At 38.1% G+C, this 121,896-nt stretch overlaps 2 protein-coding genes across 9 annotated transcripts; one reads left to right on the top strand and one right to left on the bottom strand.

Moving 5' to 3' along the window:
* Positions 1 to 1,742: 1,742 nt before the first annotated feature.
* On the bottom strand, positions 1,743 to 68,218 carry TMEM144 (transmembrane protein 144). Of its 8 annotated transcripts, none has more exons than XM_067297863.1 (14): positions 23,735 to 23,828; positions 21,617 to 21,690; positions 20,880 to 20,923; positions 19,652 to 19,848; positions 18,388 to 18,510; positions 17,876 to 17,975; positions 17,259 to 17,339; positions 15,248 to 15,329; positions 14,011 to 14,084; positions 12,927 to 13,045; positions 11,392 to 11,511; positions 10,817 to 10,914; positions 8,724 to 8,777; positions 1,743 to 3,345 (listed from the first exon to the last, which is right to left on the bottom strand). In XM_067297863.1, exons 4-14 carry the CDS (start codon positions 19,788 to 19,790, stop codon positions 3,271 to 3,273), a joined length of 1,065 nt encoding a protein of 354 aa, XP_067153964.1. In that variant the 5' UTR covers positions 19,791 to 19,848; positions 20,880 to 20,923; positions 21,617 to 21,690; positions 23,735 to 23,828; the 3' UTR covers positions 1,743 to 3,270. The 8 variants fall into 8 exon arrangements, with proteins under 8 accessions (XP_067153964.1, XP_067153958.1, XP_067153963.1 ...); XM_067297857.1 differs by lacking the exon at positions 1,743 to 3,345 and adding an exon at positions 6,597 to 7,514; XM_067297862.1 differs by lacking the exon at positions 1,743 to 3,345 and adding an exon at positions 6,597 to 7,514 and having other exon boundaries at positions 19,658 to 19,848.
* On the top strand, positions 30,453 to 49,277 carry GASK1B (golgi associated kinase 1B). The gene is made up of 4 exons (XM_013951760.2): positions 30,453 to 31,573; positions 38,824 to 39,038; positions 43,739 to 43,965; positions 44,704 to 49,277. Exons 1-4 carry the CDS (start codon positions 30,577 to 30,579, stop codon positions 44,909 to 44,911), a joined length of 1,647 nt encoding a protein of 548 aa, XP_013807214.1. The 5' UTR covers positions 30,453 to 30,576; the 3' UTR covers positions 44,912 to 49,277.
* Positions 68,219 to 121,896: the final 53,678 nt, after the last annotated feature.

Here is a 121,896-nt window from a genome sequence, read left to right as displayed (position 1 = left end):
TTTGTCATCCATACTTCTTGAATTCCTGCCTGTCCTCCATACCTTAATTAGAAGTTCACTGTCCTTCTACTGGAAGTCCTACATAAATGACCTGCTTATACCTCTCTCATATTATTTCTCCTAGCTTGATCCTTGTGCTTTTTCAAAAATCTCTTTTTAGTGTTTTCTGTTTTATTGCCCTCCTGAGGTTTGTACTTTGACTAATGCTCTTCCTTGTGCTTGCCATCAGGAGTTAACACAAACTTAGACCATGATCATGAATTTAGAAAGAAGCTTCAGCAAAAAGCAACTACCCTTAATCAAAAGTGCTCTCCACCTGTACTAAGAGCACACCATGGAATCACCACGTGAGATGTCACTGTTGTTCTGTAAGAAGTAGGAGAGAAGCCACATCAGATGCTATCTAAATAAATAATATATTTTTTAATATGCACTGCACTGTTTGAAATGTACACACCTGTTTGAAATATTAATTCTAATATGGAACCTGAGACAACCTCAGCAAAATGAAGGACCATATTTGGATGAAAGACCTCAAAAGGAACAGTCTAGCTACTTGCTACAACCCATACACCTTAGACTAATCAGACTGCAGAAAGAGATATTTGTGGAGCAAACTATACTTTTTTAGACCTCTACTATTTTAAATCAGAAGCTGTTTCTGAGTTTTCTGTATGGCCTTATCTTTCATTGTTTTGGAACCTATTTATAATACTGACCTAAACAACTTCTCAGAATAAGTTTCAAAATGTAAATTATGCTTTATTTGAAAAATCACTTCCTTTTGTCTTTTAAATTCTATGTCTGATAACTTTGTTGTGTATTCAACTCTTCTTGCATTATAAAACCTAGTGACTAATCATTCTTTATTCACATGCTACATATCACCCTCCTTAATTTTCTGTTCAGGCTGAGGAGTCCTGTTCTACTTAATCTTCCCTTGTACAGAATAATTTCTTATTTGTTTCTTTAGGTCTTTTAAAAATTCCATTATATATGTATTCTGAGATCAGTAACTGACATTTTACACTGACCTCATCTCCATTTACTGTCTAATAATTTCTAAGACCCTAACATTTTTTCAACTGCTGCTAATCACTGAGTTGATATTTTCAGACTACTTGCAATGACTCCCAGATCTTTCTTGATTAGTAGTCTCTATTTCAGAGTGTTGCTTATATGTCTATATACAAACACATGCTGTGATATTTACACAGTTAGCGTCATGGCATTCTGCAGATACATACAACTCAGTTACTTGGATCTGTAAGGTTCTTCTGTAGTGCTTTGCAGTTTGATATTTTGAATAATTTTCCATCAGCAAGTTCTCAGTAATCTTAGAGCCAATGCTTCTGGCAACTGATACAAACTTACAAGAAAAGAACACAATACAGAGGGGAATACTTATGCTGAAATGTTTTCTTCCTTTAAGCTTTTAGAAGCTATTTCATGGTGTAGCAGGTCTTTATTTTCATGCACTCTAGCTACACAGAAACCCATTTGCTGGACTCCAGCCAGGTTCTCCCTCACTAAAGAGGCATAAGAGGTCTCCAAATCCTGTTATGGCATTTCTCATGGAGGCCCAGGGAACTGAAATTTTACTGCATTTTCAGCTCCAACTGCAACACTGACGTTTTGTGAAGTCTTAAAACTAAAATAGACCATCAAACTTTACATATCACTTACTCAAACAGTACCAACAATGAACACAAAGTCTGAGCAGCAGATGATATTTAATGCACAATATTTAATCTATAGCTGATAAAAAAACAAATCTTATGTAAAACTGCATTTTAAGCAACCAAGATTTTGGATTTCTAATAAACTCAAGATGTTATCTAAAAAGGCAAGGAAACTAGGCTGAACAGGACAAATAGCAAATAAAATTGCAAGCCTAGCAGGACTTCGGAAATTTACACAGGTTTGCAAAGTATTTAGTTTTGAGTAAAAAAATCAAAGCGAAATCTTCTCACCAAAGGAGAAGAAAAAGAAAAACAAACAAGTTTTAGGTAACAGCAGCTCTGCCACATCAGATACAGATGGTCCCTTTACCCAAAGGGGCAAGGACATAGCCTTCTTAATGTGCTAAACTGAGACGCCATTCACTGTTTCCAGAATTTCCTCAAATGGCTTTTCCACAGCAAAGTAAGTTATCATAGCTGTTTTTTGGCCCATAAGTACACAAGGAATTTGCAATCCTATCCACTGATTTTGCTGTGGAGCATTTGTTTGTAGCTAACTGCTGGACAGTGGCAGTATCTTAAATTGACACAACCTGTTTCTGCAGTATTATGAGAAACATGAGTGAAACATCACTCAGTGGCAAAAGTCTATTAATTTCATCAGCTCCTACTTGATGGCAACACTAATTCCCTTAAAACGAAGGAGATGCAGTGGGTATCAACAAATCAACAATTGCCAAATACACTAATTTAAAATACAAGGGGTATGATATGCTAAAGAATAGCACTGAGTGATACGACAGAGAATACAAGAGTGTACGTACATGAATATATGTACATAGCTCAGCATATCCTCCCTTTTATGAAGTTCACTACTGCTTCATCCAACGGACCATTATGAAGCTCCCTGGGTTAAGAAAAAGAATGCATGAGGTGCTAAGCTATAATAAGTGTAATCAGTGGAGAAGAAAAAAAATTAGGCAAGAATTTTACTTGAATGTCTAGAAAGTCAGAAAAAGAGTGCAAGAAAAAAAGGTTGCCAAGAACGTACACTGCAAAAGCCACAAGTCCTAAGTGCTTAATTTAGTATTTTAGAGTATTTTACTGGTAATATTACAAACATCACACAACATGAAATGCTGCCAACCTCTAAAAATATTCAAATTAATACATTTTTTATTATATACAGTTTTACTTTTCTACAAATAGCAGCTTTTGTATGGATTTATGAACTAAATTTCAATTATTCCACTAAAAATGCTGGACACAAATATATGAAACAGAAGTTGAAATAAGGTTCATGCTCCCTGCAAGTATATCTGGGCTACTCACAGTAAGCCAACAGCCCCCTAGAGTGTTACCTCTGAACTCATGGGCAGAGCGTGTTTCCAGGGATGCAGACCATGATACGGTTTTATACAACAAATACCAACCTTCAAATTGTACACAAAAATCAACTGCAGAGTCAAGGCATCTGCTTGATATGAAGTGTCACTATCAGGTTAAGCAGCAGATCAATCACTCTGCTAAGCTGGATCCCTTAAGAGCCTGTGACTTATGCAATCCTGTGGCTTCTCCTTGACTAGGATCAAAACCCAGACGTAAAGGCAGAAGCAGTTATCACCCTGCATGTGCTGAACAACTGTGTCTCTCCTCTCCCCATCTGCAAATAACAGAAGTGAGAAATGGCTCATCAGTTACGTGCCACAATTTTCCTCTGTTTCTTGAATGGTAACAACAAACAATTTCCCTTGAGGTTTGCCTGTTAAGAGTAGTGGGACATAGTTAATTCCCTCACTGCAGCAAACCAAAGAGGATGGAAACATTACTCCTCACAACTCTCCTATTTCACTAACTAGTGTGGTGAAGACCCCCGCTCATCCACGGGAACAGGGAGATTTGTCTCCCAGTTCCTTCGGAAATGTTTTTAGAAGCTTCACAGCATGAGAAATGCTAGGACACTGGATGTAACTTCTATAAATGTATTTCTATGTGTAATTTATTTCATTATTAGTGTATTGCTTCCTACATAAATACCAAAAATGAAGATATATAGTCATAATAAAACACCAGTTTTTACTGGTTCAATTTAAAGACATAGAAATTAAAGTATTTAAACTATTTTTCCAGATAACAAACATTTTTATTAAAAATAAAAAAGAATAAAAAAAAATCTGGCAGATCTAATATTCATAGGGCACTGAGTCTAGGATAATGAATTGATAATAAACATAGGAAAGGAATAAACAGGTGTAGAAAATCTAAAAAGGTGATACAGAGCTCCATGGTTTCCAACAACACAAAATAAATAAGCCTTAAAACCCCCCAAGCTACATCAATTTTAAAGTTTAGTTTGTTCCTAAGGATCTTCAGAGACTAATTCACAAATTAAGTTAAAAAATACTCTCATAAATTCTTTAAACAGACCCAAATAAATAACTGAAAGTGTAATTTTCTCCAAGGAACATCATTCTTGGTCCTATTTTGGTATTCTTCCTGCAGTTATACACACAAAATATTTAAAAAACCATCAGAAATATTCTGGACCAGTTCTTCTACTGATATAAAAACATGTAGCTTCCCTGATGTAAACAGAGCCACGATAATTTATATTAGCTGTAGAATTTTCTCTTTCTAAATTCAGTTGCTGCCAGACTGTTTTGTATAAAGAACTCTGTAAAATGTTGGATTAACAAAGACCTGTTTAATATGAAAGCAAAGTTGAAACTTCAAGAACAAGAATATCTCAGTGATGAGTATCTTGGAATATTTATTCAAAATATTCCAAGAGGACATCATGAGAAAATATTTTGGAATAAATAAAGCCATAAATCCTGATGATCTACCAAACAGGATTTTTCACAGGAAAGAGCTGCAAGAGGCGTTTTTTGCTACTGGCAAGGTAAATCCAATAGAACAACTGCTAAGGAGGCATTTCATAAATTTGATAATTGAGCCTTCACAAACAAGTATTTTTATTAATGCCTTAACAATAAGCAATTGAGTTTGCACTTCTTATAGCTTTACCATTTCAATCTGCGTAAATGTAGACCAGAGGATTGCATCAGACTGCTCACATATATCTGACAATTTCTATGGTCAGGAGTGCGATTTTTTGGTTTGTTTCAGAAATACAATTAAGTCTGTGCAGAAACCAGGAAATTTAGAGGTGGTCCTGCCCTAGAACATTCGGCTGATCCCTGTAATAAAATCCAGTACCCAAACGCTGGGAGAGCATCCCTCAAGAAATATAGCAGAAACATAAGATGACATTAGAAAACACTTCAATTTTCAGTAAAACAAATTGAAGCATCCAGTAACAGTTTGAAACCAAAACCTAAAGTCATCTCAACTGCCAAGGTACAAGGCAGCTTTGTTTCTTGCACAACCAGCATGAGAGAGAGCCAGAGTCCTCTTGTAAGGATAGATGTAGCTGACTCAATCTCATTGTCCATTTCAGATTTATCTTAAAACACAACAACTAATAAAAAGCAGCAGGCAAAACAGAGTCTGAAATGAGGCAAACAGAACCTGGCTGTGCCAGTATGAATTTTTCTTCTTCTTGCTAATCTGTCCTAACACTTCCATTAGTAGCCAGCTGTCCTGCCTGTAAAACATATGGGCTAAAAATCTGAAAGACCAAAGACACACTCACTCAGCATACACACAGCATCAACCAAAACAGATCTTCCGAGAAGCGCAGAAGTAGACAAGGCCTATCTTCCTTCACTTCAGTGTAGGATGGGACACAGCTGGTTGTAACTAAGGATAAGTTAGGTCCCACAGTGATTCAGCTTGAGCAACCCTGCTTTTTCATTCCTTGCACAGCTGGGGATCCAGACTACCACGCAGAGCTAATGCAGCCTGACCAGTGATCGCATGACAGCCCATGCCCACTGACTCTTCAGCAGGTACTATGGCTTACCCAGCTGCTGAAGATGATTAGGAGGCAGCATACTGTTTCTGCAATGCGATGCACTTAAGCTCATATTGTCCTTACACACCCTCATCTACTCCCCTCGCCTGTTCTTTTCTCCTCCCAGAGCTTTGCTCTGCTAAAAAGGACATCTTTTTCTGACACTTGGATAGGAATAAACAATACGGGACAGGAAAGAGCTGGCTAGTAACACTTCTAAGATCAGATCTGCTAACAGTAAAAAAAGAAGGGTGGAGTGGAGAAAGCAGAAATTATAGATTGCCGTCTGAACATGTTAACGATATCAAGCTGTGGTGGCAAAAAGTGTCATATTATGATGTGTAACCATGAATGGAGCTTGTAAACTGGAGAGAAAAAAATCCTGTTGCTCTTCTTGGTTTTTGTAAGACTGTCATCTGACTGCTGTCTAGTTTTTCGAGATAGATCTAGTCTGATTAGAGAGACTTCAGGGAAGAGCAAGAAGAATGACAAGCACATTACAAACAAGAGAAGACTGCAGGAATGGAGGTTGTCTAATATACAGAAGAGAAAGCTAATAGGAGTTCAGACAACTTGCTTTGCATATACAAAGGTTAGCTGCAATGAGAAAGAAACTGTTCTCCATGTCAATGGTGGTCATGGAATAGCGGACATACACTGCTTCATGGGGAGAGTTTCCTTTGGACATTCGGACTTTCAAGCAGGAATGCTAGTTAAAAACTGGTTAGTGTGCCTAAAAGGCTGTGAAATCTACATCTTTTAATGACCATTTTTAAAGAAATAAGTTCACCAATGATATAGACAGAGATAACCCTGCTCTGGGTAGAACAATGGACTAAATGATTTGGTAATTTTAGAATGATGTTTCAGTGTAATAAATATTGCCATATGTAATTTTAAAGTTTTGAATGTACTATATGGAAAAGGAAAAACATGCCTGAAATTATTTGGAAACAAACATCCAACCACATACTTAGCTTATATTGCAACACCACCAGTTACAGAAAAGCAATGTTTATTTGCAAAGTTCCACAGCACAGAAATTTTAGAAGATAATTCCCAACTATTCATATCATGGCCATGATTTCTACATAATGTTCTTGCAGCTAAACAAAAGAGATTATCAGCAAACATTAGATATTTATTTTATAGCACCAATTTTTTTCTGTATTTCCTTCAAAATTCTGTGTGATTGGAAATGGTTAGAAGATAATGCTTTTATGTAAACTGATAACTTTAAAAAAAACTTTAAAAAAACTTAAAAAAAAATGCTTCTAAATAAAAAAATGCTTCACATCTTTTTGCATATCAGTTCCAAAAAGAATATTCCACAATATATTTTATAGTAAAATCAGTAAGACAGAATGTTATAAGAAAAAAAGAAGCTTGCAAACACCTACAATATTACAGACTAAGAATTAAAATCCCTTTATCTGCCACCATAGCAATGAATTGCAATTTATGATGAAGTGAGTTTAGTACCTGATCACCAGAAAATCAGTAACTGTAAAATCATTTATCTTTATTTAATATAATCCCTTGATATCCTCACTGTTCCAAGCAATGCAAAAACATTCATTTCAAGATTTTCTTTCATGCCAAGTGGAAACATTTAGCAAAGGCTTTCTTTCTCCTTGCCTGAAACAAGTTAGGGTAAGTGCTGAACATACATTTGGGAAATTATAATGTATTGCAATATACCAATATTGTGTTTTGGACAACTTCAGGAGCAGAAACAGAAATAATCAGCCTACAAAATGTCCTAAGATGCAAGCTTCTTTACCAGTGATTTTATTTGACTGTAGCACCATCTACTGGTCTAGATGATCCTTTCAAACTTTAGAAAAAGCTGTAGAGAGTGATCCAGCCAAAATGATGCAAAATGCTACTGTGAGTAACATGTAGTTTTTCAGTCCCTGGATAATCAAAGGGAGAGAAAAAGAAAAATTTCATGTTGCTACAATAGATACCACTTCAAAAAGAAGTAAAATACAGAATTAGAGTTCCATTTTTATGATTATATATGTTTTTTAATGATTATAATGATTTATGATTTCTTATGATTATATGATGACATTTTATGATTACACATCCATTATGTGAAATGGTAAGTTTTATATCAAGTTATTTTTATACAATGGAAGTGGTTCTATTTGTTTCTCAAAACAGTTCAATATGAGTAATTCCTGGAGCTATATATGTAGTAAATAAAATATTCACAAAATTAACTTAATTTACTTTTGGTATTTGTAAAGGAATTTCAGTCTATTTTCAGGCTATTTTTAAACACTAAACATGTCAAGACTAGGCTAAAACATATGGAAAGGATGAAAGTTTTGGTGAGTCACAAAGAACTGGATAACGAACATGATGGTTTTCTAGTGTGGTGCAACATTTATCTGCAGTGGCAGAGATACGACTTCTACTTCCTGCTCCAGGGATGTCTTGCATTTCACACCATTACTAAAAACACCAGGTAAAATAATCTATAATGGCACATTAGGTGTCTAGGAATCCTGGACAGATAAGCTGAGGGAGACTGAGGACTACACTCCTAATGTTTGATGCTGAAATTCCACAAGAAAAATAATTTCTACCATGTATATTAACACCCAGTAGAGTAGATTAGCCTGTTCTGCACAATCACTGGTAGATCAGTTTAGGAATCTCTACATTATACAGTAATCAGCAGGGCTAATTAACCTCTGTCTTACTTTTTGGTCCTTTGGTGAATTTGACTCAAAATGTGTACTTCACTGGGCTGTGTTATTCTGGCAACAACTGCTCATTCCCCTACCCTCACTGAAAGAATGAGCTCAAATGAAGACTGATTTCAGGCTACGCTTGGCATGCTGCCTCTTGACCCTGCTACAATCTTCATTTACTCCCACTGCTGCACATAGAGGTATGGAATTCAAGTCTTCATTCCTGTAAAACTTCATCAAACAAAATTCTTCATCTTTCTGGAAAACTTAGTATTGCATGACATGTCTTTTAGCTTCATAATCTATCTATACTTGTAATGAGGAGAAATCTCAGAGAATCAGCTCTGTACCAAGTCATGACGTTCTTAGAGTGAGATACAAGCAGAAGAGAGAGAGAATATTAACATATCAGTGCATTACCTTGATTTCTTTAAATACGAGGACTCCCCACACTGCAGCAACAAGGCCGGGACCCTAAAAAAAGGATTCATGTGTACGTTACAGCATTTCCTTAAATTGTGCCACCTTCTCATTATGCTTTTCAGAGTGGTTGTATTTTGCCTGGATGGCAAATTTAGACCTTTCCATCCTGTATAATTATAGGGCTCATGGCAAAAGTATAAATGTCACTGAAATCTTTATGAAGTAAGAAATAATAAATTCTTCCAGGAGGATTAAAGAAGTACAAGACTTTTTCAGAGAAGGCACAATTTCTTTCTAAATTCTAAAATCTAACAGACTGTGGAGTCTGTAGTGGCTGTTATACATTCTCTTAGTAATCTCCAAACGATAAGTCTCATCTTAGTCCAAACTACAGACTTTCATCTGTTATCACATTTCAAAAGACTATTCAGGTTTCTTGGCAGCTACCATGGCTCTGCCTAACATTTTCTTTATTATCATGACTAACTAGTTGGACAAAGTTTGCATTTATCACTCAGCATGAAATCAAAAGACTGGAACATAAATCTATTTCCTATACATCAGGCATCTGAACAAAACACAAAGCCAGCCAGATAGGTCACAAAAACTACTATTTATCAGTGGTGCTGTCTTACAGATTTCCTAGCAGCAACACAGTGATATACAGTGATAATTTCCAGGCATTCCTGGAAATATTTTTCCCTTGTGAAAGCAGTGATCTGAACTTCTGTGACTGATGGGAAAATATTATCTGAATATGAAGCAAAAACTGGCTCTGTTGATGATTCCCACTAAAATGGCTCTGGAGCAGCTCTCAGAAATACTTGCTGGGTGTTTGCACAGTCATCTTCCCCTCTCCATCTTCAATACAGCTGGTGGGACACAGATGGAGGCTAGCAGGAAACAGTGTCTTGTGCTGAAGGTGTGTTTGTGGGCTGCTGTTTCTTAGCGGAATTGCCAACCTTTATTTAAATAGTAGCTAAGGTATTATTTCACTTTCTAGATCATGTATATGGCTAGAAGAACCTATGTTCCCTTTTAAAAATGAAGCAAATTGTTAAAGGAAGTGATGAACAGCTGTCTGAAATTCTCTCTGGAATGAAGTAGAGCAGCAGTTCCCAAACTGTGGTCCAGACAGGCAGTTTCTCATCAGCACTGTCTTTAAATTTTTCATTTAGTGATTTCATATCCTTATCCTATAGGCATACTAATAACCAAAGTTACTAAATCTGCTTTCCATTAATCCTTCAATTTCTAATTAGAATGGTCCCAAGTCTTTTTTTTTACTGCATACTGCAGAATTTACTCTGATTCATTGCACCTTGAGGCAAAGCTTAATGCCTGTTAATGTTGTTTCATTAGTTTGCAGCCAAAATATGGCTGTTCAGCAGAACTTTGTTTTTGATACTTATGAGCTTTCATTTGTCAGAAGTTATCCAAAGCTGCAGCACCATCTAGTAGATTGGCAAGTGAGTAAAGGCAAAGTTTATTTTTACCTAGTGACAGAATTTATGCAGCTTCTGTAAACTAACAGTGCTTTAAAGGTATAACATCAGGAAACTGGCCAATTTATTTTTTCTTCATTTGCACAAGGTCATTATTTTCAGTAATACATAACCTGTTTTACATGTTCAAGAACTGTAATAAGAAAAATACCTGACTCAATTAAGCAAAATGAGTCCTAAAGGATGAAAATCACAAAGGGAGAAATGTAGAACAAAAGGTATCTGCTGAAATGAAAATACTTAACTTGCTGGTCAGAGAATGTATACAATTCTTTTAATCAGCTCAGTTCACTGCCTATTTAATAATGTTACAATGTTGGTTACAGAGCTTTGCTTTTTATTTTAACCTAAAGACCTACGCTTTCAGCTCCTGTGTTTTTATGCTTAGCATGGACCAAAATAGTGCTTGTCAATCATATACATTCCTATAAAAACAAAGGCTAAGACAGACAAGCAAAATAAGAGGAAATGTATATTATTGAATAGCAAGCTCTAGACACCTCAAAATTTCAACTTCATCCCACAAATGGCGAAAGAAAGTCTTCACTTTAATTCTAATGATAGATTTTATTTTTATATACTTACTGTGGTAATTATTGGAAAGCTGACCACAGCACTGAGGTAGTGATTGGCCATGAACCAGCAGCAATTGGCTATTGCCCAAAGCACACCAGAAACAAACCCTAAAACAATAAATCCCAGTCAAAAATATGTACAAGAAGGTATAGACAGCAATTTGTGGAACACTTAAATTTACAGCATAATACAGGAACTGAATATTTTAGTATGTTAACTACTTTAACAAGCTGGCTTTGACAATCTAAATCAAAACTCAAGGGATAAAATGAGCTACTCCAATTGAAGAAGCCAATTAATTAAAGTTCAAAATTTTCTGGGCAATGTGTCCCCCACTCTGGCAAAGTGTCAGTTTCAGAAAATCCACTGTATGCACTGTCACATTTCAAATTAGAACAAAATTTATCATTGTTTCCTAACCTTAATTAATTAACCCGAATAAGAGTGCTCTTTCAAAAGAGACAAAGTCATATGAATAGACTTCCACGGTTAACCACAATTCCAACACAAATTTTGAACTAAGCATGGCAAAATAGTCAGAAGAAGTCATTGAAATTAATTGTTAATTTAACAAATAGTCATACCTGGCAGTATGGCTTGGGGATAAACGTCAGGTTTATTTTTTCTGACTGCGCAGTAGATCAAAAAGTATATGGTACTTGTGAGAAAGATTCCACTGAAGTGTGCAAAAACATAATCTAAATCTGAAACAGAAATTACAAAACTGTGTTTAGACTAAAGAATCAGTTGTTATTAACTAAATTCATTTCACTGATAGTATTCCTGCAGACAAAAATACTTAAGGTGTTAATGTTAATAACTCAAAGTTTAATTGTGGTTGTGAGGAACAGAGCTGCTAGTCTGATTGTGGATAGATCTGACCAATCATACATATGATATTAAACCTGAACTGACTGCCAAATTGACCCTAGCATTTATCGCAAGCTTTTATGCATTTCTGTGAGCTGTTATTTTTTGAACTGTTAGTCAAGCTGCAATATTAATTTAATTTAAAAACTTGACAAAATCCTCACTTGAGGCTACAAAACTGGGGGAGGGGGAGAGAGGAGGAGTGGTTTTATACAATTACATCCCCTCCTGACTATCTACAGCTACATTCCATACATAGCCCTGTTCTTTCCTTTGTGCTGCATGTTTAAAGGTAAGACAACTGCACATACAACACAGACTCAAAAAGGCAGTGTTTCGTCTTTTTTTATCTTGAAGAACCTATTATTGTTTTGATCACTATAAACATTAACAATAATAAAACCTTTACAGAATATATTTTGATACGTGCTAAATATATAATATTTCCAACATGGTAAAGCAGTAGATGTAGCAAGATGATCTCTATTTCCTTAAAGTTGTTGATCCTCACTGGAAAAAGCAGCGACAGCAATGACAATGGCTCTTTTGTCTAACTTTAGATACATAAGTTGCTGTATTTAAGAGACAAATTGTATATGATACAATAAATATTTTTTATGGCAACACAGTGCTGTCTCAGCACTATGTTGCTCTTAAGGAGTTGTTGTTATTAACAGATTGATTTACAGTAAACCATAAGGAAAATGTTTCTGGAGAAATGTCGTTTGAAGAATAGCAATGCTTACAAGCATACTGTTAAAGCTTACAAGCTCCCGTTAAAAGGTGTCCATTTAAAAACGGTAAGGTCTTAATTATTCAACTTGTTATACATCTCTTCTGCTCATCAGTTATGTTCAGCCACCTTCTGTTCCTTTATTGGTGTACTAATTTGGCCATTGATATAGCTCGTGCCCTTGTTTATCACATGTTAAAGGCATTTGAACTTGGTATTTTGAGAGTGCTAGCTTTGTTTCAGAAAGCATTACCATTGCATTTAATACTGTCAGTTAAGTTTGGTATTTTCTGTTCTGTTTCCCACTGTTCTTCTAATGGTGAAATTCACCTCTGGGAAAACGAGTGCTAGTATTACCATCACTGCAACTCAGTAATGTATAACATAGTTCAGAATTGACTAGTTCTTTGTCACCATATATTTCTGGGATTATCAAGTATTTCACTCTGTGCCTTTATGAAAGCAAAGACACAATTCAGTGATGAAGTAAAATAAAAGTGACCTATTAGCATTTACCAAATTGACTTGCTCCTGTGTATATAGTTCCATTTCTTCTGCCATGGTCCTTGATGTAAAGTACAGGTACAAAACTGGAACCATAGAGTATTCCAGCTACTACAGCCAGGCTACATCCTCTTTAAAAAGGGCAAAAAATCAAATAAAAGAGCCTAGTGTTAATTAGGGACATAGACAATACACTTAACATAAACGCAGTACTACAGTTTAAGACTGTAAATCTTATGAAAATTGCTAGCAATGCTATAAAAATAATAATTTTAGCACATTTTTATTTTGTAGTGTAGAAATGGTTCAAAACAGTAGCTTAGTTTTCCTGAACTATCTGGCCAAGAAACACAGACAATTCTTGCCCCAAGAGCCTGCAGTCTGGGTTAGTGGCAAGAGACAACAACTAACTAGGATTACTTAAAAGCCAAGCTGGTAGAAATCCAATGAAAATATACTTAAAATGCTCATCATTACATACTGTAGATCAGTGCCTCCCACCCTCAGCTTCACTGTTGTAGTTTTTTTTATTTTCCTTATAACCATTTCGAAGATCATTGCCTCCTTGCTCCCCTTCTCCCCCTCCAGAACATCGTGTCTTGGCTGTCTCTATTCCCCATGCTGGCCCCTTGCCAGCAAGAGTTTCCACCTTCCCCCTTGGACCACTTCTGCTGTCTCCTTACCATATTGCCACACCTTCTCCAGCTGTACACATCTGGGACCCATATCTGGAAGTGTTATTAACTTGGGCTCCTTGTATGTTTGAATGCTAATTAACCAGGTGATACAAACCAGCTCTGTAATTACTCAATTACTATTGCTATTTCCTCTGCAAGTATTGTTCTTATATAATAGTAATTAATACTCTGACTTTATCAGTAAGATAAAGCATACTGAACAGTGGGAATTACCTAAATAGTTTAGCAGCTATTCATATACACGTGCATACTGTACCAATATTTTAAAAACTGTTATTTATTTGTCCATGACTGTTTGGTAGGTACAGTACAGGACACAAATTCTGCTCTTATTCTGTGGACAATTACTTTCTTTGGCTACTTGGCCTGCACCAATAAAAGAACTGTTAAAGACTTACACAACTCGCTTTCTTGCTGGAGACAGTCTGTTCACCCATGAGTCATCAGAATTATTTTCAGAAAGATTAATAGACTGCAGAAAAATGTAAGTTTTTACTCAAGTCTTTAAAAAAAAATCTGAAACATTGTATTCAATTGAACAGTTTTGCACTAAGAAAGGAAAATTAAAAGTGGAAGGAGAAACAAAATAAATTTACAGAACTGCTCTGAACCAAAGAAAGGAGAAGTATGTTTGGAAATAAAACAAACTGTAGTAAAAGGATCTTCGTGCCTAAAGTTTAGCAGTGTTTGGCTATGGACTTTGGGTTTACTACATAATAGAGGATCCATGAACATTTCTTTTTGTCTGCAAACAGGTCTGAATTTCAAAACTTGTCCTTCCTTAAATTTCATGAATGATTAACCTATAGATTTCACTTAGGGTGTGTTTTTACCTTTTGCTGTTATCTGTGGCATTACTTGCCATCAGAATATTAGGACTATTTGCAATAGGGACATAACATCCCTGCCTACAACACAAAGAAGTTGGAATATCCCTTGGTCCTAATCCTTGTCTTTTGTGATGTGCTCTGGCAAACTGGAACCTCTAACAAGCATTGAGCACAGCTATACAACTCTGAGGGACCCTGCATTCATTTGGCAATTGAGTTTTAGTAACTGACCTACATTAGCAAGGGCAGGGATAGGGAATGGTAGTGGGAGTGTACTGTTCTCCAGTTTTTGTTGCCTACTTTGGACTCCCAAAGGAGCAATAGTCAATCTGGCACCAGCCCCTGATCTCTAGCCTGTGCCACATCCAATGCTGAGAATCAGAGAACCATAACAAGCACTTTGACAGTCTTGGCTCTGTAAGGCGGCAAAAAATCTGGTGGAGAAGAGTTATAAACCCTGCTGCCTTTCAGCTAAGCATTCTCTTACTTTTATAGTTCAGTTTTAGTTCCAAAAACAGTAAAGAAAAAGAATGAGTCTTTTATATAACCTGTGTCATAATGAAAAAGGACTTCTAAGCCATTTAAAGCTGACAATAAAGAAAGAAAACAGGGCAAAGCCTTTTTTTGTTGCTCACATTTGACTGGATAGACAAGATCCACAAATTAAATAAAAACCATATGCATTTATGTAGTTTTTTGTAGTTTACCACAAATCCTAACAAATCTGGTTAACATTAAGCTTCTTTTTGTTTTCAAACTGATGCATATTGTCACTGCTGTAAAATAACAATTGTAGAGTACTTACACTTTCTCTCGGTAATGGGGTGCTTTCTAATGAAGCTGAAGAACTCTGCACTTCAGTTTTTACAAAAAAAAATATGACAGCACTGCGAAGAGAAATATATGCCAATAAACACCAAAGGTCAGCTCATAAGGACATAACATTTAGTGTCCAGAGACAAAAGCTATTTGAAGGCATATTACTTATTTCATTTTCATTATTACTCCAGTGTCTCTTCAATATATCTTTAAAACGCAGCTGCTTTAGACAATCTTAAAAAAACACTTACTCAAAAGTAAGTAATTAGATCAGCCTCTGTATCACTTTATAGTTCTCTCTTCTATACAATGAGATTGAAATGTCTCTTTTTAATGATGTGCAGTTAGTCACATGCTAACAACAGTTGCTTTAAGTTAACAGTGCCCTTTTGTGCCAGGCCAGATATGTACTGGAACATTTGCACAAAAATTCCATATGGAACTTCAAACCTATATAGAATTGGATTGGTGCTAAGCAAGAAAGTTAGCTTTGTCCCTTCTGTTATATGCAAGTGGGGGAATGCTGTCCTTACGGCCTCGCGCATATGTGCAAGGAGAAGGGGTACTGCTCAATGGTGCTCCAGTACACTTAGTGAATAAAATGGAGAAGGAAGGGGAATGTTATTACTTGTATCCCCAGTTCGATGAAATCATGTAAATACGTGTAATCAGAACTGGCAGGTTCTTTTTTTTTTTTTTTTAATGCAAAATATTTTAATGATTGGGAATTTCTTCTCAAAGCTGTAAACAGAATGTCTCCATCAAGAGTGATTCATCTCCTGCTGAAGAAATAGGGAGAGACATAAAAAGATGTCAACTTCCTCCAGAGGGACTAGGCAAATGCATAGAGGTCCCACACAGGAGGCTAAGATGAAATACACGTTGTGAGCTGTACAGAGCAACACACGCAGGTTTTGTGCAGCCTGCCAGGAAAGTATGCCTGGCCAGGATCTTCTTCCTTGTTGACCGCTCTTCCATGGTATCTCAGAAATAGGCAGGAAGCAGGTGGTGCACTGAATAAATCCATCAGGCAGGAATAGCAGCATTGCTACTATTTTGTGAGTAACTCACAAAATCATGAACTACATGTAATGGTAATGGGTAAAAAGCTATGGATTCTCAGGAAAGAGGATGAGTAGAAGCAAAATTCATAATGGGCTCCATTGTCTCAGTGTTCTTAACACCTCCTTTTTTCTAGAGGCACTATGTGTATAGACCGCTTACCATACTTATGGTAAGCCTACTGTCCCTGGGATTTTGAGCCCATCCATCTGCTCCTAGAAAGACCTTACTGGCCACCCAGCTGGAAAGCATGGATGCTGCTGCTACATAACAAAGACCCTCTTTCCTCAGTGTTCAGCTCAAAATGTGCACTCCTACAAATAATAAATGAGTACAGGCCCCCCTGAAGATCACAGAGAAAATCCCTGCTTGGGAGTTCTTGAAGGCATAGCTTAAGAGTTACAGGACAGGAAGCTATTAAGGACAAGAGATAATGCAAAGTCCCTGGCTTTCTATGATCCTAAAGGATCTAAGAAGGGGTTCTATATCCTCTTCTATGGTAGGAGGAGGGATTTGTACCACTGACTGAAGAGAGAGAAGAAATCTCACAGAGATTTTCTCCCCAAGATTCTTCTAAAGAGTTTTACTGAGAATAATCTTTCTCTTTCACAAACCTTGAGTAAAGCGAATCATATGAAATATCTGGCTAAGAAGAAAATAAATGTACCTCTGCTTCCCCTTGAACATGCCTACCACCATAAAAATATATTTCTGTGTTCATGAATACCCATTTCACCACTGTACTGGAAATCAGGTATGCTTCTATTCTGAAATATAATGCTGACCAGCTAGGTATGGACAACTCATGAATTATGTGGTAAAAGAATCTGCAAAATGGACCTTAACACATCTGCCCTCTCGTTAAATTGTCACTGTAGTTATTGCATATACAATATTTTACATTATAGAAATGAATTATAATAATAATTTTTTACCTTAATAATGAAAGTCCAGCTCCAATATAATTTAAAATTGGTCTTGATACCTCTTCTGGGTCAATTCCAAACCAACCAAACCTGGAATACTTAACTAGTTTCACTTAATTGCACTGACCACATACAAATATTTAATTATAACCGAGTCCAGGAATTCCTTACTCATACAAATGATTCTACTCAGGCCTAGATTTGCAATATTGGATTGGTGCTTCAGTTGGCTTGCAAAAAGATAGGTTTTCTTAAAAAATAATCTTTAAACTAATTGAAATCAACTTTTTTGAATCTGTGCAATTAAAATTAATTTAAATGATTTTATCAGCTCATACTGTAGAAGAAAAAACACAAACAATGTACTAGTTTCATGTTAACAAATAAAATATTTAGTCAATAAATTATGTTAATGAACATGACTGGGCATTTTTTTTCCTACTGAGAAAAAGAGGAAACACAAAAAGACAGAATACAATAATTAACCTGAGTACTTTCTCCTGAGAGGGAAAAAGATCTTTTATGTATGATAAATCCTCCTTTTTAGTGATAATATTTTCACTGTAGTTATTAATGAAGAAATGGCAACATTAATAACATATGAGTTAAGACTTAAATGCACTCACCTTGAACTTGCCCAGCCCGTTAGCAAATTAAAGGAAGCCCATATCAAAAGACCAAGAGCTAAGCCAATAGTTTTAACAATGGGGACAACTGTAACATTGCCTGAAATACAAAACCCACAAAATTAAGATCAATCTACTAAAAAGTAGAATACGTTCTTGCATATTTTTCCATAGATTCTGAGACTGTTCAGAAAGCAAAGTGATTTAGGCAACTACAAGTTCGTGCTTTTTGAAACTAAATACATTAGACATGAACTTTTCTTCAGTACCATTATTAAAGATATTTTTGGTGTGAATTTGCTACTTATAAAAAGCTGAAAGCATTAACTAGGGCCATCCAGCATGTGCAACATCATTATTCACAATATCTGCTATAAGGGTAGAGGTCTGTTAATGCTGAGACTAAAAACTAAGAAGAATACCTTATATATAGAAAAGCTCTCATCATTGTTTTTTTAATGAAGAGTTAGGATTACTTTGTGTTTCAAGGAGTAAAATCTCTTTCTCCTTACCTGTAGCCCACGCAAAACCCCCAACCATAGCCAGAGGCCAAAACTGGGGGCAGTTTTGGATTAGATTGATCACCAAAGAAACGATCCATATGGAAGCACAGATAATCCATTGGAAAAACATGCCTATAGAAAAATCAAATGTGCACAATGGTTAAAAACAGATAACTGGTAGCATACTGCATGTGTGAATCTCTTACCTCTTAACCTCTTACTTTTTAGAAGAAACAGTACAGAAAAAATTGAAATGTGGGCATCTCCTTTGCTAATTTCAGGGAACCAATGTTACAATACATTTAAGGACATATTTTAGGGTGGAATATTAAAAGTCAACCATTTTCTTATTGTGCATTTTTTCTACATCACTGCAAAAGACACTTTGCTGGGCAACATTACACAATCCCTGATTCTCAAATTTTGACAGGTTTCTGATAAAGAGGGTATTAAGTTACCGCAAATTTCTCCCACCCCAGAAGCAGCCAGCACAGCTTAATGAACAGGACAAAATTCCTTTGCTATTTTAATTTGCACTATATGGCATGCAGGCTTTTCCACTAACTAAATCTAGGAAATCCAGGATGACATAAATTCCGGACACATCTCTTCTACCTTTGCAAACACTGTAAGAGTCAATGGTAGGCAGACCAGTTAACTTTATGCCAGCTGAGCTAAGACTTGTTAGTGTTGTTATTTCCAGCCTGTAATGCAGTAATTGTTACAATAATACAATGCAAGATTTTTTCATCCAGGGATCTGGTAACTGATTATGTCTCATATAATGTGAAAATGCAACAGGAACCCAGTACAGTAAAGTGATAAAATTCTAAGTAGGAAATAGAAGTGATTGTTTTCTCTTACTGAGCCAATAGATAGAAGTATTAAAACTTCCATTTTTGATAGTTTTCACGTTCTCTTATGTCCACAACTGAAGGGCAATACTCCAAAGTCCAACAACCTGTACAGTGTAAATAACAGTCAGTACATATCTTAGAATCCCTGTAAGCGTATAAGAAAGGACATTTCACTTTCCACTGTGAAATGCTTATGAAATGCACATCATGACTGTTAAAGTGCACAACAACATATAAGAAGAATATCTTACAGTTTGCCACATCCTGAATAATATATTATTGCTTAATACTCGAACAGTAAAGAAAATTAAAACATGCTCCATGGATCAAGACTGTGATGATATTTATAACTCTACTTATAGAAACTTTTTACCAGCAAAAAAAAAAGTAAATAAAAATATAAATAAATTGTTTACCATCACCAGTATCAAATTTCTTAACAGGCACGAAGTTTGTCCCAAATAGAAAGACAGCTACTGTAGAAGATGTAAAGCCAATAGTCAGATCTGTTCCATTGCTGCTGTTAAAGGTGTTATAAGCTTTCCAGATATTCATTTCTGTTCTGAAGCTGCCTTTATTTGTGGAGTTGTTTTACTGTAGGTCCTGACCGAATCTGTAATAAGAGAGTGTAATTAAATATGTGGACCACAACAATACTCATGTAGTTTGGAAACATGCAACTTAATGGAGCCTACTTTTCTACCTCTCAAAAGCAGAGAAAAGTGGCAAAGTATACTGCAGAATCTCATGAAGAGCTGCCATAAAACCTGAATAAAGTGTAACTTGAGAAACACACACAGACATAAATTCTCTTTTGTGTATCACAAACAACTTCACACAAAAGTGTGTTTGAAAACATGCAGCAACATAGAGATGCATTCAAAGGTTATGAAGATTACAGTGTATTAGGCCTATGGGAAGCCCCGGAGCTTTGCAGGGAGATGCCCTATCATAACATTTCTAACTCCTAAGCCAAACAGGCCACACTGGGGTGTGTAAAACAGCAAGGATTAGGCAATTAGGTAAAATCTTCACTGATGGAAGAAGCTGCAGCAATGTGCAACCCCCTTGCCTAGAAGTCAGGATCGGGTGCAGAGATTCCACAGAGGAACAATATGGAAGCACATGGTGCTCTAATTGATATAAAGCATGAATAAAGGTTCATTTTTTCTGTGGGGAAGAAAAGAAGCTGCCTAAAGTTTCTTCCTTCATTCCACACAGCTACAGTTAAGTAAAAGATAGGTGAAGATTTTTTTTCATCCCATAATGCCAGTTTTTCAGTGGACATTCATCTGGAGGCTATGATCAATAGAAGTACCATCATGTATATGCTTTTGACATGGACTATGAGGTTGATAGAGAAGGCATCTCTGATTGTGTTCTGTCAGAACACAATCATTGTAAACATAATCTTAACACCACACTAAAAAGACTAAGTGTAAGAGAACTGCTTGGAAATTGAACTTCAAACGTCAACAAATTACAAAAGTTGTTTATTCTACATTGTGGGGCTTCCTGTTACTAAATGAGAATTTTACACCGTTAAAAACAATGAAGGGTAGCATTATGCAGTAAGTATAACAGTGCATATTTATTGGGATATGCAGGCAATTCTACCGCTGAAGTAATGCTGTTTATACTGACCACAATGTTATCCCAGCGCAGTTTGACATTTTCCTGTAAGTGGACTAGATATTGGAGGAAAAAAAAAGCCAAATTAGGATGAGAGATAGCTGGCCACATCTTGTAAGGGGTACTGTGACTACACTCTCTGCATAAAAAGAAGAGCTAAGTTGTCTCGCATCCATTCATTCTACTTTACCCTGCAGTCTCACCTTCTCTGGACTACGTAGGATACGGAGAACTGCATCTGCTGAGGTGGTGCTTTTACCCACACCTTCAGCAGTGCCACTAGTGTTAGCTGAAATTAATTATTTATATTACCAGGTGAAAAGTTCAATCCCCACAGGCAGTATAGCCATTGAGTTTAGTTTCTGTAATTTTTTCTCTTTGAAGGATGTTAGGACATTTCTTTCCTTGAGTACTTAGGAAAAGTACAGGTAGCATTTAGAAGAACACCATGAAGGTACAAGTGGAGAGTTATTTAATGTGCCTGATTCTCTTCCTCTCCTTGTATTCTTTGTCTTTCTTGTCTACTTACAGGATAAGTTCCTCCAGGCAGTATTCTCTGTATTTAACACTTATCTGTAAAATATGTTTTGCCTGGTATCTGTAGGCACTAAGCCATGCAAATAATAATGCTGGGATTCCTTCAAAGGCCAACTTCACAGACTGAGAAACACCGTGACACCACAGGAATGGGTTCAGATGGATAAAGGCTTACATCAGCTATCTTCACTCCATCAAACTTGTTGACTCACTTAGTTAATACATAAAATTCCATTAGTGGCACGTAAGTCACAGGAGCTGGCTTTTGCGCAGGAAGAACTTCATGCTGTAGGGACACAGAAGTAAAGCTGATTACACTGCATATCTGTGAATGCAGGACTCGGTTCTTTAGCCTTTAATTAAATCATTGTTTGCCTAAAATATTAAGAACCTTTCAGAGTAAAAGTAGTTTTTCAGCCTTTTTGGTTTTGTTAGCACATAGAGAAATATTATTTAAAAAATATTTTTGTATCTACTAAGAGGAAATCTGGGTGCTGCAGGACAAGATACTTTTCTGCTTGCTTTTTACCTTTTAAAATTTCTATATTGTGCACAATGAAGACTGCTGCACAACTGGAGAGCTGGAATCATGACACCAAAACCACAAAGGAAACAAAACTTCCAATTAACTGTGAAAGAATACACTTTATTCAGACTGTTTAAAAGTCTCTATCTTTCCAAGCTTTGGGGTACTCGGACTTCAAAATTTGGTTTAATTTCAGGCTGAATTTTCAACTCCATTTTTATGCTTCAAGAGAAAACTCAGCTGGACAAGGCCCTGAGCAACCTGATCTAATTTTGACGACAACCCTACTTTGAGCAGGGAGTTGGACTGGATGACCTCCACAGCTCCCTTCCAAGCCAAATTATTCTATGATTATATGATCCAAAGTCAGGAGCAAATGATGAACTGGCGCACGGCACTGAATTGACTGCGCTTGTTTTGCACACACTTGGGCACTGGCCTCCGTCTTGCTGAGAGCTCCTGAGGGCTCGTTAAAAGCCCCTTTTGTTCCCTCTGATCCTAGGAATTGCCAGACTGACTGGCCAGCAAGTGAGCCTCCCCAGGCTCACAGCTACTGAGCGCCAAACCAGAGGCACTTGCTAAACTTGCTTAAATGTCAGGATGTAGAGGCAACTGGAGTCATTGCTTTTATTGGCACTGCTCCTTAGGGGGTTCCTTAGTTGCAGAAAAAATACCATAAAATTATGCTGGTATATATTGGTTTCATTCTACTAATTTCACTTGTTTAATCTCATTAGAAGGTCGTGTTCTGTATTTTCATGGTTTCCTCAGAAATATCCCACCGTTTTATTCCTTTGGGTAAAGAGAATGACAAATTATGATGCTCACTTAATGCGGCAACAACAGCTTGCTGTGCTCTTTGCATACAAGCATGAAATCCTTGAGCGCTTTCCTCTGAAGGCAGACCCAAAATATTGCCAAGATCTGAAAGAAACTGCTCATGCTAATTGAGCAGGTATTTTTGGAGGCTGCATGCCATATTGTCAACTTATTTGCATGTTTCTCCTGTAATCTATTTGCAATTAAGGCCAGGTATTTTTATGCTTATTTTAGGAGATCCCTGTCATTTCTGAGAAGGCATATTCTCACGTGATGCTGAAACCTCACCAGTTGCTAGAAAAATGCTTCCTCTTTTCACTAAGATGCATGTTTTTGATAGATAATTCTTCAGGCAGTATTTTCAGGACGCTGTATCAAACAGCAAGGAAAAATAAGCAGGTGAGCTCACTACATAGCCAGATTTTACTTCTCCTACTTAACACCAAGCCGAAATTTATACCACGATTTGAGCAGAAACGCACTCAGAGCAGGACATGACCCCAGCCTGCGGCGGCCGGCAGCGCGGCCGCGAGAGGCAGTACTTCACGTCTTAAGTGCTCGGCAACTCGACAACACCTTGAGGAGAAGCTCGGAAATTCGCTCTTCAGCTAAAAATTTCCCTGACTGGTTCGCTAGGTAACCTCTGCAGCGGAGGGGGGCAGTTTCGGCGCTCTCCCGCCCCGCCCCGCCGCCCCCCCCCCCCAAAACGTGGCCCCCTTCGCCCTTCGTCGGCCAGAAGCACCAGCCAGGTTATGAGGGGCCTCGCAACAGCGACCTCCCACCCCGAAACACTGATTTAAGGCGGCAAATATCCTTGCACGCAGAACGACGGCCGCTTTTTCCTTACAGAAGCGCTACCGCAGGCTCTGTGTGAGCCAGCTCAGACCTGACCCCCCTCTCGCTGCGTGCTCTGCCCTCGCTACGGCGCTGCTGCCTGCACACCCCCGTGCAAGTCCCTGCTGGCTCTACCACCCTAGCTACTCACAAGCCCGTCCCCGCCGCTCCGGCTTCCCGCACGGGCTGGCTCCGCGGCCCACCTCCACCCCCGCGGTGCGCGCCGTGCTCCCCCGCCGCCATTACTGTCGCGGCGCTGCGCCTCCCCCAGCCCCCACCCCGCCGCCATTACTGCCAGGGCGCATCGCCGCCACGGCGGCCGCCCCGTAATGGCGGCGCCGGCGCCGGGGCTGCGGGCGCGGAGCCGTCATGGCGGTGGCGGGAGGCCGCCGCCGGGGCCAAACCTGCCCGCTGGCGGTCGTGAAATATGTCGAAATAGGCGCTCACGACGTGAAACCCTTCCCCCCCCTCCCCCCCGACTTAAACGGGATCTGATGAGCCTTTTAGTTTTATCCTACGTTTTAGTGAAGATTCACCTGCGTATTTCACAGACCGACGTTGTGTGGGGATATTAAGCTTGCAAACGTGGTCACTTCAAGGTCAGGAGGCAGAAGTGAGGTTTCCCACTGCATCCTTGGCCCCTGTGGGTGTGCAGGCCGAATACCCTATTTTAGGCACTTCGTACTGAACTCAGTACTGTATTTTTTCCTAATTCAGCACACCACTTCAAGTCATATTTAGCGGACTATTTCTGCGCAGCTGGGAAGATGGTAGTGTAAGCTTCCTGGTGGATTTTTCTGCTGTGCTGACGGCTGCGGTAACTGGGGCCTCAGGAGTTTTTATTTTCATAATGCCTGGAGTGAGGCCAGCGTTGCTGTCCTAATATGACACGTGGCAGAAAGGCGCCCTGATTTCAGGTGTCCCAGTGGCAGTGCCCAGGACCAAATGCACTCCTCCCTCGTTGGAAGGCAGACTGAGACGACAAGCAAAAGCAGCGAATTTCGTCAGCCTGGTCTGAGGCCTCCCGAGCAGCTCAAGAACTTCTCGGGTGGTGATGTAGTCCCTACAAGGCAAAGAGGGCTGAAAGAGCGTGCTGAGCGTTGCCAGCGCGTAGGAAGGCAGTGACATTTAGAAACTTGCTGTCTGGAGAGAAGGCAGTGGCTACTGCTCGTGTTATAAGCAGGAAGGCATGGAAAATATTGGTGGCTGGCTCCCTGCTAAATTAGGGCAACCAGGTTGGGCAGCCACCACAGAGCAGATTTTTCAAAGTACAGAAGTTAGTCTGGGAAGCCCCCATAACATACAAGTACTAAAACCAAGTGATAAAATCTTTTGCAGAACGTCAAGAAGAGATTTTTGCAGATTTCCCTGTAAGGATTTGACCCAGACCAATTAAAGCATAGACTATTAGTCAGGATGTTTAGTCATGAAGCAAACATTTCTCTCTATCCTTTTGGAGTATACTTTCCAGAGGGCAGCTCAATCCATCTCCTTGAAAACACAGCACAAATCTTCAAAAGTAATGCTTTGTATTTTGAAAATCAAATTGCATTATCTGTAATAATGATATACAGCTTTTCTTGGGAGTAATTCCTCAGGCCCATATACTCTGTAAAGCTAAGACTGTATCATACATCAATCATTTTAACATAAATGTCTGTACATGTCACATTTAGAGAGATGAACTGCAGAATGTCTCTATGGAAACAGTTTAGCTGTAGTGCATCCAAGAGGAACAACATCCCATACTATAATCTCAAATGCAGCTTGGAGAAAAAGAAATGCTTTTTTTTCTAAGGGCAGTATGAGTCTACATGTTACATTATTTATTAAGAATATTTAATACAAAATGTTCATCTCTCATACTGAACTACCTGCATGTAGAAAACAAGTGTACACACAGTAATGAAGCTAGCATGAAATGACATTCCTTCAAATGTCCAGGGAGAAAGAGGTGTTTTGAGTTTTGACCTCAGAATACTCTTGATATTGAACAATGTGTTGTGACCAAAAATCTTGTCTCTGGTTTCATTTGGAAGAATAGATCTCAAAGGAGTTATCGGTAATCAGTTCTCCATCCTGTTTGGACTGATATGCATCTATTCCTCCCTGTTGCTTTTTCAAACCATGCAAGTTTTGCTGTGTTGTTTCCCTCATCAACACTGAACCTGAAACAGTACTGACAGTGCAAATGAAACACGTCAAATATGGAGAGATTCTAAATCATTGATCTGTGCTGTTTGGCTTCCTTGAAATCCTAGACTGCTGGAGGTGAAACGTGTATGGGAAAGGAAGTCCTTGATATTTACTAACATGGAAAATGACAACATTCATGCTTCAGATTTTGGAGCCTTCTATGAACCTAACAATATTGTACACGTAAAGATCGTCTTTTGTTGCAAAATTCTCTACAAACCAGCACAGAGAATATTTTGTTCTTTGCCAAATCAGAGCACCTTCTGCAGTAATGACTATAATGGAAAAAAACAAACTGGGACATACTGGAAGATTTAAAAAGTGATCATTTTAAAATCCCATATCTCTTAAAACTGATATGACTGAGTGGAGCAAGAAGTAAGATTAAGATGGAGAAATAAAAGCTATATTGCTTTAAAATACAGAACTGTTACTTTTAAAAATTGTCATACGTTCTGGCATTGTGGAGGGAAACATACTGGCTGCTAGGTAGCTCATTGTATTAATAATAATATTGTATTGCTGTGTTGTTACGAATGGTTTCCTCTGTACTTTGCATTTATCTTTAGTTCTTCAGATACAGTATTCATTACCTCAAAAGTCTGTACTTAATCTATATTAAAGAAGGAAGAGGAATACCTAGGACAGATGTTGTAGGAAAGGAGCATGAAAAATAATTCGGATGAGAAGGAAGAGGCTGCATTGGTAGGATTAAAAAGGATGAAAACAGATGAAAAAGATAAAAGGCTATAAGAAATTGCATATGGGAGGATGATTTATGTGTAAACCACATGAACAGGAGGTTTTAAGAACCTGCTGGTGTATTAGTGAATCTTCATTATTTCCAAAAAATGGTTTACTACTGTCCTTCCAGTTTCAGAGATTTGAAACTGGAGCAGAGAGTTTAAGTGACTGGATGGTGCTGTTTTCAGTTGCCAGCACATGAGTCAGAAAGCAGGAGCTTGTGGTTCTTGGTCATTGGCTGAGTGCACTCACCTGCTGCAGGATGCTGCTCAGGGATACTGCTCATGCTGCTCATGCTGCCCATAAGTTGGCCAGAATTTAAGAAGTTTTTTTAAAAAAAAAAAAAAGCAGAAGAAAATAATTGCAAATGTGTAATTTGACTATTCATTTACATTTTCAAAGCTATGCCCAAGAATCCAGGAATGAAAAGGACTAGAAAATACTTCTTAAATTCCTCTCTTCCCTCCATTGCTATTCTCCCATATTAGTTTTGATATTCTTGTGCCCCTAAACTTAGAAGGGGATAACACTGACCATGGAATATGGGTATATAAAGAAGTGACATGAGAAGAAGTTGACTCTAATGGATGCAGACAGCAATATCACAAAAATAGTTTAGAGCAAAAAATAAATACAGACATTACAGGCTAAATATAGGTAGGCAAAGTACAATAACCTAGACTGGAATTTGGTCAGACAAGCGGCATTGTTCAGTCTATTCTTTCAAAAAATTGCTCTGAAATTTTTTATGACCACAGAGAAGGTATCCTTTCAGCTCAGCAATGCCCTTTAGTGCTCCATTAAAGCTTTGGGTTAGTAATGATTTAGAAGAAAGAATACTGCCAACCTGAACAACAAACATTTTCTTTGTGTCCTCTGAAACACAGAGAAATGTCTGTTTTTCAAACAAATCCATAGCCATTCCACCCTTGATTATTCTGTGAAATCTAGAAGGTTAGTGGAGTTGTACACCACAAGAGCTGAAAAAGGGAATGTGTCTTGATATGTTATCTTTTAAAGATCCAGATATGAAAGTTAGAGGCAAATATCTCTTAAATTAACAGGATATTACATATACAGGATATTTCTATTTTGTTGAATTCCATCCACTTTCCATTCCAAACACTTTAGCAGTACAACATTTAAAGAATGAGTTATCTGTTATGAACATGAAAAATAAAGGAAATATTATTGCTATAGTCACATTTTAAAAACCTCAAGAAAACTCAGCAATCAACACTGTGCATCAGTGGGACCACATATTTAAATTTCTAGGGAAGAAAATCAGGAGTGAAAAACATTACTCTACACCCTTTTATACTCCCCTCCAAATAATCTCTTAAAGAGTTATAGTAGCAAGATTGTATAGGTTACAAAATTTAGAAATGTTATAGCAAAATAAACTGTTAGTAGCTTAAATTGGCTGGGTTTCAGCACTGCTTGATTGTAATGGTTGGGTAATGGTATTGTCTACATGGAAGAACTGCACATTGTAAAACAGTGTAATAATTTATCTAACCCAAGTGACTCAGTGCCAATAGCAATAGAAGGTAAAAAATTAGAAATAATTCTAAGACATTTGAAAGAAATACAGTGGAGTAAAAGCTTCTTGCTGAATTATTTTCTGTCAAAGTCACTGTAAGTCAACACAGAATCCAGAAGGTATAACGGAAAGATCTATCTACTTTGCATTATTTAACCTTAAAGGTATGAGCATATCTTAGGCATTTCAAGTATTTTCTGCATGCTTATATGTAAATATGCATGAAATTCTACTGTCAGGTTGCAGTACCTAATTACCCTTATTTTCTCTGGTTTTAGCCATATAACTTTGCTGATATTTTGCAGCCTGTGCTGTTACCAGTTGGAATATAGGAGACAGTTCTCGCCATGAGCCATTTATAGTGCTCTGGTGATCAAATGGGCCGGAAAGCTGGTGCCCCTCACTAATGACTGCTCCTCTTTTAGAGGGAGCCCCAAGAGTCTAAGCTGATCTAATAATGTGCATCTCTGGCAACTCCTTTAAAGTGCAAAACAGTGTAACAGGGGTTTGTTAAGCAACAGCAGCCACATACGTGCTGATATTATTGATACACTTCAATTTAGAGTTTGTTTGAATTAATCTTTCTTGTTTGGGAAACATCGCTTCAGTCAAATTTGAACTAGAAAAGAGAGAAAGAGCTTTAGTGGCCAGGGAGATTTCTTACAATCCCCTTTTCCCTGAGAAATCAGCTTTGGAAAAAGCAGGTAATATGAAGGCTCTTTTCATGGTGGTGGGCAGGTATGAGGAATTCTTAACTCCACAGTACACATTTTAGACAAAGAGTGAAGAAAAGTGATGGCCAATGAAAAAAAAATCCACCCAAATGAAGTTTTATAAACTCAAATTAGATGCATCTGAAACATAAACTAGTTCATTAGGGACATATTTCCCTTGGTATTAATTATGGAAATGGGAATTTCTCTATTAGCTTGAATTACAGCAAACATATACATTTTATTATTTCATATTTAGACGAGGCGAGGACTCAGAAGTCATAGCTTTGCCATTGTCTCACTGTTTAATCCTGTGCAAGCCCTTAACTTCTCCCTGCCTCAAGTTTTCCGTCTGTATAGTGACAACACTATGTCTCGTTTTGGAAAGCACAAATAGAAAGCACACTCTGTAGCTGCTTAATAGTGTATTTTATATGAGATTTTAAAAGCCACTATCTCTTTTTCGTTTTTGACACAAGAACATATGATTCTCAAATGCTATAAAATTCCAAGGGCCTTTTTTTTTTTTTTAACTGTAGAAAGTGGGAATTTCTTCAGTACTTTTGCATGCAGTGCACTAGAGGGCCCTCAGGAGTTAGAAATGGATGGAATGCACTTTTAGAAGGCACATACTTCACAGGACTTTTCATTACAGAATTTAAAATAGAAGTTTCTTTTTTTTATAACGTGAGGTTCATGTAAGTTTATAGCAGTTCATATGCAAACAACCTCTCAGTACAATTAGCTTCCTACCAGTGTTTAACTTGCAATGAAATACCTGAAATGTAGACCATACTTAAAAATGAAGTATGTGCTAGAATACTTGGAGAACGTCAGCTAAGTTATTTGTATTAACCTAAGGAATTTACCAGAACAAAGGATGAGTCAAGCTGAATAGGTAAGAGTTTTTTTTTTCTTATAATAAGTATACAAAGTGTACTTACTCTAGCTTTGTTTCTTTGAGAGGATGTATAAGCCACTCATTTTTTTTGAAAAACTATAGCCAGATCCTATTTTATGGCTTCACAAGTCTGTAAAGATTAACCATCTTTCATCTTTAATTTGGGCTTATGAAGTGTATGAATTGTATTCATATTAAACCAGGGAAATTTGGCACTGCTAATATATTTTTCAGTTTGTGAATATGTGCATATTAAACTGCTATAGTTACTGGTTAGTTAATATTGTATAATTTACATCATTAACATATAACATGAGGTTTAGTGAGGACTTTGTCTCATAAGAAAAAGATAATGATGATCTGAGTTTGACAAGCTTTTCTTCTAATGTTGGAATACAACTCAGATTGCCAGTTAAGCCTATATTTCATGATGTTGGCATTTAATTAATACTGTAATTAGAAAGTGAAAGATGTATACTAGCACGTTTCTAGATGCATACTGGCTGTCTCATCTAGAACTTCTCTGTGTCTCGTAGATATTAGATTCACAGATGCTGTATTACTTACGTGAATAATGAAATGTTCCTACTAATTCTTTTCTTTTTAGCAGTTTCAAAGGAGAACTTCAGCTATTTTAGACCACAAGTCAGTAAACTTTGCTTACGTAATTGCCTCCATTCATTCTCTGAAGCCAATCACTTCCCCTGTGGCGGTTGATAAGAATTTAACAGCTTGTTGAGGTGGAGTGTCAGCACCCTTAGTACTAAACACATTCCCGGGCATATCAGTAGCCTCTGTCCATCACCCTTGCTGGAAGCTATTTGGAGAAGGTGAAGTAGAAATCGGGGAAGGGAAATCATGCATCATCATCCTGGCTGGAATGTACTGAAGACTTTATGCTGTTTTCATCATGTGGATTCGCTAGAGAAATGACCTTCTTTGATCAGCCAGGGAAAACCAAAAACTGGTTAATTTGCCCCCTGTGCCCACCACGAGTGCTGAGGCTCTGGACTTGCAGGCGCCCAAGGACAAGGAGGAATCTGCTAGTGGGCACAGCTTGTGTGATCTACCTGGGCTTCCTCGTCAGTCAAGTGGGTCATGTTTTACCCCAGCACAAAGGAGGACACTCAAAGACCAGTTCCAGAAGTCTCCAAGATGCAGCCCAAACTCCTTTTCTGGGCATCCCGCTGGATGGCACCCTATCACCACCCAATTTCCAGGAACCCCAGCTGGGTCGCAATGGGACCTCAGTGCCACCCAATGTAGTTTATATCACCCTGCGGTCCAAGCGCAGCAAGCCTGCCAATATCAGAGGCACCGTGAAGCCAAAGCGCAGGAAGAAACATGCCATCCCTTTGTCCTATGGGCAGCACTTTCCAAAAGCTACTTTCACCGGCCAGGAAGAGGCCTTTGGCCAACAGCCGGGAAGGGCCATGCGTGCTGCGGGCACAGCGGGAGCAGCAATAGCTCCAGAGACAAGGCGGCACCAACTGGATGAACACAGGGATAAAGAAATGGCAATCAGGGGGAGGGGTCACTGGAGACCTGGGGGGATTTCTGGAGGTATAAAGGCACAGCCCCAGGCTCAGGAAAGTAACATCAGGATTTACAGCAAGAGCTCTCCCTCTTGGCTGAGCAAAGACGACATCCTAAGCATGCATATGCTGGCAGATGCTCCGATAGAGAGTATCCAAGAAGTACCTTCTCATAACGAAGTCCTGGTAGTATTTGCAAGGGGTTCCCACACCCCAGGAACTGCTTGTAATCACGGGTGCTGTGGCATCATCAAAAGACCCCTTGACATGAGTGAGGTGTTTGCCTTTCATTTGGATAGGATCTTGGGGCTAAACAGGAGCTTACCTTCTGTAAGCAGGAAATCGGAGTTCTTCCCAGGTAATGCATTCCTATGATTTTCAGCTTCCAGATGGGGTGCTGAGGTTTCCCTCCCCTTCCTACATTAACACTCCTGCTAGGCTGAGAACTAATCCTACTGTTACAAGGGAATAAAGCTGATATCTGTACGTACATAACTTCTGCAGTGGTATTTTCCGGTCCAAAGAGATGCAATACCCTGAAGTTTATACCCGTCAGAATAACTGAATTGCTGAGAGCAGTAACAATTTACCCTCTACAAAAGACTGGAATGAGAAAAGAAGGGGGTCATTTGTAGTAACACCATATTGTACGTACTGACTAAAGAGAAACTGGTGAAAAAAAAAGCCAGAAGAATATTTGATGTGATTTGATAGGTATTTCTGAATATTTTTGTTATGTTTTCTTCTTTCTCAAATGTCACTTTAACAAAATATTATTGAAAGTGAGCACAAGAATTCATCTCTCTCAAATACATGGTAGGAAAGAAGTTTTGTATTTAGTCAGAGAACCTACTCTGAGAGGTAGGGGGAGTTCCTGAATTAGGTTGATGCAACTCTGATGATACTAATGCCTCCAGGAACTGAAACATAAAAAAAGTTCATCCTTCCCCCCTGATAATTCAAAAAATTTATTATATCTCAGTGCATCCTGCTTGACATTTTGAGGCTCATTACACATATCTACACATGTATATTATGTAGACAAAGAAATATACACAATAGACATTGGAATATGCTTGTAGCGTGACTGATGTAAACAGATTTCAATTAAAAGCTTGATTTTTTTTGTCCTAAACTGAAATTAAAGATAGATTCCAGACAAGCAATGTGAGATAGAAGTAAGCCTACTTCTAACATTGCTATGTTGTTAAATATGTCTTCAGCCTAACTGCTATTTTTATACCTCACAAATCACAATCCAAAAGGGCTACGTTGTATTTTAACAAATCATTGCTAAAGTGGGTAGCTATTTGTTTTTGCTGTTAATTTCTTGCTGCTGAAATTAGCTTTTACAAAATATTTTCAATATTAGTCTGTATTTCTTCAAAGAAAGAGTAAAGCAAGAATGACTTTCTAAAATCTGATAGCTAGAAGAGGACCTAGTGACCTCTGATTTGTTCCTGCTTTGTAAACCTTCCCTTTGGCAGCCTGTACAGCAATGTGAATGAATCTCTAGGAATAACAGTTTGGTGGCTTTTGAATATTATTAATACTTGCAGAGCATAGAAGATACATTATGCACAGTTTATTTTGGGGAACAAGATATATTGCTATAGAGCTGTCATAAGGAATTAAGGTAGTTCAATTAGAGGAATTGTGCACAGCGTGGCTGTACAGATGACAGACTGCAAGCCCCCTGAAAATTTCTATTAGGCTAATTGTGCATTGGGTTGCTTAACGTCTTTCACCCTTCAACATATTTGGAGCTGTCTGGGACAGAGGGAGAGTCATTCTGCTCTCTTTAATTCTCTTTTCCTCGTAACTGGTTATGTTCCTATAGCAAGAAGAGTGTTGCTAGGTGATGAGAAGAGAAATAACATTATTTCGGTCCCGTTTCATTTTTTCCAGCTAAAGGGTGAAGAGAGGATTTGGAACAGTTACTGTACCTTGTCTCTCTCCATTCCTTTAGACTGGAAACATGCTGAAGCTCAGATGCCTACTATCTAGTTGAGCTCATTAACATTTGCATACTTTTATTCAGCATAAATTAACTATATATTTTTTAATAGAAAACATCTTTGTGAAAATGAACAAAAAAAGTCCTTAAAACCAATATGAACAGTTAACAAGTTCGTTTCTATAACATGCATTCAAGTTTAGATGGGCACTCCAAATGTTTTTACAGGGCTGCTCGTGTGAATCATGATTATTCATAGGGAAAGAAAGCAATGCAGGATTAGAGACTGTGCATGTGTATGTACACAATTTCTGGGCTGACATATCTCTCTCCATGACACATCCCTTTGGCTTGCCTCAGTTGTGATGTGATATAATGAGACATGTTTGATGTAGCATTAAAATTTTAAAAAATGGGCTTCTCAAAACTGTCATTCATTTTGTCAAAAGCACTTTCAAATAAGCACTTAGTAAATCCCCATACAGATTTGGCTTCCTTTATTCCCACAATTCCCCCACTGACTTTTTAAAAAGTCTGGCATAATACTGCATGCAACTCTTCTGTCTACTGGCCTTCCCTAGTTAATTGTAAACCCTTTGCAGTGTTAACTGATATTTTTTTTTTATGACTTATCTACCTTACATGGATGGGAAAATCTGGTATGATAACTCTTTCACTCGTATTTTTATGACTGATTGGCCACATGTGAAAAGCCTGAGGAATACAGATGGGTGAAGCCCTTTAGAATTCCATGTTACAAACTAAGAAATTATGATTCTGGGCATATGCAAGCAGATATTAATTATTAGCAATGCTAAATACAAAGTGTGAGGAATTTTGTGAGCCCCATAACAGCTAAGAACAAATAAGGCTTGGCCTGTAAAGCAACAAGAAGTTATCATAAAACTGTCATCTATTATGGAAAAAGTGGTAGACGACTTTTGTGTGTCCCAGTTTTGGGACAGTCACATTAATACCAAAGGACTGAGAATCATTACTTAATCATCCAAACCTAAGAAACAGAAGAGACTTGCTTAAGTGACTGTGCTTGGGGTCACAGCTTGAAATCACAGTCTGACCGTAATGAATTTGCACAGAAGCTAAGTAAAATGACTGCACAGGTTGTTTCTAAATCAGCATGAGCATTTTCAGAGCAGGATGATGTCAATGTTAGGGCCTGAGCCACCGCTGAAGCAAGATGAGCTGCAGCGGGTGCTCCCTGGCTTTGCATCTGGCAGCAGGAGGGAGGGACTCCGGCTCTTCGGATCCTAGCGCCACGGCCAAGCTTCATAGGTCAGCACAAACCTACTGCTGAATTACACCTCTTGCTTAGGGACTGAGTTACCCACATGCTGCCCAGCACCCAGAGTTCTCTGGTATGGTGAATTTGACTAAATATGGTTGATCCTGTGCTGAGAGGAATAAGCACAGGTGTACTCAGTTCAGTGGGGCTTTTTTGGCTGAAGATTGAAACTGCTGTTTGCTTAGAACAGCTTTTATTTTAAAATGTGCAAGAAGCTATTCCTTTGAGTAACACCTTTCATGGTTAGTTTTGTGCAAATATATGAAAGGCACAGGTGTGATAGATGGCTCTATTGATCATACTTGTCGTTTTGCTTTACTGGCCTCTATATAATGATAAATGGGACCATGGATTTTCTCTGTTACAGTCTGCACTCTCAGCCTGGCCTTACCACCCCATCAAAAGTTCTGCAAAAGCAGGCAAAGATGTTATGAGTTATTAATATCAGGGCAAAGAATAAGGAAAACTAACACTGCCTTTACCCCAGATTGTTCCAAAATGCTTCAATTGATTTGTTCAGGTTCTGTTTATTGACCTGAAACAACTTATGCCCATAATGTTGTACCCTTCAGAGAGGTACCAAAAATATCCCCAATATTTTTTTTCCCCTGAGTAAAGAACTCCATGTACAGACAATAAGGCAGCCCATAGTCTAGAGCGCAACTGGTGCACATTTCACACATTCCTCAATTTGGACATCCACATGCATGCAGGAGAGAATAGTTTCAAATAAGGTACAGAGGCAAGAAAAAAAAACAAATGGCTTATCTTTGCTGAACCTTCTGTTTCTCTTCCATGTTTTCTCTCTCAAAACTTGACCTAAAACAAGCTCTCAAATTCAAACCGTGTTTTATTATGTATAATTCTCCTTCCTCTAAGCTCTTTATGTTAGTCCCTCTCATCCTTCCACACTAAATTATCCCCTAAAACCAATTGCCCACTACCCATGGGCAAAAAAAAATATATATGTATTTCTTTCAAATGTGGCAGTGGTAAACTGTACTGTACTACAGCGAGAGACGAGTTTGAGATAGAGCTGTAAGTATCATTTGAAAGATTTGCTCTTCTTATTGAGGGTCTTTTGGGCATATTTGAGAATATTTTTCTTGGGAGAAAGTTAGAGAAAATGCTTTAGATATGCAAGAGTAACTACATAGATGCTCTTGTAAATGTTAAGAAACATACAACCCATCCACAGTGGAATATGGATGTCTTAGATGCCTCTGTGGAAGAAGCTATGTAGTGATACGTTAACTAACTGTGAATGTAGCAGTGCGAGTACCTCGGGCACTCTAGCCTCAGCAACATGACATTGTGCCTGTGTTAAGTTTACTCAATTTAGAATACCCTGAGTCAGTGGCTCCTAATGGGCCTAACATTTTTAGAAGTATTTTGATGCTTAAAAATCCAGATGAATTACCAGGAAGATGGTTACAATACCAGTTTTGAAAATCTTTTCCGTGCAATTTTACAAATCTAACTAGGTATATGTATCTAAATGGCAGATGAAAAGCAAAAAAATCAAGTTAACCAGCATTGGGCAAGATTCACTAGGTACCTCTTAACATTTCCTTTTCTTATGGTGGGTTTCCGAGAAGTTATTTCAGTCTTTGGGTACTGCACTACCAGAGGGCAGTGGCATCCTTGGGTAGCCTAGAGCAGCAATCCAGCTGCAGCAACAGAAAAGCACTAAACCTTTGTGCTACTGTATAAGACTGATTAGGAAAGAGGCCCACCAGAACACACTGGACTTACTCTCAAAGGTGCTGAACCTCCTCGATCTCTGCTGTACCAACTGATTCACAGCTACGCTGTACTTTTCATTGCCCGGTTAACTTCAGCTCTGTCCTCAGGAGGTTTGAATCAGAAGAATTTCAGTGGGGTAAAGCTAATTCACACAGCCTTTAATCAAACCCCTTATCTGTTTTTATTCAGCATCTTCATGTTTTTCCTGTGAGTGTCAGCAGTTTGAGTTACTGCTTTTTACTGAAGCTGCTGTTCCATATTCCTGTAATTCGGTTTATATTACGAAGTCGAAAGGTTTTATTTTGGCTCATCTTTTTTGCTTCCATTTCCTCTGAATCACAAACATTTCCTGTATTTAGCCTTGGTCTTTTAAGAATTTTTTTTTATCTTAATGGAAACTGGCAAGATATTGTTCATATTTTTCAAGTATTTATGTTGCTATTGTTTATCATGTCTCTTTTGGGTAGGCAAAAGATGTTGGTTTTTTAGAAGACTGTTGATGTATTTGGTTTGTGGAAAAGTTCAAGGATACTTGTGTAAGGTGTTATCAGGGATATAAAAATAATAGACCAGTTTGGGTTCTGAAGAAAAATGTCCTTTTTTTTGGTGAAATTTTCTGATGTTTATATAGACTTTCTCCAAGCAGCTTGGAAAAGAAGCTTAGCCAGTAGCTAAACTGACTTTGCCAAAGTCAACAGTGTCAGTGATGGAGCCAGAGGGAGAGATCCCAGAGTGAGAGAGATGGGGAGAGGGCCAGGATTTCCCAGATCAAATTCCTAAATCTGTATTCAGCTACCTCAGTAAATAAGCTTGATTTGAGAGATGCTCAGCATTTTTCAGCAGAGGAAAAAGGGTGATGCAAGATGCTGATAAAGGTAGTACTGATGATCATGAGAGAGATTGCTGAGAAAGCTATTTTCTAGGTTGCTAAGGAAACATCAGACAACAAGGAGGAGAGTTAAAGAGCTGGTGGAACTACATGCCGGATTGGTTTGAGAAAGACTACCTTGTATGTGTATGCCACGACAGAGAGATTTACTGTCCAGTTTTGAAGAGGAGATTGTTTTCTTCTGCTTTGCCTAATGAAGCTGATCATGTTTCTGCTTGATTGTGTGTGAGGTCCATCAGGCTCTGTCATCAGAGACAAGATCAATCTTTATATATAATTCATTGCTAATTATGAGCAAAGATCACTTCTTATCTTTGTTTTAGATCAGTCAACATCCTTTGAACAAGTTGCCTTTTTTTTTTTTTGCAACTTTTACTTACTTGCCTTGCTGTTGGTCACCAATCTTTTTTTTTTTTTTAAAAAACATGCTCTTCTCTGAACTGCCCCTGGAAAAGAAGGCACTGTTTTGCTCATTGCCTTCACGTGAGGTTCTGAAAGATTTTTTTTCAGATGCTTCTCTGGTTCAGTGTGCATATGGAAGATATAACAGGACAGTTTGGGCTGCATGTAACCATGCAATGAATTGCACAGTAGTGTGACCTGCTGGATACGGCTCAGTCTTGCCACCTCACCTGTTCATTGATCAAGATGAATGTAAATAAATTCTAAAACTTTGCACGTGTTCCAACACCTGCTATTTAGCAAGTAGCTTTCCCAATATATATTTCCTCCTCTGTATACCAACGCATCTTTTTTTGGCCTCCATCTGCACTCTTAAAAATAGAGAGAATTACTTTGTTTTAAAGTGGGTATAAGCAACAGTCAGTCCTGGTTACTAAGGCAGCAATAGAGGCATTGCATTAGCAATTAAAAGGATAGTTCCGCTTCCCCAAGTAGATACATAATGCCTGTTACTTGATATTGAGTGAGATATATTTATTAGTTCTTATATAGGGAAAGCTTATTTTAAATTCTTTGCAGAGGTTTCTTCCTATTAAAAAACTCCAGACCCCAAATACTTGAATTCAGCAAAACTAAGGTGCTTAATGATTGCAGGTTAGAGCAGAATATTATTTATACAAACTTAAAGAATTAGGCCAAAACATCTGCTATATAAAACATATCATGTGTGTTATAGCTGGGTAATATAAAAATACTTGTCTAGGTGTTTATTCATGCTAAGCTCACTCTCCAGCATTCTCATATATCACTTCAGATCTGTGAAATCATACATTAGAGGCCTAAAATACCGAAGATGACAAAATAAATCCACTTTGAGTATAGGATTTGTAGTCTCTTTGCCACACAGAGGAAGAGCTTTGAGCCAAGTTTTCAGCTCTCATAAATCATCATCAGTTCACAGGAATCAAAGGAATATTACTGCATTGATTCACAGTGGCATTGTAGGCTCTTAATATATGTACAGAATTTTTAATAGCTTGGTGTAGTATATGATTTTTATACATTCATCTTGTTTCAAACAGAGAAAGCATTCTGTACACTGAAAACATTCATAATGTCTGTTTTTTTCCATTCCTGTGGTGGCTGGTTTTAGATGTGAAATAAGACCACATTAACCAAAGGATGTCAAATTATTAGGCCTTGGCATTTTTTCTGCCACATCTGTAAAATGCTTTAATTATTGATGTATAAAGAATGATCAAGTCTGACATTATTCCAACATAGTAATGATTCTATTTTTCCTTTTCTCAGACAGTCAGGCCTGTCCTGTTATTCTCTGGGATTCCACACTGAGTCCAACAGATAACATTACCCATTCTTCAGTGAGATTAACATGGGGGAGATATCAGCAACTATTGAAGCAGAAATGCTGGCAGAATGGTAAAACACCCAAGGGTGAATGGGGCTGTACTGAAATCCATCATCATGAGTGGTCCAAGATGGCACTCTTCGATTTTCTTCTGCAGGTAAAGTATTCACTGGATGCAAATATCTCCCTTGAAAGAGTCATTTTGAGCACAAATGGGACTTTTAGAAAAGTTACTTTAGTTTATTTCTTTATTATTTTTTTTTAATTGGGGAAAACATGTATTTACCCAGTTTGAGCTTGTTTCTGGTGGTTTCTTAATGTTAAAGAACTTAAAATCAAAACCTCAACTTATAATTAGGAAAAAAGGTCAGGAGCTTGAAAGTCTCATTTTCTAAAAGACAAAGCAAAGACTTTTGTCTCAAGTTCTCCGTTTACTGCACCTTTGAGGTGGACACGTTGTTCTTCTCATAGAACTTAGTCCTCAACTACATTTGTAACTATAAGTCATTGTTTTTTCATGCCTCCCCACCTCTATCCCCAGTGTAATTTCTTGAGTGAGAAAGGGTTCAGACACTCGGTTTTGGTCAACTGAAACGTGGAACAAGAGAACAGTTATACTGGTTAATTTTTCTTCTATTTAAAAACTTAGCAAGTGACTTAAAAATTTGATTTAATATGAGGAAAGAGCAAAGCAGTAATTGATGAATAACGTGGCTGCTCTTCATCAGTTAGATACTGGGCATAATCTTTAGCTCTCCAGTTAACACCAGACTAGGGGTTTGTCCAGTGGTATGTGACCACAGTTGTAAAGGGTTTTAACACACTCCCTGTATTAATAAGGAAAGAACTGGACCACCTGACTGGATGTTGATGTTATGCCTTTGAGATATCGCATTACTTCAGTTCATCCCTGCCTGCCAAACAGCTCTGGGTGACTGAGCCTCCTGCAGCACTTACTGCTTTATGTAGTACTGTTTGTATTTAAAACTACAGTGAGCCTTTATATGCACTGTATTTGATCATATAATTCAATTCATATATTCATATTCATTCATATAATTCAATTTAATGGAGTTACGTTTCTTGAAATAGGAAAATCACAACTTTGTTTATGCATAGCCTGCTGCCCCCCTTCTCAATTCTCTTATAGAATGAATGGATGGATGTTTCCATTTTTTGGAGTTATATTTTTGCAGACTTGTTATATAGAGAGCATGAAATTCTAGTCTAAAAATAAATTGTCACTTGTTTAATGACTCCATCTTTAGTCTCACTATGAGTAAGTAACTTTTGGAATCTGGTATAAAGTCATATGTGGGTTATACTGATGCTAAACATAGTAATGCCCCTATAGGAACAGTAGAGAATGTGTCATAGATTTTAAACCTATTTTCATGCCATCATTTTCTTGTTTAATAGCTTAAAAAATTTCATGAGCTGTGTGCTGGTTTCTAGTTTTAAGGTCTCTGTGAGAAGTTTTAAACATCATAATAGAACTCCTATTAGCCAGAAGGAGAGATCAATTATAAAATAACAAGATTGGACTATGCATGAAATAAAAAAAGAAATAAATTACTCTAAGAATATCTGGTATCATCCAGAGTGTTTTACACCTCCAATTGCCAACCAGGCAAGAACAGGTACCAAAAAGTGAGCAAGTGGGGATGAAAGTGGGTCTGAGATTTCTCCAAGATTAAGAATTTATCTGGATGCCCTCAGACTTTATTGTTGAGTTTATCAGCAGAACATGAAAACAATAACAATCAAAAATGCTAAGAAGGGTTTCAGAGTTAAAAATGCCAAAGCTTTAGTGTATAACACTAATAAAATCAGTGTTCTAATACTTTTATGTATCAATTCATTAAGAAGCTTTGGTTAATTAGTAACTCACTAGACGTCTTGCAAATACTGCTCTTGGATACAAATGTTTGACTTGTTATCACACCACCAGGCAGTTGGCTTTCAATGAAAATCTAGCATTTTGATTATTTCAGGGGAAAGGGTTATGTGGCTTTAATCAGAGAGGTCTTCCTATCCATAGTTATTGCCAAATTGATCTGTATACCTCTAGATTGGAAAAGGCTGAAACCTACTCACATCTCCTTGTTTATATGTGTGTGTTTGTGTGAATACATTTATGTACATAAAAATCAAAGTAGCTTTAATTAAGAGATTGCTCCAGGAGCTCCTTACTTAATTACAGTATCCTGTTCAGAATCTGCATATATCAGTAAAATAGGGACAGCCCTTGTGGAATCTTCCCGGAGTGAATCAGAAGAAAATTACTGTTTGCAAAGTGATACTAAAAGCCACACACAGGAATACATTTCTATGGGGGGGTGATTTTCTTCTCTGATTTGATCTCAAATGTACAGAATGAATGATGCAGATAAACTACAGTGAATTTAGAGAACAGTAACTGAAAGTTGTAAGAACTGATTCAGGAGGCGAGATTAAAATAAATATATGTGTAATATACCTAACCAGTGACTGTGTTGCAGAGATACAGTAACTGGCTTAAATTTTCGGAGGAGTATAAACACCAAGGCAGCAGAGGAAATGTTCAAGTTGATTAAAGAGGACGTCAGTGATATTAAGTCTGACACTGATCAAAGAAAAAATTGGGCTGAATATCAAGACAAATATCTTTACAGTGTAAAGCGTAATCTGGTAAAGCATGCCACATTATTCTTCTGAGAAAATCTGTGCTTCATGAATCATTTGGAAATACAGAGTAATGGTAAAAAATATTCTGTTAAACATGCTCTTGTCAAAAGAATAGACCAGGTGCCATTAATGGATGTGCCTAATTTCTAATTTCAAATGCTCAAACATAGGAGTAGGCTGGAAAATGCTTACATTTGACCTTCACCTTCCATGTACAAGAACTCAGGTAAAATAAGAGCATAAGTAAAATGGCTTCTTTAGTTTTGAACCTCTTATGTACATAAATATATGACATAAAAATCAATGTTAAACTATTAAGGTTGCAACATAAGGATTAAATATTAGGACAGGCTGGAATGAATGTTGTAATGATGCAAGATATTATAAAGATGCTATCTTTAAGAACATGATCTCATCTACTTAGTGCGTGTAGTGAAGTGTGGTTAGGAAGGGTTAGGACTATATGTTGAAGGACCCTATTTGGAGGGCCTCTGCTTCATTTTTCTGGCAAAATTTGAAGCGAGTTAAATGAGAATTTCAGTGAAATAGAACACTGCAAATAATGGAGAATCTTGTACCTGAAGATGCTGAATACTGCCCTAAAAAGAAAGAAAGAAGAAAGTCTATTCCTTTTCTCAAATTTTTCACAGTTGTAAACATACTCTGCCACCAAGACCAGTGGCCACAGTACTGCACACTTGAGAAAAATCAAACTTTAGGCCTTTCACTTGATGAAGAAAGTGACATGCACTAACATGCACCTAGGTCTATATCAGGAGAATGGTCATAACACCTCATTTCACTGGTGTCACAGAAATAAAACTATAATTTTAGGAGGCTTTCTATCTATGTGAACTATCTTCATACTCTCTTCATACTCACAGCAGTTTGAAGAGTTAGCTATATACAGTGAACAAGAAGGATTAAAAAAAAAAAAGCCACTGATTAGCTACTCATTAAGTTTTAGATCCACCTTACCTCTGTAAACATCTGCCAGGAAGCAGCAAGAACAGGGCTGCTCCCAAAGGGGAGGCAAGCCGGGAGCTGAGGGTGCCCACACTGGCTGAGCACAGTGCCCCAGCACTTAAGCTGGGCAAGCAGAGCAGGGTGGTGACAGCAATGGGTCCCACCAGTGGTCCAGGGAGCATAAGACAAGGACCAATTAACAGGTCAGGCCCAAGGTCAAGCCAAGAAACCCAAACAGCAATTCAGGATCAACAAGTGACAAGACAAGAAGCAAGTACACCTCCAACATAACTCGGGGCAGGGCTGAGGGACCAGTCCCAAGGGGCCAGGCCCAAGCTTAAATGGTGCTCTGGGCCCATGGGCAGAGGGTGTGTGGGCGGGGGACCAGGTGAGGCTGTTCAGGGCCATTAAAGCCCATTGGTGCCCTCAGGGCCCTGACCTTCTCAGGCATCTACTCTCAACTAGTCAATAGAGGGCACCTTCAAAGAGTGATTTATCCTTCCCATTTTAGACAATTATCCTAAAATAGTGTCCTTTGCTCCAGAAGTTCCTATTTCTTGCCATTGTTGATGAATAGAACATAAATGACTAGGTCGGAAGAGATGCTTAACATTTACGCTACTAAAGTTAGATCAGATACATTCCTTCCTGAGTACTGTGCCATGAGTAAGCAAGGGTTCACATGGGAAACAATAGATGTCTAGACTATATAAAGTATATAATAAAGTATATACCCCAAGGCAACTCAGGGAGACTTCTTTGAGGTTATAAATGCAGGCTCCATTCTTGCATTTTGTAGCTTCTGGTGCTTTACTGTGTCCCTTACTAATCTTTTCAATTATTTCCTTTTGTGTACTTTTAGTCTAATAGAGTCCACAAAATGGAGATCCTTCATGTGCGTTGGGCTGTGCTATTTCTATTGTACTACAGCAGAGAGAATGTATAAAAGCTACAGCCTTTTGGAAAACCTTGAACTGTATCTACCACCTTGTTAGTCCAGTCATGGCTATAAAACAGATACAATACACAGTCTGGGAAATTGCTTCTAATGGTACATGAAGTATGGGGACCATGTCTTTATCTCCATTTCACTGCTGACTTAATTTTAATTGTTCTGAGCTTGTTTTCCTGTCAGCTGTGCTAGTTAGAGATGCCTTTAGTGACAATTTGCCCCAAATGCTTTGATATTGTTTTAATTTGGCATTCTGCTGTACTTGATTACAGATCTATAATCGACTAGACAGAAATTGCTGTGGATTCAGACCTCTCAAGGAAGATTTCTGCATGGAGCAAGGACTGAAGCTGAAATGTAGTGATCAAGATGCTGTTGAGCTGACGCACATAGTTCAGAGAAGGCATGACCAAAGGCACTTGGCTTTTATAGACAATAAGGGTTTCTTTGATAGAAGCGAGGACAATCTAGACTTCAAAATATTACAAGGAATCAATGAGTAAGTTTTAAGCTATGAACTTTGTGAAAAGACTGATAAATTTTTCTCAGTTTTTCAGTTAGAAGCAAAATCTCTCCTTAACATTTAGAAGGAATAAAGCACTGTTCACAGAGGGTGCCTGGTTTCTAGGAGCAGAAGGGGAAGAAGTTGTCTGTCCTTCTCCCTAAGCTGCTTAAAAGGTATTATTATATTGTCAGTGTTGCATTAGCTCCAGGTTTCTTCTACCATTTTTTGTGGGGAGGTTTAGTTAGTTAGTAAAGCTTAACTACTTTTACTCTAAGCACACTTTTAACATGTTACTGGCAGCATCCACAAGTTGCCAGGGGCATTGCAGAACCGATATGTGCCCTGCGCGCCTATAAAGGTGTGACTGATCTAACACAGAAAAGACTGAACTCCACAAATGTAAACTTGTTAGTGTGGAAAGCTCTTCTGTAAGCACTTTGCACTGTCATAAGTTACCAAACTATAAACTAACAGAATGGGACATTAAGTTATTGGAATAAATATCACCAGCCAAAGCCCCATTTTGTGAAATACATCTCGAGGATGTGTCTAAAAATGTATGATTAATCTCACTGATGTAAAAGAGACAGTTAGCCTGCATATAGTCAGGCCTGCATCGACTTCCTTTGCTGAGTCACCATTTATATTCATGGAATAGATTGCTAGACTACAACATAAATATTGCAGTTCAGAGTGATGACAAAACTGATGAATTTCTTTGTGCTTTTCCAGATTCCCTGAATCTGCAGTTTCAGTGCTGAGGAGCCAGCGTTTACGTGAGAAGTTGCTTCAGTCTTTGTTCCTTGACAAAGTATACTGGGAGAGCCAAGGAGGCAGGAAAGGAATTGAAAAGCTTATTGATGTAATAGAAAGGAGGTCTAAAATTCTTCTTACTTATATAAACGCACATGGAGCCAAAGTATTACCCATGAATGAATGAAACACTCTTGTTTTTAACTGAAAGATAGTCTTTAAAAAAAATTACATGAGGCAAAAACTGACAGTAAAATTGATTTTCTTCACAGGCTTATTTAATTTTTATTTTTCCAAACCAGCAAGCTTATTTTTAAATAAGAAAACTTACACAGTTTAAAAGCATCAGCATTTAAATATCAGCTGCAGCTCAACACAGTGAACTCAGTTCTATGTCACCAGTGAAATGAAATGAAAAATAACCAAACAGTATAATAAATAATGCAGTAATATGTATGCACAATGAAGACTCCTCCTGTTAAACTGTTCCAGAATTAGCAGCAGAATTCTCAGTACATTAGTCTGGATTAGTCTAACTTCGCTCATTCAAGTCAGTAAAACTTCTATTGCAAATTTAAATGGGAACAGAGATTTGTCAGCACTTAACACATAGATGAAAATTGCAATTTCATCCACCTGCTTAAACATACCTAATGTAGGAATTTGCCTTTTTAATTAAGAACACTAAAATGCCAATATTTCCTAAAGCTTATTTTATTTTATTTCATTTGGAACTTTTGAAACCTGAGCCCTAAATTTAGCTGTTTTAAAAGCAGATATGTTTCCATTGAACATGAGGGAAAGTTAGAAACAGAGTGAGGAGAATGCGCTGTAACAAATAATTCATTTGACCAATACAGTTTCTACCTGTCCCGTATAGTCTGCAGTTGATCATGAGTCATTGTTATGATGTACTATTTTAAGTACAAGTTGTTTTGATGAGTCGATGGATCATCTGGTATTTTCCGTCTATTGATTAACTGGGTGTTACTCACAGAATCATCCTTTAGTACAACCAGCTTTGTGTAGGAATTCAGCTTTAGCTTTGTGTGAATATGCTGCTAAGTGAACACATATTTTGGTTTTGCAACATTGTTGACAATCATTTTCTAGAACATTATCAAAAAGCAGACCTAATAGGGATGTGTCATAAAAATTAGAACAGAAAATGTTGTTTGTGCTGTTTGCTAAGCTCTAGCCAGCAATTTAGACTCTGCTTTTCCATTAAGATTGACCACTGTGTGATGATTCTAGCTGATGACTGGCCCCAACTATTCCCATAGATAAGGTTGTTAGAAAACCTTGGATAAGCACTTTGGATTCCCAGCCTTGATCTGAGACAGTGTAACTTAGGGTGTTCCTATGTCTCATGGCTGTTCCAGAAATATAGTACCAACTGATACAGTCTATCATAACATATACCTTCTACCTGTCTGTTTAAAAACACTCTTATTATCTGTAAATTTTTCAGATAATGGCAAAAGTTATATACTTTCATAGCTACTCCTGTCTTTATGTATAGTAACAAAATATATGATGTATAACATTTAAAAATATTTTTGGAAGTACTTGTGTAACAGGATTGCTTGTCATTATGAGAAACTAGAATGTTTTGTGTGTGTGTTAATGTGGGTGGGTGAATTTAATGTCTTAAATAACTACAATTCCGTTGCAGATAAAACAGATTCTCATTCTTAGTATATGAACAGCTATTAACAATAATTGCATTATTAGAAGCAATAGATATCATAATATGGAGAGTTAAGAATACTTAATAAAATTTCAAGAGCTTTCCTGTCTAAATAATCTTTTATTTTACTCTGTCATTAAAGGCCAGATTCATTGTCTTTTTAAAAACTTCCTAGAACTTAACTATTGCCTTGAGAAGATGTTTTAGAATGCTGTGGACTTTTTGAAAAGACTGAAGTAAAATTTTATAGGATTTAGATATTATCCCTTTTTTAAAATGTTGTAAACTATTATCCAGGTAATTTGTACCATGGAAACAAAAATAGTACTGTAGTTTGCATTGGGACCAGAACCTAGCAAAAGAAGTAATCCTCTGGATCCATTTCACATAAGAATTTCCTGCTATATTTAACATAAATTCTGCTCTTTGGTGACTGTCATGATCAATTTCTCCCATTTTCTAGCCTATCTCAGTTTTCTTCCTGATAGATACCTGTTTGGCTGGATTATCACGTGCTGCTAGGAGTGAGATAAAGGCATGATTCTCAGCTGCCCTGATTTTAGCCAGAAGAGGACCAAGTGAAGCTACAACAGTCTACCTGATCATGAAAAAAGTCTTATGAGAACTCTGTCTTCTAGCTTCTCCTCTTCTGTCTCTAGACCTCACATCCTGGTGTCCAGTCATCCTCTCATATTGCCCAGTTATTATCAGACTTGACCCATTGCCCAAGAAGAGAAGAAATTAGAAACCAAGATATTTTTCCTTACAGGTTGAGTCATCCATTTCTGTGGTGATAACTTGATGCATTCTTCTCCATTTCTTCTGGACATGGACTAGTGCTTCCTTGAGCATGATACATGCTTTATTATTTGGCTGGAAGTTTCAGTGCCAGTCCTTAAAGCCACAATGTAATCGCCACATAGTAAGGACGAGTTTCTCTCACATCCCTGAAGCTCGACAGGAGCATTGTTTCCCAGTAATCCAGAGTTTAGGAGGTCCAGGTAACTGTGATAATGGCACAGTGTTTTAGAATATGACCAAGCATGAAAAAGCTAAGTGTAAAGAGTGGATTTTCTGGAGAGGAATCATGCAAATGAATTTCCTTAAGAAATTAATGGTGGGTTTTGGTAGACATTTTTAGTGGCAGAGGCGTACAGGTGAGAGAGCACTGCATCCTGCTCTCATCTTCTGATGGTGCCTTAGCATTACAATATGCATAGCTAGAGGCCTTACCCACTATGCTGCATTCAAATGCCATATTTCTTACTCCTGCAAGCACTCCCATTGTCTTCAGGAAGTTAGGAGACGTTGCATGAGATTGGGCAGTGGGACTGGATTGTAAATTACTTCTAGTTCTGTAACATTGGTGACCAACTCTGGAAAGTGCCCTTTTTCCTCAATGTTTATCCTGTTGTTGTATAGCTTGGTACTTGAATCCAGCATTGTTAATAATAGAAAGTATGACTGCTACAGTGCTTATGAATACATAATAGTAAAGTTTTTTTTTTTTTTGCAAAAATGAAGAGTGACAAAATTCTGTACTTTTTAAGTGCATTTGTATAAATGTTTCAGTAAAAAGTACAAAAGAAGCACTTTGCATAGCTTGTTTATTAGCTGCTACTATGTTCAAGAAGATATCTGTTCTCCCCTCAGCAAAAGGACTAAAATTTGTAAAGAAATCAGCCCATTTCCTTTTAAAAGAGCATGACATTGGACTGACATTCCTGCACTGAAGCCTAAGTAATACTAACAGATAGGAAAAAAACAAAGAAGCCTTACCCTACCTATGGTGGGGATCGACAGACAGCCAAGAAACCGTGTTTTAGTCGTCTGTGCTGGGCTGCCTTCCATTTAGGGGCATACGGGATCAGACAAAGATTCATGCTGCACATTACTCGGAAGGGTGTAACCAAGGGCAACAGTCCAAAATCTGTGGGTGGGAAAAGAAGATTATGTCATTCTTGAATCTGCCTAAAAGCCAGAACCACATAAAATGGAATTACTAAGAAAGTCAAGAGGGGTTGCTGATTTCATAACATTGGAAGACTGAGCTTAATATAAGTAGTGCAGGCAGAGATGCCTTAAAATTCCTCAGGAACTTGCCAGCAAGTTAATAATCTTAAATGTTTCAGAAGCTGAGGACATGAAAATTTTTGCAGAGCACTGTGAGAGCAATTTTCTTCTTTTTTTTATATGTATTCTATAATGCAGTATATTAAAGAAAGATAAACTCCATGGTTTCAAAATAGCAAATACAGATTTAGGGTACATTAAGGGACAAGCTTTCAGTAGCAATTCCAGGAATACTTTCATGCATTTGTGTGTATGCGATGCAAACATACATGTATATGTATATAAACCTTAGCTTGTTTCTATAAAGCAGTCAGTGTGGCTAAAAAAGAATGAGTGGTTTATATAATTTGCTTTTTACATGTAGAATTGTATTATTTGCAAGTATAAGTCCAAGTCTGGATATACACAAGTTGAAGTTTAAACCAAAAATTATTATGGATGCATTGAAGCTTTTGTTCTGAAAGCATTAACTCTCCTTTTGCTAACACTTCTGTATGATATAAAAAGTCTTCTACTTACAATTGTAATGAAAAATCACAATATGTTTGTAATCTGAGCTAAACCACCAGATGACACAGTGATATTAACTCTGAGATGTTTTTATGGACTTTTACATTAGATATTGAATTTCAATTTTCTTTTGGATTTTGTGCATTTTAAAAGTCATCATGTTTGTCTTTTTATTAGCAATGCTGAAAACATCATTGCAAGTAATGAATTGTTTAGACAACTATCTCTGCTGCTATAGTCATATGGTCCAGGCATATACAAAATAAAATGATTATCTTCATCAGGTTTTTCAGTTCAGACCTCTGATTTGCAATAATGAAATGATAATACATTTTATTGAAATATTATTGAAAATATGTGGTTAACTTTTTAAGAAGAACTATGGCCTTGAAACTGCTTCTTTAGAGAAACAATCCAAGTCAGATTATGAAGCTCTTCCTGTGGAAACATTTTCTAGCTGTTTGCTCACGAGACTTGTAACTCTTTCTTTTTAAGTGGATTCTCTATAGCAGCGGAGCTTCTAGTTTCAGCAGCATTAGGATTTACTGTCTTCTTTAGTCATTCTGAGAATGTCTCCTGACAAAAACAGTGAGCAGAAAAGGCCATGTCCATTTATGATGCCAGAATAGGATTATTAGTAAATGACTGGTAAACTGGCAATAGACAATAAGCAAGAACAGGAATAGGAGAAGGGCACTGAAATCTATATGGAACAGAGACACACAGAGTTAAAGGAGCTCAAGAATTTTTGGTCTTTGAAGTTTACATCTTTTTATGATCCAAAAGAGACTAACAGGAAACACAAAGATGTTAAAATATCTTTAAACATGCTCTCTTTCCCACACAAAGTAATTTGATTTGTTTATAAAAATATTATTTATTTTTGCACATTTCTGCAAACTTCAGGCCAAATCCTCCCAAACACATTTCTGTAAATTCATTACACTTCTGCTGAATTATCCCATTTCCAGGTAAAACAGAGATTAGTTCAGTTAAATTAATCCTGAGTCTCAGAGGTTGTACAACTGAATTCTAAGGTCAAAAGGAGATCTTAAGAGAGTGACGAATAAGAGGAAGAGCTGCCTGTGATATAGCACAGGTTCTGGCCTTTTCCATATTTATAGAATATGAGAAATTATCCTTATTCCCGAGGACAGAGATGCTTGGGTGTTGTGAGTCTGCTTTGACTTCACTCTAACTTGAAAGAAAACAGATGGCAACCTTCTAACATGTCATGTACACAGTTCAGCAAGCCTAATCATGATTTTCCAAAAGCAATTCCATTAATTTTATTCTTCTGGAAGAGATAAAATGCACAAAAAAAATGTAGAAACGTTTTTCTCCCAATGCAATGTGCTGTTTTATCTATATTTGGTACTAGGCATACCAATGCCATTATTTAACCAAACCAGATCTTGAAATAGGTGGCTGACTTTCTCTGAAAATATTAGTTCAATTCCAGCAGTTACTTCCTTTTTAACCTTTTGCAGTATATTCACTTCTTATTTAATTGTATGATTTCAGCATTCACAGTTAACGAACATTATCTGTACTTCCTTCCCTGGAAAAGCTGGCATGGCATTCCTCGGAGGTCTGTTAAGCAACACAAGCACACTTTATCAGAGGTATTCTTCAGCTAGCTATGTGAAACACTTTGAGATTTGGATGGAATTTATTAACTGTTAAAGAAAATAGCACCAGTGTGAAAGTCAGCCTTATGAAGTGTGAGAACTATGTCTGACAGATGGTAAAAGCCGAGAAAGCTGCTCTGGTTTGGGAATTCTAAAACAACAGCAGATCATATGTCTTAATTTCCAGATATATGTATATACATGACATACTTAAGACAGGGTATTTTCTGGTATCCTATTTTTTTCCTGCCTCAGGTCTTCTGAAAAATAAATACATCATAGTCAAAAATTAAAATGAGAACTGACTGAAGTGTATTCTCAAGGAAGCTGTGGCACAGTTGCAGTAAATATGGGGAACTGGTGATATCCAAACATAAGCTAGAGTTGCCTTATAAAAGCATCATGCTGAAGGAAGACAAAAGGATTTCTCCTTTCAAATATGACAAGATCGAGCTTTAAAAATTTCACCGTGGGAGGAAAGCACATCTGAGGCATTTTGTCTCAGCTAGGATGCTCAAGCCCACCTGGCTGCAACAGAACCCTCCCAGTACTCCCATTCACTCCTTCTGCTACCTCTCTTCTTGATCCCATGGACAATTCTGCCATCTCAGCTGTCACTGGCCTATAACTCATGTTATTTCTCTAACTTTTTATACCCAAGATACTCCTTAATCTTGCTGATTCTTTCTACGTAATTGAGGTTTAGGTTTAACCTTTCCACAGGCTTAACCTTTCTGCCCTCTGGAATTGAGCCACTTGTGTGAAAAGCCCCAACATTACACCTGCAGCTTTTATTTTGCTCCTGATTCATACAAGCCGAAAGCCCTTCTTTACTGATAAAGCTGATAAATACCCATTTGTGGTTTTTCTCTTTGTGATCTCAAAGGATGTGAAGCATTGATGCCAATGATCTTTCTAAGTCTGAATGTAAAATCTTTTCCTGACAGATCTTTTTCTTCTATATGATATTCTTGTTATAGCCTACTATCCATAATTGCGATTGCAGCTTGGATACACAAATAAATGAAGATAATCCCCTAATTTATTTAGAATTTACCATTAAGTCACAGCTGAATTTTTGAGAGGAGGGAACATCTGGGAGATGGACTGTGATGAGAAATCACAGAGCAGTTCTCATAGCTTGCAACTGGAAGCTTGGTTTTGTTGAAGACTCTAGTCTGAGAGAACTTGTTATCACATAGCTAATCCACAAATTATTGCTGGCTTGATCTTGACTGATTGCCTTTATGGAGAGCTTCAGTGAGCTTCTTCCTTCTGTTAGATTCCTTTTGTAGTGATTCATAGAAAGGGAAACAAAACTGACTATTATGTACACTGAAAGTGCAGTGTGTTATTTCCTTAATAATCAGACTTGAAAAGGTATATTATGAGATGTCGTAGTTCTGCTCAAGCACTGCTCTGCCTTTTTCTGGCCTAGCCCTCCTCAGAGAAGATGCATAGCAGAGTTGGAGGTTCCCACAGACTCAGTGCACTGTTTGAGCATTCGCTTTGTAATTGGGGTATGAGGCTGTTTCTGTCCAGCTGCAGGCTGGAGTCACTGTGCTTGGGATCTCAGCTGATTCACAGGATTTAGACCCCATTGGGTAGCACTTGCTGCTAGAAATAGTGCAAAATATCACCGAAATTTAAACTTCTAGTTGCTCTTGAATGCTTACTTGGCTGTATCAGCATTAACTAAACCAATAAGGCAATTCATGTGACAGAAGTGTTGATGTATTCTGAGAGCCACAAAAGGTCAAGGAACAAAGGAGATTAAATCCCCATTAAAATCACAGCTTTCCACTTCATTTTGCTTTGTGTGCTCATATGTCTAAACTTGAACTTGAAATGCTAGTTTGCAAGTAGCTATAATGTGCAAATACAGCTTTTGTCAACTTGTTAGTGTTTGTGTTCTGAAGCAAAAGATTCAAAAGGCAAAGAACAACAGATTAAAGCTTAAGCAGTATAAACACCATACTGGGAAAGAATTCTTAACCTCTATCACAGTCTTATCTGAGTGATAATCTGCATGGCCATGGAGAGCTGACGCATATTTTTTGTTACACTGTTGTCTTAGTGCTAAGATTTCTTTGGTTTTCTGCTGTCAGCTTTACCACCCAGTGGAGATATCCTTGAGCTTTCACAATTGCTGCCTTTCCTGCTAAGAAAACAAAACTTATATCTGTTTCAATACTTCTTGGCACCCTGCCTCCCGCTTATATTTTGGGGTCAAATTTTCAGCCTATTCACTTTCCCTGATTTTTAGTAGAGTTAATAGTGTAATTAACAAAGAAAAATGAATCATTTTTTCCCCTTCTGAGGGGGAGAAGTCCTGCCTAAATCTATGTAAACCATCCTTGTGAGTAGGGACTGCAAATCCTCAGAGAAAAGCACACTTCTTCAGTGTAGATCTGAAAGTGTGATCTGATATTCATTCAGTTTTGCAAATACATCTTGTGGAGCTCAACATTGTGGCTATTCTTTTTAGAAGGACTGGATGAATTTTTGAGAAAACCAAGAGAATTTCCTTTAAAAAAATGTTATTATAACCTACCACCCTCCCTGCCAATGTATGGTGACAAAAACCTGGAAAAGTCCTGCACTTTGGATGACTTTTGCTAGGGGACTCAGATACAGGGAGGCCACACTTTCTCACATAACTAGTCCTAATCTCCTCTCCCCTGCGTTCCATCCCTGGGGGTCACTCCAATAGCCTTGCAATGGAATTATGTTTGGCAAGTCCTGGAGCCACAACATCATTATGTTGCAGCACAGTTTATGGTCCATCCTGCTACATTTTGTCCCATTTTTGCATATATATCAAGTCAATAACAAAATCCCTATTGGCATTAATAGGAACAAAGGTTGTACTCTACGAGGCACAGATCTGAACCTCCAGGAAAAATTTTGCCTTTAAGTATTGTATTCCCAAGCTTTGTTTCCCATTGCTCTGTTGGTATGGAGATATCACCAAGATCCATCAAACATTCTGGACCAAAATGAAGCATATATTATGCTACTTTGAAATTTTCCAGTGGAGAAAAAACTCAAGTGAAATTGCTGTAAACCTAATTTTAGGTCTACATATTCAGTTGTGGTTAAAATCCAGTGGAACTGAGTATGTGTTTTTCTTAGGGATGATGAACCAGAACTTTATTCTTCCACATTTCAGTGATCTGCTTTGATCTACAAAGTTTTCCAGTGAATATTAATTTTCTGAGTTCCAGGTGGAATAGTGTCAACAGAAGTAATTCAGAAATACCATTTCCAAAAGGTAAGCACCCACAACCGTAATGGCCTCTTCCCTTGGAGATGTGGGAGACCTAGGTTCAAATACTATTTAGCTGAGGAGGGTTATTTTAACTGAGTTCAGGTCCTTTTCAACCAAAGGGTGTGCTCTAACCATTAGGATTCTTTGTGAAAAGACCAATTTGGCTAGGTTCACGGCTGGAAATTCCCAATGGAAACACGTGATTTCCTCCAGCCTGCATGTAGAGATCTAGCTTTCAGCGTTTCCTTCTGGCTAAGTTAGGAGATTGCCCAGTTAGTGTGCTATATGTTGTGGCACATCTTTCACAGCATGAATCATGGGGGAAGAAGAGGCTAGCAATATAATTTGGAAAGAAGACAGCTAATGGAAGATTAGGTAATGTGAGGCTGTGCCGAGGTTCTCTCTTGGCTTACCCAGCTCCTTGCTAAATACTAACAATGTATAAATAGTACACCCCTGGGCATGATTTCACTAAAAATGGAAACTTTGACTCCTCCACCCTAGTTCTGTATGTGTTCCTAGTAGGGCTCTAATTCTCATTTATTCTGGTGTTCTTTTAATAGTGAATTCTTTACAGTAACTTTAGCATAAGGCTTTTTAGCATGTTTAATGATCCCAGAATACATTCTACACTTGCTAAAATAAGTAATAGCTTTTAAGAAGCACAGCAGATAGCAGTGAATTGCTATACTGGATGTGGTGTGACACATCTTTCTGTTAATTCCAGATACAAAATCTAACCCTCAGAGACATCCTGTGACTGCTCTTTGAGGGTCTCGCAAGAGCACAAATATATGAACACATTATACTCTTACTCACACATGAAGTTTTCTGCCAGTGGTTCATGTTACGTTAATAATATTTTTTATTTAATAAGCAATCCAAGAGTTGTTCTACACATTCTACAAATACAATTCAGAGTTGTTTCTCATTCAAACTGTTTCACAACATCCTGTGTAGAAAGGTGCAGTGGATTAGAAATTGCTAATATAGTTCATGAGAAAGAACATTAGTTCTTTCTGGCAAATGATTCACCTCTGAATTAACGCAAATATGTAATAACATGACTTTTTGTCTAAGAAAAGCTCTCTAGTCTTTCCGGTTTCATAATTAGTTCAAAATGTTGCTAAACTGTACATGCTGCATGTTACAAAATGCTGCAGATTTGAGGTGCAAAGAAACATGGATGAAGTGTAGCAGAATATTTATGTCAGAAAAGCATGATCCTAAAATCATTTCAGCTCAGAATATTATATTTCTAGGTAAAACAAGATGTCTGAATTGTTTGGATGTTGCCATTTTATCTAAAAATTTATTATCTATTCCTCATCTAAAATCTGGTAGAATCCTCTCTGGAAATCTAATGGCAACATTTCCAGTACATATGATAGCTGTGTCCTCAGGCATGTAATAATGATGACACATGCTTACCTGAGAGCCAGGATAATCTATGCTTCCCAGCATGTTATATTAGATCTCTGATTTCCAAGCTGTCACAGTTAGATACCTATTAATTCCCAAACAAACTAATATAATATCATACTGTTCTATACACACACTGTTACTCAGCTAAATTAGAATTAGTAAAATATTTGTTCCAAGTAGGCAATCAAAGCAAAAAACAGAAAAGCAAAAAATGCAAAGCAAAAAAGCAGAAAATAAAAAAAAGTTCAAAATAATGCAGCAAACCAAATCTAGACATAATTATAATAAATATGAATGAATGAAACAGATCTAGAAATGATGCTGGGAGGCAGTTCAGTTCTTTGCAGCTCAGTTTGGTCACAACATAGTTGTTGAGCAACTTTTCACATTTAACTTTTTTCACGCATAGCAGCCAAAATGGATTTGAAAGGTAGCATCTTCCTGTTTGTTATAAAATTGACACAGACAATGTGTATGTGAGCATCACAGTGAATCTTGAGAGCAGAACTTCTTTTAATCATAACATGTGAGTTGGTTCTGCCTGGAACAATAAAGGAAAAACTGTAGCAAAGGGCAGAAGTAAGCACTGACCCTCATGCTGTCTTCTCCTAAAACCATTTTCTGGGCTCATTCCATATAGTCTGCTTGATTCCTGTTTTATTGAAAATGTAGTCTTAGATGTCACATCAAATAACCTGAGTTAGAAAACAACCTAATCAAAAGGTTGTGTCCTTAAAATGTGTATTAGTAACCTCACCATTTTAGGTTTATTTTAGCAGAAGTATGACATACTGAAACTGCTGGATTCCCTTTTACTTCTAACATTGTGAGGGTGTTTTTTTTTTTTAAACTCTAATTAGAAAATTTTGCACAAGCCTAATGTTACAGTTGCGAAGTATTTCCTGAAATTTTGTGTTGAACCATGAATGACAGCTGAGTTCAGTTAGGACCTGATAACAGCTTTGAAAGCCTATGAACTGGGTGATGACAACAGGCCAGTTAATAACAATAGGCGTCAAATCAGCTTTAAAACAACCATCAAAGGATGTGCAGACAAATATCTGCAATTCCTGAAGCTGCAATCCAATTAGACAGCTTTAATTTATTTGTAAAAAATGAGAGGGTTTCAATTCATTCTCTGAGATGTGAAGCAGTTACTAATTTTCAGCAAAGAACATTAATCTTTAATTAGGCCATTGCAATTCTGAGCCAAATTCTGGACCTGGTGACACTTGCCAGCTCATTGCCTGGGGCAGGGGGTTGGACTGCAAATCAAAGCCCCAAAAGGACCAGAAATGTTGTAAATGAAGCCCTGTGTACTTCCATTGGCTCTTGTCAACATAAATTTCCCTTTCATCTCCTACTTTTTATGGGTTTCCTCTGCCATATCTCTGGGCAGCTGCTTTCTTGTAGTGATTTTTTCATTGTAGCTCTGACGGGAGACAAAAGCATATTTCAAGAGTTAGCAGCACCAGTGTTTAGGCCCAGGATCAGAGTTGTGCATATTTTGTCCGTTGGATGATTTCTCTACAGCTACACAAAAGTATCCCCTTTTAAATCAGCCTGTTTCCTGAGGCTTTGCTGTAGTTCAGAGCTTCAAATGCATGAAATTTCTCACACATCCAAAACATTTTACTACATAAAAGAACATCTATGAAATTCAGTGGACTGAAAAAACAGAGCACTCCAAAAATCACCCTTAACCAGACTATTTATCTGAATTTTGGAAACAGTCCCTAGCTTCAAACTTTCCCAAACTTGGGAACACTCAAATTAGGATTTAGTTTACACGTAGAGTTTTTCTGAGTCCCAGCTCCAGCTTTTACTCAGTTATCGTTTCACTGCATTTTCTTTCTGCTGCAAAGTGGGATACCAGTAGTTAAAAAAAAAAAAAAAAGCATGTTCACACAAAATCTTGGCAGAAATGCCTGATTGTATTGTGAGATTGTGGGGAAGGATGTTCAGCTCATATACAAGTGCTCAGGTCTCTCTTCCCCTTCAGATGCCCTGCATGTCTATATGCAAATAGCCAAGGCACAGATTTGTATGTGTAGTTAGCTGTCTAATTTCCATGAATATCATTTGGACAGCAATATCTTTACTGAATATTCTATATCCTTTGATTCATAACTGGTAAAATGGTGACTCTTGCCTGCTGTACTGATCTGTGATAAGAATAACTACACTAAAAATTGTAATAGAGGACCAGTGTAGTTACAATTAGAGCTCTGTGCCTGAAAATTTGTATATTTTTTCCAAGTGTGTCAAGTCATTTCGTAAAGGCTATCACCTCTTTCTGTAAATTGCTTTGCTCAAAAATCAAGACACTTAGTATGATAAAGGGAGCCATACATCAGATGTGTAGACTTCGTTCTGCACTGTGATTAATTGTTTCTTTAGCCACTTCTCCTTAATCCTTAATCCTGATTTGATCATGTTTTCAGCAAATACAGAGACAGCTGATGGAGGTTTAAAATACGTATAATTTTGAGGATAGAATTAGTGATGCCCTTAGAAATGAAACATTTGATAGACATACTTCAAAATCAACTGCTCAAGAGATAGAGGTAAAATCCAAATAAAAGCGATACTTTGAAGATAGGCTTGAAAAAGATTTTGAAAAGGTCAGATAGATAACTATACTAAACAGCATTGGTTTGCTTTTTTTGTTTTTTGTTTTTGTTTTTGCTGTATTTCAGCCCACAGAAATTGCTGTTTGAGCTTCCCAGGCTAGCTTTATAAGCACTTTCAAGTTGGCCTCAGTGAAAACAAAAAACAGGACAAAAGCATTAACTGAAAATTAAATAAATCCTTAATGTCTTTTGACTATTTATCATAGGGGGATTGTTTTTAAAGATAAACATTGGTGTAAAATGAATTCCTAATACAGAATGAACATCTCTGTTTAGGGCACAGGGCAGCCTAGCATTCTACCATTCACAAAAGCAATGTGATGATACTGCGAACCTAGCCGTGCACCGCAGAAAACTATGTGAATTGTTCCTTTTAGAAGATCTCCTACATGAAACTGGACAATATTAGGAAATCTTGTGTCTGTTTTAAGTACTATTCTGCAATTGCTGCAAATACAAAGCTTCCAGAATACTCCCAAGGAATCAGGATGGATGATAGCTAAACAATGAATGGTAAAGTAACAGAGCAAATTTGAGGCATATTGGCTTCTTTTGCTTTCCCAAATACTTGTCAAAAAACTTTTTCTGATGAAATTTGAGAACTTAAATTAATTAGATTACTTTAAAAAAATGAACTTCTTTGTGTTTCCTCCAGACCAGGTCAGGGAAAACTCAACTGATGAACTTTTATTTTCAGGACAACAGAGGCAATTTTTTGTGGACAGGGACAAAACTTCACTAGAATCTATTACAGAAAAAAAGGCTGCTTTGTGCAAGCCCAGCTGCTTGGAGCTGTGCCAGCACATATCCTATAGGAATGAATCTTTCTTTTTGTCGAAATTACCATAAGACACAATTTTCCATTTCTGAGGCGTGCTTAGTACACAAGACTGTCTTAATGGAGCATGGTGAGTCAAGTCAGCAAATGGAAAATGAATCCCATAAAGCATCTCCTTGAAAACTTTCACTCACTTTGGCAGAACTGATCAGTAAAGTTTCTCCTAAGTCTCTTGCTCTTCTGGAAAGCAGAGGAGACATTGAATGCAAGACTTTGTAATTTTGCTCAACAATTTCATGTAAATAAAGGAGACACAGCAGGACAGTGAGTACTCTATTATGTGGCAAACAATGCCATAGACAAAAGCTTCATACAGATGGATGTTCAAGCTATCTCTGTAACCATCCAGCCACACAGGAGTTTGTCAGGAAAAATAATTGTCTTTTTCAGGATGAGGATGATGTATGGGATTGTGTTTACTTAGGCTGGGTTACTTATTATAGAGTTAGCTCAAAAATGGAACCATGCAGAAAAGATAAAACAAAGGGCAAGATTAAGAGTATCTCAGCGCAACTCAGCTGAATTTGTAGCTTTGAAGGGCAGGTTCTCAATACCAGCCATGGCAAAAGAATAGTTTTGCTAAGAATGAGAAAACCGATGACAAGGAAAGCTGGAAGATTTGACTGTCCCTGGTCGTTTGTCAGGGAGCAGCAGGAGCTCACTGCTCCGCAAGGGAAGTCAAGCTGGGAACTGAGGGCAGCAGCTGAGGGTGGCCCCAGGGACAAGGGTGCAGCCCCCCCTACTCCCTAGCCAGGTCAACAGAGCAGGTTCAGGGAAACCAGGTTCGGTCCACAGACCCCAGACAAGTCCCTGTAGTCACAAGACGGTTCAAGGTCAGGCACAGCACATATACAACACAGCTCAGGCCAGATCAAATTTTCTCCAGTGGGGGATTGTTTAGAGAGCATGGAAATCTGTGAGTTTCTGCTGGGTGATGGCAGTGAAACAGAGGGATGTTGGGGGTTGTTGCAGGGGAGCAGAGGGGAGGCTCAAAGGTGCGTGCTGCGGGGTAAGGCTAGTGTTTGGGGGTCATGGTTCCCTATGGGCTTGGAGGTGCAAGACGAAAGAATTTAGGAGAGGCGTTTTCTCTTCTAGCCTTTTGTTTGAGCCCTACTGTCTCAATCTCCTTTTCCTCTCCAGATGTTCTATATAAAATGCTTTTCCTCCCATGCCCCTGCACTGGAGGTCTGGGCTGTGGGACTCAGATCAAAGCCAGGTACAGCCAGAAAAATACTGGAAACAGCTGTAATCAAAAGGCTTCTAAGGTGAAGATATGCTGTTGCTATGGAAGGATCTTCAGTTACAACAGTGAGTAAATAGTAATGAACATAACAGTTTAGATGCACTTGATGTCTGAAGAAAAATGGTTTTATAGCCACTGGACTCCAATAGCAGATTAAGGGCAACCATAATATCTGCATAATATAACTCCTAATAGAGACAGGTCATCCTGCATTAGAAGTTTACACCAAATATGTATGAATTTCTTTCTCTTCTATGTTCTTCAAAAATATATAAATGTAAAACTTTTTCAGTTTTGCATGCCACTTTTCACACCAAGATAGTGTCTTTCTGGGAAAAATTCAAGACAAACTATACAAAAGAATCTGAAAGTTCACCATTGTGTCAAACAGTTCCTCTTTGTCTGCAATTTTTAAACAACTGGCTTGAAACACCAAGCCTCCAGTTTGTTTTGACTGGCTTCTATCTCATACCATCTCATGGATTTCTTGCCAGCAGCTGAAGTTCAATGGAGATTTTTATCTTTTTCCTCAAATCCTCCCAGACAGCTCCTCTGCCACTGTGGACAACATCAATAGCCTGTTTGTCACTCAGGCCTGCAACTTCGCTCTCCGAGTTAATTTTGCTGTTCTATGCAGCATCTTTAGGACGCAGCCTTGTCTCCCCCACCCACAACTAGTGGTTTTGTGCAGGGTCTCACATCACGTCTTGACTCCTGGAGCACTCTTTTCTCTGGTGGGTGCTTGCTACTTGCAGTCCTGCCCTGTATGCAGCCATTCAAAATACTGCTGGCAAAAATTATGACCAGAGCAGCTTTCTTTTTGGATCTTACTGCTAGCCTTCAGTTCCCTAACACAGCAAATACAAACATTGTCTCCCCTTTCAAGTCCTTTTATGGCACATTTCTATGACATGTTCCATCACGTTGCACGGTGCCAAAATCAACGACTCCGACCGGCCCATGGTGCCAGGCTCCACTGCTGGTTGAGAAATGGTGACAGCATTTATGTCATTTATGTCACTAGCATTTTTTGCTATTGTTTTCACTGAGGTGTTGCCTGTTATACAGGTCAATAAATAGCCCTAATTTTGTACTGTACAAAAAGGTAAAATATATTTGACACTTAGCAGGATGTACTGAATTAATGAGGTGCAGTAAAAAACGGTTTGATTAGTGGATTCAGTATCCAGCGGGTAAATCTGCACAGTATAAAATAGAAGGAGCATGCTATTTTTGCTGTAAAGTTAACTTAGAAATGCTTCTCCAGTGCCAGTGGAAAGGAAAGTTAACTTTTTTGGTAATTTCTTCAGTATGACCACACAATTATGAAGGAGAGTATAGCTGCCAATTTGTGCTTTGTTTTTTTAACTCACACTGGACAAATGCAATAAGTTAAAACAGAAAATACCCACTAGGTGAATGGAGTCCATTCTATAATATGCATTAAAATCTGGGGCGAATGTGAAAACAGAAATTAAGCAATTTTAATTATTAATGAATACTAATTATAGTTTGCTAGAATGTTCTCAAAGTTCATGATAAAGGCATAGCTAAATCTGTAAGATGTGGTTCTCAGTATTTTGCTCTGGATTTAAGGTGAGACAACTATTGACAGAATTTGGCCCTTGAGTTTTTTAAATTAGCCTCCCAGACTCCAGATTTCTGAGACATAAAACGTTTTGAGAAGTAACTTGTAAGCTTAATTGCTGTATATATTATAATTTTGCAGACAAACTGCAAATGTTAAGATCTGTGTGGTAGCACAGCAATATATCAGGACTAAACATCATTATATCCCAAGAAGAATGTGCAAATAAGACAATAGCAGCATTGTTTCAAGCAAAGGGAAAACGTGACAAGATTTATAAAGTTAACTTGTTCTTGTGATGCCTTGGTATTTTGTTGCATGTGTAGGAGGATTTGCAAATTCAGTCAACAACAGCCCGTAATGGCAGAGTCTTGACCAGAGTTGAATGAACCATTGAGAACATTCCTTTGAATAATATCTTTATAATACATCATGAAATTCAGTAAACATACTACTTAGTGAAGGCATTTGTCAGATTATCTGCTTCTAGAGGGAGTAAAATCTGAAACGCAGCTATAATGCAGCAAGTAATTTTAAAAAAATGTGCCAGAAAGTTTATTCTACACACGCTAATCAACGAGCTCTCAGCTTGATGTCAGATGGTTGCAGAGTGCCTTGGCAAGCACTAGTGGAGCATTATTTTCTGTGGGAAAAGCTGTAATTTTTACATATGGCGGATGCTGGTCTGACCCTCATGTATGAACAGGATAAAATTCCGAGCAGCTCAAATGCTACCCAGCTTCTTAGTGTCCTTGTGCATGTCAGTGCTCAAATTCAGCCATACGTGGCTAATCTTTTTCTTGATTTGTTTTAAGCTCTGTAGCATCTAATGACAATGAGTTTCACGGCTTATCAGTTCAATGCAATTTTAAAATGTGCAATCTTTTAAAGAAAATTGTTTGCTCAGTCTTCTATGTGTTCTAAGTAGGGATTTGTGCCTGATGTGCACTGCTCATTATATTTGCCTTTGCAACATGCCTTTCTCCCCTTAGATAAAGTGTTTCTACTCTTTTAATCATTCTTGCTGCCCTTTCTTAGTGGTTTTGGATGTGGTAAGGTCAGAGTGGATGCTGTTCCTGTCAAGGAAGCAGAGAGTGTGGGAACTCAGTCATGGAAATGTGTCACATCCAAGTGTGCAGAGGGGTTGCAACTAGCATTTGCTGTTTCAGTAGTGCTGGACTCAGGCACCTAAAAATCATGACTTTGTCCAAGGAAATCATGAGTTCAGCTGAAAAATGATGAATCCAAAAATACAACGAATAAACATGAAATTCTTTCCCTTGGCCATCTGTTTTTGGTGCCCCAACTGTTTATTTCAAGCTTTCAAGCCTTTTTTTTCTTAGCAAAAAGATCTAGAAATATGCTTTAAAAACAGAAAGCAAAAATTAAAGATGTTTCCCTTCCCTAGGACTCTGTTGTTGGTCAACGAGTTGGGAAATACACAAAAAATAGCAAAACTAATACTAAAATTATTAGCTCTGGCAACATTGTTGTTGTGTTTCACTGATGAACTTCTATTTTCTTCTGAAATGTGATGTTCTGAGATGTCAGTGTTCTCATGGCACTTGCTTTGGGGCCAGAGAGGGAGAGCTGACCCACTGATCTTAATGGCAGTTTTGAGGCAATCAGTGCAGCTGTTACACAGCCCAGAGAGGAGAAAAATTTCCATCAAATTTCTCCTGTGTGGAGTGTGAGTGGGAACATTTAAACCTTGTGTTTATCTCCCAGATGCACAAACCACATGTCTGAGCTGACACACAGGGAAGTATTGTTCATCAGTTAAAAACTGGCATCAATTACTTCCTCCCTTTGGGCCAAATTGGGAACCATATTGTGACTGCTTAGCTGCTGAGGCAAAAAAATGACATACTGGCCTGCACTGAAGAATTAGTTATTAATCCAAGAAAAAGAATTATGTGATACAACAAAAATCAGGAGTACCAAAGGTGAAAGCAAGAGACAGGTGACAGGAAGCTTACATACAAATTTCAAATTGTGTCAGAGCAGCAGCAGCAGTACTTATACCCATGCTTCACTAAGTATGTTTTTCTCTCCTCATTTTTTTCTGGTATTTAATGCATACTGGAAAAATACAGAACAAAATGAAAAACGTGAACCAGAGAAGAGAAATGCTGATGTTTACAAGGCTGCAGCTGGGCTGTGGTCAGAGCAGTCGCTGTGCCTTTGCTGATGCTGTTTCCCAGGCTGACTCCCCATGTGAGCTGCAGCTGTGAGCAGGTGGCCCTGGCTGTTCATGGGTGTGCAGCGTTGGGGAATAGCCTCTCTTAGCAGCTCCTGCATTTTTCGTGATTGGTTGAAAACTTAATTTACAATGGCAGGCAAATGGAAACAAGAATTTCACAAGATGACAGCAAAATACTTAGTCCAAAACTCCTAGTGTTTTGATTACCTTTCGTTGATGTAAAATATTTTAGAATTAAATACATCTCTAGAAAAGAGGTCAGACTGGATGAATATGTGTGCAAGTTTTTCCTTTTCTTTAGAGGAAAAAAAAATTTTTTTTAATTGGAAAAAGGTCAAGCCTCTCCCCTGTTGCTACATTTTTTTTTCCACAGAGAATTGGCTTGATTGTTCTCCAAACATTGTTTCCTGTACTTCACAGAGGGGAAATGTTTGTTCCTTGTTCCTAATAATCAGACATACTGTAATGACTTGCTCGCAGGGAAGAAAAAATACAGGAACATTAACAGTGACGATTGACATTTTATTTATGGTGAACTGCTAAAAGCAGTAGAGAGGTGGCTGGTCTAGCAAAATATGTATAATACACTGGAAAGCCTGGATAAGCTGAAGGATATATAACAAATCTATACAGAGGCATTTATTTGATAGACAAAAATTGAGCGATTATTTTTTTCTCTTCTTGATTCATGGGGACTTGTAAATATCCAGATATCACTTTCTTAGGCAGAATGTCCCTGCTCATCCATGCAGACGCAGGTCTCTTGATGCCCCCAAGAAGGGTACAACTGCAAAATTGGAAGGGCATCACACCAGTGCTGTTCACTTAATTATTTTGGTTTGATTGGAATAATCACAATGTGGCCTTCAAGTGATAATTTGACATGTTCCAGCAGATAGTTTAAAATGCTGTTTAGGCAAGATTTGTTGGAGTGACTATGTCAGTATGGTCCTGAAGCCATAGCTATTCCCCATGCAACTAGTCTAGGAAATCCCGGGTTTTGCCTGCAGGAGAGAGTTTGTCAGTTATACTAGCATACTTACCACTGGAGCCAAGCTGCACAGCTGCACATACTAAAACTCCTCTTAAAATGACATAGGGTATGCCAAAACACAATATGACAGGTAAAGCCACAAGCCACATTGTTTTCCTGTGTTAATTATTGATATAAAGTCATATCATAATGTATATTGAAAAAATTTTCCCACACAGGCAAGACTAAATGTTATGTTTTAACTTTTCCTCTTCTTCCATCTCTAAGGATAGATTTAAGGCATGGAAAATTCTGCTGGGGTAACTGGGTCTACCTGCTATTTTTCAATTAAAAGAAAGGTGTCAACACTTACAAAAGCTTTCAGTGACTTATATTTATTCACAGTGTGCTCACTTCAGCATAGATTCATTTTTGTCCTGCCAAACTTTTGTCACATTGGGTGCTGAGTTAGAGAAAAATTATAGCTTCATAGCATTGTCTATTTGTCTCCATCGCAGCATCAGTTCCCAATCTGTGAGTGTCCTTTTGAGCCATGGGGAAACAATAAATAAATATGAGTCTCTGCCATTCTCATTTTACTCCCGTCCTTATTTCCTATTGCCAGTACTTATATGGACCAATGATGTTCCCAGGGAAAAAAGTCTCTTTCTCTGAATCTCAGTCCCCCTCCATCTGCTCACCTTCTGGATGATTCATTTCCATTTTTGCCATGGATTTAGGATAAGAGTTGTTATTACCCCAGAATACAGCTCATTAGTGGCTATTAGAGCAGAGGAATAGACTGATAATTCTACCCTTTAATCTTTTGGAATTTTTCCGCACTGATCCTAAGGATTTTAAGAACGGATCCAGAGCTAATACTTTTAAAGTGGAGTGTAATTGCGTTCTTAGAATTCCTTGTTTTGAGAACTCCTTCCTCAGCTTTCCCCCTTTGAATACATTAAGACAAGTGAGGAGATAATTTATATGTGCTTTATATTCTTCACAGATGTTTCCATTCAACAATTTAATGTTAATTCTCAAATGTAATGATTTTGTAACAGTTGATCTAAATTAAGATATAAAATAAAAACTAATTAATTAAAAATGTAAATGATAGTATTGGGAGCAATGCAAGGAGTAATGAAAAGACAGAAAATGCACAAAAAATCTAAGAGAGACTGACACACCATCAGAAAATAATGTTACTACATGGAAAGGAAGTAGGCCAATGTAGTTATAAAAATTAGAAACTTTTAAAGTCAAATCCCAGGAGAAAAGAGGAGTTCTATTTAGATTTCATCTACATGTATAGAAAGAAAAGAAATATGTTAATGAGAAGTGAAGAAAAAGACCTAAACCTGAGGGAGAGCACCAAAGACGACCTGAGTTTGCAGAATACTATGGCTGCTACAAAAGGTAGTTGCAAATGTTTTTCTGAGGTGCTTCTGTCAGAATTCCAGATAATAAAACAGGAGGGGTCTGTGTCAGTCATTAATCTAACCCCACTAAACTTGAAGAATCATGCTGAGTCCTGAGCACAACATCAGAAGAAAGATATTGATGAGCTGGAAAGGTTTCAGGAAAAAGCTGCAAAAGTGAGTGCAGCAGCAGCAGGTGAAGTAAAAAAAGGCAAAAAATAGCTTCCCTTAGTTAAGGATAAATGTATCAGCAGCCCTAATTTATAAACTCTGGAGGGCAGTGAACCTCCATGCTTGTAAGAACGCAGCTAGGAGGACTAGGATGACACCAAAGGTGGTTGTGGCGTAAATAATAAGAAAAACACAGCACAAGTGGGCGCCTGACAGTAGGTTGGTGCCTGACAGAAACTTGAGGCAGGTCCCAGTGCCTGGCCCAGGCACAGGTCCCACTGCCCCAGTGCCTGTCAGTGGCAGCAGCCAGCTCCAGCCGCAGGCGAGTGGGGAGCCTTCCCCAGCCTCCTCCCAGCACAGGCACCTTGTGCTCAGAGCAGGAATTCAGGTAGAGAAGGACATGTGGCAGCGATTCTCATTTGTGAGCGTGTAGTAGATATCAGAGCATTAGATGTTATCTCCAGATAGCACAGTGGAGGAGGGGGGAAAATAAGCACCACGTTTTTTTTCTTGCACAAGAGCAGCATGGTGAGGCACAGAGCCAGGAGGGGCTCTGGATGCTGCTGAAACTGTGGGCACCACTTCTGTGACTGCTGGGAATACATGAGCAAACTATGATGGGAAACCCGAAATTCTCATAAAACAGATCTAAATCTGTCGCAGAGACAATGGATGAGCTATGCATATATTTTGTCTGTTACTGCCATGAGCCTATAATAAAGACATAGGGATTTTGCACATAAATGTTCACTATTATTTCATGTTTCAGGATTACTCCAGGGTATACAAATATCTAAAAAAATAAAAAAGCCTAGTCGTCATCAGAGACACCTCATAGATGTACTGACAACAGTGTTTTGTTGGGTGCCTTTTGAGTTTTAGGGAAAACAGCAACATAGGTTATAAAAGCAGTAACTAGGATGAAGAGGAGAACAGGAGAGCACAAGAGTGAGGTGAACTGCAAATATATGACTGGTCTTAAAACAACAACACTTCAGCCTGAGCTGAAATAAGCACATGAAATTTTAGCACCATGTTTTCTCATACTGAAAAGGTGCTGCCTTGTGTTAGACGCTGGGAATGTCTGATATCCTTGCTAAGCCACAAGAAATAGATTAGTTGACTCAGATACAACAGTGCTATTATTCACTGACTGGACTTACATGTGACTGTGGAAAGACACAGATTTTTAAAGGTTTATGGGGCTGAAAACAAGACTGCCTCACAATATGCCACAGCCCTAAAAATTGACAAGTAATGGATCAGGATTTGATGATAAAACGTAATGTGAAGAGTTTGTCATTAACTAGCACCAGTGTCCCATTCCTTTGGGATTTTGCTTCATGCGGCACCCTTCCTGCATGCTTCCATCTGGCTGGCTGCACCGCAGAAGGGAGCACGAAATCCTGCTGTGTGCGTGTTTATGGAAGCACAACCCTTGATTAAGAGATCTTTGATACCTCCTCTCTGGCTACCACCCACCCTGCATGGGCAGGAGGCACAATAGCAGTGAAACCAAGCTGGTGAAGAGCAAAGATATACCCTTCCAGATTCAAGGCTAATGAGACATTGTTGAGGAGCTCCCAGCTCTCACATAAATGAAGCTTTAAGCATTCCTGTGTCTCACCAGTAATTCCTCCCAGATTTAACTTTGTCTCCTTGTGAAGCAATCCTTTACAACACTCACCTTTCCTTCATCGTCCCCATCTCCTCTCCTGTGCCCAGCTGGCGGATGCACGCAGCTGAAGGAACAGGCACACTCACATAGGGTGGGCTCCTTCGTGCCTGGGAAACATAGTGGTCTGGATGCTGCATCTTGCTCAAGGTTTCTGGAAGTTGGAAAGCAGGAGGGTATACCAAAGTTATTTTAGATCTAACTGATTCCTCTACTTTTCCCTAAGAATTTGCTGTAGGCAAGTGAAGTTGTAAGATTACATTAAGTGGAAATGTTCTCTGAATCAGTATGGTGGTTCTTAAAAGGAATTTATCTTAAAGAATTTCTGAAACTATAACAACTCTTTAATTTATCAGGATTGTTGGTTGGCAAATGTAGCAATCTTCTAACAAAGTTGTTACGAGGTTATCATTAGCAGACTGATTTTGACAAATATATGCTATGTTGCTTCATACAAGCTCTACGTATTTCAGATTTTGCATATGTTGTCTATGGCTGATGGATATTTTTTGACTTTCTCTGATGTGAATTACCTACCTGCTATTGAATGAGCAGGCTTAAAAGAAACAGGCATTTTTTTTTTTTCCTAAGGCTTATTCATTTATTTATTGCACAGATCTCTTGAACTGTAAAGACTCATTGTAGAAACTTTGAGTTTATCTAATGGAAGAACTTTTCTGTAATTCAGTGAAAAGTACTCTGAAAAGTTAGAATAAGAATTCTTCCTTGGCTGTAAGAATGGTCAAAAGAATACCCTTTTGGTCTCAAAGCATTGCACAACTCATAAATAAGTATAAATTTCAGCCTGTAAGTGTAGCTCATTGCTGATGATACCTGCCTGCCAACAATTCTTTTTACATCCATGCAATGCAACTGAGAGCTTTTGCCAGAGTCTATAGGAGTCAGGAGAACAGAAAATAATGAAATGCCTGTTAGGCATGCCAAATGAAACTACAGGGATATTAGTAACTGGGGAGAGATGAAAGGGGAAGAAGTGACATACAAGAGCTAAGCAGTATCATTATTATAATTTTCATCTGGTTAAAAGACTAGTATCATAGCTCAGCATTAACCAGTGGCCATCAGGGGATGCTTTACTAGAACTACAGCAATGAGGCTATAAAGACAAATGTGCATTTTTACCTATTCTATCACAGTTCCTGGAAAATTACTGTCAGTGCCAATGAAGAAAATGTCTCTTGGGGTATTAGGAAGCCAAGTACTTAAAAACGTGGGTATTGTTTATTCTTTATAGAGGAAAGATGTTACACCACATTTTATATCACTACAGCGTTAAGATATTTGGACTTATAAATTCCTAGGTTCTGAATAACACATGCCTAAAACAACTCTTACTGATTAAGAGAAAGATTACTGTGTAAAACAGAGCTGGAATCTATTAGCTTAAGGTTTACTATACTGCATGCACAAATACCTCAGTGTAGTTCAGTCTTCTTGATAGGTAGGGTTCATACCACCCTGGGAAGGTTCTTTAAGCAGTTTCAAGCCCATTGCCTTAAAAGTGTAATGGCTGGTGAAAATATATCACAAAATATTGTTTGAATCAAAAACAATGAGCTTCAAAAAAGCAATAAATATTACTCATCATCACTGTGGAATGTTCAGAAATCACAAGGAATCTTCAAAACTTCAGAACATTCTCAAAAACCCTGTTATCAAGCAATCTTTTCCAGAACTAAAATGTCATCTGGTCAAAATATGAACTGTATGGTTACAAGCTTTGTCAGTTGCCATAACTAAAATAGCTGGAATGCAACAACAGAAGCATTTGTGTCTAGCAACATTTTTTCAAAGATGTTAACTAAGAGCTTCCGGCAGTTGTCTTGGAAACACAGAAATGAGACCCTACTAGGTCAATATGTCCATTTCCTTTCTAATTCAGGATTCTTTCATGGAAAATAGTAGCTTGTTGAAGTCATCAGCTGACTTCAAATTAGCATTCCATTTTCTAAATCCTTTTAAAAAAATGTACTGTTATAAACATTGCACAAATGGCAGTCTTTTCAACTGAATCAAGAGATATCATAAGTTATAAAAGGCATTTTGAAATCTCACTGCATTGATCTTTGAAATCTCCCTGTTGATTGAGAAAGGATATAAAGTCTTTTAGCTGTGGATGGGCACCACCCTCTTACTGTATTATAACTTTTCTAAACAGGTAGAATAGTCTGCAGTAATCTATTGCAGAGTGTCTTCTAGCTTACCCTACAGGTTGCTGGACACAGGCAATCACTAGTTCGAATTATTAGGGCAGATTCAACTTTTTGAACTCCCCTTTTTGGTGCTTGGAAAGTTGGAAATTTTATCCAAACACAGAAAGGGGAAGCATTAGGATAAGCCTTTTTTTAAAGGCAAAATCTTTATTACTATGCTAAAGACAAAAACCTAACCTCAGAAGACCTAATGGATACCAAAAGTTTCAATCCCCACCAGCTAACACAGATTCTAAATATCATCTCAGAGCCAGATGTTATGCTGAATGTCTAAGTTAAGGCTGACATGCAAGTTAACTTTATTCAGTCTCAGGCATCCAAAATCCTTTGCACTTGAGATGTGACCATTTTCAAGACACGACACTGCCAAAGAATTAAGTTTTGCTATTGAGTGGGACGAACCCTGGTCTGGTGTTGGACCAGAAAGCAGGGGAGATAGGGCTGCCTGCCAGGCAGCTCAGGCTGCTGTTAAAATACTCCCAGTGAGAGAGGTCCTGGCAGAAAGCAAGAAGAATCACCAGTTATCTTTTACAGGCAGTCTACAGCTGCCCTTAAAGAAAGACTGGAGGCATGTGGAAAAACAGAGCTAATGGGGTTATCCAAAATACTACGGGATTTTGTGACTCCTGCCTGTTTTGCAAAAAGTTTCTACCCCATTGATTTCTATAAGTAAACTAAAAGTAGCTACTTCCCTGACTGTGCTCCTATGAATAGCAAGTTATTTTTGTTACCCTGAGCTGTCTCTTTACGAAAGTGGAAATATCTTTTAACGTTAGTAAATAATTTTAGAGCAGGTCAAGTGAGCAGCCCATGACTTTATAGGCACTTATTATTGGTTTCTTATCTAGATCTGCTCTTACCATATGCTTCCTATTTTTCTTATATACTTTATAAAGACCACTTAGCCATTTCTATTATCATCTGAAGGTAACCTTCGGTTAAACTGCAGGAAGAAAAGCAAAATGATGGCATTTTTGAGAAATGACTAGGGAGTGCCAATTTCAAGGTAAGAAAAGCCTTGCATCTTCTCCTAGGTTTTGACATGAGGACACAAAATTGAGAGTATGAGATAAAAATTTATGATGCTTTCAGCAGGAGATTGGATGTCACTCTTCATTGCCCTTTATTGAGCTAAAAATCACAAGAATAATATTTATATAAACATTGCACCTGTTGCAGTATATGAAAGGAGTGATCTGTGCACAAAACAGTGTTTAGAGTACACTCTGTATCACTTCTAACAAAAGCATAAAATGAAGATGGGGTGTGTGTGTAGAAATTTGCCTAATATTTGTGAAATCCATACTGCAATCAGTATGGCAGTTTTAAAGTTAAATCTGTTCAGGTGAGTCTAGAAGTTAGCATGAGCTCAGACTTTCTCTCTCCATCTTGCAAAATACAGTACCTAGCTATAGATACTGCCTAAAATCATAACTTTCTTCCCCATGTCCTTGTTTGTGCTACGCGTGCTACCTTGTTGCTCGATTTACCAACACATAACTTTTTTTTGAAACACACTTCTACCTAGGCAAAGAGGATCTAGAATCCTGTGACATTTAGGACATCTACCAAGGTAGGACCACTTTCATTCTGCGTTTCTGTAATTACACAAAGATCAAGTCATTAAAGAGAGAAATCAAGGCTTCCTATTAAATACATCCACTTCTCTATGTTTCTGCAACCCTTACTGCAGGTAAATTTGGGGGACTGAAGAGCCAGTACAGTCCTGCTGAAGGAATTTACCACAGCTTTTCACAACCGAAGGTAGAGGGCTGCCTTAGGCCAGCAGTCCCATCTTAATCCTTTCTGATGTGTAAATGTAGAAAGCTTTCTATTTTTACATTGTCATGAATTATTTGTAAGACTTCTGCATATATAAAAGCACAGTTAAGACAGCTAATTCCTTAATTTAGGGGTTAATTGAAGTGTATGAAATGCAAGGCTCTTCATCTGAGAAAACAGAGCACAAACTTAATATTAGTTCCCTGACACAAGATTTTTCAAGTTCTGATCAGCAAATTTCTTCCACTTTGAGTGAATGTTCCCCAAGTGTATCTTCATCATTTATAGCAGCAATGATCTTTTGAAGATGTCCAATTGGAAGCCTTCCTGATATTTGTCAAGCTTAGCAACCATTTGGCAAATGTCAGGTGAAAGCTGCAACTGGGTCAGCAGGCAGAGCACTGACATGGCAGAACAGAAAACAATGTGATACTTGTAATTTCACCCGAGTCCCCTTTCCAAATAGGGATCCTTTTTTCCTGAAACTTCTACATCAAATTCAGTAATTTCTTTGCTGTTCTTGCATTCTACCAAAATAAATAATGGTTTGTGGTATTGACAACTCCAGTTAAAAGACTGTATTTAAAAAAAAAGTGAGAAACTTTTCATATAGAGGTCACATTCCTTATGCAAAAGTATGGAGCATTAGAAAACATTCAATATACAAATGCTTTTCACAAGTCAAACTATTTTCCTATCTGTGGCTGTTATGAATAACAAGGTTCATAAATCAAACAGAAAAGCAAGCATTCTCAGATCTCAAAAGATGCATATAATCTTTTTTCATTCAGTGAGAGATGTAAGTTTTCAAAATTCAGGGTCACTGCCTTTGCATTGATCCGAGTGGTAGGGCAATGAAAATCTACAGTGGTACCTTGTGCATGTGACTTTTCAACCTCTGCTTAGCTACTTCCAATCTATTAAAATGCTTGATAACTTTGTAAAAAAGCTTTTTAAACAAGAGAGGATAAGAAAGAGACAGAATACTACAGAACTGATGCAGAGGAGTGTTTCTGATGTTGGTAGTGTGCTTTGATCTGCTTCCACCTTTTGCTTTTACCAAGAGGAAAACAAATTTACCAGCAACGTGAGATATAGATATACTTTTATATATATACATATATATACACACACACACACACACCAGAGTTTATAGAAATGATACAGATTGAAAACTTAGTTGTTACGACGGTTAGTTACTGTGCTACTTAAAGAATTTTTGCAAGGTATCTTGACCCAATATACTTAAATGTAGGTATACAAAAATTCCCCATTTTACTACAGTTCAGGAAAACTAATGGTGATACTTACATGCCCCCCTCTTTTTTTTTGTTTTGTTTTACCTTAGCACAGTTCTTGCTGTTATCCTTCCCAGGAGCTGGCTGTGATGCAGACAGTACTAAGCTATACTGAAATTTAAGGGTGAACACTAGCTGTTGCTGAAATCCAGCTCTATCTTACCATAGCATATAAGTACTGTTGCACACATGGGTGACAAAGAAAAATTTTGCTGTAGCAGCACACTGTCACAGTGAGTAGCAGCAATTTCTAGGGCGCTGCAACCGGTGTGATCAAGCAGAAGGGAACTAAATCAGTTCTCTGCAATGACTACTAGGTGCTACCACCCAGCGTTCCAGGAAGACGTGCCAGAAAGGTCTAGCAAGGCTGGCAAAGAGATGGGCATTCAGCAAGCCTTGATCAGGGCCACTAGGGGGAATAGAAAGTTTCCTTCCTGCATGTGCTGTGAGCCATTCTGGAGCATGTATCCTGGCCTGTGAAATCAGCCTGGCCTTTATGCAGGACATCAGGTGGTATATAGACTACTACCACCACTATAGGGGTTTCTTGAGTTGTAGCCATATGCAGCACTGCTAGCCTTCTCAAATCACTTTGTGAAAGTAAACGTGTATAAAAAGAGTGAGTTTTCTTCTCCCTGCTTCTTCCATTTGTTGAACAGATCACCTCTTTAAAAGGATTGTATTTCATTCACTTGTCCCATAATGGAGGGTAAGGACAAATCCATCAAAATGTAGCTGAGCAGCACAACTTTTGCATAAATCACAGCCTGACATAGAATTCGCAAACACTAACTGTACCTTGTAACATTTTGTTTATCTTAAGATTGCACTGACTTACCTATATGAAATAAAAATCCTGGATATGACTTCTTGCTTGAAACTAGCCTCTGAAAACACATTGACCTTTGTTCTTTGGTCTACAACTCTGTTAGGAAGTGACATACAAAGATTAAAATTTCTGGGAAAGTTCAGTATGGTTGGATAAACAGCAAATTCTTGCACCATAGAGGTACTGGCATGTTTTATTACAACTCTGGAAATACAGTGTACAGGGTAGGCTTCAAGACATGGTAACAATCCCAGCTTTTGGGGGCATGGCCTGGAAACTTCCAGGGAGAGACATTACCTGGAAGCATTTATCTAGGCTCAGCAGTTCATATGCTGTGCAGATCTCCAGTCCCAAGAGACCTTAGTGTAACGTACACCTGATGCGACCTGTGTTGCTGAGAGGCTTGTAGAAGGAAAGCCTCCGACCCTTGTGACAAAAATAGGAAGAAAAACTATCAGCTTAGGACAGGATGTGATAAGAATAGAGGAGAATGACTTAGGAGAAATTTAACATGTTTAAATCTTCCCCTTTCCCATTCTTCCACCAAAACAAACCAGGCAACCTGGGGTAGAGGTTGCCCACCATCTGCAGTGTTAGCACTGTTTTTAAAAACTGCAGACTCTCGGTACAGAGCAAAGGAAGCTGGGACTGGGAAGGATTAAGCAAGAGCCCATCAGTCCCCAGCTCTCAGTCAGCTCTCCCAGGCACATGCCCAGGTGAGCGAATCTGAGCTATTACTGCAAACCGCTTTGTTTCCCTAAACCACCTGGTTGTTCCTACACAAGTGCTGCATACTTGACCTTAGTACTTTGCTTGGATGTTGAAACTCTAAAAGCAAATAATACTATTCTGCTTCAGACATGATCCAAACAGCACTGAAACACACTTCTCAATTATCTTTGGTCTACTTGAGAAATATGCAGTGAACTTTATTCTTTCTCAATATTTAATATCTTCCGGTATCTTTTGGTGATTTTTATATCGTATCTATCATGAACTAAATATTGTTACAAGACAGCATCTGGGAATCTGGTCTGAAATGCAATAGATGCAGAGAGTGAATTTGATGTTGAAAACTAGTATTTATGTATTTTTGGTGGTAGTGTTCAGCTCTACATGGACAGTGAATATGACATCAATCACTTCAAATACAACCTTTGACAGGAAGCTAAATGTGTTCCAGATAAAGAGTGAACTGACTTTTCACAGATGAGTGAAGACTACAATAATTGCTACTGATATTACTGCGATTTATGTAGAAGTTTATTTGCTCACTGTAAACTGTCAGCACAAAACACCATTCAAAAGAAATAGATATTGGAAACTACTTTAGAACAGCTTTAAAAACAAAACTTCTTTAAAGCATTATTTTTAAAGAAATATGCAAATACTGAAAATGACAAGGCAGCTTCTGAAGAAGCAAAGTATAACAGTGTTATCTATAGGTAATTCATCTTGATGTGACAATAAATTATGTGCTTTTATTTCCCAGGATTCCATAACTAACTTGATACATGTTGGAAGACTGAGATTTATGTACTGCCAATAACATATTAGCTTATCTTTCAGCTGAAGAAACCAAATTGGCTGATAAAGATATTTTGCTTTGTGAACACTTATATCTTAAATCACAGATTTTTCATAATGTTTCTGTCAGTTTCCTGAAAGGGGAACTGTTTTGGTTGAAAAGGGAATAATCTATTATTCTGAAAACATCAGGGAAGTTGCAGTAGGGATTATTGAAAAAAAATGTAGGAAGAGTACTACAATCACACTGTTTGAACTCTCAGATGCTATCTCTTGGACACTGCTTTGTCTACAAATTTACAGAAAATGAAAATGAGTGTCTGTCCATATTGATAATGTATTCCATTTTGAATTGTCCATGTTGAATAATACAGCAAGATGACTTCAGAATAGTTATTACAGGTTATGAAACAAGAATTTTCAACTTTTCCAGGAGTTTCAGAATGTGGGGACTATTTGACTAAACTGATTTTTAATACAGACATTGAGTGTATTTGTAGACTTCTTTCTATTACCGCTTTACAGTAGGAATCATTCCAGTGCAAACAGTTAAAATTTAGAGAGGTCCAAATGGTTTTTAATGTTGTGTGATAGACATAATGGTTTCTGGACCTTGAACATAAGAATACACAGATGACTTAACATTAATAAAAGTAGTCATGTGGTTCCTGTTAATGGAGTCAAAGAACAATTAGTCATATTTATGTTCTGAAATATTTGCAAAATAGATAACAAGAAAATTTTATTGTATATCTCCTTAAGAAGCTGGTGAGTTAGATTCCTCATCAATCTACCAGGAAACCTGGCAGAAAATAGGCAAGTGTCCAATGTCTGGTCTGTATGTAGTCAGGACTTTGATGAAAGTGGTGTTACTAGAAAAACAATCTTATATGATCAAATAGCAGTTTTAGACCAATAGATTGTCTGGAAAGTTATCAGTAAGATAATGTTATGAAACCTGTAGTTAACTACATCTTTCAGGGTTTTTTTTTGAGATGTACCCTATCAGCCAGTAAGTGAATTGGAACTGCAAATATGGTGAATATGGTGCACGAACTACTGTCCTAATTCTGAACACCGTTATATCATTTCCTACTCCTGCGCAACTGGCAAGACTCAGAAGAGGCAGGAAGCATACTCTGATGTTAACATTGACACTAAAATCAGGGCTAAGTACACAACCAAACACAAAAAATGGAAGCCTTGGCTTTTCTATTTCATGACTACTGTGATTACTGTTCACTTGGTAGACACTGGGGAAACATTCTGAAAGCAGGTCAGACTCCAGAAATAGCCACATGTGGAAGAAAAGGTAGAAGTTTAATTTGAGATTGAACTGGTTTTATTCACTTCCACGTCCCCTTCACTATCATCCCCAAAACATAGTTGCTTAAGATTTTACTCCTGGCAGGAGGGAAGGGGAAGTCTTTTGTTCAGAAGTCAAAATTATTTTTAGATGCTCATGACAGGACTATTTTAATATGAGCTTTTTCCCTTCTGCAGCTAGCACATGTGAGCTTCAAGAAATTTCCTTCATGTACCATTGTAAGGCTCAGCAGGAGTCCAAGTTGCTGAGCAACCATCTTCCTTATTGGATGTAAAGCATCTTTTAACTACTAGAAAGAATTATTGATGATTGACCAGAGAAGAAAAAGCCTAAGACCAGAAACTATTGAATACTGAATTAGGAACCTAGAATATTAACTAATCTTGGCAGATAAGTAATGAAAATTCATTAGGAAAAATAACCTTTCCTTATGAATTGTATCTTAAAAGCTCGCCTGTCTTCGAAGATGGTTCATTGTCTTAGTGTCTTTACAAAGCTTTACAAAGCTTTGGTAATACTGTTTTGTCAGGTCAAAAAACTGCCCGAGAAACAAATGATAGTGGGCTAAATTCCACAGGGATTTAAATATATCTTTAACTTGTACATAAGCCATTAGTGAACATAGGATAGTTCTAACACTTACTAATTATGCTACCATAGCATTTAGAGGCCTCCCAAGAAGCCTGCTAAGGCATCTCTGCAGAGAGTGAAGAGCGCGAGGCAGCCTGAGCACCACTGTGGGTCTGCCCATGGTGTTCGCAGGGACAAAATGAGCATCTCCCCAGGGAAATAAGCTGCTGTGGCCCTCCTGACTACTCTGCTTTCTTGAAGCCACGAAAAATCACCAGTGGTGAACCTGGATTTTGGAGTGTTTGTGTTTTGGTGGATAAACTACTTGTCCAAGGAATCCAACCAAGCAATCGCTTTGGAAAAAGGGAAAAACTAAGGATAGAGTCCTGCTCTAGGAAGAACTATGCCAAGAGTGGGAAGGAAGGTAAAGAGAAAGGAGATAAAGAATGAAAGTATTTTACATCAAGGTGAGATCTAACACCATCATCACTTCTCTTCACCTAAAGGTAGCCTTTCCTCAATTCTCCAGCGACATTAGCAGCCTAATTGTCTACAACCATCTAGTTAAAGTAACAGTATTCCTACTAGCTGAAACATTAAAAATTAATGGATCAATAAATAATCATTTTGTATGCTCAGCACATGAGCCTTGCTAAGCAGCGTATGTGACCCTGCCTCCAGGAGAAACAAATGTAGATGGTTGTCAACAGCTTGCCTTTTTTTCCCTTTTTTTAAACTAGCTGGTTCCCAGGCAGGGTGCAGCACACCCATAACTGCACACAGCTTTTGGACCCAAGCTCCACAGGCTCATGTAACCCCTTTGTGCCTGCATACAGGAGAGAATATTTAGTTCTGCTAGATCACAAGACTATGTTTAGTCACTGGATGACAGTTATTGTCACATAACTTATTCATTTGCCATGAGCGGATGACTGCAGACAAGTCTGGAAACGTTAATTTACTTGTGGAACCACAGAATGTCCTCCTTAAAAAGATATCCTGGTATGGGGGTGACATTTTAAGCCTTCATTATACTCAGTAGTGGGCAGCAGAGTGACAAGTGTCACATAAACCTTAAGATACTGAAGGCAACTTACAAACTAAACATGGAAATTCTTAGATTGAGTTGGCAGTTTGGTAATTGTTTCTGTTCTCTTCATACAGTATACAGACAGTTCCAAAAGTATCGAATACATGCTGAACAGCCAATCTGAAGGTTTTCTGGATCTGTAATATGGTTATTACAGTCAGAATAATTTCACTTGTATTTCCTATGGTAGTTCAGGCATTTGCATCAGTTTCCTCTGAGGAGAGGAAGGAAGTCTTCAGTCAATTGCATTTGCTTTTGTTTGTTGCTTGCTAGCACATACAAGAAGTCAAGATGATCTTTAAAAAAAACCTTCGGACAAGCCATTTTGAACTAAAACTTGTGTTAACTTTAAATTTATCCATGTTAGTGAGTGTATATATTGCCAGAATAAAAGACTTATTTCAGTTACAGAAACTGAAAGCAGGACTGTTCTATGAGCACTTTTGCCCAGACTTTTTTATTGGGAACAGAAGTTGGAGTAGACACAGAAATCAAAATATTCTTCCTCTGAAAAGTGGCTTGTCATCTTTGATCGGACAACATCCTTTGATTTGATCAACCATGTTTTTCAGCTGAATTTGGGTTCCAAAAAGCAGTCTTGGGGGCTAACAAATATTACTGAAAAGGATTAAATTTCTTATGAATATTGAAAGAGATTTTTAGTAATTGTCACTTTGTTAACTTGTGCAAAGTCATAACTGCTTTTCTTATCGGCACTGAGGACCTAATCTGAATACTGTGTGAAATTAAGGTAGCATGAATTAAATTACATGTTTTTTATTTCCCAGCTTCTAAAAGCAGGGATGAGAATCAGCTTGTCACATAAAAAGAGAAATCTGGGGTAAAAAACACTCACCCAACAAATAGCAATCTTTAAAAAAAAAAAGTGAAGGTCCAGCTCCTATGATGACACTTATAGAGCTATTTCTTTTATAGAATTAAGTCTGTGGGCTGAAAAAAACGCTTCTTTAATAGTAGTTCCTCTGATAGTAACAGTTATGTCCTTAACACATACAGAAGGAGCTTGCACTGTGATACTGAGGAAGCTATAAAGCTTAAGGAAACATCACACTCATCACTCACATCCCTCCTAAGGAAGCTCTGCTATAATTATGAGTCATACTAGAGTGAAGTCCAGAATAGCATTGACAATTAAAGCGTGCACCAGTGTCACCTTTCCCCTTGAGCAGGCAGCAGCTCTGATTGCCACATAGAGCAGGGCACTGAAAATGTAAACTTCGACCACAGGATTCTCTGAGCTTTCATCTGTTCTTGTTTTGCTCTTGGCAAAGCTTTAAAGAATTCGCTAGCTCACATCCACATTTAAATGCGGATACAAAGGAAAATGTGCAGGGACTCTGATATAGTAATTAAGAAATAAATTAAAATTCATCTTATCAGTGAAATATTCTGGGTATTTTGGAATGGAAAAGGCAGTGGGACTTCCTGTTGGTGCTTTAATCTTCCCCAATAGCTAGTATGGAGCCCAGTCTGAAAAGGGCTGGATACTTGCTAAAGCTTTGTACTTGTGTATGTACATTTATAATATCATGCATTGCATTATTGATTTACCATACTGAATATGTAGATAAGAAAGTTGAGCTTTAATGCAATGTGATGTGACCCATAGGAATGTAATGGTCAGGAGCAAAAGCAGTTCACAAATCATCCTTTCTTCAGGAAGGAAAAATAAATACAGAAAGCCTTAGTTCTCTAGCGCATAGTTAGAAGCTCCTTCATTGGATCAGTTCTTACAGCTGCCCTGGGAACAAGCTGTGTAACATACAAACCAAAACCACCCTCTTGCTTCTTTGGAAGGGTATTACGGGGCTGTACCCAACCAGCACCAATCAGTTACCCTAAAGTTTTGTGGACACTTGAGAACATAATTTCTTTCTGATGTCTTGGAAGATGGTGATAACACTAAAGCTGGCACAAGCAAGAGTGTTATGGAAGTTGTCTATAAGCCCTTACGGGTTTTCGTTCATCCCTCGACTTTATCTCAAATATATCTCCTTGTGATCAAGATTGCAATATGAGGGGACTAAAATTAGAAGCATCCGTCTTGCACAGGAATTTGTTTCCCAAGTAGAAAAGCAGAGAACAGCAGACTGGATAGAAGCAGAGAATTAAATCACTGCTGAGCAGCAGACTGAATTATATCTGAATTAAAGTTCTTAGATCAAATAAACTAACATTCCCCACTGCCTTCTGAAAATTATAGAACAATGGATTTCACTTTTTAACCAAAGAACTGTTTTGTTCAATAATAAAATGGATTGTCAAAAGACTCATGGATTTAAACCATGTTTATACTGGATAGTAAAAATGAAGAAAATAAGGGTACTTGAAGCAGAAATCACTTTTTATAAAAGTAACTATGTAAGAAAGATTCATTTAAAATGAAATAAGTGAAACCTTTCAAATCTACAAATGCACCTGACCAACAAGACAGTTACCTCAAGAGTCAGAAAAGCAAGACAAGCAACTGCTATTCATTTTCTCAACTCAAATTGATTTTAAAAAACTGGTGTAAAAGTAGGGAGTGTTGAAGTTAAAATCTCTTTAAAGTTCTTGCTAAGAATTCATAAAAGAATTCTTGAAAAATCTTTGTTTTCGGTTTTGAATGTGTTTCTCATTCATATTGAAAAGTCAAACTCTGACCAGCATGGGAATCATCTACAAAATTCCTTAAAAGCCCTATTTTATCAATATTAAAATATTTCAATGAGAATGAATTATACACGTATTAACTGTTTCAGAATGATAAGTTTTGGCTTTGCATGTCAAGTCAATAGAACAGAAAGAACATGTTAGCCGTAAGGCCCAGCTTGTCTCCTTTTCTATTTTTGAATAGGAGTAAACAGTTGTTTAAGTAGTAGAAAATATATAACTAAGCAATGCATTTCTTGGCTGTTTCAGGCCCTCTTGCACATTGTGAACACAATATCTGCAAGTACAATGGCATAATGCCCACTGGGGAAAAGATTGGAATGCTATTTGTTCCCCAAACTGCATTTCCTTGCAAGGGAACACGCTTATCTTGGCAGATAGTTTCCAACCTTCCACTACTTCTCAAAAACAAGATTGGACATTTTCAGATAAAATCAAGTTTTGTTTTTTTGGGTTTTTTTTTTCAGACTAGGGATCTAGGAAGGAGAAACAAACATCTGTGGTTGGTAACACTAAATGCAAAGAGGATTCTTCCTGTCACAGACCCTAAAAAGTTCATTCTCATTGGTCAAGAATAGCAAACAAGCAATGTCAAGAGTTTTCTTATTTTTTGTAAATAGTTACACATTTAAACCTGACAATGACTCGAACACCTCCTAATAAAATATGTACTGATGCTGCATTGGTACAGACCGCATAGCACAGAGTTGCAGTAATAAGAGAAAGCATATAGTCTACTAACAGGTATTATTTTATAAATGTTTATGCTATAATACTAAGCATCCTTAAGTGCATGGTCTGACAAAACTATTTTTTTAAAATATTTGCTGCTGCTGACTAGTAATTCTTCCAGCACAGCAATTCCAAAAATGGCCTCTTAGGAAAAGGACTGAAAAGTTGTATATTATGTTGATATTGCCTCTGAATTTAGACCCCGAAGTAACTGTTTGAGCATTTGTTAAAGGTTTGACATTATGCTCCTTGTAGGAGAAAGTCTCAAGGTTAAGCGTGGTCTTGTTTCTTTGGAGCCTAATGCCTTTTCAGTCATTTTACTGAAATAATTTAGCTAGACTTCTTAAATCCTCTCTCTCTGCATGCATTGCTCCTCTTTACATAACAAAGGGAAGATCTGAGATGGAAAAGATTCCACTGAGGAGCATAGGAAAATGATGGGAAATGATTCATGCAAATTAGAGCAGTAGTAGCTCAAAAAAATGGAAGGAAGCAGAGCTTAGACCAGAAGGGAGCAGTGCTAAAGAGCAGACTAAAGGCTCATGAAAAATCCATCATCAGAAGGTTAGAAAACAAATTTGGCAAATAAAACTGAATGGGAGAAGCTATAGTAACACCTTGTGAAAGGTGAGGGCTGTTCTTATTTCTGAGTTCTTGGCCATTTCAGAAGTTGTCTTATCAGAAATTAATACCAGTTATCCACAAGAACAGAGTAAATGAAGGATGTGCTGCAAAAGAGAAATAAGAATAACTACCATTATTGTGTGAAATTTTCTGAGTGAAGGTTTGATCCTCAGCTATTTTCCTGTAATTACTGTGTCATTTTACAGGTAACTGAGCACTTTAAATCTTGAATTTTGTGAAAGGCAGAAACAAGCATGCCCATTCTGATTTATAAATCCTGATATGTGCTTCTGACCATTAACTGGGCTGAACAATGAAGAGCTGAAGTCTCAGCAGTCAGAGACTTGGATAATGTTCACATGGAGCTGCTGGGTTCACACCTAACCTCCTGGCCCAGCTGTTACTCTTACAGCCTTTCCTCATTTTGTAGGCCTGCACTTTCTTCAGACTTTGTAACTAAGCTGGAGAGTAGACATTCAATGTACAACTCTAAGAACCACCCAGATGCACTAACCTGACAAAAATTGATGTTTCCCAGGATTCACCCATCACTGCAAGCTGGGCCTGAACTACTTTCCTGCATATACCTTGATCAGTACAGTGACATAGTAGGCTGCAGAAGGGCTGTGTTTCCCGAGTTTAAAGAGAATATACATAGATTTAAAAGCTTCCTGTGGAACTGAGAAACTTGCCTTATCTTTCAGTGCTGATTCAGCATCTGCTTGTACACTAATGCATAAAATCCATCCTAATGAAGCAAGCAAATAGAAAGTTCTCAAATATTTCAAGGTCTGGGAACATTCAGTCCTATTTCTTGTATGACCTTACTTTCAGCTGCACATATACAAAAATAGCCCTTGAAAGATTTGTCTAATGAATCAGCTGAGTGAAAGAATACTTTACAAAGGGGCATACAAAACCTATATTATCCATTTTTCCTAGTAAAGGAAATACAAATCTTTAGGAAACATCTGGCTTCCCGGAATCTGTAGGAAGTCTATGGTTAACTCCCTCTCCAGTAGCTTGAGAAGAATTTGTTAGGTTGAAATAAGTGTATTTCAATATAGCAGCAGACTTCATCTTGATCAGGAAAATTACAGTGAAGAATGAGACCCTGTCATATGACAAACACTCGTTTACTCGGAGGGTGACTAAAGCTACCACAGCAGGGAAAATAGAGCGCTAAATAAGTGCGATACTGAACAGTGCAAGCTGATACTGAATATAATTATACTATTAAAATTATGCAGGGCACATAGCACAACTTATCACGTCTGTTCAGAGCTAAGTCTGTTCAAAGATAACATCTGAGTTCAATCCTACTCAATTATATCGTTAATACAAAACTAAGTATCAGTGTGTGTGGGGGGGAGATAGCTGGAACAGTGATTTATTATTTTGATCTAGGAAGTTGTATCAACATCTGATTCTGAACGATATTTCAGCAGCTTGAGAAAATACAACTTTTTGGCAAGATAGTCTGTCAACAGCTGAACCATGCAAGAGGTCCCAAGAGGCACTTCACAGCTGGAAAATTATCTGCATCTGTCAGATTTGGGTCAGATCACAGACAGAACTCAGTTTTAAGATGTTTGCTGCCATCTAGTGCCTTCGTTTTTGTTTCCCACCTTTAAAAAATGGCCCTCTTAATTGACAAATTACTTTGGACATACCAGCACTGTTCTGTGGCTGACACTGCAGAGGCAGACAAACTAAGTGCTTTACATAAATTCAGGGGCTTGCTTGTTGCTGTATCAGGATATAGGTTCCTCTGAAAGTGGTAGATAGAGTCTCACTGAGTTTTGGGTTATTTCAGTGCAGTAATAAGAAATACCATTCAGCATAGACTGCAAAGAGACTTTAGAAATGTATGGCTCAATTTTAATCTTTTAACACAGCTATATCACTTGGGAGCATCCCAAGATTTGGGGACATACAAACAGCAAATACCCCAAGAAGCTGCCTACCAGTTAAACTGAAATGAAACTCATGTCACATAAAATACTTAGGGTTTCAAGTTCCGCAGTGTTGATTGTTATTTTGATCATAAAACTTGAGGTATAGCTGGCATTCAGCCTACAGAGAAGATATATCATCTGAAGAGCATTAACAATCCGCAAACTATGCAACAGCATCTTCACCTGTTTCCTAAAAGCTCAAAAGTATGACCAAACATACACAAAACAAGAAACACACTTGTAAGCTTCCTTTCTTTAGTTTCACTGTTTGAGAGTACATCCTTCAAGACATTGTTTGTAACCTCCGGAAATATTTACATCCCAAATTACACTGATTTGAGGGAAATACATTGCAATAAGAACTAATAGGCCACTGTCAAAGCACTTACTAGCTTCAGTGAGGGATCCATCACTACATGGAACATTCTACATGTGAAGGGATGTACTTCTGTAGCACTCAAGTCAACTGAGGAAAATATTGACTGATTGAATTTAAATGGGTTGCACATGCTTGTCAGTTCTGCCAATCCTGGGGCTAGTGTGTGCAAAGCCAACACATGCTGCTTCATTCTCTGGCATAGGCGTATTTGGCATCTTGGGCAAAAGATGGGATATCATATCCTCTTCCCTTTCTGCCCCCTTCTAACTTCGCTTTATCAGACTTGCATTTTCCCCATGCACACCTCCAAATCCCTTCCACCCCTTGCCATTTTTTCCTTGTTCATTCTCCTTATTTATTGCCATGCACTGAAGCAACATTTTTCCCTCTGTTGAAGGGAAAGGTGGCACAGAACATTCCCATTTCAACCTTCCTGCCCAGTGCAATGCTGGACCTGAGAAAAAAAACTAGGGGCAGCAACTGTGAGGAAAATCTGGCTTCACCTCTGCCACTCTGGACTGTGGTGTGTGTTTTTTGCCTGTTAAGTGAACGCATGCCCCCCAGTCACACCATAGGGCTTTGAGGGGACAGAAAATGCCCAACACTTTTTTCCCCAAGTGTAGCAAGTTCAGTTTTTGGCAACTGTTAAGTCTTTTCTGAGCATGTATCAACTGCTATTTTTCGGAGAGTAAAAACACTCAAATATGTAGAAAATAATACTTTTTAACCTCAGGACAAATACTGGTCTCAGGTCCCTACTTAAAGTGACAGAATAGAGATGCTTAGTGAAACTTGAGATTAAAAAATAGATAACCTTATTTTTAGGAATATTTGAATATCCTTGATAAAATGTAATTACAAAATAGTACAGTGTACATAGTACACTAATTTCAGTTATTGAAAAGCTACAACAGTTTTTCTGCTACAACACAAGACCAGGAACTAAGGCTATAAGTTATAATTCAGCTTTTTGAACTGTAGATTAGAATTCCTAAATCCTTTCAGGATCTTGAGGTTTTTCTATAAAGGCCCTTGCTATAAGAGTTAAGTCTGATCTGAAGACTGTCTTTATAAGATGTATTGTAACAATGTACATGCCACCCATGTAAGTCTGACACTAAGATATTTGGACCAAGAATCTTTCTGTAAAGTATTTTTTGGTACCTAAGAAAATGATTGATAATATGGGATTATGGGTATTCTGAAGAGTCACTAAAATAATCTCAATTTAGATTATGAAATGAGCACAAGAGTCTTTATCTGTAGCTCTTTGTGGTACCCAGATTATGCCTGTGATTACCATAACCATAAGAAATCAGTACTGATCCTTCAAAGTGCTTCTAGGGACATAAAGTACTTAAATGTTTGCAACAGGAAGATGATTGTCCCAAACTGTCTCAGCACAAAATAGCAGAAAATGTATAATCACTGGAGGGCTGTCATAGTATGCTACTTCTGTTCAGGGTCTTCAGAGGCCAAGCATCAGTGAAGGATGCTCTAAAACAGCTTTTCTTCATGGTGTGATGTATATAATAAGGTGTATACTCATAATTATATCTCAGAAGAAACATGACCAGGGCCATGAAAACAATGGTGTCTAGAACAATGTAGCTAGGGCAGTAATTTTTCCATAAATCCTGCAATCGCTATTAGCCTATTAGGGCACCTCAATGTCTTTTCTTAGAGCATGTTAGTATAGGTTTAAAATCAGGGACTAATTGTTCGTATTATGGATTTCTATTTTTGCAAGTCAAAGCTGTTCTAGAGTAATGACATGCAAAAATACCAATCACATTCATTTGCTTTCATTTGAAAATAAATTGTCTTTTAATGGAGAAAAGGTCTATATGCTTTAGCTACTTTAAATGCTCAGCTAACAATTTACATATCACCTTTCATGGTTTTGTAAAGATGGTTAACTATTGAAAGCTTTATCCACAGATATAGTCATAGCCTAATTTCCATTTAACAAGCAGTTCTAAGGCTTGCACACACTTCATGCATACTTTTGAAGCTTTGCCCTCCATAGCCTTGGGAAGTGCCGCCTCCACTTGCCAGTTTAATCTCGAGAACAATTCTGTGATGGTAGCTTAACATTAGGCCAGCTCTGGTTGCCTGGGGAATTTGTCTATACAACGTTACTGACAGAACGAGCACGTCTTTACTGTGCTTTTGTAATTCTATTCAAAGTCATTTGAAAGATATGGAGTAATATTGTATTTTGGGTGCAGTGCTTCCTATCAAGTTCTGTCCAACTTTTAGTTGTGCTTCACCCAAAGATTCAAAGCCTTGTATGCAGCTTCGTCCCAGGGCTTGGACAACTCTAAATCTAAACTTGCCACTGGAGCTTTGGGTCAGCACAAGCTTTGCTTTAACTTGGTCAGGAACCCTGCTTGCAGAGAGTGCACAGGCAAAGTTACATGAGTTATAGTTCTTCAAAACTCTAGCCAGGGCAAAATAAGTTGTCCTGCAAGCTTCCCATCAGCCTATAGATGTCTCAGTACATAGAACCATGAAACCCAAGCCTGGTATAAGTGTCCAGCACAAACACTGAGGACACATTTACAGGATAGCATAATATTTTGAAGACAGCAGGCTAACCCAAGTGCTCCTGTTATAGCTCAGATTCTACAGATTTTTTTTTTTCTTGATTTATACAGAACAAAAAAATGAAGGACAAGTTCTGCGAGCCTGTCTGGCATGTTGCTAGCTAAATATAGCTCATTATAACTCTCAAGCATCTGCTCCTAATCAGCTAGGAACACCAACATGCCCCTTTATGTTAGGATTTCTGCTACTGGATTCAGAAACTTGGCAGAAAAAAGGGCCTTGAGAGCACACCTACTTCTTCCTAGGAGGAGAGACACTTAAACTGCTGGTAAAAATGCAGCCTTTGTCAGTTCCAAAATGTACTGCCAATGGTTATGAATAATCAGCTTCACAATTTTGCTTTTGATCTCTGTGGTACATCATCTGCAGAGAGAAAAGTCATTTAAATATTTCCCTTTAAAGACTATGCTATTACTCTACTCAGTAATACAATTACAAGATACCATTGCAAGTACAAAAGGTAGAGGAAGATTAAAAATTATAATTTCAAAACACAAGGCATTTGATGGGCCCTTATCCCTTCTGTATCTTTCCTATGAGTACAGGTATTATTTCCATTTCTGACATCTTTCTTCCACACAATCATTTCCTTGTATATATTTCTTTCCTTCCTTCTTCCTCTCCCCACCTTTTTTCCCACCCTTGACTGATCTTTTCACTTACCAAAATGCTGCATATTTGGTTTGCAAGTGGTTACACTAACCAGAAGTTCATCAGCTTTGTGGGCCAGGTCAGGTACCTCACATATGAGAGAGAATGAAAGATGTGGGAGGGACACTGCTCTTTCGCTGGACTATTTATATAACCTTGAGCTTACATGGCAACTTCTGAGAAGATGACTTTTTGATTGAAAAAAGAGCACTGAAGTGTTTCCATGTTGAACACAAATTATCAGAATATCCTGCTTTTTGTGAGCAGCTCTTATTAAAATTTGATGGGAGCTTGAAATTGAATTCCTTTAGTCTCTTAAAAAAAATCACATCCTTAGCTCTTTGAATCTAACCATGCATTTTGAGAGTAGAGGTTCTTTCTTGCTTGTGTTTAGGCAACCTCCTATGCCGTTTAGGCAGAATTTATTAATCCCCTGCACTAGAAATATACAGTGACATGAATGTAACATGCAGAAAGGAAACAAACTCTGCTTTTCTCACTCAGCTCCTTAATCAGGATTTTTCATTAGTCACCTGAAATCTCAGTTTTTCTTAAAAACCATTACTATTCTGAACACATACCCTGAAGTACAATGTGTATGTCACTGTTAGTACTTCTATTAGAAAAGCATTTTACCACTGTCTTTTGGGATATGACTCACTGAGGTGATAATCATTCACCTCAGTCAGCTTGTTTATGGTGGAAAGTATTTCAAGCACTAAAAGAGATGTCCTGGAGAAGAAAATCCAGTGCCAGCAGAGTCCTGGCCCTGAAGCTGCTACAGTGTCCCCAGTTACAGGGGCATTCACATTCCTTAGGGAGGACAGAACCACCACCTTAATTATTTTGTAGTTGATGCAAGAGAGCTCAGAGACCCTAAACAGTGTCCTGTAGCTTCTGGAGTACATTTCTAACTAGGAGACTTTCAGAGGGTAGTTCCTTCAGCTGGACCAGGGTCACAGTGGGTATTGGGAAGAGATAGCTAGATATAACGAGTGGGTTTTTTAGGGCTTCAGAAGCCAGATGAAAGCCTTTCATCTGAAATACCTTGAAGAGTTCAATCTTATTACAGGATATAAAATGGTGTCTGTCTTCTGGATTCCTGATAATGGAAGCCAAAGCATTTTCTCTGAGCACTGGAGGGCACTGCAGCACTGAGAAAGCAGTGTGCTTCAAAAGGACATTCCAGAAAATAATGAATGTTTGCAGGTATGAGAAGGGGCTGGGGGGATCAGAAGATTGCAGAGCAGCGATAATTCATTTCTGTGCTGCTCAGTCACCCTTCAGCTGGAGTGTAAAAGCTTTATATAGCCTTGAGAAAGTTTCAGCAAACCTGAATGTAGGCTGGCTCTGTAGCCACAGATATGCACTCAATTTTTCCCTGTCAAATGTTTTCATTTTTCTTGAATGCATGAATTTGATGTATTACGGTATGTTTGAGATTTTGGTGAACAAAACTAACTCTGCCCACCCAAAATAGGGGAGCCAGGTAAGCAGGGGATGGTTCTCAGTTTTCTATTTTCAGCATGCTATTTAGTCTCAGTTCAAGTAAAAACCTAATTGAGGTCATTCTTTTAGTTATGTTTTACGGAGGGGGAGGGAAATCAGGCACCACAGCACATTTTCTCCCTCCTCCAACCAAATATTTCAGTTCTTTATAAGAAGCTCTCCATCTCTCTGCAGTTAAGGGGAATATCTCATTAGAAGTCAGGACTGTTTCAGAAACAAGCAAAGAAACTGAAAAAGATCCTCTGTAGTGAAAATAGGGTCTGGGATGATTTTTAAGGGGTTATGTAAGATGATTAAGAAAAATCCTTCCTGTGAATCTCAAACAAGTCAGAGACAACATAGCAGGTGTGATTGCATTGCCACCTTTGCAATCAGAACATGCATCAGGAACAGCTCCTTACTTTTTTCCTTTTCCTCCCACTCACAGCATTTACACCTTTCAACTCCAGTCCTCAATTATCTTCTACTCAAGCATTTTAATATATTGCAATTCTGTTGCTTTCCATTCTATTGTTCTTTAACTCATTATATCTTATTCCTCTCACATTAACTTGAACTGTCACTTCATTCACCATTTTGTTGAGGATTTTTAAATCTTTTTGCTTGCTGTAGTGTCCCATTCTGTACCTCACCTTCAATTCACAACCATTTTCTAGCTACATGTCAAGACACCTCTCCCTTGGCTTCATCTTTGCATCTTTCCCTCCCTTTCTCTCTCCTTGCTATAGGGTTTTTTTTTTTGAGGCCAGAACCTTCCTCTGGTTCCTTTAGCCTCTAGTAACTGCTATCTCATCAGTTAGTAGTGAAGGGATGGCTGACAGCCAGAGAAGTAAACATTGGGAGAGGAGCAGGACCACAGTGCAAAACAAGTTGCTGCAATGCTACCAGGAGGAGCAGGCGGAGATATCACCTGGATTCAGTGAAATGGCTTCCAAAGTAGCAAGATCAGATTTTACTCTCCAGGTGGGAAGGATCCCAGGGGATGCACATCCTTAATTCTTAGGTCTGTCTCAGAGTAGCAAACAGTGATTTTACTGAACAGAAAGCTTTACACCACCTTGTGAGATCCAAGGAATGCAAATACAATTACTTATGGCAGACAGTGTTACATCCCAGAACCTGGAACTAAGTACCAGGGAATTTGTCTTACATGTCTATGTTCTTCAGCCCCATCCACTGGATTGTGTACCAAGTTAAGAAAGCAGAGTTAGATATATTTTAAGATTGATGCAAGGACAAAACCAAGCTCTTCCTGTGACTGTAAATCAGATTCTCTGCCAGGTTTCATCAATATAAGCTGGTTAGGCAGAACTGAATGTAAAAAGAAAGTAAACTGGCTACTCTGATTCAGTAACATTTACAGTGTGAAATAAAATTTTGTATTTTAGAACTGCTCAAAGTTATATGATCAAAGCTTTCAAAATACCAGAATGAATTCTCTATTTGAACCTCATCCTACAAGGGGTTAGCTTCCGGTTCTCCCACTTGATTGCTTTTATTATTTATTAATTTAGAATTAGATATCTTCTTTTCCTAGCCAATGAAAGAAATGTACTCAAGCTTAAAAAAACTAAATAAAAACAGATTTCTTGCTATCTACTAATGTCTGTGCTAATCAGTGATGGGAGGGGAAAAAAGGAAGAAAAAGCCAGAACTATTTTTATGCTTGGAATCACAGACTGTCTTGTGATAACATTATGCTGGAATCATTCATTCATTGCCCAATCAAACTTGTTTAGACTAAAAAGGTCAGTTAAAAATGCAGAACAAGGAGTTCCTTGTTCTGAAGTGGAGAGACAGAGCAGCCGGAAAATGTAGTTCTACTTGCATACAAAAAAAAAAGTCTTCAAGAAGATGGCAAGTCTGTACAGACCATTAGAAAATGAAGAACTGTTTTGATATAAAATTAAGAAACTTTGTGCTCTAATTTGTTTGGCTGTGCAGGGGCCAAAGACAACCTTGCAACCCTCATTCATTCCAGGAGGAATAACCTAAAGCTGCAGGTGTAGAGCAAGTATGAGATGCCCCCTTCAGAGCTGCTGCTACTCCTTCCCACATGCATATAAGCATGACAGGGTAGGGACAAGGCTGTGCCTTGCTTCTGCTCCCACCCCTGAAATATGCTGCAGTAAATGTAAGCTTGACACTAAGTTTATCCTTTAGAGCAAGGCAATCCTAAGGATTCGGACCAGGCTATGGATCACTCCTGTAGGTGTTCGATCTTTAAGCCACAGTCTCATTTCCTGCCTTAGAAGAACAATGTCATATCTGTGTGGCACAAAGCAGTTCTGTGTATGTCAGATATCTAAGGTAGCTCCAAATTATCTGAGCTTCTATGCTGAGGAATATAAATGCTCTACAGAGCTACTGTCTTCCCTTTTCATTTTTTATTTTTATTAGTCTCATTGGCAGGCCAGATTAATCAACCAATTCAATTTGACTTTATTTTGTCTATTTCTGGAGCTGGCTTATTTGCTGTTAAACCAAGTGTTTGTGTTTCATTTTATGGATACAGAGAGCTCTTAAAGAATCTGCAAAAGTTTCCAAATCAAAACGGTGCCAATGGATGCAAGATACATGTAATTGTTCTCCAACATACAGTGTTAATGCTGCAGATAGCATAACAAGCTGATTTGATTATGCCCAGTGCTATTCAACAAGGGAAATGCATTCACTCAATGTTGCTAGGTTACCAGCCTTATTTACAGATAGTTGGAAGTTTCCAGGGCAGAGAAATCTGAAAAGCTTCAAGAGCAGATGTAAGAAGGGGAAATCAGAAAAACCACAGATGATGTATTAGAATGAATTTTAATTTGTGTTGTAACTCAGGATCCCAGTGAGAGAATGGTTAAGCAGCAAACACCTCAGCACTGAACTAGCCCATCTTACTGCAAGCACCTGAGTGCAAGAAAACACAGATAATAGGAAGCAAAACTGTTGTAATTATATGGTAGTTAAGTCAGTTAACAACTTTAATTTATGTTCTCAATGTTTGAAGTCAGCTGTTGAAAGATAGGTCACAGGAAACATACATAGAGCAGGAAGATGTGTCTATGGAGAATTCTATTAAGACAAAACCTAGATTTATTGTTAAAGAATAGGCATTTGTTTGGGCCAGCTTAACAAATTTGAGCTGTCTTATTTGCAGTTTGCTGTCATTATTGCAGCTGGACATAAACCTGCCTTGGGACACTCTGGAGCATCCCCTGTTTAGCCATGCAGCTACCCAGAAAGACAAAGCTCTCCTCCAACCAACATCACACAGCTGACTTTGGAGGCTTCATGAGCCTTGGCAGTGATACAACTACAAAGCAAACTTACTTTGCTCATAGTCCATCCACGTTGTACTGCAGCTTCCTCTTTGTCTGGGCACATCCAGGGCCAGCTGATCCCCAAGGGGCAGGGAGCCAAGGGACCCACCCGCAGGTCATGCCCTTGCTGATGAGGCACAGTCCCACAGGGTCTGGGCACAGTAGGTAGAGCCAGGGGTTGGTAACAGGGTCCAGCACTCCCAGACAACAGAAGGGGATGAGCCATGTCCAGGGTCCATCCAGGAACAGCAGAAGAGGAGGCCAGAGCCGCAGCATGGGTTCAAGTTCCAGCTAGGAGACAAGCCACCAACATCACAGGTCCAAGAGCCAGCTAGGAAGCAGGACTGGAGACAAGCACACCTACAGCATAGCCAAGGAAAAGGCTAGCTGCTCAGACCTGAGCTTAAATGGTGCCCTGGGCCTATGGGCAGGGGGTGTGTGGGTGGAGGTCCCAGGTAAGGCTGCTCAGGGCAATTAAGGCCTTTTGGTGCCCCCAGGACCCCTACACTCTTTATCTTTTTTGTGGGTTCCCTGACAAAGCAAACCTGAATATGTGGAGGACAAAAGAGCCCTCAAGTCTTGATCTGAGTGACTGTATGTTGGGGATGTTGTTTAAGTGGACACCTGAACTGCAAAACAGGGAAGTTTTCCCATGTTCCTAGTTTAAGCATACCCAATGTGTTTTTTACAATGAAGCATTTTACATGCACAGAAATCAGTCTGATCTATGGAATACAACCCTATCAAATACAGAGTGGAAAATAGATTTTTGCCAAGATAACTTTGATGGCTGATGTTCTTAGGTGGATGTGAAAATCTTGTCCTATGAGGAAATAGTCACCTGAATCTCTAAAACAAATCACTTATACAATTGTAAAAGCTTCAGCTTCAAGTATAACTGTTTTAGAAACACATTTCTGTTACCATTGTTACTAAAATATATATTAATATACAGGTGTTAGCACACAATCAGTCTCAATGAAAAGATCCTACAAACACATAAGAATGTCTTGTTCCAGCTGAAGGAATAGTGGAGGAAATTTGCAGTGGTTGAAATGCTGCAGTCTGGGTGCTAACCACAGCTGAAGATAAGCTTGATGACTAAAACTTGCTGTACATCATGAGTCATATTAGGCTGTACTTCTGTACCCCAGCTAGCTGGGCCTGTTCTTGTCAGTGTGATACAATGCTGGAAAGCCAAGAGGATCTCAGCTGAGAAAAAGAGCACATTTAAAAACAAAAAGAGAAGCAAGTAAAATGTGTTTACAGCCTGCTCCGTTGCTTTGCAGCTGGCATGCACTAACATCCATCACTTAAACATTTAAGGCTTTATTACTCAAGCAGCTGAGTGGCAGTAGCTGCAGGCACAGAAGCAAATTTTACTCTATTAACCCTCAAATACCACCTGGAGTAACTTCTCATCTTCTCTGGAGTTCCTTTGTTTTATCCTAGCATAGCAAAGGACAGAACTTGACTCATCTAATTCAGACACACTGGGTGAGAAACAAAGAAGCAAAATGTGTAGGTGGCGTTGAACGCAGGGAAACAGTTAGTGCAGAGAAGGAACCACCAGGAAGGTGCTTGCTTGGCAGGGTCCCACAAGCATGTCCATGAACAGCCAGCCCAGCAGCCCCAGAGCCACGGTGGGGGTCATCGCCCACAGCCTGTGTCATCGCCCAGCAGCCCATGCCCTCTCGGGTGCTGGCCCTGGAGCTGCACGGCATCTCACAGCCAGTGGTGCCCAAGGATGACTGTGGGCACCCAGCCTCTCCCTGCGAAGGGGTCAGCGGCAGCAGTGTGTCTGCTGGGGACAAGCGCTTCATTTCTGGCAAACCCACTCAGCACTGCTCTCCAGCAGTGGTCACAGTGGTCTTCTCAGCTCCTCCTCTGGGAGGAGGCGCCCATGCACTGGAGAAGACGTCTCTGAGCTTGGAGCCGGAGTGAAGGGCTGTGCTCCCACGACAGGTCCCGACCATACACGTCTGTGTGGAAGGCGAGTCCGGCAGTGCAGTGCTGTGAAAGGGCTGGTCCGCGGCTGCTCGGAGAACTTTACTACTATACTACTTTAACTCTTGAGTTATTTCATAACCCTATCCAGAATCAGTGCATAAATCTTTGGGAGAAGTGGGAGTTAAACCATGTTTCCCCTAGTCACATTTTGTGTCGCTCAGGTGGCTCTTGTGAAGGTAGGTTTGCTCTCCACAGCAAATCTTATTCCAAGGGGCTTCTTCCTTTCCATAGTAGTGGTAAACAGGTGTCTACTCAGGGTTGCAGATGGTGCTGGACACTGCCAAAGTGTGCTGAAGCCCTTCCAGGTCTAGGGTACAGGGTCCTTCTAGACTTACACTGATTTAGTTTTTTTTTGGTTTTAAAAATACTGCTAATCACTTCAGGGACCTTTAATATCTGTTCCAAATCTGTCCAGATAAGTGACTTTTGGAGATGACGTAGAGCTTATCTGTGTTAATACAGGCTTTAATTTCTGTTGTTTTTACTCTAGTGACTAACAGCACTCCCAGGCAATGAAAACGGATTTTCTATTAGATGTGTATTCTTCTTATGAACATCAGGTGCATGAGGGAAAAAATATCTTTCCTGGATACCAATATGTAGTCTTTGCTACATTGTATTTATTATAGGAATTCTGTCTAGCATTATAATTTAGTCTATGATGAAAAATATGGGAAGGAAATGAATGTATCAGCCTGTAAGTTTTCCATATCTATGGTTTAAATTTCCCCAAAGAAACTAAATTTACACAATGAGACCTAGAGGTTTTTTCCTCCTTTCTCTTCCTGGGTTAAAAAACAACTCGCATAAGGAATACATTTTTTTCCTTACCCAACTATGATAGGAATATTTAGTGAAAGAGGAAGATTTCTAAGTTTATTTAGAAGAATCAGACTGTAGATTAATCCATTGATTTCAGTCAAATCTCTGAGATTAGAAACTTACTTCCTAGGACATCTATTACATTTATAGATATTTATTTATGGAAATTTGACATCATAACTTCTCTGACTGAAATTTAGTTTATTACCTTAAATTTCCTTTTCAAAGTAGATGTTTGCTTTCTTTAAGCAAGTAAAGTAAATCTCACTTTCTTAGGTGACAAAATAGAAAGAAAAGAAATTAACTCCCCTTCACTTCTTATTGAAAGTTGTAACTTTCTACTGGCTGTGATTGAACTTTTAAGGCAGGGGTATGGATTTTTGATTAAAAAGTATCAATTATTCAATTAAATCAGTTTTTGATCAAAAACAAAACAATTCATAGATCTTAATATTGATAGATGAAAACATCTAGCTTCACCCTGCTCCACTGCTTAACACCCTGACCAACTGTAGCGAATGAAGGCACGGACTCAAGAAGTGATGCATCTTGAGACGTTTATTATTTGTTTCTGAGCATATTTACACTAAGAAGTTAGCTGCTTCAGTGGTTTTACAGATACGCTTTGCTAAGCCAATCACCATGCAGATTATGTCACGGGGAGCCAATCATTGCACCGATCACGCACGCAGCGGTCATGCCTTGTACTTTGCTACTTGCTTCCTAGTTGGAGAAAAGCTGTCTAGCCCTTAACCTTGGTTCCCACTGGCTTCTGCTGGTTTTTCTGTGCTTTCTCAGGATGTATCATTCCCAGCTGCACCGGTGTCCTTGGGTATGTTTATCTGAGGCTCCTGTTGAGACTCCTTGTCCGAGCTGGTAACAGTTCCTTCCAACTTAACCCTGTCATGACCCTCCACAACCAACTGCTTGAATAAAAAAGATGAATGTCTTGAATTGGCAACGGATGCGAGCTAGGAACTACATGAAGCCCTGGAAGACTGAAATGACGTGTTCCTTATAAATTACCCCCCCTAGAGAGTCAGGCCCCTTATTTGGCACAGTCCACACTCTCTTGTTGTATCTACCTGTCATCTTAAACTGATTCCTGCAACTCACCCTGTCCTGGAACTGACAAATCAACAGATCACTGCCAAAGAGCAGTTACCCAGAAAAGAGGAAATTTTAAAACATTCAGACTAAAGCATTTTTCCCTCCCTTTCCACTAATGATGCTTCATAAGTAATCTCAGTGATAACTATAACAGGATAATGACACTTTACAGCATTTCAGTGAACATATGATTGTTTCCTAGGTGTTGTTTTTGTAATCATGACATGTTTTTGAAAAAATGACTTTGGCTATTCTTATGGATTTCTTGGAGTAAAACTAGCATAAGAGGATAAATCCTATTAGGAGTAGGTGTTCAGTGCAGTTTGAGATAGTTTTAGACCTTCAGCTTTCATGTAGTTCTTATGTGCAGTTATCATTTCCAAAGTTCCAGTTTTCATCAAATTTTTCCCAGGATTTCTTCTTTTCCTTTCCCTAGACCCATGATAGATAAAATTGTTAGCATAGGAGAAGAAATGGAGGACCTGTAGAAATTCTAAAATCCAGATAAGCTTCCTTTGTGCTTTATGCTGCTTAATGTTGTGCCTGATCTGAAATAATTTTCCAGGAAAGAGATTCCCTTTGCCTACTTGGTCCTTTTCCTTTTTTTTTTTTTTTTTTTTTTTTTTTTTGCTATGCGCTATTTTGGAAAAGTAGTAGCATGTAAGTAGGCTACCCTTATCTGAAGTTGCTTTTTAACTAGGACAAAGTCTGATTCTCTTAGCACAAACTTGAACAAAAGTAAGAATCCTTAAATATTTAGCAAATGTTTATTGGTATTTGTATTGTGTAAGATACAATACATGGCTAGATTTAAACATAACTTTGAACAAGAAAGGTAGCATTAATTCCTTTATACATCACCTGATTTTAAAATAAACAATTATGAGGTTTGAATTTATTTTTTTAAGATTTTTGCTCTGAGCTCTTTGGCTACTAATATATTTGGAAATATCATTAGAGCAGAATTCCTTGTTGTGATAACTGAAGAGTCTTATTACAAGCAGACTTTCTAAGGTGTCACTTCTATTTCACTTATGCTCAGAAACAGCAGATGCACAAATCAGATTTGCAGCTGTATAGGTACACAGGAGTGGGGAGAGTGAGTAGTTAATTGAAATTTTAACCCCAGAGATTGCTTAGGCTGTAATTTGAAAGAAAATTTGGGTCTTTTTTCAGGAGAATCAGTTTCAGCCAACATTAATTAAAACTGCCCCTAGGGATACATTCTCCCTGGGAAAGAGGGAGTCGAAGCTCAGTAACAAAGTGTAATGCAAGACAGGCACTTTCTTGTCTCTCTGCTTATGAAACAAGGTATTGGAAGCAATGTCAGAGAGAAACAATACCCTGAACACTTTTTTCCCAAGTTGTGAAGCACCTTTCATAGACAAAACAAAGTTCTATATAGAAATTTGTTGAAATCAGAATACAGATCCAACTTTGAACTGCTTTGGGTGTGGAGCATGTGTCAAACTCCTCAACTTCAGTCTGTATTTCTTCTCACCACAGGTCAGCAATCTACTGTATTCTTCAACTATGAGGCCTTTAGAGTCCCAGAGTTAGCTGTTTCCAACATCCAAATGCTGCAAATTATACAAGTGCTGATTGTAGCTTTTGATTGTAGACTTTAGTGTTAGAGAGTAGTTGAATTTCAGCCTAGAACTGATGAGGTGAGGAGGTAGTGGGTGAAATCAAAACTTTATTTAGATAACATACCTATCAATACCCCAGCAGAGCTGCCTTTTATATGATTACTTCCAGTTACAATCTGGTCCAGTCTGCCTCGACATAAGTCCAGCTCCTGCGTCATATGTTTCCTCATCTGAATAGCTGTTGATTTTTCAAGCACATTGCCCTAAGCTAGCCCCAGGTTTGGGAAACAGTACATTGCTATCCAGCCATGCAGACCCTGAGCAAGTGTTCCAGCTATCCAGTTTCCCTTCTTTCCTGTGAATGCTCTAATCTTCTCAGCTGACCCCTTCAAGTGGCAATTTAGCAGGTGAACAGAAATATAAGCCAATAATGTCTTTATTTCAGTTATTTTATATTTAGAAACACACTTAGTGAGCTACAAGTTTCTGAAAATCAACAAAATCTGAACATAATTTCCTGAGATTTGATGTTATCCTTTTTGTTACTTCTGGATTTGGTCAACCTCATCAGGTTAGATGCCTTCCCCATCTTCCTTAGAAAGTTTTTCTTGCTGAATCCAGTATCTTACTAAAAATATCATCCCCTTTTGTAAGAAGAGAGATTTAATTATTATTTTCCTTATGCTTTTCTTGTGGGAGGTCTGGACTCTCATTTGTCCCATTTTTCCCTACAACCTTCTGTTAGTGGTTCACAGCATCTTTGCTGTCAAAACCCCACATTTTAATGGTAAAGCATGTGATGCAACAGGGTCAAAAGGAAGAGAGGTGATTTTAACAGAACACTTTGACAGATCTCCATCTGTGCAGTTCAGCTGTCACATGGGGCCTCCATGAGAACTAGAAGTGCACTAGAGGCTGCAACTTGTATAAGGTGTATAAACAGCAAATGTTTCTTTTGATGTATGATTTGTAAAATATTGTAACAGCCTAAAAACTGTCACAACATGACAAACAAAGAGAAGTTCTATGTAAATTATGGGGGGAAAGTATGGAAGGGAGATGGAAAGAGCCCAAGGGAAAAAGGAGGTGCCAAATTTGTCAGCTATTGAAGCTGCAGATGACTGGGAAATTTAGCAAATCAAATAAGAATGTTAAATCTTGTTAACTATCATCTAGAACTTCATTTGACTGTCTTGTTTTTCTGTTTTGGAGTCTTGTCACCAAGAACTTCATATTTTGCTAGAGTAAGGCATGTTTAAGCTTTCCAGGTGTCAGAATAAGTCGGATGAAAACAGATCTATTAGAAGTACACACTACCTCAGGGGTTTGAAGCCAAGTGTTGCATTTGGATATCTCTGAGCCCTGAGACCTGTTCAGGGAATGCTGGAACTGCTCGGTGTCCCGCCAAGCCCAAAGGACTAGGAGAAATTTTGTACTGTCAGGTGTTAAGTCATTGCAAAGTTTTCCTGGTGGTCATGGAACAGAACTTTTTCTGCAAGACTGTAGTAAATGACAAATGCCTTACAATATGGGTTTCCTTGTACAAGCAAGTGAGTTGAACATTTCTCCAGACTAACCAGAAGCCCCTTTTGTATTGCATGGGGTTTAGGCAAAGCAAGCACACATACATCCATAGCTTACTGATATTTTAACCAATGAAGTCTCTCATAGCTTCTGCCAGATGTCAAGCCACTGTTACAGAACTGATGATAGTCTGATCTATGAAGGAAGCTGAAATGTCATAAGTGGCCATGCTCCTACACGACATTTTCACGAGGACTGCCAAAGCAAATGGAGGCCAGCAGAATGTGATGAACACCCTTTTACTTCTGAGATACAATGTGTAGTAGAAGTATTTATTAAAGGTCCGGAGAAAAAAGTTCTCTTTTTTTATTTCAGAACATACCTAAACATAGCTTTCTTTGTTTAATTTTCAAGAGACAGATTATGTTGTTTGATATTTGCTCAACCAAAAGAACTCTGTGAAGAACTGCTTGAGAAATAGCATAGGCAGTTCATTTCTAGATGAAAGGAACAGTAGCTGATATGGTAAGATTAGTATCTGAATCTGAGATGTAAAGTTGCTCCTAATGAGGCACACAGTCTATCTTGTGCATGCATCACCAACAGCTGTACAGCTGCAGGCAGGATGGGCTTAAAAAGGCAAGAGAAAACATGGCTCATGTTTTTCAGTGGAATTTTTGACAACCATTAAGGCAGCTAAACTGGATTTTTAGAAAGGATCACACTGTTTTCTTGTTTTCCTTTGCAAGGAAACAAGCATTTTATTGTCAGAGTTGCTTAAACATTCCTATGATGATAAAATGACTTACAAAAATCTATGAGCCAGGCAAGATCTTGAACGGCCATGAAACATTTCCTAACCCTTATGTATCTCACTATTAACAAGGAGAGACCAATTTGTTTTTCAGTGCTGATGAAATTTGAACAAAAATACATTTCTATGCCGCACTATTGCAATGGCCTGCAATGGTCACATTAAGTCATTGTAATGGTGTGATCCATGGGGTAAGATAATTGTACAGGGAAATTGCTTATCTGAGCAAACACCCTATTCTGGCAAAAGAGGGCAAAAACTAAACCCAGGAATTTTACTCTGATACAAAATTAACTCTGGAAGTGGTATTTCTAAGAGAACATGCAAATTTTCATTCTAAAAAGGCTCTGTGCACAGATATGGAGATAACAGCAAATTATCCTAATAAGAAGTTGGATATACTGCAAATTGTATAGTACAATACAAGATGCAGATCCCAAACTTTGGACAGCCTGGCAGTCTTTCTTTAGACTCCTTATATTTCATAAATTATTGAATAAAACAGCAGCAACTTACTGCGCTGATCTGTTATGCATGGTTAAAATGTCTTCCCTCTAAATCCAAGAAAATATTAAGTAATATTTTAATAATTGCATGAGCTTTAAAACGGACTAGTCCTTTAAAAACAATCAGTATTAATGGAGAGTTCCTTTATGAACATCAACTCCTTTTTTTGGAAAACCACATTATAAGGAACTGAAAGTTGTAAATAGCTATAAATTCTTTCTGCTAGGAAGAAATGAGAGCTGAAAAAGAGCTGCTATATTTCTAGCTCTGTATATAAAATAGAGAGAAATTTAGGGAAAAGCAAAGAAAAGCTCTTTGGCAGTGGAGCAAAACTCTTTGTATGACAATGCAAACAGTAAAGAATAAAATTAACGCATGCAATAAACCAGCAGAAAAATGACCCAAAGGCCTGTGATTTGCTGCAGAATGCAGTGACAGCTGTAAGAAGCCCTTCTTGCTGATCCTGATCTTTGCGTCTCTCTTGTTGTCTCCCTTTTCCTTGAACTCCAGAAACCAGGCACCTTCTCCCACCACTTGAGGAAGGGAGGGCTACATTTTCAGCCTGGACACAGCCCTGGAGGAGTGCAGCCAATGTCCAGTGCAGAGCAACACCCAAATTTCTCTGCCCAGTGGCACAGACAAAGATTGCAGCTAGCTGCCAGGAAAACCTCAGTTTCTATTGCTCTGCAGCATGACCTGATTGCAACTGAGACTCTGGACCAATATCAAGAAAGATGCCATGCAAGCATATTCTACAAGGAAATACAGAGTTTATTTCTTCTTCAGTTGGATCAAGAGAGCAAAAATAGACTTTATAGTAGGATATGTCAAGAAAGGCAGTGCTGCTTTATTATGTATCATTTATGTCTTATTTTTCATCAGCATTTTGCATCAAGGATCTTTTCCCCAGCTTGTTTATTTATAGTTTTTTTCTTTAACTGGAATTACTCCTACTAAAGCTTTGGAAGCCTTTACGTAGTGCGCTTGGGCAGATTGCTGGTGTCTATGCTGTCATGCAAGCCTTGTGCTGCTGTGGGTCGTTGGCCTGGATCAGGCAGGATGATGTACAACTGTCCAAATGTTTTTCACCTTTCTGTCAAGACTTAGAGCTTGACTGAAACTAAAAATGGGTTGTCTGTGGAGGATGAGCCGAGTTCTGAGCTGGTCTGTTGTTCTTCTGAGTCAGGCTGTGCTCATGAAACACTGTATTCTCTTACATTTCACCTGTCATTCAAAATCCTTGGTGGACTGAAAAATGATAGTTTAACTAAAATTATTAAAATCAGTTTAAGTTAAATACAATGACCTGTGATCTACATGTCAAATGAGATGAATTAATATTTTTTCTGGCCTTAAACTTTGTGAAACTGTGAAGTGAATAGCATATGCACTCTGGCATTGCTGTGTGTATCAGTGATAATTATAAAATGGTTTTAGCTACCTATTTGGAGCATCATTGTTGGAGCTGTGCTTCCCCACGGGATACCCTTGATATTTCAGTCACTATAAACTGTTAACCAAAATCTAACTTCCATTATAAATTCATTATACAGATTTTCTACCCTGACTCTTAGTGAGAAGAGCTTTAAAGTAAATTCTCTTTCTATTTAAAATTCATTGGCATTATTCGCCTAATGCCAGAAGATCAACATGGTAAGTAGCTAAGATCCTGATAACTGTTTAAAAGCAATCTTATTACAGGCTGAACTGGAAAGTGAAAATGATTTTTTTTCAAGATAAGTTTATTCTTTGCATCTTTATTGGTGACTCTACTCTGCAAGAATGTGATGAGTACAGAGAATCCCGGTCTAACTTAAGGAAACTGTTTTGGGATTCATTGTGAAACCAAACCATTCTTAATGACCAAGTGCAGAGGCATGAGTAAAAAGATACACTGTCAGAAAATTTAGCCAAGTTCACGTACAGCCGGAGCCTTCACATAGCAGCATCTGTATCCATTTGAGATAGCAGCTGGAGGCAGTACCCCCAAATTTGTTTCTCCAGTCTCTTAGCCCCTTGTTGCAGAAGTGGAAAGTGAAGGGAAGTTCTTGGTCCACAGCAGCATTCAAACATATCAACATCCCTTTTCTTGATGGTGTACAACTATACAATTTGTTGACTATGGCTAACAGGAAGCATTTCAGTGAGGGATTCTGTAGGTCTTCTGCAAGCTGAGCCCCCTTTTTTTAATACAAAGTAGAAAACTATACAACCAAAGTTCATGGTTCCCCTTCAGGCTGTCTTCAAACCACAAGGTGATAGTACTATCACCTCTTTATCTGAAATACAAGTGACCAGTCACACCTTAAAACTGTTGTTCAATCTCTCTGCAAACTCCAGCACAGTGTTTTGCATATAACATTTTAAATAATGAAAGCAAAGGCTTTGGATGAAATTGAAAAGCTGCTCTTTCCCCATTCTACTTCGTTTAGTCCATGGAGCAATGCTGCTACCTGGATTCAGGTAGTTCTTCACATCAGCATAAGCAATATTGCAAAATTTAAAGTTTTCTGAAAAGCTTCAGCTATCGAAACTGCATAATTGCACACAAACTTCAGTTTTCTATGTCAGTGTTGTAGAGAGAAAAGAGAAAACAGAGCAAACCTATGTCAGGAGGCTATTACCATTACTTTCAAAACAGCACATTATCCTTGTCTTTACACTTTTGGGACATTTCACTTTATTAACCTTTATTAACCATTAAACTATATTGAAGCCCCACCAAATTAGTTGTATCATATGTGCTACACAAAAATGCAAGTGGTTTTAAATTGTTAGGTCATCCTTCCAGTCCCAATATATTCAGCTGAAGCCAGCTACTGCTAGGACAGAAGAAATCATCACTGAAATGATTACTCAGTGCATGAAATAATCTAAATAGTTTCCGATTTCAGTCATACTGAAACAGAAATTCAGCCAGTTTTAAAAAAAACTAATGAATCTAACAGGCCTTTGCAGGAGCAGATTTTTACTAGTTGGAAAAAATTATTCACACAAGCCCACAGGTTGCTGTGGGAGGAACACATGAAACCTGCTGATATTCCTAAGCTATTTAAAGCTGATGATAGAAATTGTGAACTTCTGCAGGCTTCCCCTTGTGGGATGTTGCAAACCTAGACTCCTGAACAGTGTTACATCTGAAAGGCTTGGTTCGTTGTAGTCCTTTTAGTTATAGAGCTTGAAACTGAGAATATGTTGAAAGAAGAAAATTATTCAAAAGGTTTAAACATATATTTCCATGACCACAGAACATGGTGTGGCAGCTACAGTTCAATCAGTGTAATGCAATCTTTTTTTTGTATTACCTGTATTGTAGACAGATGTGGTTAAATAATGCCTTAATTCAATTAATGTGTGTGAAACCTATGACCTGCATTAGATATGGCTTTAACCAAGTACTAATTTGTAATGCACATAGCTAAAAATAACATAAATGGGTATACCTCAAAGTGCATACTACTGTGTAGACCTATGATGCTTTCAGAAAAAGATTGAATTAAGGTCAAAACCAGTCAGTGCTGAAATCATTGCCATTACAAAGGCAAGCAGTAGTGTTAGTTTATGGTGAAATCCCCTCTCACCAAGAGGTTAAAGCTAAGGTTTTGCAAGATACCAGTGGGTTAGGAGAAAAAGTCCCACAGCTTTTTCAGAAGACCTTCACAAATGAGTTGTATATGTTTATCTTCTGTTGTAAATTTCTGCTGGTGCAATTGCTGACTTAATGTTCTTATGTTTAGGTGCTGATAATTTTCTCCTAAACCTACACTGGTAGCATCCACACACTCTTTATTCATGCTAATGCCTTACAATATGTCTTTGTTTTAAAGGCAAAACTGGTCATTGCATTGCTTTCTGCTCCTTGGTTCAGACACCTCAGGAAAGAATCCCAAGGGCTTTGTAACTGAACTGGGAGCTAACTACTGGCAAATACAAAAAGAAGGGCTTGTCTGACCACATGCCCTTTCTGTAGCTTGGGTGTCAGAAACTGGACTGTAAGGGAGGTGCCTCTGTCCACTTGAGAGCTATATTCTCGAGTCCTCCCCAAGTAGTAGCTCTGCTTTCCCAGAGGTATGTGGCACTGGTACATAGAAGACCTCATACTGAAGCTATTTAATCCCATTGCTTCTATCGTGATGGGAGAAGCATTTCTCCTCTTTCAGCTGAATTCCTTAACAGTGAAATTACTTGTGTCAGCCTCTATCTTAAGAGCATTTCTTGGGGTGCTAATGAATTTTCCAGTCTTTTGTATACAGCAGATCAAATTCCACAGGAAGAAGATGGGCAATGGAGAACAGGGAAAGTGTCCTAAAATCATCTACATTCTGTTCATAATTAATAATATTAGTTTCTAAGATAAGTTGCTGCTCTTGTATGTTTGCTTACTAAAAAAATATCTATGTTTAATGTAAAAAAGAGTAAGGAATCTGCCTCTGTCCCACACTTGAATGATTTAGTGCTGAATTGTGTTGAGTCAACAACAAAACCCTATATATGAATGACTTTTGGAGCTTGAAATGACTTCTTCAAAATGGATTTTATATTTACATTCACATCCACAATTCATTCAATTTGTATGACAAAAGGTCTAGACTAAAGATGGCTTATCTGAAAACACAAATGCCCTAAACTCTGCAGGACTTTAACCATATGTTGAAATGAAGACGGGATCAGAGAGAACTTCACAGATGGGCAGTTTAAGAACAACCAGTCCTGTCTGGTTTCATTTCTAACAAAGTATCTCTTAATCAAAAATATCGTTCACAATAATGGTTTAATGAGAGATCAGAATTGTTGTAGGAAAGTCATGAATGGAAAATGCTACATTTTATCCCTCATTCTGGCACAAACAGGAGTTGGTGAAGCAGCATAGCCCAGGAATATCAGAGAACGTTCTCCCTTGAGCAGCCTGAATAGTTAGCATAACCTCTTTCCTGTAGTGTTGCTAGAACTATTATACTTCCACTTTTTTCATTGAAATACTCTTTTTTTTCTCCCTATCATCAGATCTCATCTGAGCAAATTTGGATGAAAAGGTTTTCTTTTTTGAGATCTTTAGATGTGTGAACAGTTCTTATATGTTGGGAAATTGGACTGCCTGCGTATATGCCTCTTGGCATAGCAAAATGAACAGAAAAGTGTCCAAAAATTTATGACAACCTCCATGATCGAATATGGTAACCCTGTATTTTCAAAGCTGTACTGTTTTGAACTCTGTAGACTGATCCAGTTTTGAGTGCAGTCCTGATCTTCTATAGCTGCACAACAGGAAAGGAGATCTCTTTAGGGTAGATATAATTCCTTTTATAATATAAGCATTATTTTACATATATGTATTATACTATCAGTGAACTATGTGTATTTGTCTCTCTTACCTCTTTTTAGAAATATTGCTTACATATTTATCTTATTTGGAGAACTATGCTGAACAGTCAAAATGTGTTGTGTTTTAAGTCAACTGTTATTTTTCTCACAATGATGCACTGAAGTACTTAATCTAATTTAGCAGTCATTTGCTGGATTCTTTCAAGGGAAAGAAAATGACAATTTTCTGTTTCTAATCATCTTAATTTCTTTGAATTATTTTCGGTTTGAGCTTCTACATTTAATAATGTATTTTACCTTTGAACTTTCTTTTCTGGTATAAATACTGTTGATTAATGCTGAAAAATTGCCAGAGAGGATTGCAGTAGGAGGGCTTGCAGTAGGAGGGCTGTGCAATTTTTAAGTGTTCTGCATAAACCTTCCTGACATGGGGCCCACTTCTTCTCAGCACATCTTCCACTGAAGTTGCTGAACAAGGAAAGTACTGGCCATCTGTGATGCTAAAGTCAAAGATGTATTGCTATGTATTCAAAGATACATAATTACCCTTCCATAGAATTGGGCCTGATACAACCTGGGACTTTTTGACAAGGAACTGCACAACAGATATCAGTGTGATATTTTTGTGATGTACAGAATTTACAGTCTTAATATACGAGGCCACTGGGACTGTTGAAAGGATGATAATTGCTAAATGACTTCTATTACTTCCTTCCTTTCCTCTTGTTAGTTTGCTTTGATTTAAAGACAGTCCTAGTGATGTCTTGGCTGAAAATCATATAAAATATGAAAAATGGGTATTGTGAATCAAATGGGTTTGTTTTCCTCAAGATTGTTAATGTATCTGCTGGCACATTCAAGGATTAGTTAACCCCATTAAAAGAAGTGATACACTTTTATAACATTTTGGTTGAAAGTACATTTGCTGAATGCAAATATCAAGAGATAAAGGAAGCTATGGAAAGGATTAAATCAATAAATCCATCTCTTTTGTAATTCCTGTGTGATCATTATTTTATGAGCCAATCTTGCAAATTTTGTCCTTTAATTTTTAACAAAGTCACTCTTAATAAGGATGACAGTTGACAGATATGTACAAGTCCACATAAGGGCAGCATGACTTTGAAATTAAAACATTTCAATGGTTGTTTCTGTCCTTTTCAGTTCATTTCACAACAGGAACTGTTTCCATAAAAAAAAAAATTAACACAGTGTAAGAAAGAACCTAATGTGACTGTATGCATGCATATTATATTCAAATCTTTCAGACTTTCCAATCTTCCCATCAAATACCTGCAGACTCTTAACCAATCATCATGAGTGGAAAGAGTGAATCCACGATAGTTAAAATATAAATGGCCAATAATGCTTTGTCAGCAATAGCGCTCTTCCCTGTGGTGTCATCTGTGAAAGCAGCATGGCTGATTGATAGATAACAGTGTTAGGAACTTGGGGGAAAAATCTAAGGTAGTCAAAATCTTCCATCACTGTTCTATGTTTAAACGCTACAGCTGTCTTGGCCATTCCTCACACCTTCTTCTTCTGTCTCACTTTGCCCCTCTTCGATTCATTTTTTATTTAGGGATAGGCTTAACCTGTCAATCATTTGCACAAGAGCATAGTGAGGTATGAATAAATAACATGATCAGTTGAACTGCAATAGATTAGATATTGGAGAGTACCTGCTATATGCTCCAGCAGATTAGTTTGTGCCCAAGCTTCAGTGGCTGCTCAAAGGGGACCTCGTCCCTGAGGGCTGGGTCTGAAGTATAGATAACCTGCAAAAAGAAAAGTGCAAATGAGAATTTTTGGGAAGGGCAGTGCCTTCTGGTTAAAACTGTATGTTGATCGCATTCTTGGGATTGAGGAAACCAGAGGTTTGTGCTCCTATTTTTTTGTGTTTGCAGTGTGAATACGAGCTCAGTTCTTCATAGATAAGTGTACTGCACAAAAGACAGGCTACTGAGTGTCAGTGGGAGTTTTCCCCTCTCCGCAACAGGATGCCAGAAAGTTGGATATTAAAATACTGGCGTCTTTCTGTCATCTTAGCCTTGTGCTCTCCAAACCTAATCTGTTCAGGTCCTCATGTAAAGAGCTAAATTCAGAACTGAGGTATCTAAACTGGATTAAGAGTGGTCCTGGGAGTAAAGATATAATGGCTCTTCAATCTCATACTGTAAGTGGTGGAATGAGGTCAGATAGTGATTTTGTCTAAAAATTGCATCTCCTTGTGGGTTCTTCATTTTTAAAACCTGAGCAAAAATTAAAAGGTCCAATTTTTTAAAAGAAAATGCTGAAAAAAAGCTCAATATAAGATTATAGTTTCTTCTGAAATGTACATCCCTCTCTCTTTTTTCCATCCCTCTTGCCACACAAGCTACTCTTTGCTACATTCGGGTATTATCTTGATCTACCTGAAATGAACTTTGCAGTACATAAATTGTCTGAAAAATGTCACCCAACTGTAATAACACTGACTTCTGGCTTAACCATGTTCTCTTTCCTACGGTTCTGCCTCCCTGCATGCCACCCACTGCTAGTGAAACTGTGATGAGCACAATTGAAGTACTTAGAAGGAAGCTCTGATGCTAGTCTAGGCCTCGGTATTGCAAACTACTTTGGTGAAAGACACTTTTTTTTCCCTCTAGGCACTGTTAAGCAGTCAAAGAACAAAAAAAATCCAAAGTCAAAACAGTTCATTATAAGTGGCCAGTAGGTTCTTGAATTGTGTTTGCACATACATCAATAGGAACAATTCCTGCACTATTTAATATTAGATAATCTGCACCTTGGATAAATTAGTGGCAGTCCATGACTGTAAAGTTACTTAAGAAAAAGCAGCACATTAACAAAAAATGCTTTGCAGCAGCACATATTCAGTGCCAGTGAGGCTGGCTTAGCTCCAAAGTCAAGAGACTGTTTGGTGAAATTTTGTATTTAAATCACATTTTGGGGCAGTCTCTTATGAAAGGGACTCACTAGAAGGTGTTTGTGCTTATTTAAACTACTATTAAATTAAAACAACATTTACTTCAATTTCTATCCATTTCAAATTACCCTTTCTACATTAGACTTTTTGCAGGAGTAACATTCTGACAGTTTCTACTGTTTGCTTATATGTGTAAGCAAAATTGCCAAAGGAAAAAATAATGGACCGTCACAAATGTGAGCTGGAGAGGCATGAAGTATCTCTGATATGTGTTGAGCACCCCAAAACTACTTTGAACAGGAAAGCTGCTGAAACTCAAGTGGTTTCAAGTGGCTGCAATATCAAGCCTTCCTAAGTGTGATTTAAAATACTCTCACAGGAAAATTTTAATTGTGCTGTTCAGGCAGTTTGCCCCATAACATCTATTAATGTTTAGAGAAGATGTGCTCATAGTTCTGCATGCCGAACACTGAACATACACTGTCACTCCATGCCAACACTAGCAATTGGTATCTAATGGTACATTATCAAACAGTGGCTTCTGAAATATTCTGTCAGTGGAAAGAAGTTTTACTGTTGTCAAGTGAAAGAGTCACCATAATGTTTTGGCCATAAGGAGAAGGCAGCAAAGTGCTGCTCAAATGACACAGAATGGCTAAGTGCACAGACTTTGCTTGCCTGTATACAGACAAGAGGACAGACTTTACAGCCACTAATACCAGAGAGTAGAGCACCAGAACATTTCAGCGTAAGAGACACAAATGCAGTGACTGTATTGGAAAGGGAATAGGAGTCATTAAAGACGTCTAATGCCTTCTGAAAAATATGATTGTCATGTCACAGGTCACTAGCGTGTCACTAGCACAAGCTGCTTTGGAATCAGATTTGGTTTTAAAAGTACTGCAAGTAGTTGGTTGGAATGGTAATTGCAGTTGCGCTACTGAATCAATCTCATCTGTAAGTGAGGGCTGGAAACATCAGTTCTTAACACCAATTGGCAAATGCTTTGTTTTGTTCTGCAGGGAAAAAAAACATTTTGAAGCTCTTAAAAGATATTATTGAGAAAATTTCCAAATGAAAGCAAACCTGGGACTCAGCCTTAGAGAGCTGGACACCTGTCTGTCTTGGGAGAGAGAAGTGGGAGGGGTAGAAGAAAGTGCTCCCTGACTCTGACAGAGGGAAGTGTTATTGTCACCTTGATCACAGTTTGGGGCCTTTAAAAATGAGTTGCAAAAATGTGTGAAAAGCTGTATTATTAAAAGACATAAAATAAAAACAGCTCACTTGACCATAATATAGAAAAAAATAATCTTTCTGTTTGAAAAGTGATATTTGCCAGACAAGTAGCTCTTTGAGGATGTTGCATATGTACTCTTACAGCATGTGTTCTGTATCTCTAAAAGGGTGTCTCACTCTAGATCTGATCCCAAGTTTTTATAACATTATCTTCCTGGGTTAATTCAGATGAACCATACTTAACATTGTATTTAGGTTATTTCAGTTAATTCAAGGTTGGGTGACTATGCGTGTGACACTTAATCAGCCCCTAATAAATGGGCAACCTGCTTTTACTGGAGAGATTCCCAGGAAACAGATTGGTGACATGCATTTTTCTGCCTTTAAAGTCCATTTAGTATCAAATGAAATTCATCCTTGCATAAAGGTCCTGCACAGATATTTTTGTGACAACTATGTCCGTTTAGACCCCAGAGCAGCAGCAAAAAGGTTGGCAAACTAACCATGTCTTTAACACCCTTCACCTTCCATTCACCTTCTGGGCCAGGCTGAACACTTGACTTTAATCAGTTAGGTGGAAAAGAAGCTCCAGGATGTGCATTCTGAATAACAAGAGAAGACTTCCTGCAAAAAGAAGAAAACATATCTCAAAGTATATAGTGCATGGCTTGTAAGAAACAGTAATGCAGACTTTCAAACAATTAAAACAATTGCGTCTCCTTGTTGAGTTTTCCTTGCAAATGTTCAGAATACGTGCTTTAAGGTGAAGAAGCTTCAGGTAGCTGTGGATGGCTGTCAAGGTAAGAGGGAAAAAACACAACAAAATGGTACCTACATTTAAAGCGAATGGTTGATATGTAGCTTTCCTGTGGAGACTGCGGTTATAGAAGCCTTCTCACTCATTATCAGTTCTTAGGGAATGTTCTTTGCCTTAAAGCAAAGCTTTTTAAAGTGACAAGTCAGTGTAAGAGGCCTTAGCCTTTAAGATTTCAAAGCCCCAGTTTCTTCCCTACACTTATAACTGTGATGTGTGAATTCAATAATATCAAGTATCCCTGCTGTTGTACCAGTGTGTCTTACACTGCTAACAATTTAGACACGATTATCTACTTTGCATATTTGGAATTTGACTTTGAGATGCCTCCAGCGAGCCTTCCAAAATACTTGCTCCCTCTGAAATAAAGTCACATGTACTGATATTTTTCTGACTGACGTTCTTCATTTTTGCTAGAAGACACAAGTTCCTTTTGGCTTGGTTTTTCTTTTTAAGTTTTAAAAGCTCTGTCACTATAAATAAGTCTGTCACTAAAAACAGCCAAACCATTTATATGAAAAGTGTCAGAAATGAAGTTCTTATTGGGCATAGTCCATCAGAAAATGATTCCACTTTGATAGTTGAAGATTTAGGATTTTTCTCCTTGTTTTAATTCAGCTACTAATGGTGATATGTGCAGATATACATTGCATCTTCCATGACCAAGTAGGTCAAAGTATTTTCTAAATACATTGACCGCAGTTTTACAGTGTGGTTGAAAAGTATTAGTCAGGAGAAGATAAGGTTGTGTAAAAGCAGATGATAGCCTTCTCTGCCTGTCTCTGGTCACTTCACCCTTTTCCACTTTATGTTCCAGCCTTTATTTAACACAACCTGTTCTGGATATTACCAGCCCTGATTGTTTGAAAGTCACTGCCCTGAAAGTCACTGGCTTATTAAATATTGGAATATTAAGTACTGGAATAATATTGGAATAAAATAAAACAATACTGGAATAAAATTGGAATAATAAATATTAGAATGTTAAAACAGGTTGCTGATGACCTCTTTTAACTGCTGACACCAGCGTTTAATACAACTTGTAATATGGGAAAATTCCTAACAAGTGAAAGGCAGAGAAAGCTGCAATGATGGCTAAGATGGCAAGGATGACCTGAGTAGCTGTAGGATGGTTAGCTTGATATCAAGGTCAGGGAAAGTAATTAGAAATGCTGCTGTGGGATGTGAGGATTACTAGCTGAAGAACACTAGCACAATTAATGCCAGTCAAGGTGCTTGTTTCCTTTAATTGAAAACCACTCATGTCGAATAAACCAGTCTATCAAGCAATCATGAGCCCACTAGGAGACTGAATAACCCCTCTAGTCTAACAAAAAGGTCTTGCACTGTATATTGTAACTACAAATGTATAATCTTGGCTTCATATGGTCATTAAAAAGTATTACACCTCAGCCTCACAGTGATCTATTATCCCGTGTGGTGATTAGCTTGCAGGTACCTCATGTGTGCTCCAGCTAACAAAAGTCAATGTGACTTTCTGAATATCTTATTTTTGAAAATAAACTTCTCCTCAACAGCTGCTAGCTAGCTTATGAGCATTCAGAGAGCTACTGTGCTTGTGCAGTCTCTTATCTTTGCATCCAGTGCAATTCCTCTACTCCCACTAAAGGCATAATCATGTAGCCATTGCTCCAAAACACTAACGGTGTTTTCCTTCCCATCTATGTGGCTGAGCAGATTTGAGTTCTTCTTGTAACACTGAAATGGAGATTTTTGTAATTTTAAGTAAATAATCAAGAATACCCTGCAAGGCAGGATGCACCTACATTAGTGTAGATCTTAGCAAGAGTGCACTTGGAAGGGAACGTCTTGATCATCTCCATTTATTTTCACTTTGGTTCACACTGTGAAACAATGTTGGAGGGTATAAAATAGATTTCTTTCTGATGAAACAAAACTGAAAGATGTGCTCTGACCATTAATATGCATTAAGTCCACAGGGACAGACTAGAACGCGTCCAAAGTTATACTGCGTGGATGTCAGGTCTCAGCACCAACTGCTTTGCTCTGCAGACCTGCTGCGCTGCTGCAGCATATTCCACTCCAGTTTGCTAACACAGACATAACCTCCAAACATTCTCCAAATGAAGTTTTATGTTATCAAAAATTAGTTAATATATTGATTGTTCTGGTTGCCTTTTCATATCTTATCTTATTTTACAGATGACATGTAAGATCTATATGGTTGCTACAGTGCAACAAATTAACTTAGCTGATAAGGGAATTGGATATAAAGGTACTGCATTATCTGAACAGGACAGCTAGATTAATAGTTTTGTTAATAAGAGATACCATACTGAGAATAACAAATTATCCAAGAATAGTCAGGACAGCAGCATGACTTTGGTGGCAGTTAAAAGCCCATCTTAGAAACCAATGAAATCTATGAACAAATTTTAGAATTATTTACATATGTTTATCTAAATAGGTTGTCTTTGGATGTAGCAGAACATGTTTTCCTGGAGCAAAAAAAAGTTATGTAAGTCCCTGAAAATAGTGGCAAGTGCATATCCCCAGCTAGGTGTAAGTGCCTTTGGTTGTCAGTCTGAGAGTATCTATCTTCAGTGGAAGGCTTTTGTCCTGCCCAGAAAACAGTTTTAGTAAGCAGACTCTGCATGAGGGAATCAGCATCCAAATAAAGAATTGCTGCAACTGGTTTCCGGTTTTGAACCAGAGTCTCATCTTGAATCTCTTAGAAATGAACAGTCCTTTGGAGATTTCTGGAGTCTTATTTATGTATTTCGTACATAAATGTTGATAATCTAATTTGACGGGTACTGGTGGACTTTCTGAAGAATATACTGTATTTTTTCTTCTTATTCAGTGCATTGTTGTGTTTATGCCAAGAAAAATAGTATTTCGAATGGGACATTTTGAACTAAAGAGGCACAGAGCCTCCAGTGATGTAACCTGAAATGACTTGACTCATTTTATTAAAGTAACATGTGAATCAGCTGTGTCTGGCCATTCATCTTTTTTATGAAATCCATAAAGACTTTTTGACTTCTTGAGCGATCTTCTCTGCCTTATCATGATGCCAGAGAGCTTTCCTGACTATTGACAGCCCACTTCTTCCTGAACTGCTTACCATCGTTTCTCAAATTGGCTTGTGAAGTTTGAGTGGAGATTTACCCTGTGACTCTTTGGAAACCCTGCAAAAATATTGCTGATCCATAATCTCTTTTAAGAATCTCCATGCTTATATGCTTGTATAAGTATACCCCATACTTATATAAATGGCTTTGTTGAATTAGATCATCAAGAGTTCAAGTCTAAACTACATTTAAATGAAAATGCTGTTTAAAAACAGACTTGCAGCAGCAGAAAAGCATTGCAAAGAGATGAAAACAAAAGCAATTATTAACATTTTATATATCAGAGAAGATTCTCTTTAAGTGCTGTAGCTTCGCAGCAGGTTTGTGAGGCTGGCTCATCAGTTTCTTGGACTTTACTCCAAACCTGGCTCCTGACCAGCTGTTCTGCGAGAAGCAGTCTTCCCCAGCATGTGATATGAACTCTCCTGCTCTGCATGTCCATCTGCTTGCTCCTTTTCCCTGGGATTGAAGCTCTGGGATTTCCCTGGGATTGGATCACATGATAGAAATGGGAGATTACATTATTTTTCTCCTTCCCCAAGACTGTTTCATCAGCTCTATACCTCCGTTACTGGATAGGGTTTCAGCTTCAGTTTTCTTTCCTTCTTACTGCCCCCCTGTAGTGGGTGGGGGTATAACTTTTCTGAGGACTGTTATTACTGCAAGCTCCTTTTAAACTTTATTTAAACTTGCAATGAGCTTTGCATAAAGTTTCTGAATGACAGCAAAGGACAGTATGGGGGTTGCAGCTCCCAATTTGAGATTGCTGTTTAGAATCTAGTAACTTTTTTTGCCAGGTTGTTGGCTTTGGTTGGATCAGCTGCATGATCTGGCTCATTGCACAAGTGCCAGTACTTTTCTGTGGTAGGAGATGGGTCTCCATTAATCCTGATTTAAAATTGTTTAAGCTGCTTTTGTTTCCAAAACTATTTTGATGGTTTATTTGTTCCTTTACTTGAAATAAAAAATATATAGGCCAAAAAATGTCCTTTTAAATTCAAATAAATCTTAGATGAGCTTTCAACATATCTAAAAAAAATTAGATTTTTATTTACCCACTATAATTTTTTGGAAACTTCCAGTGAACCAAAAAATCTGTTGCTTTTATGGGCTTTGTGTCCAATATATTAGACTGGCAAATTAGCTTCAAATGCAATTAGCATTTCAAATGCTTTGACCTTTAAGATTTTCCAGGACTAGAAGCTGGGTTTTAGTAGACAACTCCTGCCTCTTGGAATTAAATCTCTATTGCAGTCCTAGAATCCATTTTTCTGTGTGTGTGTGTGGCTTTCATTCGCAGCTTTTGTTTTTATTACCTGCACCACTCATCATCATGTCTGGATGCCATAGTTTTTAAATCAATTCCTGCCTCCACCTCTACTAGCCTCTGTCTTTTCAATGACAGAAATACTGTTTTATGTAATAGAGCTCTTTGGGGTTAGTATGAAATTTATATTTTTAATTTTGTCATATGAAAGTTCATAATAAGAGGTTTGAAATAGATAAACAAACTAAAAAATTAATATAAAAATAATCAAAGAAAGTCTATGAGTTCTACAAAACATTTTATACCCTCCAAAAATCATGCAATATAATCATTATCAAAAACTGCTAGTTATACAAGTGTTTCCATGATTTCTGATTCATGTAACAAGCTCTGTAATACAGATGACTGCAGAAAACAGTGGTAGTGCCATTAAAGTGTCTGCTTGCAATCTTCAATGTCTTTACATTTTCCCTTTTGTTTTCCATTTATCCTCTCTTCCTTCCCCAATCAGCATATTAAAACACATATGTTTTAGTAAAAGCTACGCAACTGGAAGAAAAGGGAGCTAACAGCTCCATTAGCCCAGGTACTGTGAGTCCAAAAGTATAATAAATAGGCTAGCCGATTAAAGCACCCTCAGAGAAGAACTTAAGAACAATTTCTTGCAAGAAATCATACATTTCGCTCTCCTCTTCCCAGAATGTTGACAGTTTTGTAAGAATTTGACAGTAAAAGTCTGTGTGTGTGTTTCTCTGCATGTTTCCTCTTTAATTCTGTGTCCTGTAGCATATTTTGTGTCCTTTGGTGTACAACCTCCTTTTCACTCAGTTTTGTTAAAAACAAAAAAATTTAAGCTTAGGGCTTTCTTCAAGGTTACTCCTGTACTCCTGGATGTCAAACACAGATGAGTTACCCTTATCCCTAGCCTCTAAAAGCTACATTTGTCATGGGCAAAGTTACTATTGCTTATGGCGTAAATTATTCCTTCTTCATTGTCACTAGTGCCAACTGGAACAGTTAAGTATTGTATCATAGTAACTATTGCACTATTGACCTTGTTTCTTCTTGTTTCTCCTTCTCTGAACTACCATTTACCTTACACTATGTATAGTGTAAATAGGTTCATCTATCTATCATTCACCTATGTAAATAGATCATATCTGCATAAAAACAATGCCCTGCCAAAGCATCTGATGCCCTCGGCAAACATTTAAAATACAAGAAATCAAAATGGGATTCTGGCATCCACCTGACAGCATTACCAGAGTAGCAAAGGCTTACAATAAAAATGTAGTAATCATAATGCTTATGCATTATAAAGTGAAGTACAAAACATGATGTACAGAAAAAGCCTGCTTGTGCTTTATGTGTAATAAGTGATCATGTCATAATGTAAGCTGAGCTGAAATGTTCCCCTTTAGGTATAGGAGTTCCTTAGCTGTCTAAGATAGACATGGTAAATATTCTGAGGAGCAGCTGATTCTTTATTTCCACTAGAAATGGGAAAGGCCAGTTGCAAATGAGGCTTTATGATTAATTCTTTTCTTATTACACGTTAAAAATTTGCTGAGTCTTTGTGCACTGATGAACAATGTCATTGCAATTGGATCCTTGCAATTCCTTGCAATTCCTTGCAATTTCCTTGCAATTGGAAAACACTTTAATAGTAAATTCAACTGAACACACCCACACACCATAGAAACAATTTGATAGGTGATGTTCTTATTAACCATTTGACAACTGCTGAATAGACCACATATTTTTAGCAGAGATATATCTTGCATCCTGCCAAATCAAATGTACCTGATATGTTGCAAAATGACCTGCCAGTTTCAGCCAATTTTTTACTCTAAAATGGCAGTGAAGGACTTGGGATGAGTTGGAGAGAGTTAACAATCCTTCATGCACTTCCTTTTCCTGGTGTCAATCCTGAAAATTTAAAAGGCTCTCTGGAATATGGATACATCTCTGCTGGGCCTTAAAGTGGTCAGACCATTAATTCTGCATCTCATTTTGAGCTTGGACTGGTTTCACATGAGTTATCTATTTCACTGTATTTGCAACTAATTCTGGCCAGAATAAGCAAAATCAAAATGTGACTTTTTTTGCATGTAGCATTATAAGCTCTGCAGAAAACTTAGGCAAAGCAGTCCTCGGGGTTCTGTTCCTACTGAATAATGGCATTAAGTTCAGCTGTTGAATGTCAATTTTAAAAACAGGTTCCATATTTCTGCTCCAGCTTCATGGACACAACCATTGCAAGCACTTACATGGAGGCAGAACTTGGCCCAGAGGCAGAACCATTTCAAGCTGGCACATTGCCTGCATGACTGAGGAAGCCAGTGGTCTGCCAGTGCAGCAGGTTCCTGGGGCCTAGTGAATGCTTAAAGCTCTGGGGTGCCCCACGGTTCCTCGGCATCTCGTCTTCAGCTGGGAACAGAGGAGACCACACTCTGTGCTGTCAGGTACCGGGGCAGCGCTCTCCTTTTTCAGGGATAAATTCTGATGACCGGTCGAGTGGGGAACAAAGGTTTGTCTTAAGGTCTCGGAGGGACTCAGTGCACTCAAACCTGGTTTGGGTACACTGAAAGCTGTTATATTTGACTTTTGGATTACACTCATCAGGAGGCTGTTATTCCCTCTGCATTATACTTCCTCCTCATGTGGCCAATACAACGAAATCCTCAAGCTGTGGCCAACTAAATTTAGGAGTGTGCATTACTTTTGCTGTATAAAATAATAATGTTTACAAGTGCAGGTTTTCCCCCTCTAAATGCAGCTCAGCAAAGTCAGTCTTGGCTATCAGAAGCTCCTGGCTTCTTTCCATGTTGCACATTATCACCTGTCATAAAAAGTTTGCAAGTGAAATGATGCCCTTTTGTTAGGCCCATGATGCAATTACCTTAGTGTATTTGGCACTGACATGATTAAATAGATTAAAGATCTCTACTGATATAGGAGAGGGAACTGTACTGCAGCCCATTCAGACTTAATTGTGTTGGTTTTGCCAAGGCTATACAGTCTAAAACTTTTCACTGACACGAACTGACATGATTCATGGTGCACAGCAGGACTGGTTTTAGTACATGGCACAGACCGTAACTTTTCAGAGCAGAGTCGTGTATTAGAGTTTGCCTCTTGCATCTGTTAGATCATCTTTATCTAGAAATGGATTTTGAAAGAAAATACCTTGCTGTCCCTGTGACATCTGCTGAGCCTCTTGACCCTTTGTCCTTGCCAAAGTCCGGGGCTTCTTCTTTGAAAGGGTCAGCAGGACTTTTCTTCTCCATTGTACAAAGTGAATGTCAGTAACCCCATCACACTCTACCAAGCACTGAATGTAAACCACAGTGCAGAGCTTAGGTACAAAATAGAAGTCTTGTTTTTAAAATCCAAATATTGCTATACAAAAGAATACATCAAAGCTGATGCAAGGAGCAAGATTTCGCTTTATCCCCGCTAACGAGCTGAGCAGTTCACCTTTTCCACTCTTGGGAGGAGAACAGCTTGTTTCTGCTTCTCACAGCCCCAGGCCACAGCCTGGCTCCCGGAAGATCTGCCTGTGAAGTTAGAGGGAGAGAAAAGCGCCAGGCAGCTTTCATCCACCAGTTGCTGTCTGCAGCACAACACCTCTCTTCCAGCATTTGACCTGCCAATGTTCCCGTCTGTATATCTCCAAAGAGGTGCTGGGTGGCTTAAGACAAGGAATAGAGGTCAAACACAGTCACGCTCAGACTGTGTGTGAATGTTGTTTTGTCTTTTGGGTTTTTTTTGTGTTCTTGTATCCCAGGTTTATTTCATACTATCTGTAAGATGTTGTCATGCTGCCAAGGCAAAACCGTTATCCCACTGTGTATTCTTGAGTATTCTGTTCAGTGTAAATTTAAAATGAATCGTATAATGGAGTTTTCATTGCAGAGGAAACTGAACTCTGTAGTAGACTCCCTTCTCCACTGAAATAAGCCCCCTCCTTCCTGATATTCTGCTTGAAATTTGCTTTCTTTGTGACAAACTGATCCACTTTCTGATGACTTCTAAGCAGAAAGAAGAAGTATTTCAACTAATTATAGCTACCCAACCTTGGGAAAAAAGCTAGGGCAACAAAAAATATTTTAATGTATGTTAATCATGCTCCCCTACACTCCAGTGAAAGCGTGGCAGGGTAGTCTACAAGGCAAAGGAACATAGTTAAATTAACCACTCCTTAGACATCACAGTAATATATGCATTAGGACTGAATATTGAGAAAATTATTGGAGTGTAATCTATACCGTCAGTGAATTGTAACACAGGCAAAAGATAATTGTGGCTAAACGTACTTTAGATTTCATAATGTGCTCTTAATTTAAATAAAGGAGGATGGAAATGTCTGTAGTTAAACAGTTCACTCATTCAGTTAATAGAAGGGCAGAAGGGAATTTTTTTTTTAAACTCACTTCTTAGATAACGCACAACTTACTTAATCAGAACAAAATAGCAAAATAAAATTGCTTGCAAGATGGGTGGAATATTAGGTTGATCATTTCAAAAATGAAAAAGAACAGCACTGGGTCTGTTTATAAATTAACTTATGAAACAGTTGCAGGAGGCTATCTTACCCATTTGCCACCCATCTCTAATTGTAATTACTGCTGTGGCTGTTCCGTGCTGAATTACCTAGATGCCCGTTGTTGATCCATTGCAGGACACATCTCCAGCATGACTATTGAACTTCTGTCACAACAGCGAGTGACAAATGCACTTAACTGAGAGGGATGCAGCTGGAGACTGCTGCAAAGGATGCTGTATGTACGTTAGTTGCCTGAGGTTCATATTTTGGACAATGGTATTATAATTGGAAATTAATTGGAATATTAGAAATTAATGCTTTTTGCCTCTTTGTAATCATTTCTCTTATAGGGCTAGAATTTTTCCAGTGTTCCTTGAAAAAACTTTCAGAAAGATCAGCATTGAGTAAGAGCTCAAACATGCAGACAAATGCCTGAGCTTGTTCACTTGAATCAAGTTGCACATACTCACTAATGCTTTCAGGACTGGCTCTTTTATTTAGAATACACTGAGAAGTGCATAATTTTGGCAGCAATGGGTTCTTGCCTATTAATTTCTTGCATTGAATGTAATTTGGAATACTATTGCTAGTCAAAACAGCATACTGCCACTCCATATTCTTGAGAAATGAATGAATGAATAAATAAATAAATAAAACAAAAGCAATTTCAGTAGCTCTGTAACATCCATTCTGGAGGAGTTGACAAAAATGATCATGCTCTATTAGAGGGAAGCCATGACTTTCAATGTTTCTATTTAAATATATTCACTCCTGCTTGTGATTGCTGAAGTACTCCATTTGTATGATTTGCAATAGTAGCTGTATCTTATTTTACTCCTTGCAAAAACTTAATATATCTAACTATATCTTCCCTTTCTTTTATGAAATATGTTTGGTCATATACAATGCACAAACTGAGTGCCTATTTTACAATGTGTTTCTTCTGCATATAAACTGTCTTTTATAGCAAATAAAATTACAATAAACTCATTTTGATCCATGCAAATCCTGTATACTGCTCCAAGGCTGTATGATGCAGAAGCCAAGTGAGTTTAACTGTTCAAAATTGAAGAAACAAGATGCATTCCAGGAAGTCATGACACATACATTACCT

This window comes from Apteryx mantelli, chromosome 5 (genome assembly GCF_036417845.1).
Source record: "Apteryx mantelli isolate bAptMan1 chromosome 5, bAptMan1.hap1, whole genome shotgun sequence".
NCBI lineage: Eukaryota > Metazoa > Chordata > Aves > Apterygiformes > Apterygidae > Apteryx > Apteryx mantelli.
Note: the sequence above shows the minus strand (reverse complement) of the source record. Positions and strands in the feature narration are given on the sequence as shown.

What these genes read in the sequence shown, in the direction of transcription:
- TMEM144 (XM_067297859.1), bottom strand. Translation starts at nt 19,790, where the DNA reads ATGAATATCTGGAAAGCTTATAACACCTTTAACAGCAGCAATGGAACA. An exon ending in GGGTTTTGCGTGGGCTACAG is followed by an intron (nt 17,976 to 18,387) that starts GTAAGGAGAAAG and finishes TTTGTATTTCAG; the next exon opens with GCAATGTTACAGTTGTCCCC. An exon ending in GCTGGACTTTCATTATTAAG is followed by an intron (nt 15,330 to 17,258) that starts GTAAAAAATTAT and finishes TTCTCTTCGCAG; the next exon opens with TGCTGTCATATTTTTTTTTG.
- GASK1B (XM_013951760.2), top strand. Translation starts at nt 30,577, where the DNA reads ATGCTGTTTTCATCATGTGGATTCGCTAGAGAAATGACCTTCTTTGAT. An exon ending in GAAATCGGAGTTCTTCCCAG is followed by an intron (nt 31,574 to 38,823) that starts GTAATGCATTCC and finishes TCCTTTTCTCAG; the next exon opens with ACAGTCAGGCCTGTCCTGTT. An exon ending in TCTTCGATTTTCTTCTGCAG is followed by an intron (nt 39,039 to 43,738) that starts GTAAAGTATTCA and finishes ACTTGATTACAG; the next exon opens with ATCTATAATCGACTAGACAG.